Source organism: Schistocerca americana, chromosome X, assembly GCF_021461395.2.
Source record: "Schistocerca americana isolate TAMUIC-IGC-003095 chromosome X, iqSchAmer2.1, whole genome shotgun sequence".
Taxonomy (NCBI): Eukaryota; Metazoa; Arthropoda; class Insecta; order Orthoptera; family Acrididae; genus Schistocerca; species Schistocerca americana.
In genome coordinates, this window is record NC_060130.1 from 108284497 (window position 1) to 108428675 (window position 144179).

The 144179-nt window shown below is 41.3% G+C and overlaps 1 protein-coding gene across 1 annotated transcript; it reads left to right on the top strand.

Annotated features, from left to right (window-relative positions):
- Positions 1-30025: 30025 nt before the first annotated feature.
- On the top strand, positions 30026-56948 carry LOC124555007 (zinc finger CCHC domain-containing protein 10-like). Its single transcript, XM_047128750.1, has 3 exons — positions 30026-30252; positions 37874-38038; positions 54401-56948. Exons 1-3 carry the CDS (start codon positions 30209-30211, stop codon positions 54966-54968), a joined length of 777 nt encoding a protein of 258 aa, XP_046984706.1. The 5' UTR covers positions 30026-30208; the 3' UTR covers positions 54969-56948.
- The last annotated feature ends 87231 nt before the right edge of the window (positions 56949-144179 follow it).

The window sequence follows — 144179 nt, forward strand, 5'->3', positions numbered from 1 at the left end:
GATTGTAATGACAGATCACAGCCCTTCCGAGCTAACGTTTTAACAGAATATAGTATTAATGATATTCTCGGATGGGATTTCTCACAGGCATCACGCGCAACCCCAGACCGTGGAAGATACACTCCTGGAAATTGAAATAAGAACACCGTGAATTCATTGTCCCAGGAAGGGGAAACTTTATTGACACATTCCTGGGGTCAGATACATCACATGATCACACTGACAGAACCACAGGCACATAGACACAGGCAACAGAGCATGCACAATGTCGGCACTAGTACAGTGTATATCCACCTTTCGCAGCAATGCAGGCTGCTATTCTCCCATGGAGACGATCGTAGAGATGCTGGATGTAGTCCTGTGGAACGGCTTGCCATACCATTTCCACCTGGCGCCTCAGTTGGACCAGCGTTCGTGCTGGACGTGCAGACCGCGTGAGACGACGCTTGATCCAGTCCCAAACATGCTCAATGGGGGACAGATCCGGAGATCTTGCTGGCCAGGGTAGTTGACTTACACATTCTAGAGCACGTTGGGTGGCACGGGATACATGCGGACGTGCATTGTCCTGTTGGAACAGCAAGTTCCCTTGCCGGTCTAGGAATGGTAGAACGATGGGTTCGATGACGGTTTGGATGTACCGTGCACTATTCAGTGTCCCCTCGACGATCACCAGTGGTGTACGGCCAGTGTAGGAGATCGCTCCCCACACCATGATGCCGGGTGTTGGCCCTGTGTGCCTCGGTCGTATGCAGTCCTGATTGTGGCGCTCACCTGCACGGCGCCAAACACGCATACGACCATCATTGGCACCAAGGCAGAAGCGACTCTCATCGCTGAAGACGACACGTCTCCATTCGTCCCTCCATTCACGCCTGTCGCGACACCACTGGAGGCGGGCTGCACGATGTTGGGGCGTGAGCGGAAGACGGCCTAACGGTGTGCGGGACCGTAGCCCAGCTTCATGGAGACGGTTGCGAATGGTCCTCGCCGATACCCCAGGAGCAACAGTGTCCCTAATTTGCTGGGAAGTGGCGGTGCGGTCCCCTACGGCACTGCATAGGATCCTACGGTCTTGGCGTGCATCCGTGCGTCGCTGCGGTCCGGTCCCAGGTCGACGGGCACGTGCACCTTCCGCCGACCACTGGCGACAACATCGATGTACTGTGGAGACCTCACGCCCCACGTGTTGAGCAATTCGGCGGTACGTCCACCCGGCTTCCCGCATGCCCACTATACGCCCTCGCTCAAAGTCCGTCAACTGCACATACGGTTCACGTCCACGCTGTCGCGGCATGCTACCAGTGTTAGAGACTGCGATGGAGCTCCGTATGCCACGGCAAACTGGCTGACACTGACGGCGGCGGTGCACAAATGCTGCGCAGCTAGCGCCATTCGACGGCCAACACCGCGGTTCTTGGCGTGTCCGCTGTGCCGTGCGTGTGATCATTGCTTGTACAGCCCTCTTGCAGTGTCCGGAGCAAGTATGGTGGGTCTGACACACCGGTGTCAATGTGTTCTTTTTTCCATTTCCAGGAGTGTAAAAGCCCCAGATTGACGAAGCTATTCCAATAAACACACACAACAAAACTTGCTCTTGACGCGGGGTCGCCATTGAAGACATTGGTATCCCGGCGTCATCAACGAGAAGAGTTCCAGTCGTTAATCGACAAACTCACCTAAACTGTGAAGCTTTTGTCGATTGCAGAAAGCTTCTCAGGATCACAAAAGAACTCTACGTGCCAGCGATACTAATAACCATTGTAGGTGATGAGGGAGAACTTCGGATCATTAATTGCCACAAGCAACCAATAACTCATACCTAAAAGTATGTGGATAGTAAACGGCTAGGAACGGCAGTTAGCGTCATCGACGAAGAATTCATCCACCAACTAACCAGTGATCATATAGGGAGTCGCCAGCTGAATGAGGCATAACCCGAGAGGAAGTGGACAATATGCAGAAAGATGAGTTCAAAGTTATAACGTTTGGACTGTGCAATAATCCATCCACCTTCTATACATATCATGCACAACCTGTTTCGACACCTTAAATGGCCGACATCTCTTTGCTCTCTGGATGACATTGCCGTTTCTTATGTCTGTAATGTTTTTTGAAACATTTGATGTTTGTGTAAGCAGCTGCTCTCGCAGTCCTGGAGGTCAGTTCTGTCCTGGCTGTATACTGGTATCAGTAATAGAAGTGCCATCAGTTTAAGTGTTGTACTTGATTGCCGACCCTGCCTTTAGAATTGGACTTGATTGTTGTTTCGGCTTGACACAATTGTAAGCTATTAATTTTATGTATCTGAATACTTTTTGTTAAATATGCTAATACTCCTTATATGTGAAAAGATGATACAAGAGTAAAGCATTGTTTTATTTTATGCAATGTGCTTTACTTATAATTTTTTTCATATTGTACATCGAAAACAACCAATGCTGTATCTAAAAATTCTATATATGATATTTTCGATGCTGTATTATGGGCTCAAATCCAAAATATCTAAATATGAAATTTTTTGAAAACTCGCTGTAAGTTGCACACAGTTCCGCCATAGACAAAAAGAACCAATGAATAAATACTTACTGTTGATAGACTACACCAGCAATAAAAACCATACGCAACAGCTTGGTTGTAGCACTTTTCAATCAAATTCTGTTTATAATCATGCTATTGCAGCAGTTTCTGTACATCTATATTCTTGTGTACTTAACTCTGTGACAACTCCGATGACTCCGTGATGTATATGTGTATCCCACACTTTCAAGAATAGAATCACAGTGAGATGGTATGTAATAATATATTTATAGGCTCACCTAGACGTAAACGTCTATTGTACTGCACATATGGACCAATCAGGAGAAGTGTTTAAGTGTACAGTAATGATCGTTACTGGAGTGCTCTAACAGCAATCACGTTTGCAGAAAAAATTATATAGGACTGTGTTTTGCCTGTTTATGCTTCTTCTTCTTCATTCTTCTTTTTTTCTGGCTTTATACCATATACCCCCCCCCCCCCCCCCCCCCCCCCCCCCATGAACCATGGACCTTGCCGTTCGTTGGGAGGCTTGCGTGCCTCAGCGATACAGATGGCCGAACCGTAGGTGCAACCACAACGGAGGCGTATCTGTTGAGAGGCCACACAAACGTGTCGTTCCTGAAGAGGGGCAGCAGCCTTTTCAGTAGTTACAGGGGAAAGAGTCTGGATGATTGACTGATCTGGCCTTGTAACACTAACCAAAATGGCTTTGCTGTGTTGGTACTGCGAACGGCTGAAAAAAATGGTTCAAATGGCTCTGAGCACTATGGGACTCAACTGCTGAGGTCATGAGTCCCCTAGAACTTAGAACTAGTTAAACCTAACTAACCTAAGGACATCACAAACATCCATGCCCGAGGCAGGATTCAAACCTGCGACCGTAGCGGTCTTGCGGTTCCAGACTGCAGCGCCTTTAACCGCACGGCCACTTCGGCCGGCCGAACGGCTGAAAGCAAGGGAAAACTACAGCCGTAATTTTTCCCGAGGGCATGCAGCTTTACTGTGTGGTTAAATGATGATAGCGTCTTGTTGGGTAAAATGTTCCGGTGATAAAATACTCCCCCATTCGGATATCCGGGCGAGGACTACTCAAGAGGACGTCGTTATCAGGAGAAAGAAAACTGGCGTTCTACGGATCGGAGCGTGGAATGTCAGATCCCTTAATCGGGCAGGTACGTTAGAAAATTTAAAAAGAGAAATGGATAGGTTAAAGTTAGATATAGTGGGAATTAGCGAAGTTCGGTGGCAGAAGGAACCAAACTTTTGGTCAGGTGAATATAAGGTTATATATACAAAATCAAATACGGGTAATGCAGGAGTAGATTTAATAATGAATAAAAAAATTGGAGTGCGGGTAAGCTACTACAAACAGCATAGTGAATGCATTATTGTGGCCAAGATAGACATGAAAACCATACCTACTACGGTAGTATAAGTTTATATGCCAACTAGCTCTGCAGATGATGAAGAAATTGATGAAATGTATGATGAGATAAAAGAATTTATTCGGGTAGTGAAGGGAGACGAAAATTTAATAGTCATGGGTGACTGGAATTCGACAGTAGGAAAAGGGAGAAAAGGAAACATAGTAGATGAATATGGATTGGGGGTAAGAAATGAAAGAGGAAGCCGTCTGGCAGAATTTTGCACAGAGCATAACTTAATCATAGCTAACACTTGGTTCAAGAATCATGAAAGAAGACTGTACACATGGAGGAATCCTGGAGATACTAGAAGGCGTCAGATTATATAATGGTAAGAGAGATTTAGGAGCCACGTTTTAAAATGTAAGACATTTCCAGGGGCAGATGTGGACTCTGACCACAATCTATTGGTTATGAACTGTAGATTAAAACAGAAGAAACTGCAAAAAAGTGGGAATTTAAAGACATGGGTCCTGGATAAACTGACTAAACCAGAGGTTGTACAGAGTTTCAGGGAGAGCATAAGGGAACAACTGACAGGAATGGGGGAAAGAAATACAGTAGAAGAAGAATGGGTAGCTCTGAGGGATGAAGTAGTGAAGGCAGCAGAGGATAAATTAGATAAAAAGACGAGGGCTAATAGAAATCCTTGTGTAACAGAAGAAATATTGAATTTAACTGATGAAAGGAGAAAATACAAAAATGCAGTAAATGAAGCAGGCAAAAAGGAATACAAACGTCTCAAAAATGAGATCGACAGGAAGTGCAAAATGGCTAAGCAGGGATGGCTAGAGGACAAATGTAAGGATGTAGAGGCTTATTTCACTGGGGGTTAGATAGATATTGCCTACAGGAAAATTAAAGAGACCTTTGGAGAACAGAAAACCACTTGTATGAATATCAAGAGCTCAGATGGAAACCCAGTTCTAAGCAAAGAAGGGAAAGCAGAAAGGTGGAAGGAGTATATAGAGGGTCTATACAAGGGCGATGAACTTGAGGGCAATATTATGGAAATGGAAGAGGATGTAGATGAAAATGAAATGGGAAATATGATACTGCGTGAAGAGTTTGACAGAGCACTGAAAGACCTGAGTCGAAACAAGGCCCCGGGAGTAGACAACATTCCATTAGAACTACTGACAGCCTTGGGAGAGCCAGTCCTGACAAAACTCTACCATCTGGTGAGCAAAATGTATAAGACATGCGAAACAACCTCAAACTACAAGAAGAATGTAATAATTTCAATCCCAAAGAAAGCAGGTGTTGACAGATGTGAAAATTACCGAACTATCAGTTTAATAAGACACAGCTGCAAAATACTAACACGAATTCTTTACAGATGAATGGAAAAACTGGTAGAAGCCGACCTCGGGGAAGATCAGTTTGCATTCCGTAGAAATGTTGGAACACGTGAGGCAATTCTGACCCTACGACTTATCTTAGAAAATTGATTAAGGAAAGGCAAACCTACGTTTCTAGCATTTGTAGTCTTCGAGAAGGCTTTTGACAATGTTGACTGGAATACTTTCTTTCAAATTCTAAAGGTGGCAGGGGTAAAATACATGGAGAGAAAGGCTATTTACAATTTGCACAGAGACCAGATGGCAGTTACATGAGTCGAGGGGCATGAAAGGGAAGCAGTGGTTGGGAAGGGAGTGAGACAGTGTTGTAGCCTCTCGCCGATGTTATTCAGTCTGTATATTGAGCAAGCAGTGAAGGAAACAAAAGAAAAATTCGGAGTATGTATTAAAATCCATGGGGAAGAAATGAAAACTTTGAGGTTCGCTGATGACGTTGTAATTCTATCAGAGACAGCAAAGGACATGGAAGAGCAGTTGAACGGAATGGACAGTGTCTTGAAAGGTGGATATAAGATGAACATCAACAAAGGCAAAACGAGGATAATGGAATGTAGTCGAATTAAGTCGGGTGATGCTGAGGGAATTAGATTAGGAAATGAGACACTTAAAGTAGTAAAGGTGTTTTGCTATTTGGGAAGCAAAATAACTGGTGGTTGACGAAGTAGAGAGGATATAAAATGTAGACTGGCTATGGCAAAGAAAGCGTTTGTGAAGAAGAGAAATTTGTTAACATCAAGTATAGATTTAAGTGTCAGGAAGTCGTTTCTGAAAGTGTCTGTATGGAGTGTAGCCATATATGGAAGTGAAATATGGACAATAAGTAGTTTGGACAAGAAGAGAATAGAAGCTTTCGAAATGTGGTGCTACAGAAGAATGCTGAAGATTAGATGGGTAGATCACGTAACTAATGAGGAGGTATCGTGGAGAGTAAAAATCGTAGAGGGAGACCAAGAGATGAATACACTAAGCAGATTCAGAAGGATGTAGGTTGCAGTAGGTACTGGGAGGTGAAGAAGCTTGCACAGGATAGAGTAGCATGGAGAGCTGCATCAAACCAGCTTCAGGATTGAAAAACACAACAACAACATACCATATACGTTTATGTGGATTTGGCAATGTTACTGGCAAGTGGTGGCCACATGTCCTTCATGTCACCAGCTATCAGAACTAATTTCACAATGCAGCATCGTCCATAGTATGACAAGTGTCTACCATCAGCTTCACAGGATGCTTTCATAAGACATTGACACATATAGCCTTGATCAACAGTCATGCTCAAAAGTATCCGAACGACATGAATTGCATTTCGCGTTATTCGCATGCAACCCGCAAAACGCAGCTGTCTAGCAGGTCCTCTAATCGCTCCTCAGTTCAGTTGTTTGACTATTGAAAATGGTTCCAACAAGTCACCACTAGAAAACACTGGTCTGCATCGCAATAATTCTTGATGTACTGTAATATCACTATACTACAAATATCACAGATAAGACTGTCCTTAAGGCTTGTAAGCTCACATTTATTACAATAAATGACATACCTGAAATGTAACCACTCTCATTATTACGTCAGATAGGTAATGCACGTAGTAAGTTCGTCGTATTCAGGATTTCCTCTTCAAAGTAACATACCGTACTCATTATATAACTCAAAATGACATTAAAATTTACGTTATTCACGGGCAGCAAGTTGAGGATATGTATGAACTTCAAATGACACGACGCATCGTCTCGTTCTGCATATGGATTCAAACCCAGGTCATGCAGACTAAGCAAAGATTTCGTGACTGACGGAAACTAACAGTCACTCCTGACTAGGCATACAGAGAGTGATATACCTCGATTTTAGACAGTATCAGTTAGCAAATATCAACTTTAAATTACATAACGTAAACATTTTGAATGGACACGAATTCCTACCCAGCATCTATTGCCCCCGTTAACGAACTATGAGAGATGTTAAATATTGCTTCTTCACAAGTACCTTACTTGAAGTGCCGCGAGGTAAAGCTTTGTGTTGGACAGGGATTCGAACCCAGGACCTAATCGGATTACCATCGAAGCACAATCAACTGTGACATATCGAATTTTCTCGGCAGTAGCTAGATGTTTTAACTGAAATGACGAGACGAAACATTAACTTTTTCCTTCCCAGGACTCCAACACGGCAACTTTAGTGCCAAGCCCTGATTCGAACCCATTCACGCGCAATATGTGGAGCTGTTGAGGAATCTGCAGTTTTGAGCAAACAACAAATTGTAGTAGAGCGGTATTGTCACGAAGGGATAAAATTCCGCGTCAAGGGCGGTCTGAGTTGCATTCCCAGTTCAGAACGAATTTTATCGACATACAGAAGCTCAAATAAAAGATGGAATAAGTGTCCTGTTAACCTACATAGCGTTTTTTTCGTCACTAGAAATAAATAACTAGTATATGAAAGGTTACTGGTGATAGAATTTTTACATGTCGCCACTCCTGACTTTATTGTGGTTCAACCTAACGTCTACTTGGTAGAGAAGGAATATCATGTTTAATGTGAGTTACAGACCACAATGCCATTGTACCTTCTTCACGTGGCGTAGGTAGAATAGAATAGAATCTGTCTCTCCCTATCAAATATCATTGACAGAAGTTGGAATCGAACCCAGACCATAAGTATATGAACCTATCATCAATCCAACAGACCACCAAATCCTCTTCTCTGTGACTCCTTCTATCGTAATGCCGTTGCACCACACTGGATGAGAATTCTGACACACAGGCTCCCTGTAGTGGTTAGCAGCATGTTCAGTACATTCATTTACTTGGTTGACAGAATCGCCATGAACTAGCAGCCTCTGCTACCCAGTGCATACATTCGACTCTATTTTGTAATCACCGAAATAAACTCACGTAACTGCCACCTACACAGAACTGCCAACAGTGTAGGGTGCAGAAACTTAGATAAGAAGTGTTCCTTTCCTCTTGAGCTACTCTATTGCGCTATCTGTTTGTTGAAAACGTCGTGCAGTGCAAAAGAAAAGCTGAAACTGTCTGTCTCCCAGAAGTCCAGATCCGGGCATATGCATTATCTCACAGCACTGGCGAATGCGGAAGTTCTGGAGCAATTGTTGTTGACTTCTGGAGCTGCTGTAGCTACGTATCAGCTAGTAATGTAACGGAAAGCGTCGCGCACCGTAGAGAAGACGTCGTGAGTTCGAGTACATTCACTGCTACATTTTTTAAAACGCAATTCTGCTGTCTCCTGAAGTTATCAATCTAATGGAACTTTCAACATAATTCCCTTCACTTCTCAACCCAAAATAATCGCATGTGGAAAAAGGGCTAACTTCTGTGACATTTTGTTCTTTTCAGGTTTAATAGACGGCCAGGCTGCAGATGCATTTCGAAACTTTTGCATTATGTGTGGGGAGAGCGCATCGTGCCAAAGTACATCAGAAAAGCATTCACTACATTTTATGTCGTGTGGTAGTGGCATTTTATTCTTATTCAAACCTTGTGTGACAGCTTTAACTCAGAACAAATTTTCTACATGCATGTAATCAATAAACTGCATGTGCATTGTCAGATTGTTATAGATAACATCAGAGACTTCGTATGCAGGGTGTTACAAAAAGGTATGGCCAAACTTTCAGGAAACATTCCTCACACACATCGAAAGAAAATATGTTATGTGGATATGTGTCCGGAAACGCTTACTTTCCATGTTAGAGCTCATTTTATTACTTCTCTTCAAATCACATTAATCATGGAATGGAAACACACAGCAACAGTACGTACCAGCGTGACTTCAAACACTGTGTTACAGGAAATGTTCAAAATGTCCTCCGTTAGCGAGGATACACGCATCCACCTTCCGTCGCAAGCAAGCCCTGATGCGCTGATGCAGCCCTGGAGAATGGCGTATTGTATCACAGCCGTCCACAATACGAGCACGAAGAGTCTCTACATCCGGTACCGGGGTTGCGTAGACAAGAGCTTTCAAATGCCCCCATAAATGAAAGTCAAGAGGGTTGAGGTCAGGAGAGCGTGGAGGCCATGGAATTGGTCCGCCTCTACCAATCCATCATTCACCGAATCTGTCGTTGAGAAGTGTACGAACACTTCGACTGAAATGTGCAGGAGCTCCATCGTGCATGAAGCACACATGTTGTGTCGTACTTGTAAAGGCACATGTTCTAGCAACACAGGTAGAGTATCCTGTATGAAATCATGATAACGTGCTCCATTGAGCGTAGGTGGACGAAACTAAAATGAGCTCTAACATGGAAAGTAAGCGTTTCCGGACACATGTCCACATAACATCTTTTCTTTATTTGTGTGTAAGGAACGTTTCCTGAAAGTTTGGCCGTACCTTTTTGTAACACCCTGTATATCGTTGATGAATAATTTCTCTGTCATGTTTAGTACTGTTTTAACAACACTGAAAGAAACCATACGAAAATTGTGCACTGTATTATAATAAATACGTCTTAGACAAAATACTTACGCAGTGCTATCAGACGAAAAGCGCAACCCGACAAAAACTGTGGGAAGTTTGTTTTACTCCTTTCGTCCCTGGATAAAGAGCTTTTCCTATTTGAGATATCTGTGATCGTTGCTGCATAAGACGATTTAAGAAGAAACTAAATTCTTTCAGTTACGACAATGTTTAAAGAAATCGTCTTAACGCCACTAAATTGTGGTTTGTGAATCGTTTACCAGCCATACTCTGCAGACTTTCGCTGGCTGGAAGGCAAAAAGCTTACTGAAAAATTTCACGGAATGAAAAGGGGGACAAAATGTCTCCCAGTGGAAGGTGATGTTTTATTTAAATGATTACAAAATCAGATAAAACGAGCAGTGAGGTTGTCAGTATAAGCACACTACTGTTGTCAGTATGATGTGCACTGCCCAGGGCCTGTAACGATAAATGGTCCGTTTAGGTCAGGCATATTGTATACAGAAGCTGAAGAGAGAGCACCACTAAATTCTACAATCCGTATGCATTGCATACACACAAAAATTACTCTTACAGTGTACTTACGGAGCCCAATGAATGAGTGGCGTATTGTCTGGTGCGAAAGAGCACTGGCAAACAGTCTTCACTACATTAGCTGTCACTCTGAGCTAGAATTTATAGTCAGCGGCTAAGTGTAAGATCAATGAGTCGGATGCTGGTTTTGCAACTGTGAAATACTTTCCTACATTATAGAAGCGAATATTAAATTTGAACTAATATTGCGAAAATTTTGAAGTTGGATAGCTTAGAATGAAAATCTTTCTGTTTATTGCAAAGGAAAACAATTGATTTTCTAAAACATTCTCTGTCGTACACAACTTGAAACAGGTCACCGTCGGCCAAATCATATGGAAGAACCGTCAGCGACATATCTCGGAAGGCAGTAAGATCCCTTGGCTTTATGATTGGCAGTATTCGACAGCCAATTCTAGGCACAAGTAAATGAAGAAAGGCATCGCGTCTCTGTTATCAAGTAACGTCTTCTTCAATTACTTTAGTTTTAGTGTAATCTAAGAGTAATTGCTGATGCTTGATATTAACATGAAAGGGATTCCGTAGACAGGGAAAGAACCTGTCCTTGGGCAACTACTTCTATAATGACCAAAAGGCATTAAATGATCTTCAAGCACATGTGTTACAGCAGCGGTATGAAGAAAATTATAGTAATAATGACGGCAATAGTCGAATTGTCTGCTAACTTCACACTTCACAGTGGATTTTCTCGAACTAAGAAATTTTCTGAATTAGTGAAAATTTCAAAATGGCTTCACATCGAGGCTGTGATACCTAGAACAGTCATTACACCCTGCTGGCATGAGAATAGCATAATCTCCACGTCAGAGGCTTGCTTCTACTTAACCATTAAATGGACTCGCATTCTTTCCACCGTGACTAATTTTGTAAGCTAAGCACATCATCCATTACTGCACACTCCTGGGGCTGGGAAATGTGGCCACGGTTGTCGGGTGGAACGAACTATCACAGGTGCAATGCGTGGGCTCAGGCATTTACTTTTAAGAGGCACAAACAGATTTACTTTACCTCTGGTAACCCCAAGAGACGTTATAATCCAGAATCCGCATTAAATATCACGTTCCTTCATTACCAACTGGGCAAAGCCGGTTTACGTTGGGAAATGACATAGGCGGAAGTCATGGTCAACAGAAATACTGTCGCCAGTAAGCTTACTTACATTAGAAAATTTTATTTTATTTTATGAACTGATAGCCATTTAAAGGAACACGTATTTTACTTGTACTTGATTGAACTAGAGACGCTGAAAAATTTGGTGCTGCATTGTGATTCGAATTCGTATCTCCTCTTTCGAGGATCTGAATCTCTCGGAACAGTATAGTTCAATCATTTCTTTCCTTTTCCCATGACAGCAGTCGTCTCTGGGTCTCATCCAAAGGTAAGTATATGGGTCCGAATCCTGATCCAGTATAAAAATATTTATGATTTCATTTCAAGCCCTATGACGTGCACACCGGCCTACTAGTGAAAATTAACGTGCATTTTTAATGTCTGAAGAATTGAATACACTAAGCAGATGCAGAAGGATGAAGGTTGCAGTAAGTACTGGGAGATGAAGAACCTGCACAGGATAGAGTAGCATGGAGAGCTGCATCAAACCAGTCTCAGGACTGAAGACCACAACAACAACAACAAACATGTGTTGCCAACAATCGCAATAGGTGTCGTTATTTCTGGTCAAACAAGCACAAAAAAAATGGTTCAAATGGCTCTGAGCACTATGGGACTCAACTGCTGAGGTCATTAGTCCCCTAGAACTTAGAACTAGTTAAACCTAACTAACCTAAGGACATCACAAACATCCATGCCCGAGGCAGGATTCGAACCTGCGACCGTAGCGATCTTGCGGTTCCAGACTGCAGCGCCTTTAACCGCACGGCCACTTCGGCCGGCAAACAAGCACACATCTTACTGTTGGTGAGTAAGCAATTGATGCTTAAGCTACACTACTGGCCATTAAAATTGCTACACCACGAAGATGACTTGCTACACACGCGAAATTTAACCGACAGGAAGAAGATGCTGTGATATGCAAATGATTAACTTTTCAGATCATTCACACAAGGTTGGCCCCGGTGGCAACACCTACAATGTGCTGACATGAGGAAAGTTTCCAACCGATTTCTCATACACAACCAGCAGTTGGCCGGCGTTACCTGGTAAAACGTTGTTGCGATGCCTCGTGTAAGGGGGAGAAATGCGTACAATCACGTTTCCGACTTTGATAAAGGTCGGATTGTAGCCTATCGCGATTGCGGTTTATCGTATCGCGACATTGCTGCTCGCATTGGTCGAGATCCAATGACTGTTAGCAGAATATGGAATCGGTGAGTTCAGGAGGGTAATACGGAACGCCGTGCTGGATCCCAACGGCCTCGTATCACTAGCAGTCGAGACGACAGGCATCTTGTCCGCATGGCTGTAACGGATCGTGCAGCCACGTCTCGATCCCTGAATCAACAGATGGGGACGTTTGCAAGACAACAGCCATCTGCACGAACAGTTCGACGACGTTTGCAGCAGCATGGACTATCAGCTGGGAGACCATGGCTGCGGTTACCCTTGACGCTGCATCACAGACAGAAGCGCCTGCGATGGTGTACTCAACGACGAACCTGGGTGCACGAATGGCAAAACGTCTTTTTTTCGGATGAATCCAGGTTCTATTTACAGCATCATGGTGGTCGCATCCGTGTTTGGCGACATCGCGGTGAACGCACATTGGAAGCGTGTATTCGTCATCGCCATACTGGCGTATCACCCGGCGTGATGGTACGGGGTGCAATTGGTTATGTAGTGTCACCGCCAGACACCACACTTGCTAGGTGATAGCTTTTAAATCGACCGCGGTCCGTTAGTATACGTCGGACCCGCGTGTCGCCACTATCAGTGATTGCAGACCGAGCGTCGCCACACGGCAGGTCTAGAGAGACTTCCTAGCACTCGCCCCAGTTGTACAACCGACTTTGCTAGCGATGGTTCACTGACAAAATACGCTCTCATTTGCCGAGACGGTAGTTAGCATAGCCTTCAGCTACGTCATTTGCTACGACCTAGCAAGGCGCCATTACCAGTTACTATTGATACTGTGAATATTGTACCGTCAAGAGCTACGTTCACCATTAATGGATTAAAGTTAAGTATTCCACCAGCTACGTCCGTTTTTATAAATTCTAATTTCCTTGTCCTGTTCCAGACCTCACGCCAGCCTGCGTGAGCTAAAACGCGTGCCTTTTGGCTTCCTCTAGTAACACGGTGTTGGTTCTCCTGCCAACCACAACAGGTTGCACGTCTCGGTCACCTCTTGTTCGCACTGACGGCGCCCTGAATAGTGAACGTTACGTATCAGATGTGTTACGACCCGTGGCTCTACCCTTCATTCTAGGCGCTTCAGTCTGGAACCGCGTGACCGCTACGGTCGCAGGTTCGAATCCTGCCTCGGGCATGGATGTGTGTCATGTCCTTAGGTTAGTTAGGTTTAAGTAGTTCTAAGTTCTAGGGGCTGATGACCACAGGTGTTAAGTCCCATAGTGCTCAGAGCCATTTGAACCAATCTACCCTTTATTCGATCCCTCCGAAACCCTACATTTCAGCAAGATAATGCACGAGCACAAGTTGCAGGTCCTGTACGGGCCTTTCTGGATACAGAAAATGTTCGACTGCTGCCCTGGCCAGCACGTTCTCCAGATCTCTCACCAACTGAAAACGTGTGGTCAATGGTGACCGAGCAACTGGCTCTTCACAATACGCCAGTCACTACTGATGGTACCATGTTGAAGCTGCATGGGCAGCTGTACCTGTACACGCCATCCAAGCTCTGTTTGACTTAATGCCCAGGCGTATCAAGGCCGTTATTACGGCCAGAGATGGTTGTTCTGGATACTGATTTCTCGTGACCTATGCACCCAAATTGCGTGAAAATGTAATCACATGTCAGTTCTAGTACTGTATATTTGTCCAATGAATACCCGTTTATCATCTGCATTTCTTCTTGGTGTAGCAATTTTAATGGCCAGTAGTGTATATTCGTGGATGATAAAGAAGGACGGTAGGTATGCGGTTCGATTGTCGCTCAGGCACAAAAATTTGTATCCTTATTTTAGATTCAAACATCTAGCAGCTGGTTAGAAAAACCGATACGTAACATTTGATTTTACTTAGTGAACAATCCGAATACGTGTTGGGTTCGTACCTTCATCTTTAAATGCATGCACAATTTGTTACTTCTGAATGGAAGTATATCAGACATCTTTCGTGGTTAGTTAACAGGGACGAAAGGGTCTTGATAGGAGTCCCAGTTTATTACAAAAACTGTCGTCTTTCATTTTCAAGTTTAGATTTCGTTACCGATATTGGCGAAAACTTCGGTAATTCGTGACTCTTCATGCCTATCAGCAATATGATTAGTTTAGATTAGATTAGATTAATGGCTCTGAGCACTATGGGACTTAACATCTAAGGTCGTCAGTCCCCTAGAACGTAGAACTACTTAAAGCTAACTAACCTAAGGACATCACACAACACCCAGTCATCACGAGGCAGAGAAAATCCCTGACCCCGCCGACTTGGAAATCGCAACTAATCTCGTGAAGTCGCATAACTCTTCGCTAGCTCTGTGGTAACCTGCTGACCTGTGAAAAAGCGTCTGTTATGGTTCGCGGTTCCAGTCTCGCTGACTGTAACGTTCTTATTCTTTCTGTGAAAGAGTTACAAGCAGTCACATCAAACAACGATAAGGAAATCGCAAGAAAATACTTTCGGCTCATAGTGCAATGATGAAAAACTTACAGTGCTGCACAACAGGTAACGTATCTTTCCGCTGCTGACAATCAAATTTTGGGTTTCTAGGAATACATAACTTTATTTATGAAATGCCATATTTGTATATCTCTTGAGTGTGACACAGCATACCAATTAAACACAGACCGACTCGAAATATAAGTGAGTAGTATTTTACTAATTCGTGCCGATAGACGCACACTTGTGTACAGATACTCAGTTTTATTAAAACAGACATTCGTCGTACAGTTGTCGTGGGTAGTTTTATTTCATTTCTTGTAATACAGCGCACAATTTTCGTAAGGTTTCTTTTTACAGTGCACAATTTTCGTAAGGTTTCTTTTAGTGTTGTTAAAACAATACTGAGAGAGAAATTAATCATCAACGATATATGCGAATTCTCTGATGTTAGCTATAACAATCTGACAATGCACATGCAGTTTATTGATTACATGCATGTAGAAAATTTGTTCTGAGTTGAAGCTGTCAAACAAGGTTTGAATAAGAATAAAATGCCACTACCACACGACATAAAATGTAGTGAATACTTTTCTGATGTACTTTGACACGATGCGCTCTCCCCATACATAATGCAAAAGTTTCGAAATGCATCTGCTGCCTGGCCGTCTATTAAACCTGAAAAGAACAAAATGTCACAGAAGTTAGCCCTTTTTCCACATGCGATTATTTTGGGTTGAGGAGTGAAGGGAATTATGTTGAAAGTTCCATTAGATTGATAACTTCAGCAGACAGCAGAATTGCGTTTTAAAAAATGTAGCAGTGAATGTACTCGAACTCGCGACGTCTTCTCTACGGTGCGCGACGCTTTCCGTTACATTACTAGCTGATACGTAGCTACAGTAGCTCCAGAAGTCAACAAGACGGTTCGTCGTGTCATCTGAAGTTCACACATGTTCTCAACTAGCTGCTCGTGAATAACTTAAATTTTTAATGTCATTTTGTGTTAAATAATAAGTACGGTATGTTACTTTGAAGAGGAAATCCTGAATACGACGAACTTATTACGTGCATTGCCTATCTGGCGCAATAACGAGAGTGGTTACATTTCAGGTATGTCATTTATTGTAATAAATGTGAGCTTACAAGCCTTAAGGACAGTCTTATCTGTGATATTTGTAGTATAGTGATATTACTTTACATCTTAAATTATTGCGATACAGTCCAGTGTTTTCTAGTGGTGACTTGATGGAACCATTTTCAATAGTCAAACGACTGTACTGAGGAGCGATTAGAGGACCTGCTAGACAGGTGCCTTTTGCGGGTTGCACGCGAATCAGGTGAAATGCATTTCAGGTCGTTCGGATGCTTTTGAGCACGACTGTACATTGACACTGAACAAAGTGACTGGGATATGATACTGCCTGTCATGGCTGTTATGTATGAGGTGGAACTATGGGCCTCATGGAAAAAGGGTGACCTGGCTGAGTCACGCACTTTGACTCTTAGTCTGATCACGAGGTGTGGCCATTAATTGCACGCGTTGATCACGTAGGCTGACGTGAGGATCAGTGAACTATACTTGACGGGATGTATCTGAAACATCTTAGGTGATCAGAAAGTTAGTATACAGGAATACAATTAAATACTTGGCTTTAATTCAGCATCAGCGTGAAAGTCGTCGATCGGCTGTAGAACTGACCAGTGTACGTACTTGAATATTGTATTGCGGAAGAATTGTTCGCTAAAGGTAACAACACACTTCTCCATGCATATTTGAAATTATCTGAGGCGAAATTACTTGCAGAAGTTAGATCAGGCCTCGAATTTATGTTTGGTAGCATAAGTGGTGTATTTGATGTACAAAAATGCCGTAGTAGGAAAAATGCTTTGAATTACATAACGAAAGCAGATGCTGAACCTATTTGCAATTGTAATGAATCGGCATTGTCATTTAATGTAAGATTACGTCGTTGTGCGGAACGTACTGATTTTATAGATTATACAGATCCTTTTCTTGTAAATAATTGGTCTCGTGTTAGGTTTATTGAGAAGTACTTCGAATCGTTTCAGGGCAATAAGTGTGTTGCACGTTGCCTAACTGAGTGCCATTTGACATATAATGGCTGGGCGGGCCGAGTGGCGACGCTCGGTCTGCTTGAGTCGACAGTGGCGACTCGCGGGTCCGATGTATACTGACGCACCGCGACCGATTTGAAGCCTACAACCTAGTAAGTGTGGTGCCTTGCGGTGACACCACATTCCTCCCCCGCAAATCGGCGAACGGCCGTGGAATACAGCTTACGACCGCCCGGGAGAGGACCCCATGCTCACGTATGCGAGGAGGCGGGGAGCCGAACTGCAGGCGAGGCTGTGCTACCCGCACCCCGCCATTCGGACCGCAGCAAGAGGAAACGCCTGTAAACCTCCCCCAGGGTGCACGCCAGCATGAGGTGTTGGCGCCCTTACAGCTAAGGCAATGGCCGAAGGGCCGATGTCCATCGGGTCTGGGCACCCGACTAACGAAGACGACATCATTTCTGGAGTGTTCCGCTCCGGAGGACAATGTTCACATGGATCGATCTTCTTCTCTTGACCGAGAGGGGCGCCAGGCTGCCGCAGCGATGCCTCCACTGTGGGCGCCTCCGGCGCGGTAGCATGCGTCTGCGCCGGCGTGTCGTCGTGTGGCAAAATGATAGGAATCGTCGGTAGCACCGGGGGAAGTGGCTAGGCAGTAGATGGTTCCCAGGGGCGCTGAGCGAACGGCACCGTAGCTGATAGCAGAGGGCGATCGGCAGATTCCTTGCGACTACAGAGGCGCAACTGGTTGAGATGCCTACGCACCTCACCGGAGGCACCCAAAACCACATACATAGCGCGGCCGAGGCAGCGAAGAATGTCCTCTTGAAGCCAACGTTTAAACCCACGACATTGGCGATAATAAACAATGTCGCCAGGAGCAAAAGTAGGAGTCCGCCGTGGCAAAGTAACACGATGCGGTGGATGTAACAACGTCATCGAAGTCCGATGAGGACGGCCATTGAGTAATTCAGCCGGCGAGCGGCCATCTCGGGGCTGAGAGCGATATGAGGATAAGAAGAGCAACAATGCGTCCTCCCGAGAACGTGAGTCTCGTAACTTTAGCATCTGTGATTTGAAAGTCCTGACCAACCTTTCAGCTGCACCGTTGGACTGTGGCGAAAACGGCGCTGACGCCAGATGTTGAATACTGTTGGATTTGCAAAGTGATTGAAACTCTACGGAAATGAATTGCGGCCCATTGTCGGAGACAATTGTCTGTGGAAGACCTTCAATACAAAAAATAGCAGATAATACTTGGATGGTGGCCGATAATGTCGTGGAAGACATCCGGACAACAAAAGGAAAATTACTATAAGAATCAATCACAACCAACCATCGAGTATTCCAGAATGGGCCAGCAAAATCTATGTGTAAGTGCTGCCAAGGGAATGTGGCTTTCGGCCATGAAAAGAATTTCTGTGGTGGTGCTGATTTTTGTTCTGCACAAACCGTTCAAGAAGAGCAAATCTTTGTAATCGCTGCATCGATTCCGAACCAAGTACAGTGTCGGCGAGCATGTTGTTTCGTGCGCACTATACCCCAGTGTCCTCGATGGAGAAGATTTAAAACAGAGGACTGTAAGGAACTGGGCACTACTGCTCTGGACTGATCATTACCAGTACGCACAACAACACTCACCACGCCGAACAAAAAGTCTCTTTTTGTGAGCAAAAAATCGGCGAACCAACGGGTCCAAGACCCGTGACTTTGACAACGGCCATTGCGTTGTAACATATCGCAGAACAATATTAAGGACAGGGTCGGCAGCCGTGGCTGTGGCTACACGATGAAAATCTATCGGAAAAGATTCGACCACGTCATTGGTTTCAGTGTCGGTCAACATACAAGCGGCCGCGCGGGATTAGCCGAGCGGTCTTGGGCGCTGCAGTCATGGGCTGTGCTGCTGGTCCCGGCGGAGGTTCGAGTCCTCCCTCGGGCATGGGTGTGTGTGTTTGTCCTTAGGATAATTTAGGTTAAATAGTGTGTAAGCTTAGGGACTGATCACCTTAGCAGTTAAGTCCCATAAGATTTAAGAAGAAAATAACATACAAGCAACTTCGGAAGAATTGAATGCTGTATCCTCAGCAACAGGTAAACAGAACAACGCATCGGCGTTTCCGTGCTTAGCTAGCAGTGGATCGATACAAAATATCGTAGCGGTACTGCGAGATGAAAATAGACCACCTGATAAGTTTCTGCGTCATAAGTGGAGGTACAGGCTTGTTCGGATGAAATAGCGATGTCAGTGGTTGGTGGTCGGTGATTATTGTAAAGTGACGACCATATAAGAAGTCATGAAACTTCGTCACACCAAATATGAGAGCTAATGCTTCTTTCTCGATCTGCAAATAATTTCTTTGCGCAGAGGTGAGCAGTTTTGACGCAAAGGTAATAGGCCTATCGCGCAAACCATCTTTATGCGCAAGCACACCACCGATCCCGAAATCAGATGCGTCCACCATTAACAGAAGAGGTTTCGTGGGATCGCATGGCGTGAGACAAGTATTAGAAAGCAACGCCGATTTCAAGCGGCGAAAGGCGCGTTCGCATTCCGCCGACCAGACAAATGGAACACCTTTACGCCTCAACCGATGAAGCGGAGCGCATGCGGTATACAGGGTGTCCATTGATCGTGACCGGGCCAAATATCTCACAAAATAAGTGTCAAACGAAAAAACTACAAAAAACGAAACTTGTCTAGCGTGAAGGGGGAAACCAGTTGGCGCTATGGTTGGCCCACTAGATGGCGCTGCCATAGGTCAAACGGATATGAACTGCGTGTTTTTAAGTAGGAACCCCCATTTTTTATTATACATTCGGGTAGTACGTGAAGAAATATGAATGTTTTAATTGGACCACTTTTTCGCTTTGTGATAGATGGCGCTGTAATAGTCACAAACATATGGCTCACAATTTTAGACGAACAGTTGGTAATAGGTAGTTTTTTTTAAATGAAAACACAGATCGTAGGTACGTCTGAACATTTTATTTCGGTTGTTCCAATGTGATACATGTACCTTTGTGAACTTATCATTTCTGAGAACGCATGCTGTTACAGCGTGATTACCTGTAAATACAACATTAATGCAATAAATGCTCAAAATGATGTCCGTCAACCTCGATGCATTTGGCTATACATGTAACGACATTCCTCTCATCAGCGAGTAGTTCGCCTTCCGTAATGTTCCAACATGCATTGACAATGCTATGACGCATGTTGTCAGGCGTTGTCGGTGGATCACGATAGCAAATATCCTTCAACTTTCCCCACAGAAAGAAATCCAGGGACGTCAGATCCGGTGAACGTGCGGGCCATGTGCTTCGACGACCAATCCACCTGTCATGAAATATGCTATTCAATACCGCTTCAACCGCACTCGAGCTACGAGGTGCGGCTAGAGAAAAACCGGACTGATGCTGGAAAAAACATTTATTTACAATTATTTACAATTTCATGTTATCTCCTTCAATGTACTCTCCTCCTCGGTCTCTACACCGCTCCATACGAATTTTCCACTGTTCATAGCAATGCTGCAGATCATTTTCGGTAAGTCCATACATTACTTCCGTCGCTTTTTCTTTTACTGCTTCAGCAGTCTCAAATCTAGTTCCTTTCAAAGCTGACTTGACTTTAGAGAAAAGAAAAAAGTCACAGGGGGTCAAATCAGGTGAGTAGGGTGGATGATCTAAGATGGGAATGTTGTGTTTTGCCAAAAAGTCTTCACTGACAACGCACTGTGAGCTGGGGCATTGTCTTGGTGAAGGATCCATGACTTTTTTCTCCACAAATCGTTCCGTTTTCTCCGTACTCGCTCACGTAGGGTAGCCAGGACGCTAATGTAGTAATGCTGATTCACTGTTTGTCCCTCTGGTACCCAATCAATGTGCACAATCCCTTTGATGTCAAAAAAACAATCATCATTGCCTTGAATTTCGATTTTGACATTCGTGCTTTTTTTTGTCGTGGAGAACCAGGAGTTTTGCAGTGCATCGATTGGCGTTTAGTTTCGGGATCGTAAGTAAAAAACCACGATTCATCGCAAGTAATAACATTTTGTAAGAAGGTGGGATAACTTTCAATGTTTTCCAGGATGTCAGAACAAATCATTCTTCGGCGTTCCTTCTGTTCAATTGTGAGACACTTTGGAACCATTTTTGAACACACTTTGTTCATGTTGAAACTTTCATGTGGAATCTGCCTAACACTTTCCTTGTCAACTCCTGTTAACTCAGACACTGCTCTGATTGTTAAACGGCGATCTTGTCGAACAAGTTTACCGATTTTTTCAATGTTTGCATCAGTTTTTGCTGACAATGGTCTGCCAGTGCGAGTGTCATCACTGGTGTCTTCGCGGCCATCTTTAAATCGTTTAAACCACTCAAACACTTGTGTTCGCGATAAACAATCATCGCCGTACACTTGTTGTAACATTACAAACGTTTCACTTGCAGATTTTCCTAGTTTGAAACAAAATTTGATGTTAACACGCTGTTCTTTCTGTACACTCAACATTTTCCGACGCACAGACAAAACGTCAACTACTTAAAACAGGCGCCACGGGCAGACTGAGTGCAGGAGGCAGATGAAACTCGAGCAGTAGGCGGAGCGAGAGTCACGTGACAGGCCACGCGACTTTCAGCCTTATTGCATTCGTTTTATTGTTTCACCAGTACTAGTCCGGTTTTTTTCTAGCCACACCTCGTATGTGCCGGACATCGATCCTGTTGGAAGTACATCGCCATTCTGTCATGCAGTGAAATGTCTTGTAGTAACATCGGTATAACATTACGTAGGAAATGAGCATACATTGCACCATTTAGATTGCCATCGATAAAATGGGGGCCAATTATCCTTTCTCCCATAATGCTATTATGATCACTTGTCAATGAAACATTCTGTGTCAATCGCTTTAGAAGAGAACTCAGGAATTCGGTAACTGGAAGAAGCCGACTGAGAGAAAGTCGTTATCACTTTAAGTCAAAAAGTGTGGGTCGTATCGTACTTCGGACAACATCACTCGGCATTTCTTTGTATCCCATCGTTCAGGTCAATATGTATCTAAATGTAAAGGCATACGTCACATTAAAATCCAAGGAACTAACAAAATAGGAGGCAGTCTGTCCTTCCAGCACTGACGCAACCAAAGCTGGAGATCGTAGCTGCAAAAGGAATGTGTGGTTTCTCATGTGGGACATCAAAATGTTGTTAGACGTTTAGATCTGACAGAAGGAGAAAGAAACACATTAGCTGTTCACATCGCAAACAGAATTCAATTCCATGCGATACTCGACAAAAATAAGACACTTTATCTGATTTCGAGCTAGAGCGTATCCATCTGCTGACAAAAAAGGATATAGATAACATTGAGCAGTGTAATGATTTACGTTCCGAAGTCACCACTGTGGAACCGTGGATAAACGAAATCAATGCTGTCGATAAACCCTGAGCGTTATTCTACAGCCGCGTGGTTTGAGGCGCCACGTCGCGGATTGCGCGGCCCCTCCCGCCGGAGGTTCGAGTCCTCCCTCGGACATGGGTGTGTGTGTTGTTCTTAGCATAAGTTAGTTTAAGTTAGTTTACGTAGTGTGTAAGTCTAGGGACCGATAACCTCAGCAGTTTGGTCCCTTAGGAATTTTCGTTATTATACAGACCACAATATACAAGCAGCCAACATCATCCACTTCTGAGAAAGGGAAGACTTTGTCCTCATCATTATCAACAATGCTCAGTGTGAAATTCTGAAGAAGTACGGCAGTTACTGTATTTGCATCGATGGTTACGGTTTTGAGTTAATTACACTTCTTGTGCTTGACGACCTGAGACAACGTTGTGCTTTTCTTATTTCAAACAAGTCTACTCAAGAGGTGCTATCATTTTTTTAGTGAAATGCAGTAGGAAAAATGCGTCGTCAGGTGTTTGTCAGATTTAGTTGAGTCGTTTTATAAAGTTTGGCTTGTGGACAGACTGTACTGCTCATGGGCAGGGCAGGGCATAGAGAAAAAACATATGTGCAAATATCAAATCGAAGGAAAGACAAGCTGAAACTTATAAACCAGTGAGGAGTTTGATGCAAGAAGGAGGCGTTATAACACTTGAGCACCTATTTCCTTTAGCACTGTAGCGACTGATTTCAGATTCTGTTAAAGCAGAGTTTGGGTTAAATCTTCAGGAATTTTACTGTAAAAGCATCAGGCGCTGGGCATACCGTTAAAGAGACAGCAGCGTTATCAGCACAATCATGCGTATTGAAAGTATGTACCGAACAATAAAATACATACACTGATCAGCCAGAACATTATGACCATCGACCTATTATCGGTATAAACCCGTCCAGGCGATAGCAGCGTCACTTGGAGAGGAATGATTGCTATACTCTGTTCATCGTAAGAATAAATCTGCTGTAAACATTACGCCATGTATTCTTCCGACTTTGCTTGAATTTCACTGGATTTCTTTTCACGTGGAGCGGAAGCCAAGCTGTGACCAGTACAGTCAAGCACGATCATTAGGATGCATTGTATGCTGTGTTACGAGGACTGAGCGATACTGCGGGACAAGTTACCGGCGCATTAAACTTGGACACACACGGGCGAGCCAGCGGACCAGTTAATCTGCAATTATGTGAGCAGTTGCAGTTCAGACTTAAAAACAAACGAGCAAAGAAACAATATAGCTTCGAATGTCATTTCATTTTTAAAGAGAATGAAATAATGTTCGGCAGAACTCAAGCATTACCGCGCGCTTTTTAGGTGGCCAGACAGGAAGCATAAAATGCTCTCGTTTCCACCTGACATAATATTCTAATGTAAACAAGAGTGATGAAAATTCCTAACTTAAACACAGGATAATTTTCTGAGTGAGCTACGTGTGACGCAAAAGAATACTGCATCGATTTTACCGTACTGTTGAATACTGAAGCCACTGGAGGTATTAATTACAGTCAGTCGTCTGGTAACCTCCCTTATCCGAATCCGAGAACTACATTTCAATTTTGGAACTGTCATCCGCTACGTTGATAACGAGTCGATCAACGACAGAATCCACGAAGCCAAGCAGGAGCCGCATTTTCTCCTTTTCTTTCATGACGTGCTGTTTTATATCCCGCCAGCGTTCGGCAGTGACGTGTGAAGAAGTTGCATGCGTTAGTTCTAGTGCGCCTGGCAGCTTAAACAGTCTTGTTATTTATCGGACCAAATCCCTTGAATTGGCTCCAGATCAGTTCTGTTGGGTTCATATTGTAATAGTAGAGTGGAAAATGTAAAAATGCAGCATTTGTATGGTGTGTTCGATGCTGTGAAAATGATTGTTTTTCATGTTTCTACGACACTTATGTACATCCGTGATGTAAAACAATGGACATAGTCCAAATAAAGAGTATTTGGTTTTTAATATCTGCTTTAAAAAATTAGATGTTTACGTTTTCTTAATTTAAGCAACCTTTATTAACAGTCTTTCATAAAATATCGATAATTAAGAATTTATATTTGAAATGGAGATAGGAATTACGCGTGCAGTATGTAATCAGAAATATGAAGACGTGCATTATTCATAAAAATGATGACGAATTTTACGATTACAAGATGTAGGTATTTCAAATTGAACGAGACTTGAGAGAGACTTGAATGAGCGAACTGCAGTAAATTGTCAACCTATTGCGCTGCCGGCTCCGCATTGCATTCATTGGGTTCTTGCATCTAAACTGTATCTAATACAGTCTCTCGAAAAACTTCGTCCGCAGCTCGTGGTCTAGTGGCTAGCGATGCTGCCTCTGGATTACGGGCTCCCGCGTTCGATTCCCGGTCGCGTTGGGGAATTTCTCCGCCCGGGAACTGGGTGTTTGTGTTGTCCTCATCATTTCATCATCATTCGTGAAAGTGGGTAGATTTGATTGTGTAAAGATTGGGACTTTGTACGGGCGCTGATGACCGCGCAGTTGAGCGCCCCACAACCAACATCATCATCATCGAAAAACTTCAAAGCCGATTATCTCTGTACATTTGAGAAAAACACTAAGAACTACCTATTTCTCGGCATTTTTTAACCGTGTTTCACCATGGAACAGGATTCTCGGCACTTTTTAACCGTGTTTCACCTTGGAACAGGAAGCAGCCCCAGCCATTTCCATACTGCGTATTAACAGCCCGACAATCAGAGCACAAGGGTGCAGAGGCTGTGACTGTACACGATTTTTGAAATAAAAACAACTTAGCTAAAGTGTGATTAAGGAAAACGTTGATGCCTGTTAACAGATTTGAATATCTTAAAGTTTCATTTAACATCATCGCGTTTGTGTTTCTTTGCATCAGGTTTATTTTTACGATGAACGGAGTATAGTCAGACACACGCACTGTGCATGTAGTATCAGTGAGTGTGCCTTCTGTGTGTAGAAACACCCAGACCCCGAGCGGAGAAAATCTCCAAACCGGCCAGGCAGCGAACCCGGGCCCGCTTGCATGGGAGGTGAGCACGTTGCCACCCAGCTAAGCAGGCGGACAACAACACGAAATTTTCCCGTATTGTTCCGGGCACGCTGCAAACTTTTAACCGTGCGCCAAATGTTCTGGTTTTGAACATGAGGCATAATGACTTATATTTTTTAACCTTCTAGTACCAAATTTTACGATGCAGATTACATTTTTCATGCTAGGGCGCGCATGCGATGGCAGATGAGACAGAGTGACACAGATGTGACGTCAGAAGCAGAACTGCCTTGCTTGGGTATAAATTGTCACCGGTATGTAAGTGCGATTGTAGTACTAGCACTGCGTCACGGAAGTGCGGCTTGTTCTCCAAACATCGCACCCACTCAGATTTTTTTTTTCTTTTTGTGAACAAGCTGTACTTCCACTCCATGCGACAAGGCACATTGTTTCGTCCACTTCGGACGCAGGTTCAACATTTTATCGCAAGATATCGTAAATTTTACGTTTTAGAATTTATTTCTTTGTGGAAGCAGTGTGTTCAAAATGGATGGGACTGCGACAAATCCCATTAAGAGAAAATTAGATATTCAAACCAACACATTCCGGAATAGTAGACTGCAAGTGAATTGTTCAGTTCGGAGAAAAAGAACTTCCAGAATTGCAGTCAGTTCCAGGAAATGTATATAAAGCAAGATGTACCTTATGTGTTGGAAAAGCTGGAGAGGGATTTTCGATTTCGCACGGCGGCTTAACCGATGTTAGGCCCTTTTCAACGGTGTCAGCCACAAACACAGACGCTTAACATCAGTACAAACCACACTGATGAAAAGTCTCTACAAGGTGGACTCTGTTGAAACAGGCAAGGTACATGCTAATTTTAACATTTCTAATTTTCAAGGTAATAATAGACCTGTTTCGGCTATTATAAAATGATACTATTATTAGTGCTTCTTTCTTCGTTTTCAGATAATAGTGTCTCCGCTTACATTCCCGTTTCACACAGTTTAACATCATCTTAGCTACGCCAGCACTGACATCAATGTCGTCCCTTTTCAGATTTTATTACGCAAATCCAGATTTCGGCTAGTGGCTAGCCATTCTCAATGCACTATTTTCTATTCTCGACGCATGTAACTCCCTGTTGTTCGGGCGTCAGACACATTTCTGAAATGTGGCCTGAAATGTGTCTACGTTAAAGAAATGATTAGCGCATCAAAATTGTGCAGTGTTTTAGTTACATTTGTTTTCAGTATATTTCCTTCAAATGCGCTCACGGAGAGAGTTTTCTCCATTATGAGCATTAAATGGAGGGATGAGCGAAACAGATATTCAGTTTACCTAATAAAAAATGAATTGCACACTTATTTCAATTATGATGAAAGTTGCGGTTATTTTTATGAGACAGTATGGTCTAATGAAAAAATGTTGAGACTTGCACACTCAACTGGAAAGTACTCCTCTTCATTGTGTTGAGTGTATTATGAAGAAAATGTGAAGTAAATATAATTATTTAAAAAAAATTCAGTGTCGATAGATGTGTCGTATTCCTCAACACGTGACGAAACCAAGGTGAAACCACTACCACACGTCGTGGTGTTGGGCGTCCACCCCTGGAAACATACGTCGGCCGTCCTAAGCTGGGAAGGCTGGTAAAACAGGACAGGCGGCGAACTGTGGCGTGACTAACATCAGGCTTTAATGCTGGCCAGAGTTCAAGTGTGTCTGAAAGCATAGTGCTCCGAACACTCCTGACGATGAGCCACCGCAGCCGATGATCCATATGCCAACGTTAACACCATGGCATCGGCAACTAAGACTGAAATGGGCATGTGACCATCGACAATACGTTAACGCAGTGGCAGAGCATTGCGTAGTCTGATGAATCCCGATACCCCCTTCATCACGTCGATGGGAGGGCGGGAATCCGTCGACTCCCAAGGGAACAGTTCCGTGACACCTCTCTTGCATGACTGAGATAAGCTGGCGGCAGTCCCTTCTGTTCTGGGGAACATTCACTTGGGCATCCATGGGTCGAGTGAAACTCGTGCAAGGCACCATGACGGACGAGGAGTGTGGTACACTGGTTGCAGAAAACGTACACACCTTGATGACTGTTATGTTTCTCGACGGCAGTGGTATTGTTCAACAAGATTATGCACTATGTCACAAGGCCAGGAGTGTGATGGAGTAGTTCGAGGAACAGAGTGGCGAGTTCCAATTTTGATGTGCTGCCCCCCCCCCCCCCCCCAACTCTCCAGACCTGAACGCGATCGAACTGGCGTCAGAGCTCATCGCCCCCTCCTACACGGAATTTAAGGGAATTAGGTGATTTGTATGTGCAGATGTGGTGCCAACAACCTCCAGCGACCTTCCAAGACCTAATTGTTTCCATGCCACGACGCGTCGCCGCTGTTATCCGTGCCAAAGGTGAAAATACCGGGTATTAGGTACGTGGTCATAATGCTCTGGCTGATCGGTGCACATTTGGGTGGTAAAAATGTGAAATGTCTAGACAAATCCGTGCATGCATCAATCAGCTTCATCAGAGGTAAGTTATATGTCAGACTCATTATTCTGAAAAAGGGAAAACTTATAAATAAACTCCAGGATATTCGTACAAAGCACGAAGTGCAGAGGTGATTCGTGAATTCATTGTTGAAGAAGGAAATGGCTAGCTTGTATTATCTGCTTCTGGGGTGTATGTCACTTTCTTTGTTCAGAAAAGTTTGCACGACTGCGACTGTAAATCGATTTGAATTGAGTGTAACGCCTGCATACAACGATGTACATGTTCGTGCGAAGATTCCAGTGTCACATGGAACAGGTGTAAAAATACTCACTCTGTGTGCCTACAAAAATGAGACATCCAATTCTGCGGACGTCAGTAACTTCCGTGACGTTAATTACGACATCCAAGAGGGTGCATTACATATTTATGAAGAAGGGGAATCAGTAAATGAGAAAAATAGTATGTTGGTCGAACTTAGCAGCGAAAATTAAACCACCGAGAATTAAATCAGCAAAAGGAGAAAATGAGAAAATTTGACGATCTGATTGACACATCTTCTCCAAGTAAACAGCAGGTTTCAAACGCCAGATGTCAAGCCTGGAAGGTACTTTAGTTGCTGTTGATTCCAACACACATCATCAAAGAATTGGTCCCTGCAGTGTTTCATTAAGAAAGGAACAAAGTCTCGCTGAGAACGTATATGTAATGCAGCAAGTAAAAGATCTGCTTTCCACTGTTATTTTAATTTCAGTGTGTTCAAATGTACTTCCAATAATGTTACAATGTAGTGGTTGGTGGTAAAATTGAGAGCGCTTTAGTGTTAGCGCTGCGGAAGTGCTCGTCTATTATGTGCCGCCAAAGCTCGGCTCGTTTCGTAGAAACTCGGCTCGCTTCGTAAGCGTGGAGCCGCAGTTGCACTTCAGGCTCTGTATACAAGTCTTTCCGACCTTCGTCTTTCTGAAGTCTGAAACAGTACGAGAGGAAAATACGCTACATTAGGCCCCTACAAGTAAAGAAGTAGCACAGATTTGTAATGAAAGTGGCAAAATAACGCGTTAGCGAGACAAATTACATATGAAATGTTATTCCTTTAGATTTCGCGTCACATTCGCGCACCCACACACTACGCACATCAGCACTATAACTCAAAATGTTTCCAGAAACTAAGCAACCCTTTGCACAGAAGCTTATAACGGCGGTATTTTTGTCGGATCAAGTGGCTACCCACTAAAGTCCTCATAGAATTCCTTGGCTTTACAGTTACGACGTCAGAGCCTCTCTCGTTTTATACCTCCATGATTGGAACGAGGTACAATGTGCTTTTTATTATTATTATTATTATTATTTCCTTTCTTATTGGCATCTAACATGCAGCCCGCTGTTCATGGTCTCGCGGTACCGTTCTCGCTTCCTGAAAACGGGGTCTTGGGTTCGATTCCCGGCGGCGTGTGTGATTTTTTTTCCCTGCCTCGAGATGACTGGGTGTTGTGTTGTCATCATCATCATTCATCCCCTTTACGGTCGGAGGAAGGCAATGGCAAACCACCTCCACTAGGACCTTACCTAGTACGTTCCCCTACGCTCTGTCACGGAGTATGGGATTTCATCATCTAGCATACAAACTTTTTATCCATCACAAATAAATGTAATGACACACATAACAAGATAACATTTTTTCTTCGTCATACGTACTGTTTAGGGCATACATTCATATGTTTTCAGATCAAAATTATTGTAATCAGATTACAAAACACAGTTGCCTTCTAAAAATTTATATATTAATTAAGCTCTTTAGTTGAGGTACAATGTACAATTTACAATGTTTGGCTTGGTTTATCTTTGATAAGATATTTGGCGGTCCGGGTATGACGTCATTAAATTTAACTAACGTGGTTGGTCAGTTTAGATTAAAGCATTGAGGCGCCATATTGGATAGCGCGGCGTCGGAACTGTTGTTAACTTTTTGTTTGTTTATTTATTTTAGTGGTAGAGGTAGTCATGCAGAGAAGCGTAGAAATTTGGTTTCAAAGTGCGCCCTTAATTCGTGTTGGGGCTGCTGTTTCAGAATGAGGAGTTGATTGATTGCCATTATAACAGAAATGTCACCAGTTACTGAAGCACAAAAAATTCAGCAGCGGAAAGAGTAAGTGATAGATTTTTACAGATTCGGTTTTTCACTTCTGCCAACGTTGCCCCGGAAAGAAATAGATAATGTGTACTTTGTTTGATCTGAACGGACGTGGAACAACTCAGTTTCGTCTCTGATGTTATCATTATGTAAATTTATAACTACCAGTATATTCATGTATTTCCGGTATACTCACGGAGTGAGCAATATGCGTTTAAGCTTTATTTGGACGTATTCCACTGGCGCGTTGCAGCTTATAGTTATGAGGCAGCAGAAGTTTGCTTTTTTAAGAAGGAACAGTGTGTAGACGATTTACTATTAAATTTTAGAGACACATTTCAAGCGTTTACAAGTATTTCATTTCCTAGGTAATGATAAGTCACCGATACAATCGAAACTTGAAGTAGCATCAGGTTCAGTTACCGTACAACAAATTAGATCAGGCATTTCATTTCTTTCTGAATAATGATGAAGGTAGATTCTTTAAAGTAATGTTGAAACGATCTCAACCCAATGTTAGCACCGATTGGTTCAATACTTCTTTTTTTTCCAGTGCAGCCTTTTGTTCTCTTCTCGTGTATTTTCATTTGATGCCACTTTCTGCAGTATTTATGAATGTGGTTGAGTTGTTTTGTTACTGCATCGTCTTGTAATGGTCATAGTCTGCATACACGTCGTAGGAAACTTTCAGCTATGTATGAGAAATGTAAATGCATTATCAAGCTATCTGTCAGACAAAAAGAAAGTTAGGACTTCGTGGAAATTTCGGTTAGAGTACATCATGTTCATGAACTTTTCGTTCTGTAGATGGCACAGTAACTAGAGCATTTAGGAAGTAGAAGGTGTCAGAAAAAAATTATACACAATAAATATGTACGTATAAAAACATATATGTTAATGTATCTTCCACAGATCGCAAGTGATGCGAACAAAAAAATCTTAAACACAGTTTCATTTAAAAGGTAGTAATTATCTTGTCACAAAACATGTAAATGTTTAATACACTGACGTGCATATGATAATGCTGAGGTTATTTTAGCCATGTTGTATCAAATAGGAAAAACGTTTTACAATACATATTTACAATGAGCACATTACTGCACTTGTTTTCTTTAATGGAAGTCAGATTGTACTTGGTGTAATACTCTCATTATTTGATACTATTAGTAGCACATACACATCAATTGGTTCTTCTAAGAAATTCATTAATGGAATAGTAGGAGCTGGCCACTAATATATCCTTTAGGCTGTTAAACTGAATTTTATTAGTAGTTTAACTTCTAATGGCTGCCGGCAAGTTATTGAAAATGTGTGTTCCTGAATAATTGACACCTTTCCAGATGAAACTAATTGGCTTTAAATCTTTGTGGAGATTATTATTGTTATTATTATGTCTAGTATTGATTCCCTGAACTGAGCTGTTGGTTTGAAAAAGGCATACATTTTTAATGATAAATTACATCAAGGAATAAATATGTTGGAAAGGAGTAGTTACCATCACTAGTTTCCTAAACAGGCCTCTGCAGGAGGGGCTTGGGAAAACTTAAACTTGGCTTGGTGAATTACCCCAAAAATTAATCCTGTGTGACATTACAGAATGAAAGTAAACATTGTATGTTAGTTTATCATTATTTGACTGTTTCGGTCTGATTTCAGCTGTAAATTTTTCAGCTTGTGTGCAACAGGATACCAGGACAGTAGTTGGTAACATTTTTATAGACAGTGCTGAAACAATTAATGTGCGCCCAGTTAGTGGACCACCTAATTATGATGCACAGTAATTGTAAATGAACAACAGTGTAGCAGCTTACAGCTCTGAGGCATGTTCATTCAAAGGAGTAGGGCCTATTAATGAGGAGAGGGTACAAGGTTTTGCCAAGATGTTAAGAGGTAGTATGGGATGAGGTAGATACAGGAAGAGGTGCTAATATGAAATTAAATTTATTCCATTGTAAATTTGCCTGTATTTAAAAACTACTTTTCTAAACAGTTAACAAAAAGTCCATTAAAATAAAGTAAGCCATTGTTAACTAAAAGGATTAAAATTTCATGTAAGAGAAAAGGGGAAATTTATGTAGATGCCAGAATAAGTCAAGATTGGATGTTACTTGCATTCTGCAAAAAGCACTATAATATTTGCAGGCAAGTCGTCAAAAATGCACAGAAGTATCCATGTTTGGCAGAAATTCATAATGCAGATAATAAGACAGAAACTGTAGCATGCGAGATATTGTGAAACGGGAGACAAGTACAACCAGTTAGTGTACAAGATACCACAACAATTAAACTTAATGACAGTGTTGTGATTGATAATTCACTGGTTGCAAGTAAACTCGTACAAGTACCTGGGTGTAATACTTAGTAGGGAGACCAAACACATAGGCTCAGTCGTGGGTAAAACAGGTAACAACTTCAGTTTATTGGTAGAATGCAGTGGGTCTACGAAGGAGATTGCTCACTCTTGTGATCCATCATTGAATATTGCTGAAGTGTGTGGAACTCGTACCAAATAGGACTAGCAGGGTATATTGAACATCTTCAGAGAAAGGCAGCACAAGTGTTGCAAGTTTGTTTGACCCATAGGAGAGTATCACAGAGATGAAGGAACTCAGGTGACAGGCTCTTGGGAAGGTTGATGGGAACTATCCTGAGAAACTCTGCTACCAAAGTTACAGGAACTGGCCTTAAATGTTGACTAGTAATGTACTACAACTATCTACATATTGTTCCCATTGGCATTGTGAAAACAAGAATAAATTAAATACAGCATGCACAAAGGCTTCCCATGCTCCATATGTGAATAGAATGACAAACCTGATAACATGTACAGTGGGATATACCCTCTGCCATGCACTTCACAGTGGTTAACACGGTATAGGTATGAATGTGTAGATTTTTAACAATCACTTTCTACACAGTCCAGTGACATTAATGTGAGCACTGCCTATGTTCAATGTCAAATTGCAAATAACCACTCACTGATGGCAGGGGCAGCACTAGCAGTGGAGTGTATACAAAGGGTGTCGAGGGGGGGGGGGGGAAGTTGCAGACAGCTGTCCAGTCATCATCGTAATGCAGAAATGGAGCAATTTATCAGATATCCAAAAGGGCATGATCACTGGCTTTTTTCCCATGCAGTGGGCCCGGGTGGGATTCCCGGCCGGATTGGATATTTTCTCCGCCTGTGGACTGGGTGTTGTGTTGTCCTCACCATCATCTCATCATCATTGACACACAAGTTGCCCAATGTGGCGTCACGTGAAATAAGACTTGCAACATCGCGTCCGAACTTCCCCGGGTGGGGCCTCCCGGCCAACAATGCCATATGATCATTTCATTTCATTTTTTCATTGGCTTTTGGACGGAGAGCAAAGCATTCCTGAAACAAGTAAGTTTGTAAACTGTCTGCATGCCACTGTGGTTAAGATATGCCATGCATGGCAAAATGGTGCTATCCAAAACTGGCGCCAAGGGAATTGTGGTGCACCACAGTCCATAGCTGACGGGAGAACGAAGGCTGCGGAGATGTGTATAGGCAAATAGAGGTGCAACTGTTGAGCAACTGACCGCCTATTATCATCCATGGGGTACTACCAACAGTGTCTCCTCAGCGACTGTTCAATGAGTGTTGCTGTGTATGGGTCTCTGTAACATTCGCCTGGCTCTTGCACCTGTGCTGGCCACTGTTCATTGGCGACAAAGGCTGGAATTGTCATGTGACTACTGTAACTGGGTGCCAACTGAGTGGTGACAGGTGGCCTTTTCAGATGAATGACATTTTATGCTCGATTGACTAGATGGCCATTGGTGTGTGTGGCATGAAACATCTGAAAGCAAACACCCTGCAACTAGGAGGGAGCGTTATGGCATGGGGAATGTTTTCGTGTCATTCCCGGGATACTCTTGTCATTCTAGTAGGTACAGTGGATCAACACAACTATGCAGCTATCCTTGGGGACCATGTCCACCTCTGCATGCAATTTGTTTTTCCTCTTCACTGTGGCATCTATCTATCAGCACTACAACACGAAGTGTCACACAGCTTGCAACATACATATGTGTTTCAAAGAGCACCAGGATGAGTTTACCTTACTCCTGTGGCCATGAGACTTCCTGGCTTTAAATCTGTGGGACCACCTCAATCAGTGTGTTCACACCATGGATCCTCAACCATGTAACCTACCACAGCATGGCTCCAAATCCCTCTCGGTAACTTCCAGAACCTCATTGAATCTATTCCTGCATGTCTCACAGTGGTCTGAGCTGCAGAAGGTGATTACTCAGGCTTTTGACAGGTGGTCCACATTTATGCGTCTAGACAGTGTAAATGTAGCAGTAAAAATAAGATTACTTGGTTCAGTTGAAGAAGAAGAGAATATATTAAAAATTTCATTCCACAAAACTTTAAGCAAGTAGAAGTAGCACAAACATCCTTCACTGAAATTAATGGGAATTAGAAAAACAAAAGCCCATATGGTGTTGATGGAATTTCGAACAAAATTCTGAAAAATTGTTTTAACTTGATGAGTAATGTATCACTGACATGGAGTGTTTTTCCAGGCAGATTAAAATGTGCAATGGTTAAGCTTCTTTATAAGAAATGTCAGAGGAAAGATGTACATAATTATTGCTCTTTTTTTATTGACATCTTTTTCCTAAATATTCAGAAAAATAATGCACTCAAGAATAGTTTCACATTTCAGCAGAAACAATTTACTTAGCATATCACAGGGACTGATGACCATAGCTGTTTAGTCCCCCTTAAACATCCCAACAACCACCACCTTAGCATATCACATTTTGGATTCCAGACAAGTTTCTTGACTGAGAATGCCATTTCTACATTTACTCACCCAATATTACAAGCCTTAAATAGTGAAATATCACCAGTTGGTATTTTTAGTGATTTTTCCATGTGTTTGACTGTGCAGATTATGTTACATCAATTTTTTTGAACTGATGGCTTTACACACAACTGGTTTGAATCATACTTAGGGAAACGGAAGGTTGTTCTGAATAATTTGAACTGTGTTGAAAGGAGAAAAAAAAATTAGTAATGGGAAAACTCATGCGGTCCTACAAGGTTCAATTTTGGGTCTATTCCTTGTCCTTATATACATGAATGACCTTCCACTTATCACTCACAACCAAAATTGGTGTTTTGTAGACATTATCGATGTTATAATAAATCTTGTTAGAGAGAAAGGTGCAGAAGAGATTGTTAATGATTTTTTTTTTTCAAAGAATTATTAAATGGTATACAACATGTAGTCATACCGACAGTTGATATAGCACATGAGCACGAGTCAGTGTAGGAGAGAAGGCTCCAAATTTTTAGGTGTATGTATTGATAAAAACTTGATCTGGAAGAAGCACGTAAGTCAGCTGCTTCTCCTATAATTGCTACTCTTGGAAACAGATGAATCAATATCCAGGAATATTTTGCATATTGCCACTCAGTGATGTTTTATGGGATAGTTTTTTGGGCTAACTCACTACTCAGGAAGGAAGTACTGATTGCACAAAAATGAGCAGTAAGAATAAAGTGTGTTTACCTCTGGTCAACATTTAGTTCAGCATTTTAACCGCACCTTCACAGTATCTACATTCACTAATGAAATTCATCACAAATAACCTGCAACACTAGAGGAAAGTATAACCATTATTACCCCATCATGAAAAGGGTTTGGTTAAAATCAACAGTCAAGATCACAGTATTTGTTTATTTACCAGTTTCGGCTTATGTTAAAGCCATTTTCAGAATTTTTGGCCATGGTGGATCCTCAGTTTTCTCGCGAGAAAACCGAGGAGCTGCCAGTGCCAGCCATAGGGGGCCATAAATTCTGAAGATTGCTTTAATAGAAGCTGAAACCAGTAAATAAACAAATATAGTTGCGATATAGACTGTTGATTTTAACCTAAATGTAGAATCAGGTCGCTGCACTCCATAGACAATGTTGTCTAAACGTATGAGCATTATGAAAAAGAGCCAGTGGCTCAGAAAAGAGTTCAATATACAGCAACAAGAATATTTGATCATTTGCCAAACAACTTAAAATGTTTGACATGTAGCAAAGCAAGTTTCATATCCAATGTTAATTATTTCTCGTGGACAACTCCTTTTATTCCACAGAAGAATTATTACTTAAAAACTGGTAGCCTGTTAAAAAGAGCCACCGTATTTTAAGTGTAGTTGCATAAGTAGGACTAAAAATATCTTAACACTAACCAGGTATACACATCCTGTAAACTGACTCATTCCACATAATTTCAATTAAAGGATGGTCAAAATTATGTATGAAACATGTAACTAACAATATTGTATTACAACAATTACTCAGGCAAACTGTATATTTTTTGTGTTTCTCAGCCTCTTAATGGTGATATATTTTGCTAAATACGGAGACACTGCCTTTATATAATGATCCAGTCTTCCTTATTTTGTGGTCCATGTAGGTTACATTGAACTGCTTGAATTATTCCTTCCATGAGGCCATGGTCCATACTATCCATTCATCATGTGCAAAAGATTGCTAGTTTTATGTCAGTAATGACCTCAGTGGGTACTGTGTAAATCTAAGTGGTAAGGGAAAGAGAATTGCAATGAGAATCTAATCTGAGCCTCATAATTAATTTAGAAGGGTAAATGATAATGCCTCTGGGCATGAGCACTTTCAAAATTGTGGCATAATATTTAGTATTTTGAGGAATAATAAATGTTTGCCTATGTGGTCAACCACTGAAACGAAAGTTGGAATGTGGTATTGTTGACTGGAAGACCCAAGGTGTATGCAACTACATTCTGCTGCAAAAATGCAATTGTTATATTTCTTTGTTTACTTTGGTACCTTTACATCAAAGATGAAAGCTTAGTATCTTAAATGTGAAAGTTTAGTGGAGATGGCTGTGACATACATGCTGTATCGTATGTTTCATGATCACGGGAAAGGAGGATTAGACTGAGATTTTGTATTATCAAATGAATTCTAATTTAATAAATGATTCACCACTAGAGCCTTCTTACTCTTACTCCATAGCATGTTGTGCAGGATTTTGAATGTAACTCAGAACTTTGGTGTTCAGCCTGGTGCAAATAACTTTACCACACACTTTTCTGCAATAAAAGCTAATAATTTATGTAGATCTGATACCATTTAGTGGCATCCTCGATGCTTGGCCAGTAGTGAGAAGTGTAATTGAAATATGGCCAGCAGAATAGTAGTTACGACACTTGTGCAGTCTGTAAATCAGTTACAGATAGAGTTAAATAGCACACAGTCATTCATTTTCATGGAGTAGCTTATCTAATTATGAATCATGTGTTAGGTGTTTGAAATTCAGTTTGGGTCTGTGTTACATACATTACTGTTGTAGCGTGAAGTGAAATGAGCATGTCATGTTGTATAAGAAATTGTTGTGGTGTTAAGAATGTAGGAGATGTGATAGGGACTTAAGAATAAGAAAGACAACCATCAAATATACTCCTTCTGAGAAGCTTGGCAATAAACATACAAATTACTCATTCATGTAACATTCAGGAACTGGAACATTTTATGTGGATAAGTTGACGTAAAAAAGTTAGAGTTGCAGACACATGGAAGCTATTTGTAAATGGAATATTTAATTACATTTTCAGTTCTGCAGCTTATCCCCAGGGAGTGAGGTGTCAAAAATGCCTCGAGTATGGCCACTGGACATACGAATGTAAGGGCAAACGCAAGTACCTCCACAGATCATCGAGAACAGCAGTGTTAAGAAAAAGACTTAAAGAAAAGACTGAAAATGCTGAAACAAATTCAGAGTAAGTTGACTTAATGCTATTTCTGTATATTTTAAGCTCTTAAACCCAGTGAACAGTTATATTAATATTACTTATTACGAGGTATGTAATATCTTTGCATTTTTTTGCCTAACTTGTCTTTTTTATTGTTTTAATTCCAGTTGGTAATTTAAAATAAAATGTTCCTTGCCATCCTCATCTACGTATCTCAGTCTCAACTGTCCTGATGGTTTTCTTCCTTTTGTAGGGACTTAGTGTATCTTCCTTGCGATCTCATTTTACACAGAATTTTCTTCCTGAATATTGTGAGGGCTTCTTCCTTTTTTTCTGTCGGTATCCATTTTTCTTGTGCATGTGTTAGACCTGGTTCTATAAGTGACTTATAGATGCATATTGTGATTTTCTTATAATTATTTCTCATATTTAAGAAGTTTGACAGGGTATAACAGGTTTATTGCACTTTGAATCTGAATTTCATCATTGACTTGGTTTGTTGTGTTTGAGGTGGTTGCCACATGTTGAAATGTGTGTATTACATTTGGGTACATTGCTGGCCCGGATCTTGGGGGGGGGGGGGCAACCTGGGGTATCTGGCCCAGGTGGCAATTTCAGGGGACGTCAGATTCATATTCTGCGAGGAAAAAACATTGTTTTACAAGGTGCACAGCATCCACCAATAATTCGTCTTTGATTATTCATATGATTTTGAAACTCATCGCTGTTGCTTGTTGAACACATTCTAAGTTGATTTCTGAATGAATCATAAGTTGATTTCTGAATGAATCATAAGTTGATTTTTGAATGCATACATAATGTATGGGATGTCTCAGCCAGGGGAATCCCCGTTGCTTCAAGAAATATAAAACTTTTCCGCAGATGGAAGGGGATGGAAATAAATGAGATGAGCCATATATACCCGAACGGGTGAAAGCCAGTCACTGTTTGTTTATGTGGTTGATTGGGTGTGCAAATTATTAGTGAAATCCATAGATTCAGACTACCAGAGTGGAAATAAACGGCTAACAGGAATAACTGGTAATTTTTTATATATATATATATATATATATATATATCAAAAAACAAAGATGATGTCACTTACCAAACGAAAGCACTGGCAGGTCAAAAGACACACAAACATACACACAAAATTCAAGCTTTCGCAACAAACTGTTGCCTCATCAGGAAAGAGGGAAGGAGAGGGAAAGACGAAAGGATGTGGGTTATATTATTATTATTATATATATATAAATACATTTTTCCCGCGTGGAATGTTTCCCTCTATTATATTGAGTATTTTTTTTTTCCCCGTGTGGAATGTTTCCCTCTCTCTCTCTCTCTCTCTCTCTCTCTCTCTCTCTCTATATATATATATATATATATATATATATATATATATATATATATATATAGAGGGAAACATTCCATGCGGGGAAAAAAAATACTCAATATAATAGAGGGAAACATTCCACGCGGGAAAAATATATTTATATATATATAATAATAATATAACCCACATCCTTTCGTCTTTCCCTCTCCTTCCCTCTTTCCTGATGAGGCAACAGTTTGTTGCGAAAGCTTGAATTTTGTGTGTCTTTTGACCTGCCAGTGCTTTCGTTTGGTAAGTGACATCATCTTTGTTTTTTGATATATATATATATATATATATATATATATATATATATAAATAATTACCAGTTATTCCTGTTAGCCATTTATTTCCACTCTGATAGTCTGAATCTATGGATTTCACTAATAATTTGCACACCCAATCAACCACATAAACAAACAGTGACTGGCTTTCACCCGTTCGGGTATATATGGCTCATCTCATTTATTTCCATCCCCTTCCATCTGCGGAAAAGTTTTATATTTCTTGAAGCAACGGGGATTCCCCTGGCTGAGACATCCCATACTTTATGTATGCATTCAAAAATCAACTTATGATTCATTCAGAAATCAACTTAGAATGTGTTCAACAAGCAACAGCGATGAGTTTCAAAATCATATGAATAATCAAAGACGAATTATTGGTGGATGCTGTGCACCTTGTAAAACAATGTTTTTTCCTCGCAGAATATGAATCTGACGTCCCCTGAAATTGCCACCTGGGCCAGATACCCCAGGTTCCCCCCCCCCCCCCCCCCCCCCCCCAAGATCCGGGCCAGCAATGTACCCAAATGTAATACACACATTATATATATATATATATATATATATATATATATATACACACACCAAAAATTGAGTATAATAGAGGGAAACATTCCACGTGGGAAAAATATATCAAAAAACAAAGATGATGTCACTTACCAAATGAAAGTGCTGGCAGGTCGATAGACACACAAACAAACACAAACATATACACGAAATTCAAGCTTTCGCAACAAACTGTTGCCTCATCAGGAAAGAGGGAATGAGAGGGAAAGACGAAAGGATGTGGGTTTTAAGGGAGAGGGTAAGGAGTCATTCCAATCCCGGGAGCGGAAAGACTTACCTTAGGGGGAAAAAAGGACAGGTATACACTCGCACACACCCACATATCCATCCGCACATACACAGACACAAGCAGACATTTGTAAAGGCAAAAAGTTTGGGCAGAGATGTCAGTTGGGCGGAAGTAAAGAGGCAAAGATGTTGTTGAAAGACAGGTGAGGTATGAGCAGCGGCAAATTGAAATTGGCGGAGATTGAGGCCTGGCGGATAACGAGAAGAGAGGATATACTGAAGGGCAAGTTCCCATCTCCGGAGTTCTGACAGGTTGGTGTTAGTGGGAAGTATCCAGATAACGCGGACGGTGTAACACTGTGCCAAGATGTGCTGGCCCTGCACCAAGGCATGTTTAGCCACAGGGTGATCCTCATTACCAACAAACACTGTCTGCCTGTGTCCATTCATGCGAATGGACAGTTTGTTGCTAGTCATTCCCACATAGAAAGCTTCACAGTGTAGGCAGGTCAGTTGGTAAATCACGTGGGTGCTTTCACACGTGGCTCTGCCTTTGATCATGTACACCTTCCGGGTTACAGGACTGGAGTAGGTGGTGGTGGGAGGGTGCATGGGACAGGTTTTACATCGGGGGTGGTTACAAGGGTAGGAGCCAGAGGGTAGAGAAGGTGGTTTGGGGATTTCATGCGGATGAACTAAGAGGTTACGCGGGTTAGGTGGACGGCGGAAAGACACTCTTGGTGGAGTGGGGAGGATTTCATGGAAGGATGGATCTCATTTCAGGGCAGGATTTGAGGAAGTCGTATCCCTGCTGGAGAGCCACATTCAGAGTCTGATCCAGTCCCAGAAAGTATCCTGTCACAAGTGGAGCACTTTTGGGGTTCTTCTGTGCGAGGTTCTGGGTTTGAGGAGATGAGGAAGTGGCTCTGGTTATTTGCTTCTGTACCAGGTCGGGAGGGTAGTTGCGGGATGCGAAAGCTGTTTTCAGGTTGTTGGTGTAATGGTTCAGGGATTCCGGATTGGAGCAGATTCGTTTGCCACAAAGACCTAGACTGTAGGGAAGGGACCGTTTGATGTGGAATGGGTGGCAGCTGTCATAATGGAGGTACTGTTGCTTGTTGGTGGGTTTGATGTGGACGGATGTGTGAAGCTGGCCATTGGACAGGTGGAGGTCAACGTCAAGGAAAGTGGCGTGGGATTTTGAGTAGGACCAGGTGAATCTGATGGAACCAAAGGAGTTGAGGTTGGAGAGGAAATTCTGGAGTTCTTCACTGTGAGTCCAGATCATGAAGATGTCATCAATAAATCTGTACCAACCTTTGGGTTGGCAGGCCTGGGTAACCAAGAAGGCTTCCTCTAAGCGACCCATGAATAGGTTGGCGTACGAGGGGGCTATCCTGGTGCCCATGGCTGTTCCCTTTAATTGTTGGTATGTCTGGCCTTCGAAAGTGAAGAAGTTGTGGGTCGGGATGAAGCTGCCTAAGGTAATGAGGAAAGAGGTTTTTGGTAGGGTGGCAGGTGATTGGCATGAAAGGAAGTGCTCCATCGCAGCGAGGCCCTGGACGTGCGGAATATTTGTGTATAAGGAAGTGGCATCAATGGTTACAAGGATGGTTTCCGGGGGTAACAGACTGGGTAGGGATTCCAGGCGTTCGAGAAAGTGGTTGGTGTCTTTGATGAAGGATGGGAGACTGCATGTGATGGGTTGAAGGTGTTGATCTACGTAGGCAGAGATACGTTCTGTGGGGGCTTGGTAGCCAGCTACAATGGGATGGCTGGGATGATTGGGTTTGTGAATTTTAGGAAGAAGGTAGGGGTGCGGGGTGTAGGTGGGGTCAGGAGGTTGATGGAGTCAGGTGAAAGGTTTTGTAGGGGGCCTAAGGTTCTGAGGATTCCTTGAACCTCCGCCTGGACATCAGGAATGGGATTACCTTGGCAAACTTTGTATGTAGTGTTATCCGAAAGCTGACGCAGTCCCTCAGCCACATTCTCCCGACAATCAAGTACCACGGTTGTGGAACCCTTGTCCGCCGGAAGAATGACGATGGATCGGTCAGCCTTCAGATCACGGATATATATATATTATTTTCTTGATGTAACCAAGAAAATGAAATTTTGACAGAAAATTTTTGCCACATCGCTACAGCACTGAGGGTCAGTAGTACAGTCCATGGTTAGCAGCCACTTAAGTTCAATTCTTGGCATAGCTCGGAAAACACATTTTACGAACACATAACAACGCCTAACCGGAGAACAAATGCGGGATAACTAAACTACTGAATTTTGCAGGGTTAGTGTAGTTAACTTGAGAATAAGTTTTGACAATGGCAGGAATAGTTACAGAATGACAAGATTGTTAGAATGAGGGAGGAGAAGAAATGGGGACATCACACAAATTATGTGGAAGAATATGACGATTCCAAATGTATATAAAAGTTTTATACTATTATTTTTTGATCTCATGCTTGAGAAACTGGAGCATATGAATAAAGTGTGAAACTTTCTCCTGATAAAAAACTTTTTACTTGTAGTAGGCCTAATAGACATTTCATATTGGTACTTCATGAATTATATTGCCGCAGAAGAAGCTGAGTAGCACAGTCACCGTGGTGTAGTGGTTATGATACTAGACTGTTGCATTTTTGTTTTAATTTTTATATTCGGTTCGAGTACATTCTAGAAGTATCCACAGATGTCAAGAATCATTGTACTGGAATGTCCTGTAACTGTACATGTACCGTATGTGTTGTGGCTGGAGGCAGTTCACTCTGCGCTCTTGTATGTGCAAGTGCTGAATAAACCTTCGTTAAGTGAAGTAGGTGTTTGTCGTTCATCTAATTACATCTTCTTCTATGTGATATTATTCTGGTGGAGATGCTGGGTATTGGAACTTGTGATAGCGCTAATTATCGAAGACACAGTGGCTCCCATCAGGCCACGACAGAGCCACCGTTCACGTGGTGAGAAACCCGAGTTTGAGCCATATTCAACAGATCACAATCTGTTGGAGACAGAAGAAGAACGGGATGTTACAATGACAGCAACTGTGTGCCACCACATGAGACATCCTTCCGAGTTCTCTGGTGACGGTGGCCAAGATCCAAACAAGTGCCTGAACGTATATGAGCGTATACCCAAATTTAACAAATGGGATGACACCGTGTGTTTGGCTAGCGTATTTTTCTACTTGGAGGACACTGGCAAGCAATGGTATGAGAACAATGAGGACAAGTTCACAAGCTGGGAAGTATTCCAGGCGGAACTGCGCAAGTATTTCGGTGACACACAGCGACGGAAGTGCAAGGCTGAAAATAAATTAAAGTACAGGGCATAGCATCCTGGAGAAACTACAGTATCCTACATTCAAGATGTTTTGGAGCTGTGTTAAACATTTTATCCTAGAATGAATGAGGAAGATAAGGTTGCACATCTCATGAAGCGTGTTGCTGAGGACCTATATCAAGCCCTACTCCTGAAGGAGGTTTTGACGGCTGACGACTTCATATAATGGTGCCAGTATATCGAGACAATGCATCAAAAAAGAATTACACACAAGAAGTTTGAACGGCTTCCAAACGTCGTATCGGTGTCTGTGATGGAGGAAGGAACTGATTTCACAAGTGTTCTTCGTCAGATAGTGAGAGAGGAAGCTCAGAAGGCACTTGGATTGCACGGTGAGCAAAAAACTGAGACGCTTCAAGACGTCATAAGGGAGGAAGTGTAACAGACATTGAACCCAATCTCTCATCCTTCATTTCCCTTTAAAATGGTGAAAAAGTCGAGACCCAGGTGAAGTTACGTTCCTACAATGCCACACGAGGAACCTGTTTGAGCACCAAGGAAGACTGATGTCTGGAGGACCCAGGATAACCAACCAGTATGTTTCCACTGCAGATGACCGAGACATGTGATGCGCTATTGTCGAGAAAGGTGGCGGATATTTGATGACGCCCGCGCCAGAAGACAGCCGATCTCAGCTGACGCCAACTTCGGGACGATGAAGATGAACAAGAAGATGTGGGTGCAGGACGACATAGGTCACCATCGCCACAAGCTAGATGCTGGAGAGGACACTCCCCAACACGCCGATCCAGGTCTCCATCCCCGTTTTGAAGCTCCAGCTGATCACCTAGCTGCCGCAACCTGGAAAACTAAAGGGTGCGACCTCCCTTGGAGGTGAGGCCGCCGAAGAGAAAAATCCTCCGCCATCAATCACTACAAAAATGATAGTAAACTATGTCGATATCCTCATGGATGGCTGACCAGCCCAAGCTCTTGTGGGCTCTGGAGTGTCATATTCAGTCATTTTGGAGAAGTACGGTCGCCAGTTGCAGAAAACTGTATTCATCGACAACAAAACATCTCTGCTGAAGGTGGCTGATGGGAAATATGTGAAACCTACAGGAAGATATGTCATTCGTGTGGGTGTAAGTGGCCATACACATCCCTTAGAATTCATCATCTTACATGAGTGTAGTCATGGCGTCATTCTCGGATGGGTGTTTTTGAAAGCTCCTCAGGCAATTATAGATTGCGGTCACTCGAAGATTATGCTAGACGAGATGAGATACTGTGGACAGGAAGATGCGCATCCGAGTGTGTGGAGACTGTGTGCTGGATGAAGTGATCATTCCTGCAGTCAGCACTAGAAAGGTAACTGTCATGTCTCATGCCATGCATCAAACCATGGATCTTGTGGTGGAATGTAAGAGAAGCATACCATTGAAGAATAACTTGGTCATCCCAGCCTCTGTTGTTTTGTTTAAGAACAGACTCGGTGAATTGTGGATAGTTAACTGTTGCTGAGAACTTCAGATCCTTCCAAGTCATATGTGCTTAGCAAATGCTGAGCCATTAATTGCCAAACAGCTGAGCATCATAGAAACCTCCCCTGCTGAGTCTGTAGGCGAAATTGGTGTTACCACTATGAGACAAGATCTTCTAGCTCGGCTATCACCAGATCTCACTAAGGATAACAGAAGAAGCTACTTGCCATTCTTCAAGAGTTCTCTGAATGCTTCAATCCACAAGTGAAGAACAAATTAGACAATTCGACGGTGAAGCACTGGATTAGCACTGGAGACTATCATCGAGTAAGCCAGAGAGCATACCGTGTGTCAGCAACTTAATGTTGAATAATTCACGGCGAGGTACAGAAAATGATGGAGAATGATGTCATTCAGCCTTCACAGAGCCCATAGTAGTCACCAGGGGTTCTTGTCAAGAAGAAGGATGGCAGTTGGCACTTTTGTGTTGATTACAGGAAGCTTAATAAGATAACTAAAAAGGACATTTACCCACTTCCACGAATTGACGATAATGCTAGATTTTCTGAAGGAGGCTAAGTTTTTCTCAACCATTGACTTGTACCCGGGATACTGGAAAATCGAAGTAGATGAGGCTGATCGTGAGAAAACTGCATTCATCACCCCTGAGGGCCTGTATGAGTTTAAGGTAATGCCATTTGGTGTGTGTAATGCACCAGCAACTTTTGAACGGATGATGGACAATCTTCTAAGTCACCTGAAGTGGACGATGTGTCTTTGTTATTTAGATGACATTATATTGTTCTCAGAGACGTTTGATGAACACTTGAAAAGACTGGGGACCGTTCTTAAGTGTCTCCAACAAAGTGGACTGAAACTTAATGCAAGAAAGTGTCTCTTTGGAGCAAAAGAAATCAAAATACTTGGACACTTTGTGTCAAACGAAGTTGTGCGCCCACGCCCAGAAAAGGTGAGCTCTATAACGGAATTTCCTATTCCTAAAAGTATTAGAGATGTGAGAAGCTTCCTTGGATTATATTCTTATTACCATCGTTTTATCAAAGACTTTTGTATGAAAGCCAGGCCATTCCAAGAGTTGTTAAAAGCTGATGCTAAATTTCTCTGAGGTGGTGCTCAACAAGATTCTTTTGATGTGCTGCGAAAAGTTGTGACAACTGACCCTGTACTTGGTCTGTATGATGAGAGAACACCTACAGAACTACACAGATGCCAGTGGGCATGGGATCGGTGCTGTTCTGGTGCAAATTTCAGATGGAAAAGAGAAGTTTATAGCCTATGCTTCTAGGACACTTACAAAAGCCGAGAGAAACTACTCAACTACAGATAGAGCACGTCTTGATCTGGGCCATGTGCAAATTTCAACAGTATCTCAATGGAAGGCCATTCACAGTTTTTACAGGCCATCATTCACTTTGTTGGTTGACAGGTCTTAAGTATCCAACAGGATGACTTGCCAGGTGGGCACTACGTCTTCAAGAGGACATTACCATGGTGTACAAAAGTGGAAGAAAACACCAAGCTGCCGACTCTCTCAAGAAACCCTGTGCAAAACCATCAAGACTTTGATGAAGATAGTGACTGCCTCGCTGCACGCCAGGCTCTTTCTGCTGAGCAGGAGGGGGATGCCAAGATCTCAAATTATGCTTGCCTTAAATCTGTCAGAGGATGTGATAGTACAATTTAAGGTAGTTAATGGATTACTTTACAAGAAAAACTTCGATCCGTTTGGAAAGAGGTGGCTACCAGTGATTCCTAAACACATGCACTTAGATGTTCTACAGAAATTCCATGACACACCTGAGGCCAGACACTTAGGATTTATTAAGACATACAGTAGAATCCACAAGAGATTTTTGTGGCCAGATTTATTTAGGAGTGTACGTCACTATGTGTTGCACTGTCTAGAGTACCAGAGGAGAAAGGCAGTTCCTCAGAAACCACCTGGCCGACTCGTACCAGATCCACCAACTGAAACGCCTTTCCAGCGTGTTGGGATTGACCTCCTCAGACGATTTCCAACGTCTGCTAGTGGCAATAGCTGGATTATTGTTTGCACTGATTATCTGACATGCTATGCCATTACAAAAACCGTGAAAACAGCTGAAGCATTCGAGGTAGCCAAATTCATCGTGGAAGATATTAAAACACAGTGCCCCAAGGTCGTTACTTACGGATCGAGGAAAAGTTTTTCAATTGAATCTTGTGACTGCCTGCCATCCACAAACTAACGGGCATACTGAACACCTGTGCAAGACCTTGGCCGACATGCTTTCAATGTTCGTCAATGTTGAGCAGAGCAACTGGGATGAGGTGTTACCTTTCATGACGTTTGCCTACAACACCGCCAAACAAGACACCACAGGATTTACACCATTTTTTCTGGTACATGGGTGTGAGGCGACTACGACGATGAACACTTGTGTTTCCGTTACATCCTGATGACTTGGATGATGACTACATTGGCCAGAGACAGCTTTTTCAGTATTAGACAATGACATTTTGGTTTTTCCTGTAGCAAAACATATGATGAACTTTGGGGTGATAGATTCTGCCTCAGAAAGGAAAGCATGCCATATAAAGCTGTAGCAAGATAGAGAAAAAAAATGTTGGGACCTAAGGATTGAAGAAATGTGTATTGTCTTGCTTGTCTCTGGCATTGACTGGTGTTATTTTTCGTGTATTTAATTTTATGTCACACATAAGAGAAAGTCACTAGCTAATAGGCAACAAAGAGTGCAGATTTTCTAAAGAGTTGTTACTCTCCTAATTACAAACAATCCCGCCCAGTATAAATTGAGATTTTTTAAGGGGAGTGGGGGAAGTTAAATTGGCCACCTGGGAGCAGGGGAGGCGCCATAGAACATTTTAATTTCCACTGTCCTGAGTATGGATTTTATGGTTTCCATTACAAAATTATGTGTTTGAATTCCACAGAGCGAAATACAGTGACGTGCAATAGAAGAATACTGTGTGAAGAGGCATGGCACTGCACTTTGGCACACTTAAGACCAAATAACATGTCTTGCAGTTCCTTGAACATATATGCTTTATATATGAAACTCTTCAGAAAGATGTGTTCTACTAAAGGAAATTATTAATGAAATATCGATTTTATTTTTTATTTTTGATGTTCTGTCTCAAATGCTTTTGAGTGGGGGAGGTGGGGGGGAAGGGCGCACACACCACTACTAAGTTTTTGCCCGGTTCAGAAATATTGTAGATCTGGGGCTGATACATTGACATATTTTAATGTGTTATGTATGCTGGTATGAAGACCAAACTTGCATATAGGTTGTTTTTAAGAAATTTTAAGTGACTTGTGTTTGCTGGTATTATAAAATAATGTTATGTATTATAAAATAATACAAAAGTTCCATCCAGGGATTTTGGCATGATTATTCAAATTATTTGCACTGCAGATTGTTACTTCTTTTATCATGGTACTTTCCCAGTAAACTTTATATCTTACCCTACATTCTGCATAAATTTCATTGATCTAAACAGTTGTGGTACCCATACTCGCTTCTCTTTTGAAGATCTTTCCTCCACAGTTGTCTCTTGTAGGTGATTCTGGAGATGTTCCAATCCTTAAATGCAGATTTTCTCATTTTGGCAGAGGCTCATTATAATGTAAATCAGAAGAATTTCCCTTACCAGAGATCCTAAAATTGTTACCTATAGTTCATTCTGACTCATTTCCTCGAATTGCAATTTGTAGTCACGTAATTTTCTCAGTGACCTATATGGGTAAAGAGTTTCTCTCAATGGTCTTCAAAACTTAATCATCATTGTGGGAGTAATTGCTTGTTATGTTCAAAATCAGTTGTTGGCCTATTATTGGCGTGCATGCATAAGTCATTTTGAAGACACGCAAATTGTGGATTTGCTTTTATTTCAAGAGGTTATGTTGAAGCATTGTGGTAGGACATGTAGAAGTGTCCTGGCATATACTGTTTTTAGCTGTATGTGGCAGTAAAAGTCTAGATCAGGACCAGTGGCGTACTTACATTTTGCATGCAGCAATGTTGTCAGTACTCACTTTAACCACGATGGCACTGAGAAGGGATGTATTAACTGCTGGTTCTAAGCAGCCGATGGGAGAGTAGCAGATGGACATCTTTCAAAGAAAGGGACAAAGGAATATTGTCACATTCTCATGTTGGTGTTGCACCTCGTAATTTGTGACATTCGGGGGGGGGGGGGGGACAGTGAAGAAAAGCATGATTTCAATTATGGGGAAGAAATTCATTGCCTTTTTTCTCACCTGTCATTGGTTGCATGAAAGGATCATCCGTCTCGCTACACAAAACTGACACATTGCCAACATATGAGCAGTAGAGGAACAGTCATGGTTGACACTGACCCTGATCTGGACTTAAGCCCATTCTGGCTGTTCATAGATAACACCGTTGTTTATTCAGAAGTAATTTGACACAGTTTCTCGCAAGCAGCTTAACTATATGTGTAGATTCATCAGAATGACTATCACAGTATACAGGGTGATTCTTATTAACATTTAAAAACATCTGAAGTGGCTTAGACACCGCTGCAACAAGTAATGTGATAGGAGACGCATGAGGCCACAAATGCATGGAAGTACCCGAAAAGTGGATGACAAGGGGTGAGCATGTGATATCACCAGATGATGTACCTTGCCGCACTTGCAGTGGTTGGGCTTGTCGATTCTACACTTGCCGGTAGGGGGCAGTACTACACATTGCAACACAATGTTGCAAAATTTTGAACACCTTTTGTACATGTGATCTGTTGGAAATGTAGAAGTTTCATAAGTACTGTCCTCATTGTAAACAATCAAAAGCTGTTCTTATTTAGTGTTTCTTTCCTTTTGTCCCTTCTTTTTTTGTTTACAGACATTATTTAGTAAAGAAAACATAGGTCATTTGCTGGTAATGACGAAATTCAGAAGCTTATATTCATTTACTTGTGGTGCAATATGATAGGTTTTTCTTTCACCGTACTTTGCAATAAACTAGCGGAGACGGTGAGACTGCTAAATAAAATATAAATCGTACCACAATGTATGGAAATAACTGTTTAATGTAGTGAAAAAGTCCTGCCCGCCAGATGCAAGTCTCGAACCCTGGGCCATACACGCTAGATTCGGTCACACAGGCCCAGAGCCACACTGACGTGAATGCTTAGGTTGGGATGATCAGGTGCAACAGATTCAGATACTCAAACGTGCACCAATGTACTTGATCGGAAGATGTCACAAGTTCAATATTTTTCATTCGCTTTTGGGGTATTCCCCGACATTTTCAGTCCCACGTCGTATATTAAATTATCTCCGCATGACCTACTTCTCTTCGGAAATTTTTAAACATTAATAAGAATCACCCTGTATAGTAGTTGACAGGACGTCACCTAGTTAAAATGAAGTTACTCCTGATATTCTCCGAGGAAGTGTGATAGGCTCTGTGCTATTGTTGATGATTTAAGGGAGAATCTAAGCAGCCCTGTTAGATCAGAGTGTTTGCAGATGATGCCATTGTTTACCATCTTGCGAAGTAAATTAAACATCAGACGCAACAAATAACAAAATGTTACAGATAATTGCATGAAAGTTGATCATTGGCCCAGAACAATAATTCTGTTAAATTTATATTACATAATAATTGGCAATTTTAGAGGTTGTTGATTCAGCTAAATATTTGGGAACCACAACCAGGATTAACTTAGATTAGAATGGTTATGTATATAATTTTGTAGAGAAGGTGGACCAAAGACTGAATTTTATGGACAGAACAATGGCCACAGATCTACTGAAGAAACTACATGCACCATGCTTGTAGAATACTGCTGTGCAATAAGGCATCATTACCAGACACGACTGATATAACACATTGAGAAAGTTCAAAGAAGGGCAGCGCATTTTGTTTTATCACAAAATAGGGTAGAGGATGTTACAGGTGTGATAAGAACTGAGATGACAATCATTAAAACAAAGGTTTTTTTTTTTTTCATTTCTTTTCATGAAGTTTCAATCAACAGCTTTCTCCTCCAAATACCAAAATACTTTGTTGCCTATCATTTATACAGGGTGGAACAGCTATCATGAGAAAACGCAAATTGATCTTGCACACCAAAATATTTTGTCATCTCCCACTTACATAGGGAGGAATGACCACATGAGAAAATAGAAACAGAGTTTATACAGTAAGATTTAGGTGTTCATTTTAGCCGCTCAGTATTCGAGAATGAAATTGTGGAGGTTTAGTTTGAAAGTAGTGTCTTGCTGTTGTTAAATGTGAATTGCAAAGTAATGTAGAGGTAGAAATATTCCTGAATGACGATTCTTTTTAATTCTGAAGGGTTTGAGGTGTTCAGGATGCAATACAACTTGTAAATATGCTGAACTTTACCATTCCACATCGAATTTAATAAAATAAAAGCAAAAGTAATCCTTGTTATCAGGTTAGGTTAGGTTAGTTTACAATAATCTTTGCATGAATTTATATTTATCTCAGCCCAAATTTGTAGTTGTCATTAACCAACTGTTTAATGGAAGATTTTCAATTTTTAATTAATAATAATCTGTCTTCTGGTGTGTATCGTGGAGATGTAGGTACTTCATCTGTGATGGTACTTTTGCTTATTGGAGTTTTAGGTTGCAGCTCACATTTCTTTGCAGCTTTCAACTTTATTCAAAAAGATATGTAAAGTAATTTCATTACATCTATTACGGATGAGGAACTAACTCAGTCTGTATATCTTGATTTCGGGAAAGGGGGGGGGGATTTGCTAACTCAGGGATGAGGAACTGTGCAACTGTGATTTAAATTGCTGATTTATTTGTCTATAAATATGCAACCAGTTTGGTTTTTGGCAAGCCTAGCTAGTGTTCGAGCCACTGCAGGCTCATCATCAGAGGGAAGTGTTAATGTTCCTGTAACAACTCCATCTGATGGTGTGCCTCTGTGGGCTCAAAAACTAGTTAATGGCACAGAAAATAAATTATATTAAAAATTCAAAAAAGTGACTGGCTGCATGTTTATACCCAAATAAACCACCAAGATATTAAAAGGTTGAGTATTTTTTGTGAGGATTGAGAGTGTATATAATTTGGACTTAGTATCAATGAACAAACTGAAGAGTTGAAAAAGAGTTTGTTCATATAGTCTTTGCCCAAAAAATGTGGGCAGTCTCATACAAATACCTCATTTCTTAAGCCTGTTTCTGACTAATTTGTAAATTACTGGTGAGGTCTTTTCCCCCCTTGTGCTGAAACTGCTCTGGAAGTGTCAATGAAGAAACTTGTACTGAACATAATACTGGAAAAGAACTTGCTGTTAGTCAGCTGTATTGGTGTCTTGTTTAGTATACATGTAGATGAAGAAAAAAGCTTGGTAGTCTAATACAGAGACTACTGTCATGAAAGTGACAAGCAAGCATAAGAAATATGTAGAGAACAGGATCAACAAAAACAATGACTTGCAGTTTGCAAGCATAACCTTTATGTTTGAATTAGAATTCCTAGCCTCTTGCAAACCAAGCAAATGCTGACTAGGAGCACAAAACGTGCACTATTGAGTGTGGGCAACATTTATTGTGGTGTGAGGAATCTACCTGTACACTGCCTCCAACCAAAGGACAACGTTTACTTACGAAGAACACCAGAGGAAGCATACATTGCGACCTGACACACACACACACACACACACACACACACACACACACACACACACCAAATATAACTTACCATCACTTCCACTTTTAATATGCCACAGATGCCAGGATTTTTATAATTAGAACAATGAAATATATAAAATGTTTGACTACATTAATAAAGACATTGGTGCTTAGTACACAGCTATAGCATAACATCCAAGAAATTAAAATTTGGAGAGAAATACGTAATTAGAAAAGCATTCATTTGAAAATTGGAGCGGAGCCTGTATTATTCAGTTTACTTAAGAACTGTAATAGCAACAAGCTCTTCCCAGCTTTATCATCATGGTAATTTACACGATATAAAATCAAAATTTGTGCTTACCACTGTTAGTGTTTCACTTAGCTCTAAGATTGTGAAGATAGGTTTGCAGGATATGGCAATGCAGGCACATAAAGGGGGAAATACAGTTTTTTCAGTTGTTTCTGCCTACATGTGGAAAGTCAGTCTACTTGTTCTCTCATTCTTGGGTTCTGTTTTTCCTACTTGTGCACCCACAAAAAGTGTCATATTTTTTGTTGAGAGTACTGAGAGCAGTAGTGGTCAGCCTCGGAATGGGTGCCTTTCCGCAGCTGACATGTTCCCTGCAGGTGGGCGGGCCACAAGTTGTGCAAGTGGACTAATCCTCTCACAAACCACTGACAAGAATCTTGTGGTAAATACAGTGTGTGATTCCTAAAATTTCTTGCCATATTCTAGACAGTTAGTTTTCATACTATTTATTCTCTACAAGTCGTCAAAGAAACTTGTAAACCAACAAGTGTAAAAATATAAATGATTTTACTAAAATGTTCTGTGGAGGTGGGGGGGGGGGGGGGGGGGGGTGTCATGTTGCTCCCTTGTATCTGCGCCTGACTTTAGGGTTTTCAATAGGTTTTGTGGTTAAAATGGGAGGAAAATTAACTTGCAAAATATATTAAACCATATTAAGTAATAATAAGTAATTTAACCATATTAAGTAATAATATCACACTCTGTGGCACAGGCATTTCCCCCAGAAAGGTGTTACATCATCTAAGGTACACTCACCGACATAATTATAAATGTCCTGAGATTGGTTTCATTAGCAAGAGTGTGGCATGACCTTCACAATCACTAAATGCATTTTCACATAATTATGGTCTGTATTGGGAAAACAGTTAAGGGCCTTTTCCAGTATGAAACAGTTTATTTTTGAAGAAATAATATAGAACACCATTGACCACTATTCAGGACTTAATTGCATGAATCCCTAGAATGTTTCATGTTGTTTAGGATCGATATTCATATTGCTTTGTGTAGTTTCTGCATTCTGGAAGTAATAGTAGGCATTTTAGTTAACTGCACTAAGTTTGGTTTTATAGTAACATATTCTTTAGTAGAGTGAACCTTGCGCCAGAATAGGTGTTTGCATTGTGTGTCTTTGAAGTGTCTGAATTTTGTTGAATTTTATTTAACATTGTTGTTTTCTAATTTTTACAGAGAAAATACTCAGAAGAAAGAAGAAAAAGTTCAGAAAAGAAAAAAGAAAAAGGACAAACCTGCTAAACAAGATACCGAAAAATCGTCAGAAAGTTCATCGGAGGAAAACGATTCCAGTAGTAGCAGCAGCAGCAGTAGTAGCAGCACTGAGAGGAGCAGCAGCAGCAGCACAAGCAGCAGCAGTAGTAACAGTAGCTCAAGTAGTGACAGTGAGAAGAGCAGTGGGGATAGCAGTAGCGACAGTGACAGTAGTGACTCAGAGGAGAGCGACAGTGGCAGTAGTAGTAGTAGTAGTAGTAGCAGCAGTAGCACCTCCAGTAGCAGTGGCAGCAATAGTGATACTGACACTGGTGCAGTTTCCTCACAGCAGCCAGCAAATGGCACAGATAATGAATGTCAGAAATCCAAGAAACATCATTCCAAATCAAAAAAATCAGGATCTAAATCCAAGAATGATTCACCAGAATCTAAATCCAAGAACATTTCATCAGAACCTAAATCGAAGAATGTTTTATCTGCAGTGTCCAGTAAAAAATCAGGAGCACACAGATCGAGGAGTGATTCGTGAATATTGCCAAGAACTTATGTGATTTTCTTTAAAACATGAAAAAAATAATTGTTATATATGGAAATGCCGATAAAGCGGCATTAGAGTAAATTACTTTTACTCACCGTCCAAATTTTGAGATTTTTACTGAGTCCCATATTTGCTTTGGTATTCAACTGCTCAACAAATATTTAACCTGGTGAGAAATTGCTTTTTCAGTGCATGAGCTCAGAATCTGACATGAGATTCTGTACATTTCATAAATAATTTCGTTTTGCGGTTAAATGTACAACTCTAGTTTCTGTAGTTGTGTACCACATTGGGCTTCATTTGAATTTGTTCATTCAATATATATAATCAGTTTGTATATGGAATCTAATGTCTTTTAAGAGATTCTTGTTTTGAAGTTTGTTTAGAAACTGCTGTAACTTGCTCATAGCTTGAGCTATATCCACATGGGTCAATGAAGCTGAAATATTTTGGTCATTTAGGGCCAAGTTATTTGCCTGTGTCTCTTTGAGATCCAGATACCTTTGTGTTATGTGGGATGTTATAACTTATGTATTTTTATTCTGTATTACTCATAATTTGACTAAACTGTCTGTGCAGTTATTGCTATTTTTTCAGAATTTGGACAACAAAATTGATTTTTTAATTTGATTAAAATAGCTTTATGTTTGATGATTCAGTTAGTGAACCTGCCACGATAGTGACTATTTCCGGAACAGTGGATGTGTGCAAGCCCTGAATCGAGTCCGCTTCACGGATTGAATCGGATCTGCTTCACAGACTGATGATGGGAGCTGGTACGCTGACTAGCCTGGATGTGGTTTTTAGGTGTTTGCCATATCCTCCTAGGTAAATAATGGACTACATCCCACCTCAGATACATGATGAACAAATACTTTGAAAAATGGCGTCACATTTCATCATGTGATTACAGTAGATACAGACAGATGGGATACATGGGTTACTCTGAGGGGGAAGGGCCTGTGTGGGGAAGCTGGCATTAGCTTTCAAATACCTTTGGGAGTGGTGACCCCATCACAATAATAGCCTGTATACAGGTATGGTTGGTCTCTGTGAGAAAATTGAAGTACCGTAGCAGTCCCAGTCCATTATTGATTGGATAAAGGGCATCAGAAAGGATGGAAACATTCAGTGAGTCAAGAGACAGGGCTACCTCCGGCACTTTCTCAAGTGCCACATGCTTGATGCATTGCCTGTTTTTATAAGTACATGCATAGCCTTGTCAAGCATGGCTGGCTGCACGGTGGCAATGCTGCGTTCTCTATTGCAAGCTGTCAGTTACAAAGTTACTTTATCTGAGGTGTAGCTTTATGATTTACTTTCCATGAAGATATGTCAATCTTTTTTTTTTTTCTTTTTTTTTTCATTAGGCTTTTTATTAATACAAATGGAGCTGCTCTTTTACTTATGTACCATAGCTGTTCGGTTTTTTTCCTTCCTGTTAGATCATAGCTGTTGTGACTTTTGAAATACAAAAATTTTCAGTCTCACCAGAGTGTAAACTGTTTCTGTTAATTGTACAAAGAAGATGTTACACTTTTTTTTAATCGTTTAACTATGTGAGGAGTAACAGTGTTCAAGAATTGGGCCACTTGAACACTTTTTGTAAAGGTGGATGAAGGAATCATCTCAGAGGTTACAAACCGTAATTTAGGTATATCAGGAAACCTGAGTGAAAATTGCTGTACTGAAATCTCTAAGGGCTCCTTATTCTGTCTGGAGCACTGTATCACCACATCGTTCTGTCCACTAAGATAAAAGAATAAATGGAATGATATGTTGTGAAGCGATATGACTTTAAATTCCACGTTTTTGCACCTGAGTGTGAGATTTATTATACCAAGTCAGTGATGCAAATGATATAGTTGTGAGGCCCACTGTTTGAGTATGTATGAGCACTTTCAACTTATGTCAACGGCCTTCCATATCAGCCTCAGCTGATGCAAGTGTAAATAAAAATAGTGTACCACCTGTGACACTTTTACTATATAATAAAGCTTTCTTTTTTAAAAAAAAGTTTTACTTAGGATATGATGTATTGTATTCATTTTGCTCCAGGGAATGGAAGGAATGCTCTATATTGAATCATTCTGAGTTAGGAGAATGGCCCTATTCTTTAGTTTTGGGGAGTGCTCATTTATGTTACGTGTTTGAATGCAGTCATCAGCTTTTTTTCCACCAGAAACAAAATGTCTTTGTTTAATGACACTTTTGAGCATTGTATTATTGTATTTAGTACCACACACTTCTGGAATCAATTAATACAGTTTTTTTAGGTTACCTTATGATGTAAAAAGCTTTCCAGGTTTCCATCTGATTTACATTCCACTAACACATCTTAAAAGAGCTTCCTTTCTGCTGCATCTCACCTGTAAACTTGGTATTGAAATAACTGTTATTTGTGTGGACTATTAACCACTGAAATACTTCCATGTCATGAAACCAAATTAAAAACTGCTGCCTACATAATGAATAAAATATGATGGATGCATAAGTGTAGGGGAGCTATATTCTATGTTCTTCAAAGTTCATCCACATGTGAGCACGTAATCGTAGATACATTTCACAAGTCCCTACACTATAAGATCTAGTAATTGTACACAGACCTGTAGAAAACCGTATTTACACTAGTTGTAAAAAAATTATCAAGCTTTTTGTGCTGCAGATATGTGTAACAAACTGAAAACCATTTCTCTGTTACCAGTTACATAATCTTACTTTAATACAGAGAAAAATCACTATTGTTTATTTTGAATCACTTATGTGTATCTTAGATGCAAGAGCTCTTCAGCTGATGAAAGCAGTCAAGTGTTATGAAGGGGCCATCCATGCCCCACCCGCCCCTGATTTCAGTGTTTTTGCACATTAACGTGTTTGGCTTGGTCAGCATGTTATCGTGTAATTGCAGTAATAAACACACCACTTCGCACTGTATTTATAATCTTAACAATGAAACTTCGAAGATCAAAATTATAGGCACATAGTGTATGGGCAAGAGAAAATTTCTTTGCGACAAGTAAGTTTCTCTTCACTGGTAACAAGTGTGTAATCGTCAATAATTATCATTAACTGCATATAATGTGTAGTGGCTATGTAAAGTTTTCTTGTTAATTACATGGTGCAGTCACAGCCTTTAACTGCTTAGGAATTCTCTTCAGTACAAAATATTTTCACTGTGGTAATTTGCTGTGATAATTATATAGTTGAATGGAATAACTCATTTTATCTCTACCAAGTACATTCTAAGTGAGCCATGTCATTTAGTATGGTGTAACTTACATAATCTGCCAATATTTCTCATAAATCTCTCACTGAATTTGAATTTCGGTGGTGCATCACTGTTGTAAAAATTGACAATTCATTACATCTCTTGTCTTTTTTTGCTCATCACTTGGATGTGAACTGCAGAACGTTGGTGTTTTCCTACTTGTAGGGTGTATTGCTTTTCAGCTGGACTGCTGAAACTGTATTGGTACTTTTCCTTTCTTAATGTAACACTAAAATTTTATCAATGCTTTCTGTTCTTTGTGTTTTTGGTTGTCATATACAAACACTTCAAGAAGACACCGTGTGATGGCAGACCGGAGTACCTGTATCGATGAAGATCAAGTGGCCAAGTCTCATATTGTCATCTCTCTAGATGCACCCAACCTTGGCTAATGATTAAAAGGTCGCTGAAATACAGGGTTATTCTAAATGATGGACACATTTTCAAACTTTGTATGTATTCAAGTACAAATCCAAAATGAACATGCTTTATACCAGTGAAAAGAGGAAGTTTCAAAGTTTGATAATGTTTCATATCAATTTAATAATTTTAATTAATTAGTTTTTAATAATTAGAAATGTGATAAATGTTATAAATGTTCAATTTGGCCACCGTTGGCTGCATGGCAAACATTGACATGGTGCCCAAACTTGTCCCACACACGCGAAAACATACCTGCTATTACTGAGTGCACGGCAGTAGTGATCCAGTTCCACACATCATTCAGAGTAGTTGGTAGAGATAAACAGCTTCCTTCACATAACCTCATAAGAAATAGTTGCAGGGTGTGAGATCAGGAGATCTTGGTGACCAGAAGTGCAGATCCATGTCTTAAAGCCCCCTGCAACAGACCCAGCACTGAGGAAGGGAGCTATGCAAAAAGCCTCGGACATCATGGTGCCAATGGGGTAGAGCTCCATCCTGTTGGAAAATGAAGTCCTGGGAATCTTCCATAACTTGAGGGAACAATCCTTGCATATGAAAATGGCCCATAAACCTTTGTACCGAATATGGCACAGTACACGTTGATCTTCGGTGAGTCTCTTTCGTGTTGCTATGGTGAATGTGGATTTTTGAAACCCCATATGCCAACATTGTGTCTGTTGACTTTTCAACTAAGGTGGAATGTCGCTTCATAGCTAAAAATTAGATGATGTAGAAATGCGTAATCCTCCATCTTTGCTAGCACATAACCACAAAATGCAAGACGCTTCACTTTGTTGTTGGGGTTGAGAGACTGCACAAGTTGTAATTGGTAGGGCTTGTACAGCAAACACTGTCTCAGAACTTTCCATACAGTTGGTTGGGATATTCCAAGTTCTTGACTGGCTCTATTGGTAAACTTAATGAGACTGCGCACAAACTTTCTTGAATCCGTCGGACATCATTCTCTGACGCACACGGTCGGCCTGTGCTTTTTCCTTTGCACACACTTCCAATCCGTTTAAATTGCTTAAACCAGCAGCTAATGCTTTTGCGAGTTGGTGGTTGATTACCAAATTTGGTACTAAATGCCTGCTGCACTGTAATTTGCGTCTCAATTTTCGCGAACTCAAGAACGCAGGAAACCTTGTGCTCCACAGTCGCCATCTCACTCACAACTGACAGTGAAATGGAATGACGGACCTATTGCCGCGCAAACTCGACCGGCCGCTTCTGAAACCATCACTGTTCGCGCCCCCCCCCCCCCCCCCCCCTCCTGCTAAAAACTTTGAAACTACCTCTTTCCATTGGTATAAAGCTTGTTCATTTTGGATTTGTACTTGAATAAATATGAAGTTTTGAAAATGGGTCCATCATTTAGAATAACGCTGTATTATATTTTAGTGAATTTGAAAACGCTGCAATATAATATCCTGTTGAATATTGAACTTTGACTTTATCGGAATTCTAGCAGAATAAAAAGCTTTGTTGAAGGCTTGTGGAATAGAATAATAAATGAAACTAGCTTCTTATTTCTAGGAGTCACGAGTCCCAGGGGACTAGCTAGTCAAGCCGAGTTTCAAAGCAGGTCATCTTCATAGTTTGTGCAACTGTGTTTGATCAGTATATTCTGCTTTTTTTTTGTGTCACGGCATTTTATGATATTTAGCATTATTTTATGAGCTTGGCTTCATATTGCTGATTGTTTTCTGTTAAGAGTAATGAGAGTTGATGGACTGGTAACTGCCTAACCTCCCCCGCCCCCCCCCCCCCCAAATTATAAAACAATAACAGATCACATAGCACAAGTGGCGACTTGAGATGCAGCTGATATAGAAACCTTGCATTTACAATAGTACCACCTTTTGATTTTTTGTTTGGTTTAACCAGGGAGACAAAACAACTGTGGTCCTAACCCCTTGTTGCCAATAGTGAAACTAAGTTTATTGTGTGGTATCCCTCCATATCATTCTAGAAAAGCCAGCCAGTACCATTAAATAGTAGTAGGAGCCGCTTTACCACATCTCTGTCGGCCACAATTTCTTCAGGAATTAATGATTCAAATATTCTGTCTCTCTTTGTCTCCAACGCTTTGCACTGGAAGATTAAATGATTTGCAGCTTCATCCCCCATACCACTGTCGACACTTAGGGGTTTCTTTCTCAATTCCCATCATGTGCATATGTTTCTTGAAGTTCCCATGGCCAGTCATTACATCTACCCTGACTCTAAACTACCTCCTGTTCAAACCCATTTTACAGAACTTCTCGTAAAACATGGTAACGGTGTCATTGCTTGCCCTGTTTTTGTTGTTGGGTTTTAGTCTAATATTCTACATGCTGCCTCCTGATCGAACTACTTAGTTTAGATTTTACCATTGCGTAAGTGATGGTTAAGACAGGTTCCATCCAACAAATGGAGTAATTGTCCCTGCCCTGGCCGGCCTGTCAACTTGTTCATAACCAATAATTCCTGAATCGTCAACAAACCATGGCAGGATTACCTTGTTGCTTTCCCCTAGCCTCAAAAGTGTACTTGATATTCTGCAATGCTCTTTGATCTTGTTGCAGGGGCTGATACAAAATTTCAGAGTTGCTTGGTTGTCCAAATAAATGTAGATGCGTGCATACTCTTCTAGTGTATATCCCCCTCTGGAATACCACAGCCAGCTTCCCTGCAGGAATTGCACTTTTCAGTCAAGGATTACTCTGGCCATAGCTTCTTTGTCTGTTTTGTACCAATCAGTAAACCAGACTGTGTCACCTGAATGATGTAATGCATCTTTCTTCCACTGCTCCTTACTTTCCATAGTTATATAGAAAGGTTTAGTGAAGCAGATGGAAGTTACTGCATAGATATTACATTACTAGTACACATACTGTAAGCTAAGTTTGTGTGTGTACTGGAAGCAAGTGAATATCAGTGTACATCACATAATACACTGTCTTCTGACTTTTATCTATTGTGCAACTCCTACTGTCAGCTACAGAGAACCTTCTTAGAAAGAAAGAGAGAAAGAGGGAGGGGGCTTAAGTACATAGGACAAGGCCCATATCCCATAAGATGATGTATCATACCTTTTGAGTGCAGAATGTACTTTTCCATCACACTAGGCTAATATTCACATACGCAGCTTCCTGTTGTACCAAGACCTCAAATGTCCTACGATTCTTACTTTACATGAAAGATGATTTTGTTTTTGGGAATATTGTTAGCCTTTATAGTGCCACATCATAACCACAGTCAAATCCATATCTGAAAGCAGGTTTGTCAATTACGTACAGAACAGAACTTTTTAAATTCTGATTGAGCCTTTATCTTCACTGTTCAGTCCCAGTGTACTGCGGGTGGTCTTGGCAGTATCCTCGAGACTGATGTGTCACTCTACTTGGAACATTTTCTTGGTGTTGAAGTTTGTGCGGCATTGGTAACTGTATGAAGCTTTCTTGTTCTTTCCATTATGTTGGTGCTGTTACCAGTGGCAGGTGATAGACTGTGACCAAGCTCTGTGTGGATACATTCAAACTTTTCTATTATATGTGAATTTCGCCTTTTACTGAGTGTTTCCAGTGAAGATTACATGGAGTGCAGACTTGATACCTTGATCGATGATGTGCTTTTTGCTATTGATAGTTGAATAGGAAATATATCAGTGCTTGATACTGAAGAGAAATCCTGAAGAGATTCCTGTTAGATCATTGCTATTGTGACTTTTGAAATACAAAATGCTTCAGTTCCTTATTAAGCAATTACTTTTGAAAGAATTGCAGATGAGCTAATACATCTCATTGTTTCCATTCGAGGGCCTGTAGCTAACAACTAAAAACTACCTGACATCAGGATTTTTGCTGCCATCTCTTTTCTTGTCAGTGGGTTATTCGGCTCTGTCATAACATAATGGAAGTTTGCTCAACACCTCTCTGACAACTTTCTGCAATCCTTGATTTCACTCTGACAATGATGAACAGCCAGCTTCATGAACTGACTTTGAGCTGCAAGTGAACAGGGTTTCACCGTCTGGGTTTCTTGGGCAAGAGCAGCATGTGATCTGCAGCAGCTCGAACATAGTGTACAGCTCTGAATAGGTGCATGAGGCCTTGACGCAGCATCCAGGCCCCACCTTGCAGTGGGACACGTCCTGTCCCTGGTTCACAAGGACCAGACCAGATGGGAAAACAGCCCCACAGAGCAGCAGGTTATCACGATGTGCAACTCTTCCATCTCTTTATTTATGTCTTGGCTCATCCTTATTGCATCCTTCAGTATATTTGATTCTGCCCTTTGCATTATAAGCGGAGTGCAGAATCAGTATGGTACAATACTATTACGATGAGCAATTCTTGTATTAGTACCTGCCAAGCTTTTTGATAATACATTAATATTCGGTTTTAATGCCAGCACCCGGAAATAACATACCTTGTCACTGGGTGTACGGGGAACACTCCTTCGTCATTTAGACTTGATATGAGCTGTCAAACCTAAGATCTGCGTCATTCCTTTTTCATAAATTGTTTAATATTATACCTTCAAATGTCCTCTGTATTTGTTCATTATTTTACTCTTGAATCACACAGTTTCTGTCACTCAATTTTTTTCTATTCACCCATTATTTATTGCCTTCATCTGTCTATCGAACTTTGAGACAATCACGTTTGAGTCCAAAGTAGGTTTTACACTTTTAATGCTTGACGAATTTCTTTTTGTCATTTGGGTTTAGCACTGTATCTTGTACGACCTCCAAAGGCAAACTGTCTACCAGCTTCATACATTGTGATTATTCCTAACAGTATTTTTTTTTTAATTTATTTATGCTTCATGTATACAAGGTGTTTCACAATGTATGTGGAAACTTTCTCAATAAAAGTGCAATCTTTTGCAAATAGTTCCTTTTTTCCATTTTGTGTTTATTCTGTGGTTTGGAAAATAATTGCTGCCAGGATTTATTCTAAACAACAAGTCTAGGAAACAGTATACAATTAATACATGTTGTAGCACAACTATCAACCTTTCACCTTTCTGTTAACATGTGGCAGTTGATGTATGTGTAGTATACTGCTGTGCGTGTTGGTGGTACATGCATATTTAGAAAAAGAACTGAAATACATATGCTTTAAGGTATTAAATAGTTCATTTTATCTATTTTTGCTTAAAAACATTTACTGTGTCATGCACTTTTCAGGATGCTGCATTTGAGCGATACAATAAAATGAACAGTTTCCGCTCTTTTACTCACAGAAAGTGAAAGTACACACATACATATGTTCTAACCCAAGAACACTGTAATTTATTGCGCGAACAGGACACACACACATGGAAGACAAAGTACAATACAGTTAGGAACACACAAGTGTTTGGCTGAACATAGAACTCCATCCTATATAGACCGCAGTTGCAACAGGGTGCAGGCTGTGCGCACGACTGCTATCATATAAGCAGGCCTAGTGGCCGAATCAAACACAAGCTTCACACGCGAAATGCTAAGTGGCACACACAAAATTGGTACTTAACAGCACTTATCCTCCTTAGCGAAGAAAGCACTGTGCTCACGTCCCTTTCTTGTGTGGTCAATGTAGGCTGTAGAGTCGTGCAACGCACTACTGTCAGTGTGTAAGGTCGGAACGATGCGAGCGCAGACAGGTGTGGCGTCTGCTCCACTGTGAGAGGCCATATGGTAGGACAGGCAACACTGGTGCAGCTTTTATTTCCACATCCAAATCCAGGGAAGGAGGTGACGGCCGAACAGGTCATGCTAGCTGCAATGTAGATGGCAGTGTTGGAGGTGTCAGATTCAGCAGCACGGAAGCCAGGGGCCCGCCGTGGCTCGTGACAGCTGAAGGGGGCTACCACAGGGAGGAGACAGCTGTGAAAATGTCAGCAGTGGCAGTGGAGAAAGTGAGGGCAGCAGAGAAGGTGAGGACATCAGCTAAAATGTAAGAGAGAGCCGGGCAGACGGAGGATGCATGGATGGCGGAGGCGCTTCAGGTGCTCAGCTGCCCACGTGAAGTTGTAGCTGGTCGACGTGTCACGAAGCCTTCCTCTCAGCCATGCAGACGACACACGTCAGCTGTGGGTACTGTCGATTACCGCCTGCACCCATTTTGACTGGCAGCGAAACCTGCGAGCCCAAGCAGCTGCGCCAGGCTGGAAGTGTTGCAGTGCTGTTGCTGGCATCAGCTGAAGCAGAGTCGGGGCTGAAAACCATGCAACAACTCTGCTGGACTCATATTGTCAACAGGGGCGAACCTATAACAACTGAGGGACCAGTCAAGACCTACTTCCAGTGACACATCCGAAACATATTTTTTCACCTGAGTCTCAAATATTCCTACTAGTCATTCTGCTTCCCCATTCGATTGAGGGTGGAAAGGGGGACATGGTGAACACCACTTTTTTTAATTTTTATTTTTTTTTACCAGTATCTTCAAATTCCTGAGATATGAACTGGGGGCCATTGTCTGTAACTAATGTATATGGAAGAGTTTGCATTTCAAAAATTTTTGACAAAGTTGAAATTGTCATCGCAGGAGCAGACAGACAACGCATCACATATGGAAACTTCAGAATAAACATCCATTACAACAAGCCAGTAGTAATTAAAGGTACCGCAAAAAGTACATGGTGTCATTCCCAAGGCTGCTGTGGCTCTAGCCATGGCAACAAAGAAGCATGGGGTGCCATGTGGTGGATAGCACATTGTGGGCTGACTGCAACAACTCACACTATTTCCCCATCAATGCCTGGCTAAAAACCATGCCTGCATGCTAACGCTTTTGGATCTGATGCATCCTGGTGGTCTGTATGTAATAAATGCATAACCTGACAGTGAAGGGGGGACGGGACTACAACCTGAGAGCAATGTCCTCTGTAGCTAACTGCAGTGCTCCATCCCAAACAGAAAGATGATTCTGTAACGCAAAATAATTTCTCAAAGGATCAGGAGCACGACCCGGAGGTTTGTCTGGGGCCAGCCATGTTGCACAAAAGAAACAACTTTACTTAAAACAGGATGTAATTTTAGTGCTAGTACCAGGAAGACCATCATCATTTTCAGCTTCCACATATAAATGAGATCAAAGTAATTCCTCTTTATCAAACTCTGGATACAGACCAATCGGTAATTGCGATAAGACATTAGCATTTCCATGTGCTCCTTGGTCGAAAATGTATCTCATAATTGTATTGTGACAGGAAAATAACCCACCGCTGTAAGTGAAATGTGGCTTTATCCGGCAAGGATGCTGAAGGGTTGAAAAGAGATACAAGTGATTTGTGGTCTGTGATCAGGTGAAATTTCAACCTGTATAGAAAAATATGAAATTTTTTTTAGAGCATATACGATCTCTCTCTATCTGAGAAATGCTGTTGCATTAGGAGCATATGCAATACAGCATTCAGATCCATCCGCATACTTACGAGCAAGGAACACGCCAAGGCTAAACTGATATGCGTCAGTCGCAAACACAAGGTGCTGGCCCAGCTGAAAATGGGCCAAATAAGGAGCCAACTGCAGTGCAGATTTCAACAGCTTGAATGCCTCGTAACAAGCCAGGGACCAATGGAAAGAAAGATCTTTACAAAATAATGCATGGTGTGGTTGTGTTACAGTGGCAGTGTCTGATTTGAATATGTGATAGTACACTATTTTGCCTGAAAATGCCTGTAATTCCGTGACAGACGTGGGATGTGGCAACATGGCAATAGCATCAATGCCAGCCTGTGACACTTCAAAACACAAATAAAGAATGGATAGCCGAAAAAACTGTGTCTTGTCCAAACTGCACTTTAACCCTGCAAACTGTAAAACAGAAAACAGCACAAAGATTGTGCAAATGTTCCTCTGTAGAGGCACCAGACATTACTATATCATCTAAATAGTTGATGCAGCCTGGAACTGATACAATAAGTTGCTCTAAAAAGCATTGAAAAATAGCAGGTGCGTTTGCCACACCAAAAGGCAAATACTGGTATTGATTAAGCCCAAATTGCTTATTGATAACTAGAAGGCATTTAGATTCCTAGTTCAGTGGCAGCTGTAAATATGCCTCTGCCAAGTCAGTCTTTGAAAAATAATGCCCCCCACCCAGTAATTTTGCTAACAGCTTATCAGGACACGACAAAGGATAGGTATCAATGATTGACTGTGCATTAATAGAATTTTAAAAATCACCGCATAGGCATAATTTACTGGTAGGTTTGTTGACAGTCACCAGTGATGTTGACCATTCACTGGAAGAAATAGGTTGAATAACATCAAGGGACTAAAGATGATCTAATTCTGCTTTTACTTGATCCTGTAAAGTTACCACTCTTGGACGGGCTTGGGAAAAATGAGGGCGGGCAGACTGTTTCATCATAATATGAACCAAAAATTCTGTTGCACAACCCAGTCCTGAAATAATAGGTAAATTCACACAGAGAGCATGTAACTGTTGATATGTTACCTGATCAGAAAACAAATGCACTTCATCACTGATGGACAATCCAGACATTTTAAAAATGTCCAAACCAAACAGATTTTCAGTGTAAGCATTTTCCACAACTAGGAATGTAATGAATGAACCACAGCCTTGTAAGTCACAGGTGCAGAAAACGGTCCAAGAATGGGAATCGGTTGTTTGGTATAACTCACCAGCCTCCATGACACTGGAGTCGAAGTGGGAGAAGCCAAATCCACATAAGTCTGAGAATCCACCAATGATGGTGCTGCACATGTGTCCACCTACATTCTCAATTGTTTGTTTAAAAACATGCACTTCAGTGTATAACTTGCTTTAAGACACTGTCACTGCTGACGCACTGTTCACATCCATATTCATTTCATCCTGACTCTGGTGTGGAAAGGAGTTACATACAGAAGCATTGTGTCCTTTCTTATGCACCTATTGCCCAGCACTTGGGACATGTGATCTGTTCATATTGAATGAAGTAGTATGGACATGAAAGCAGTGGAACCTGAGGCTGTCATTGTTGTGATGCAGACTGTTGTTATCGCGAATGGCAGTTACCTATATGACACTGAGATGTCTGCTGGACTGCTGCAAAAGTGTCTACATTCCCTTGTGAACTGACTGAAGGTTGGAAGAGGTAAGAGGAACTGATTTCTGAAACTTCGGACCAGGCTTCTATCTGACTACCTGCAGTCTGTGAAACTTCAAATGACTGAGTTATGTACAATACTTCCTAAAGCACAGAATTTTCACACTGTAAAACTCACTCTTGAATTTCCCAAGTCAGAAGCAAAACATACGATTACATCAGAAACTGTTTGATCTGCATAGGATTCCTTATGAACACTTGTCACAAAATTATTATGATGGCTAACTCCATGTAGTTCTGCTGCCCATGCCCTGTATGACAGTTTTGACAGTGGTGAAACTCCACACAAGCAGCAATAATGTAAGTTTATAACGACAAGTAGAAAGTAACTCTCACACCTGTGCAAAAGAAAGACTTTAAGGTTCTTGTAAGATGGCGAGCTGGCAAAGAAAGACTTTGAAGATTCTTGTAAGGGGGTGAGCCGATGACAAAATCCACAACAAAAAAGGGGCCTTGCACAAGTTTATGTCTGTTACCCAAATACCTGGAAATGTTTCTGCAGGTGTTTTTCATAAGCATCCCAGTCTTTTGTTACATCATTGCATGCATGGAATGGCTGCGGATATATTGTTGGCAGTTGTGCCAATGTAGTTGTTAAACTGGAGATAGCAACTGTCAGCACCTGCTGTTGCTCGAGAAGAGATTTAAGCACTGCCTCCAGGGAAATTAAACTCACAGGACCAATGACTAAAGTGGAACACCTGGAGCTGAATACCATACTCGTCGCCAACCCAGTGTTCTAATCGAAGAACACTGTAATTTATTGCTCAAACAGTACCCACATGTATAAGGCAAGGTATAATAAATTAGCAATATGCAAGAGGCTGGTAGAGCCTAGCACTCCGTCCTTTATAGGCATTAGTTCCAACAGGGGGTGCTGCCGGTAGGCTGTGCATGCAACTACTGTCACATTAGCAGGCCGTGTTGCCTCTAGTAGCCAAAACCACCACAAATTTCGTGCACAAACTATGAAGCGGTGCACTCACAAAACTGGTAGTAGTTACAGCAACATACATGGTGCATGCTTTTTGCAGTTCATAGATTTATGTTTAATGTGCACCAGAGCAGCCCTAGGAAGTGTGATAAAATTATGAGAATCTACAAAACCATACCATCAGCCCTGTTCTAAAAGGTAAAAGTAAAGCCTGTGCTGCAAGCCTGTGACTGGGCTATCAGCCTGACTGCAGGTAGAGTGCAACATTTCTATTTGTCAAGACACTAGGAGGAGGGATATTGAGCCCCTTACCACGCTGCTGTTTCCCCCTCGGGAACGTTACCTGCTACTCATTCTGACAGCAGGCTGAATGGACATGGGGCCATTCTGGAGGGACTGGAATGAGGAAAAATCTCTGTGCCTATCAGGGACTGAATCCAAGACCTCAAGGGCCTAGTGCTCTAACCACGAGACAACCACATCCACATCAATCCAGTTACAGCCCTAAGTGATAGTCATATGGTTTATTACTTGCATACAAAAATGACAAAGGGCAACACTTTGGGATCATACTCCAGTTCATATAGCCAAATTCATGTCTTCAATAAACTTCTGCCACATGAACATCACACAGTGTGAACAGCTATGTTTTTGGCATGTTAGGTGCAGTTCCATAGGTACAAATAATGCTACACCAACTGTGCAATGAAAATTATACTTTATTACTTCCGTGGCATGAGGATTTCCTTTTCCCAGGTATGCACGCTATAATTACTGACAAACATATAATGTAATTTGTATTGTCAGTGAATTTGATGTTTTCCAGAAATAAATCACCACTGTACACTTTTTCCATACCTCAGCAGAAGTTCATATAGTTTACATAGGCAGTGGATATAATTTGTTAAACATATTACGTGTGGTGCTTATTTTTCATAAGAGTGTATCAAAGCAGCTAACCTCTGCAAATCATGTTACACTTGTTTCAAATGCTTATTTGAGGATCTCCTATTATTTATGTAGCTCATCTTCTTTTTTACAAGCCAAAACTGCATCAAGAATCCTGTCTCCATTAAACACATTTTGATAGCATAAAATGTCTGGCATTTTTAGAGCCCTGTGTGTGTGTGTGTGTGTGTGTGTGTGTGTGTGTGTGTCAAGATTATATAGCCACAATTCATGCTGTTCAAAATCCATATGACCATTATCTATGGTCATATTTTATCTATGGAAGGCGCCTCTTGCTGTTTGTGTAGTCATTTCTATTGTCATGTTGTATGTTTCAAAACAAAGTTTCAAATCTGTCATATTACACAGTCAAGTTTTTATTTTCCAATACTGTCAGTTGCTAAACTGACTAAGATCTTTTGTGATTTAATGGGTGTGTAAGTAGCCAGCAAAGACTGTTTGACTTCTTCACTTTATCATTATTGACCTGATATGGTCATTGTTAAATATGGTACTCTTATGTCTTATTTCGGCATAACTTCAAAACAGAAACTGAGTGATATGCCACATCTTAACTTTCAAGTTAAGATGTTTAGAGCAGTAACAACATGTGCATCTGATCTTAGACATCAACTAAACTTCATTGTGCTTAATTAGCCTTGGAAAAAAGAAGGGATAATCAATTTTAATCAGTGGATAATTATCAATCTCTCATCCCTTCATAAGTAATTGCTGAGTAATTATAAGAGGAATCTTTACACTATATGAGTGAAAATGTGTTCTTCTATTTAGCAATTTTAAAAGCCTTGTAAATTTATGTCACTTTCTGCTCCCACAGTTGATATCCATATAAGGGTCTCATTTTGCAACTGAGAGGCTTAAACAGTTATCAGCATAAAAGGAATTATGACCCACGTGTACAATTTATACACATCCATTGTGCCTGTTACTCCTCATTCAAGAAATTATGTGTGAAGATTGCCTCATACAATATGTAATGCAGAACACTAATCAGAAATGAAATGGTGTTATCAATGTCATTTGTAACAAAGATACAATTGATACCTCTCATAAGCAGATATGATATGTGGATGATAAAGAGAAGATACTATAAGGTTTCTCAGTGATTTGACTTCTTAAATTGTGCTCTGTTGCAAGTTCCTGCCATCAACAGATCCAGGATCATACATTGCACTTATGACCGAAATTCAAATGATTATTGGGTTGTCACAGAGGAATCGCTATGCTGCAAAATTCAAATACAGCAAATTGAGAATGCAGTAGAAGCTGGAGTGTTTTGCTATCTAGTACAGATTGTGATGTGATGTAACATCATATCATACAAACTATAAATGTATTCGATCCTCTTCCAAGCAGTGGCATGTGTAGATAATTTAGTGATTGGCTGATGAGAGTGTTATGGACCTTGTGACACTACGCTGAGTCCTACACCTTATGCCTTTGTACCTGAAAGATGAGTTAACTGCTGTGAACAGTCTTGTCTCACCAAATGGGGCTGGTGTGTGGCTGTTTATGATCATTTGTCTTTAATGGTGACTACACACACATACAAATTCTGATATTGTTAATCAAGTGCTGATATTGTTAATCAAGTGCTTAAACTTCAATAAATGCTAGGGTGGAAATAATGAAATTTATAAATTACATACACTGGAACTACAGGTCCACTAAACTTCAGTTTATTCACCAATAATTTGTGCAAACATTCCTATACTTGTGAAAGGAAATCTGGTTTAGCTTTAGTTGGCCTGCTAACAGTACAAATAAGTTTCTGATGACTTCCAAGGTGATCAAAATCAACATAAGAATTTATTGTGATGAGTCTCTTAACTTTTGCTAATGTAAGTTGTACATACTGTATTGAAAAATTTGAAGCCTGAACTACACTGATGAAAAAAATTGCAACATCAAAAAGTAATTAATGTAGAGTAGTGACATTTCAGGAATACATTTGTCTAGGTAACATATTTAAGTGATTAACCTTGCAAGTTCAAAGGTTAATGTAAGTGCGAGATAAGCCAGTGCAAATGCAAAATGATGGTACATTAATAACAGGTGTAACCACCAGAATATTGAATGCAAGCATGCAAATGTGCATGCATTGTACTGTACAGGTGCTGGTGTTTGTGGGATGAAGCCCATACCTGTCGCACTTGGTCTGTCGATACAGGGATGGTTAATGTTGACACTGGAACTGACATCCGATGTGGTCCTATATATGCTCTATTGGAGCCTTATCTGGCGACTGAGCAGTCCGAGGCAACATGTCAACCACTCTATAGAATATGTTGAGTTACAACAGAGGTATATGGGCGAGCATTATCGCATTGGGAAACAACCCCTGGAACGCTGTTCATGAATGGCAGCACAACGGGTTGAATCACCAGATAGATGTACCAATTTGCAGTCAGGGTGCATATGATAACCACAAGAGTGCTCCTGCTGTTATACAACATTGCACCGTAGAGCATAACTCCAGGTGAACGTCCATTGCAACTAGCACACAGACATGTTGGTTGCAGGTCCTCAAGTGGCCTCCTCCTAACCAACACATGACCATCACTGGCACTGAGGCAGAACCATCTTTCATCACCCTGCCCTCTAATGAGTTCTCGCTTGACACCAGTGACGTTGCAAATAGCATTGGTTTGGGGTCAGTGGAACGCATGCACGCTACAGGGCATCTGTCATGGAGCTGTCCTTGAAGTAACTGATTTGTAACAGTTAATTGTGTCACTGTGGTGCCAACTGCTGCTAAAATTGCTACTGCAGATGCAGTATGATGCACCAGTTCCATACACCGAATATGACAGTCTTCCTTCTTGGTAATGCCACATGCCCATCTGGAGCCTGGTCTGTACATTCCCGTGACCATCTCTGCTTGCAATCATGTACAGTGGCTACATTCCTGCAAGTCTTTCTGCAATATTGCAGAAGGAACATACAGCTTTTTGTAGCATTATTACATGACTCCATTCAGACTCAGTGAGATGTTGATAATGGCACCTTTATTGCCTTAAATGAATTCTTGTTTAACATCAACTAATCATGTTGAATCTCAAAGGTAATTAACACTCACTACCATTACAATGTGTATTTAAAGCAAACCAGATGTGCATCCTCACAGTGGTGCTACTATAATCACTTTTATGCAACAGGTGTGAAATTTGAATACCTATGTAGAAACACACCTGCCAACTTCCAAATCCAGCAACCCGCCTGTGAATTGCTTTGATGTCTTCCTTCTATTCAACTTTGTGCAGATTCCAAGCACTTGAGCAGTACTTAACAATAGGTTGCACCAGTGTCCTATGTGTGGTCTCCATTACAAGTGAACTACTCTTTCCTAAAATTCTCCCGATGAACCGAAGTTGACCATTCGCCTTCCCTACCACAGTTCTCATGTGCTTGTTCCATTTCATATTGCTTTGCAACGTTATGCCCAGATATTTAATCTACTTGACTGTGTGAAGCAGGAAACTAGTAATACTGTAACTCAACATTATAGGTTTGTTCTTCCTACTCATCTGAATTAACATACATTTTTCCACATTGAGAGCTAGCTGCTATTCATAACACCAACTAGAAATTTTGTCTAAGTCATCTTGTATCTTCCTACAGTCACTCAACTTCAACATCTTACCATACACCGCAGCATGATCAGCAAACAACTGCAGATTGGTGCCCACCTAGTCCACCAAATAATTTATGTATATAGAGGACAACAGCGGCCCTACCACACTTCCCTGGGGCACTCCTGATCATACCCATGTCCCTGATGAACATTTGCTGTCGAGGACACTATACTGGGTTCTATCACTCAAGAAGTCTTCGAGCCACTCATATATCTGTGATCTTATTCCATGTGCTCATACCTTCATTAACAGCCTGCAATAAGTCACATTGCAAATGCCTTCTGGAAATTTAGAAATGTGGAATCTGCCTGGTGTCCCTCATCCACAGTTTGCAGTATATCATGTGAGAGATGGGCAAGCTGAGTTTTGCATGAGCAATGCTTTCTAAAACCATGCTGGTTCTTGGACATAAGCTTCCATCTCAAGAAAGGTTACTATATTTGAACTGAGAATGTGCTAAGGATTCTGCAGCAAACCGAGGTTAGAGATATTGGTCTGTAATTTTATGGGTCCATTTTCTTATCCTGGAGTCACCTGTGCTTTTTCCCATTTGCTTGGGACTTTGTGGCGGGTGAGAGATTCATGATAAATGCAAGCCAGGTAAGGGGCCAGTGCCTTAGAGTACTCTTTGTAAAACCAAAATGGGGTTCCATCCGAACCTGATGGTGATTTATTTGCTTTGAAATATATGTAGTGTTAAACTTGTGACTATCTCTGTTACTCTCAAACTTAGTTGGATTGTTGATAAAAAATTTCATAAGTGAATAAATGTAGTGTGAGGCTGTTGTTAATATTCCCTGGTGCTTAAAGAGATACTGCAAGACATGTGTGAACACAGACAATTCTAATTTCACAGCAGTACTCCATTTCCCTTGATAACACTTTTACATTTGAGAAACATCTTGATGTGACTCTTCTCCAGCTTCATCACTAATGGCATCAAGGTTATCCAGAAGAAATCCAAATGATCATTCAAGGAATGCAGATTAAGTGACATGTTACATCCCATAAGGTGGTACGATCTTGTACAATATCATGAACTTCTCTGCTGTATGGTGACCTAAGAGCTTCTTGCAGACATTTGTGAAAGATAGTAATACCAGTCTGTTAACATATTCATCAGATATTAATTCCCTAATTTGTGGTCCTAAAAATATTCCTTTCTTTATTTCCTCTTCACTGATTCTCCCACAAGTACATCAATCTACATAAAGTTTTATCTGTGGTTTCCACAATGTTTTTAATGAGATTCAATTCAGTTTGCAGGAAAGGTAATTGTGCATTTCTGGGGGCAACAACAGGAGTATTTGCCACCTTATTCTGCCCAGGCAGTAGTTCACTCCGAGCAGGCCATTTTTTCTGTGATACTGATTTTTAATATCTCTCCTCTCCCATTTGCATAGAAAGCACCAGTGCTTTGTGTACCCAAGGTACAAGCCAAGAAGAATTGCAGTTACATTTCGATCTACACATATTAGGCTCATTCAAAAAGAAATAAGCCACAGGCTATAAAATGAAATCTGCTGAAGGCATTGTAATGCCATTGCCTGTGGAAGAATTTGTGGTTCCTGTAAGAGCACTAATGCCCTAAATTTGCCACTAGAAGAACATGGGTGCACACCCACTTGATGACAGACCAAGCATGTGCACAAGTCAACTGCCCACTGCACTCAGTCATGCTGGGAACAGAGGAATAAAGGTTTCAAAAGAACAGCAAATGCGTGTAGTGTATTTTCTGACAGCAGAAGGAGTGCAGGGAATGGAAGTTCACAGAAGTGTACAGAGAGAACTGAACATCTGTTGAAAGGGGCAAGATGTGGCACAAGCAATTCAAAGAAGGGTGAATATTAGCTAGTGACATGTGGCCTGGAACACTACACCACATTACTCATACCATTGTCTACCAGGTGGAGGCCCTCATTGTTGAAGGCCCGCGAGTTAAGGTGGCAGCCATTGTCCCAGAGGTCGTATTGAGCATTGTAACTGCTATGAGCATTCAGTGCTTTCCATACAGTTGAGTCATTCTTCAACGAATTTCTGTTCTCCACACTCTTTCCACTTTAAGGAAACACACTACTTTCATCTGCTCTTCTTTTTAAACCTCCATTCCTCTGTTTTCAGCACAACTGTGTACAGCAGATGGTCGACGCATGCACCTGCTCACTCTGCTGTAAAGTGGGTGTGCACCTGTGTCCCTCTAGCGGCAAGTTTGGGGCCTCTGCACTCTTTTTCAGACCACACCTTCTTCTGTAGGCAATGCCACTACAATCTCTTCAGCAGTTTTCATCTACTGCCTCTGACTCATTTCTTTTTCGGTAAGTCTAATATACACAATTTGTATATCTCACACTGGGGAAAGTGTAAGTGGCAGTTTACAGTTGTTAAGTGTCTTTTTCAGGTTACATTCATGAGAATTAGGAACAGAAGGAAATTTGTTTCTCATTGTGGAGAAGTATGGCTTTCAGAATAAGTTTTGTGGAGTCTGTGAATGGGCACCACTCATTTACATTGTAAACATGGCAAAGAGTTGTCAGTGCACTCTGAATCATTACAAAAGAATCATGTCCCCTTCCTTGGAGAAATATTCAGTAAAAATAGCATGGTGGCTCTGATACACACTCATTTCTATATTTTGAAGGAGAGGATTCTGTTCTTTTAATCACACAATTAAAAGGTCATCCTGTTGATTCAATAAATTGTAAGCATGAACAACATCACTGATTGTGAGATCCCCTTGAGGCATAAAGTATGGCATATATGATTCACAGAGGCATTGAACTGTTGGGTTGACATGCATGTATACTTTGCTATCTTTTGTGTGTGTTTCTATATCACTGTATTTGTCTTTGCTCACTGTCACATTCCTGGGAGGCACTGGTATCAGCAATTCTTCATTATGGTGTACAGGTTTTATAGCAAAGGGTAAATTATGATCTGGTACAGTGCTCCTTGTTTATGAGGTAATTCCACGCACCCTGCCTGACAAACAAGTGAAGTACTGAGATGTTAATGTAACTTCATACATGTACACATCACTGGTAGGTATATAAATCATGAGAGTTACAATTCCCTGTGGCAGGTAGAACAGCCACCAGAGTGGTACTCATGTTTAGTGTTCTTACCAGGTTTAGAAGGCTACATAAAGGGCATGAACAGCATCACGTGTGGAGTGATCGCTGTGAAGGACATGAAGATGCCACCTACTTGTATGAGACAGCATTATCAGCACCTGACAGAGACTCAGAGGTGTCTCGTTGTGGGTTTCCATGTGACTGGATTGTTGAATCGTGCAATATTCAGTTTTTTAGGGCATTCAGATGTGACAGTGGGCTGATGTTGAACAGCATAGGAACATAAGGGCAGGCAAACTTGTTGCCAAGGTTCTGGTCGACCACATCTCACAACCACCAGGGAGAATCATGATACTTAGTGCCAAACACATTGTAGCCTCATCACAATTGCACTTGCTATCTGAGAACAAGTAATGGACTCCCTGCATCATTCTGTCTTATCGTGCACCACAGGTCAGAGACTAGAGAATTAACATCCATGTGTAGGCTGTCATTATCACCACAACACATAAAGCTAGGTTTGAAGTAATTCTGTGCCTGGGAAGCATGGACTGTTGATGGACAGCATCACATTGTATTCGGCAGTGAGGTGCATTTCTCCTCTATCTTTTATGGCTATAATTGGTGAGGATGGTGGTGACCTGAATAGAGGTCACATTATTCCAATGTTTTAGAGAGGAACAGTGGTGTTACTCCTCGTGTCATAGTGTTTGGAGGAAATGGACACAACTTCAGGTCATGGCCGATAGTAATTGATAGGAAACTGATTGCACAACAGTACTTCACGGACATCCTGTCTCCTCATGTGTTACCTCTCATTCGGCATAGTTGAGATGTCATTTTTCAACATAGAAATGCTTATCCAGACACAGCATGTGTCTCTATGAACTGTCTGCATGTTGTTGAGGTACTCCTGTGACCAGAAAGATCCCCAGAACTGTCCCCGATGGAACTTGTGTGGGGCCAGCATGGGTGTCAACACCATCCCAGTGGCAGTATCCAGGATATCAAGGACTAGTTATAACAATTGGTGGCCACCTTGCCTCAGGAGAGGATACAAAGGTTTATAACACCCTTTCCAACTGAGTCCGTACACCCATCCAGGCCAGAAGGGAAGCAATTTTGTACTAATAAGTTGCTCATACTGCCAAGTTCTTTGTGATTGAATTCTATATTGTAATCCCTGAAATAATGGTGCATACCTTCTCAACTCATGAAATTCCATTTCGTTTCCTCCTCCTCTTCTGTGTGCTTCACTTTTTTTTTTCAGGCAATATGTTTTGATCAGACAAAAATAATGGATCCAGGGTGCACTACATTACGAACAGAATATGTGGAGGGGCCAGATCTTGTCCTTGTCACCAACCTTACCACCAAATAAAGTTCACAGCACTTATTTAGAAGAGGACTGTGTTTCCTAAAAAAAATTTTAAAGGTTTCCATCTTGGCTGTTGTTGACAAGTATTCACTTTATTACATTTTACACAATTTGCAAATTTTGGCCTTACAAGCCATTTTCAAGTGCAGTAGGTGTCAATATACTGTGAGTTTACCCAATTATAAAACAGTGAACATAGCTGATCCAAGAGTGAGCACATAAAGTGCGAATGTCAAAATTAAAACAGTAATGCTTACTGAGTGCAGCAATAGTCATTTAATTAACCAGTATTAGTTATGAAGATGACTCTTACTGCACTCAGTAAGCATTCCGGTTTTAATTTTGATGCTTGCACATTATGTGCTGGCTTTTGAATCAGCTATGTCTGCTGTTTTATAATCAGATAATTTCACAATTTATTGGCACATACCACACTTGAAAATGGCCTGTAAGGCTGAAATTGACCAATCACACAAGATGTAATAAAGTGAATACTTGTCAAAAATGGCCAAGGTGGAAAACTTTAAAATGTCTTTTAATAAATGAAGAAAGTGATTAATTTTCCATTTTTGCGAGTTCAGAGATATAACGAAAAGAATTTGCACTATTGACACAGGTACAAGACATTTTCTCTTCTGAATTAACTCATAATGCCACCCTTCACTAGCTTATAACATAAGCAGTCACTGCCAACAATGGACAGGAGACTAGTTGCTGAGAAACAACTGACAAAACTAGTATGTGTTCAAGCATGACTCATTGGCAGTGCTGCAAAACCTCGGTTATTTCCTGGATGTAGATTTCCGTACATATTTTTCAACACTTAAATAAGCAGAATATGTATATTAAGTCACAGAACAATAACCAATAAGTGCAGCATTTTGTCGGGCACTGTGGCCGAGCGGTTCTAGGCGCTTCAGTCCGGAACTGCGCTGCTGCTACAGTCGCAAGTTTGAATACTGCCTCAGGCATGGATGTGTATGATGTCCTTAGGTTAGTTAGGTTTAAGTAGTTCTAAGTCTAGGGGACTGATGACCTCAGATTTTAAGTCCCATAGTGCTTAGAGCCTTTTTTTTCAGCATTTTGTTAGATAGAGGGTAATGTGTCATAAGAAGTCTGAGCTTGTTAATCAAAAACGGATTTCATTTTTGAGTTCATCACCCAGGACTTAGCAAAGAATACCATTTGCATTCTCTGTAACAAAATTTTGTTGACTACTGTAATTAATTAAGAAGAAAGTACCTTAAATTGTAATAAATCTCCCATACACATATGCAATCTTGGACTTGAGAAGTGCAATCTGTATGGCTGTAGAGATTGTTTGGCATATACTGTAGTGTCTAATGGATGTAATTACTTGGTTACTTTTTCATTGCAAATTTAGGGTTCTCTTTTAAACGTGAGATCAGTCGCAGGATGTTTGGCTATACCAACTGATGCCACTCCATTTTCTCTTTCTGAAAACATCTTTTTTACCTGTAGCATAAAACATTCAGAAATCATTGTGATAATAATTAAATGATGTCTTTAGATGTGTATAACTTTTCAAGTATACAATACACAGAACATTTCTCGGTCTTACAATGTTCTCCTCGTCGATATTTTTGAATTAGTGAATCTCTTTACTGTGTAGCATAAAGGACATGTGTCATTCCTTTGTTCAGTGTATTTGCAATGCCATGTGTCTGTGACATTTCAATTGTGTGTGGCTCTGATATCACACCATCTGCTCAATGCTCCCAGGGGAAACCGTGGCGTGCAGTTCCCAAACCATCCATTGATTGGTTTCAATGTGGTTGTGCCACAGTTTATGGTTGCTGAGACATGCTCTTATCTTATCAGCCTCTTGGCACATTTTCGTTGTGGTTTTCAGTCCAAAGATTGATTTGATGCAGCTCTCCATGCTAATTCATCTCTTCATCTCCGCTTAGCGATTGCAACCTGCATCATTTGAACCTGTGTATTGTATTCAAGCCTTGGTCTCCCTCTACAGTTTCCATTCCCCAACATCTTCATTCCATTACCAAACTGGCAATTCATTGATGCCTCGGGATATTTCATCTGTATCAATACCTTTTAGTCAAGTTGCATCATAATTAACTTTTTTTCCCAATTTGCTTCAGTACCTCATCATATTTTATTTTATCTATACATTTAATCTTTAGCACTCTTCTATTGCACCACATTTTAAACACTTCTATTCTCTTCTTGTTTGACCTCTTATGTCTACATTGCTTCCATACAAGACTGCACTCCAGACAAACACCTTAAACACTCTATGTTAGACGTTAAAAAGATAATTCTTTTTTTGAAATTCTTTTCTTGTTATTGCAGTCTGCATTTTATACTGAGGCACCAGAGAAACTGGTATAGGCATGGATATTCAAATACAGAGATATGTGAACAGGCAGAATATGGTGCTGCGGTCGGCAACACCTGTACAGGGTGTCCCATTTATCTTGACCACCCTAAATAACTGTTTGTCCAGATGCAAATTACAAAATGTTTCAAGCAAATGTTCTTTAGCCATCAGGGGGACATCAGTCAGCATGATTGCCTTCATGGTAGCTTTGTTTTTTACAAAGATATGAACAGTGGTATGACATTTTTAAATGGCACCCTGTATTTTTTATTCGGTAATTCATTTCCTCTCCTAAAGACCTATTCAAAAATGCATCACAATGTACCATTCACTGAAACACAACATTGTTAATTACATAACACAACATTGACTTTCAGCCTGGGATCACAAACTCGTCCACTTTCTGGAGTTGTCAGAAAACAAATGTAAACCAAGTAAAAGCATAACACAAAATTGACTTTGACTCTCCTGTACGATTGCCCAGGAGTAGAACATTCAAAGGTGCTCAAAGTGGTGACCCTGGACACCGATACACTGGCGCATTCGTTGAATGAAACAATTATTTACTTCTTCCAGTGTTGCCTGCTGAAGAGAATAACAATCAAGCACGATACGTTCCTGCATGTCCTCTGGAGTTGTTGGAATATCGTGATGGACAACGTCTTCAATGCACCCCCAAAGGAAAAAGTCCAGAATATTTAAATCAGGAGACCTAGCAGGCCAAGTAACCATAACTCTTCAACCAGCCTGTCTGGCAGGATACTTTCGGTTCAGAACATCATGTGCACACAAGGCATTATGTACTGGACATCCATTGTGTTGATACCACATAAGCATTCTGGTTCTTAGCAGCACTTCATCCAGAAGAGGAGGAAGAATTTGTCTGAGGAAGCTGGCATACATTGTGCTGTTTAGACTACCATTGATGAAATAAGGGCCAATAATTGAAGTACCAAGCATCCCAGACCAGGCGTTAACTCTCCAGTGCCGCTGATGTTCCACCAGTCTAAGCAATCATGGGTTGTCACTGGACCAATAGTGCATGTTCCTTGTATTTACCTGTCCTTTGTTTGGGAAGGAACATTCATCAGTAAACAGAACATTGGAGAAGAAGTTCGGGTTGGTGAGGATTTGCTGCTGTGCCCACTGACGGAACTGCACACAATTCTGGAAATCATTCCCATGCAAATCTTGGTATAGGTGTACATGGTAAGGATGGAACTGGTGACCTGTAAGAATACAATGTACACTGGTTTTAGGAATGCCAATCTCGTGTTCAAGCTGTCGTGTGCTCACATGTGGATTCATAGCAATGGAAGTGAGAACAGTTGCTTTGGCAGCTTTGTCTGTGAGAGTGCTATGACGATTGCATTGTCATGGGTAGAAACTTCCCTTTTCCTGAAGCATCACAACAAGATGATTAAACATCTGTCGGGAAGGTGGGTTCTTGTCATAATATCGCTCTCTGTACAGTACCGCTGCCTGGATAACATTTCGTCTACCTTCAACAACAACAACAACAACAATAAAAGAAATGTTACGTTTATGCAGTTTGTAGGAAGGACAGCCTTTACTGTATGCCTACTCTACACAACAGTATTTAAAAGGACTAAATTACTTTACTAAATGTACCTGTACATAAGAAAACAGTATTGCCATTACTGTTCTGCTAACTTACGTTCCCCATAGATGAGTAGCAATTCTACCTTCTCTTCGTTGGTGTACATTCTACTCACACAACACTTCAACTGACGATGGTTGATGGAATGACACATGTGCATTCTACATATGTTTACATTTGTCCTCTGTCAGCGCCAGCACATGAATGTGTTCTGTTACCCCGAGTACCTGCACTAAGTGCTGGGAGCATCAACATCAGTGTTGTTTTATGTAATTAATAACGTTGTGTTTCAGTGAATGGTACACTGCGATACATTTTTGAACAGGTCTTTAGGAAAGGAAATGAATTCTCGAATAAAAAGTACAGGGTGCCATTTACAAAAATCATACCACTGTTCATATCTTTGTAAAAAACAAAACTACAACAAAGACAATCATGCTGATTGATATTGCCCTGATGGCTAAAGAACATTTGCTTGAAACATTTTGTAATTTTCATCTGGATAAACAGTTACTTAGGGTGGTCAAGATAAATGGGACACCCTGTATTATATAACAAGCGTCTGGTGCAGTTGTTAGATCAATTACTGCTGCTACAATGGCAGGTTATCAAGGTTTAAGTGAGTTTTAACGTGGTGTTATAGTTGTCTCACGAGCAATGGGACACAGCACCTCTGAGGTAGTGATGAATTGGGGATTTTCCCGTATGACTATTTCACGAGTGTGTCATGAATATCAGGAATCTGGTAAAATATCAAATCTCCGACATAGCTGCGGCCGGAAAAAATTCTGCAAGAATGGGATCAATGATGACTGAAGAGAATCATTCAAGATGACAGAAGTGTAATCCTTTCACAGATTGCTGCAGATTTCAATGCTGGACCATCAACAAGTGTTAGTGTGTGAACCATTCAACAAAACATTGTCGATATGGGCTTTCGGAGCCGAAGGCCCACTCTTGTACCCTTGATGACTGCACGACGTGAGGCTTTACACCTTGCCTGAGCCTGTCAATGATGACATTGGGCTGTTGATGACTGGAAACATGTTGCCTGGTCAGAAAAGTCTAGTTTCAAATTGCATTGAGCAGATGGACATGTGCGTGTATGGAGACAACCTCATGAATCCATGGACCCTGCATGTCAGCAGTGAACTGTTCAAGCTGGTGGAGGTTCTGTAATGGTGTGAGGCATGTGCAGTTGAAGTGATATGGGACCCCTGCTATGTCTAGATATGACTCTGACAGATGACTGTACATAAGCATTCTACCTGATCACCTGCATCCATTCATGTCCATTGGGCATTTCCACGAACTTGGGCAATTCCAGCAGGACAATGCGACACCCCACACATCCAGTATTGCTACAGAGTGGCTCCAGGAACACTCTTCTGAGTTTAAACACTTCTGCTGGCCACCAAACTCCCAAGGCATGACCATTATTGAGCATATCTGGGATGCCTTGCAATATGCTGTTTCTGAAGAAATCTCCACCCTCTTATACTCCTACAGATTTATGGAGAGCCCTGCAGGATTCATGGTGTCAATTCCATCCAGCAGTACTTCAGACACTAGTCAAGTCCACGCCATGTTGTTTTGTGGCCCTTCTGCATGCTCGTGGCGGCTCTACACAGTATTAGGCAGGTGTATCAGTTTCTTTGGCTCTTCAGTGTATGTCCTTTCTACTTTAGCCATCATGAGTTATTCTGCTGTGTAAATAGCAAAACTTATCTATTACTTCCAATGTCCCATTTCCTAATCTAATTCCCTCAGTATCACCTGATTTAATCTGACTGCGTTCTTTTACCCTTATTTTACTTTTGTTAATGTTGATTATATAATCTCTTTTCAAGATACTATCTAGTCCATTCAAATGCTCTTCCAAGTCATTTTCCATTTCTGACAGAATTACAATGTCATTGCAAATGACTGATGACCTCAGAAGTTAAGTCGCATAGTGCTCAGAACCATCATTGCAAATCTCCAAGTTTTTATTTTTTCTCCGTACACTTCAATTCACTTTCCAAGTTTCTCCTTGGTTTCCTTCACAGTTTGCTCAATGTACAGATTTAATAACAGCAACAAAATGCTACAACACTATATCATTCCTTTCTCAACTATGCATTCCGTACCATGTTCTTTGACTCTTATAACTGCAGTCTGGATTCTGTACAAGCTGTAAATAACCTTATGGTCCCTGTATTTTATCCCTGCTACCTTCAAAATTTCAAAGAGTGTAGTCCACTCAACTTTGTCAAAAGATTTCCCTAAATCTACAAATACTATAAACATGGATTTACCTTTCTATAACCTAACTTCTAGGATAAGTCATAGGGTCAGTATTATCTCACATGTTCCTACACTTCTCTGGAACCCAAAGTGATCATCGCCAAGGTTGCCTTCTACCAGTTTTCCCATTCTTCTGTAAATAATTCAGGTCAATATTTTGCAACTATGATTTTATTAAACTGATGATTTGATAGTATCCCTGTCTGTCAGCACCTACCTTCCTGGAAATTAGAATTATTACATTTTTCCTGCAGTCAGAGTATTTTGCCTGTCTCAACTATGTTGCACACCAGATGGAATTATTTTGTTATGGCCGAGGCTGGCTCTCCCATGGGTCCCAATAACTGTGAGTGGAATGTTGTGAACTCCAGGTCTCTTGTCTCCACTTAGGTCTTTTAGTTCTCTGTGAAATTCCTCTCACAGTTTTGTACCTCCCACTGATCTTCACATATGTCCTCTTCCATTTGTATAATATTGCCTTCATGTTCATCTCCCTTGTAAAGACCCTCAATGTATTCCTTTCACCTCTCAGCTTTTCCTCCTTTGCTTAAGACTGGTTTTCCAATGGTGCTCACAATATTCATACATCTACTTCTCTTTTCTCCAGAGGCTTCTTTAATTTTTCTGTAGGCAGTACCTATCTTTCCCCTAGCGATATATGCTTCTAAATCCTCTCATCTCATCTTCACTTATTTTCTCTTCTTTTGCTGTAAGACTATCATCAAGTTTGTTTCACTTATATAGACCATCTGTGTATTCCTTCCACATTTCAGCTTTCCCTTCTTGGTTTCATACTGATTTTCCATCTAAGCTCTTGATATTTACACTGCTGCTTCTCTTTCATTGAGAGGTATCTTTTATTTTCTTATAGGTGGCACCTATCTTTCCCCTAGATATGTATACTTTTACTGCCTTGCATTTGTCCTGTGACCATTAAAAAATTCCATAACCATTTTGCACTTTCTGCCAGTTTCAGTTTTTAGACATCTGTATTCTCTTTCACCTGTTGCATTTGTTGCCTTTTTATGTTTTTTACTTTCGTCAGCTAAATTCAATATGTCCTGTTTTACCCAAGGATTTCTACAAAGCTTTTTTTTTTTACCTATGTCAGCCTCTGCTGCCTTCCTTATTTTCTCTCTCAAAGCTACCTATTCATAATCTATTGTATTCTTTTCTTCCGTTTCAGTCCAATGTTGTTTAATGCCTCCTCCACAACTCTCAACAGCCTCTGGGTCCTTCAAACTATCAATTATCCATCTCCATAATTTCCTACCGATGTACAATTTTTTGTTTGTAATCTCAATAAATTATGGTCAGAGTCCAAATCTGCTCCTGAAATGTCTTATAGTTTAAAACCTGATTTTGAAATCCTGGTGTCACTGTTATTGCCAGTTATTGTTATTCAACTTATCTATTTCCATTTTTAATTTCTCTAACCTCCCTATCCTCTTAACCTGGTGAAGACGTGAGAAATACAGCAGCGATGTGGAGGGTTATGATGACCCTGTATTTCACTCATATTTTCAAGTGTTTATTGGTATATTTTAACAAGGATGGGAAGTAAACTTACAAATTAGTTATTAATAAAAGGAGTTTGATAAAAAAACATTATGTGTAAAAATGTTAAATTACACTCCTGGAAATGGAAAAAAGAACACATTGACACCGGTGTGTCAGACCCACCATACTTGCTCCGGACACTGCGAGAGGGCTGTACAAGCAATGATCACACGCACGGCACAGCGGACACACCAGGAACCGCGGTGTTGGCCGTCGAATGGTGCTAGCTGCGCAGCATTTGTGCACCGCCGCCGTCAGCGTCAGCCAGTTTGCCGTGGCATACGGTGCTCCATCGCAGTCTTTAACACTGGTAGCATGCCGCGACAGCGTGGACATGAACCGTATGTGCAGTTGACGGACTTTGAGCGAGGGCGTATAGTGGGCATGCGGGAGGCCGGGTGGACGTACTGCCGAATTGCTCAACACGTGGGGCGTGAGGTCTCCACAGTACATCGATGTTGTCGCCAGTGGTCGGCGGAAGGTGCACGTGCCCGTCGACCTGGGACCGGACCGCAGCGACGCACGGATGCACGCCAAGACCGTAGGATCCTACACAGTGCCGTAGGGGACCGCACCGCCACTTCCCAGCAAATTAGGGACACAGTTGCTCCTGGGGTATCGGCGAGGACCATTCGCAACCGTCTCCATGAAGCTGGGCTACGGTCCCGCACACCGTTAGGCCGTCTTCCGCTCACGCCCCAACATCGTGCAGCCCGCCTCCAGTGGTGTCGCGACAGGCGTGAATGGAGGGACGAATGGAGACGTGTCGTCTTCAGCGATGAGAGTCGCTTCTGCCTTGGTGCCAATGATGGTCGTATGCGTGTTTGGCGCCGTGCAGGTGAGCGCCACAATCAGGACTGCATATGACCGAGGCACACAGGGCCAACACCCGGCATCATGGTGTGGGGAGCGATCTCCTACACTGGCCGTACACCACTGGTGATCGTCGAGGGGACACTGAATAGTGCACGGTACATCCAAACCGTCATCGAACCCATCGTTCTACCATTCCTAGACCGGCAAGGGAACTTGCTGTTCCAACAGGACAATGCACGTCCGCATGTATCCCGTGCCACCCAACGTGCTCTAGAAGGTGTAAGTCAACTACCCTGGCCAGCAAGATCTCCGGATCTGTCCCCCATTGAGCATGTTTGGGACTGGATGAAGCGTCGTCTCACGCAGTCTGCACGTCCAGCACGAACGCTGGTCCAACTGAGGCGCCAGGTGGAAATGGCATGGCAAGCCGTTCCACAGGACTACATCCAGCATCTCTACGATCGTCTCCATGGGAGAATAGCAGCCTGCATTGCTGCGAAAGGTGGATATACACTGTACTAGTGCCGACATTGTGCATGCTCTGTTGCCTGTGTCTATGTGCCTGTGGTTCTGTCAGTGTGATCATGTGATGTATCTGACCCCAGGAATGTGTCAATAAAGTTTCCCCTTCCTGGGACAATGAATTCATGGTGTTCTTATTTCAATTTCCAGGAGTGTATTTCAATTGTCCATAAAGTCTAAAAATTAATCATTTTAACAGGCATTTATGATGTACAGTTTTAAGACTCAACAATAACAATCATTCTTCCATTGGTCCATTTCATATGGAAGTTTGTAACCTAACGTGTTTTAGAAAGTAACACATACGGATTGGCCGGGGTGACCGAGCGGTTCTAGGCGCTACGGTCGCAGTTTCGAATCCTGCCTCAGGGATGGATGTGTGTGATGTCCTTAGGTTAGTTAGGTTTAAGTAGTTCTAAGTTCTAGGAGACTGATGACCTCAGAAGTTAAGTCCCATAGTGCTCAGACCCATTTGAACCATTTGAACATATACGGACAGATATTTGCATAAAAATTCCAATCACCACCCACAACAAAAGAAAGGTGTCATTAAAAGTCTTGCTGATAGAGCCAAACAGATACACACATCGGAACATCTGGATGCTGAAATAAAACATCTGAAGCAAGCCTTTGAGAAAAATGGCTAATCAGGGAAAGAGGTAAAGAGAATTTTGTGACCAAGGAACAGAAGACCAAAGGAGAAGGATGAACCACAACAGTGCAAAACTACAGTTTCTCTCCCTTTTATTAAAAAAGTAACAGATCAGATCAGTAAGATTTTACAGAAGCATGACATCAGACCAGTCTTTAGACCAACAAAGAAAATAAGTCAAGTACTCCGATCTGTGAAGAATAAACGCCCTCCTCTGTTGGCATGGGGTGTTTACAAAATTCCATGTACATGTGGTAAAGCTCATATTGGAACTACCAAGAGGAGTGTAAATACATGGCTAAATGAGTACAAAAGTGTTTGTTGAACAGGAAAAATAGAGAAATCAGCTGTAGCAGAGCATGCTCTTCAGTCACGAAGCCACAAAGCGAAGTTTTCTGAAACAGAAATTTTATCTACAATGTTAAATTATTATCCATGACTATGTAGAGAAGAAATTTATAAGCATCAGGATAATTTTAATAGGAAAGAGGAGGCAATGAAACTTAGCAACATATGGAAAGTAGCTCTGCAGAATCACTAGACAATTTTATCTTTGACAAGACGACAGTCGATAGTTAAGTTTTATCTTTGACAGGATTATCTCTGCTCATCATGTGTTACTTCAACCACGCCCCCTTTTCTACAGGATATATGTCACTCTCAGATGTCTGACTAGTCAGTCAGCAACACTGGAGGAGCGCCTCTGAGGGTGTCCAGTGCAGTCCTGGACGAAACGTCAGGAACAGAAGAGTTTCTTGGACCATGACCTCACATCTCGAAAGGTTTACCAGCAGCTAAGTCATCAAGTCGTGAAAGCCTTCATTCTATGATCAGTAAGCAGAGTGTTGCACTGCCATGATACCAGTGTAAAAGGTGCACAGAGGAAATGTAGCTTTCATTCCATCTGTGTTGATCATATTTGTCAAGTGCTTGTTTGTTTGAAAAAGTTGTTTGCTTTCACAAAATGAGAGAAACAATATATGTTTCTTCTTTAAGGAGAATGCAGATGGAATGCAAAGAGAACAGTTGAGTTGTATGCACAGAGGTATCCAACAGATGGTGTCTAACAAGAATGATAATTCAGTAAATGTGCAAGAAATTGTTGTTGGAAGGGCACCGGAATACTATGCAGAGGGTAAGGAGTGAGCCCGCAATGAACAGAGCAAAAGAAACGCATGTTCTGGCAGCTATTGCTCATAATACATGTTAGCTCCAGAGAAATCATGAGTGCCTCTGAAATAAATCAGTTCAGTGTTGTTCGTATTTTGCACACAAACAGCTCCAGCCAATATTTTGTTACTTCACCAACAGATTAACCAGAATTTGCAGAAGACACACGGAATTCTGTCGCTTGGTTCTGATGTGACATCAGGACAATCGTAGGTAAACTGGGGGTAGAGGGGTTGGGGGCAGGGGAAGGGAGGGGGGAGGAGGAAAGGAAATGAAAGGAAAGAAAAGGAATTCATGATGTCAGCTGCATCGGGACTTTATGCAGAGTCAGTGGCGATGATTGGATATGTGTGCCAGACCAGGATCTCCCACTTACTAGACAATTGCGTTAACCACTGTGCCATCCACACACAGTGTTTATCACAGTGTGGACTATCTCCATATGCCCCTCAGATGACCCACATTCCTACATAGTGCCACCTATTTGCAGTCCCTGACCATGTCCCCCTTGCTTGCTGCTTTGAGATTCCCACAGGATGTAGAACATGATTATGCATATGCACTGAAGGTGGTAGATTATAGCCCATTCAGGTGAATCAATTTTATTAATGTGTGGTGTCTGTTCCTTTGGACATATCCGAAACAACAGGCACCACACATTCATAGAATTATGGCAACTAGTTATTTCTTCAGAGAAGTTGCTTTACTGATGAAGTTACCTTAACAGATCATGTAGGAAATGTGCATTATTGGGTATTGGTACTGGTTGACGCAGGCTGAACATCAGACACAGTAGAGTGTGAACTTCTAGTGTGGTATTACTGATGAATATGTGGTTGGTCCTTACTTCACTGAAGAAACCTTAATGGTTAAAAGATACACACAGCTTTGTACCAAATTGCTACTGGCTCTCATTAAGAAAATGCCACTTGAAATGCATAGGTATATGTGATACCAGCATGACAGGTGCACAGCTCACTACTCACTTGTGGGAAGGAAAGTACTCACTCTGCTCTTTCCTGGTTAATGGATAGGGCATGAAGGCATTATCAGTTCACCTTGAATTGACACCACTTTTTTTATATAAATAAACTCAAAGATGAAGCCTATGAAAAAGTCCCAATGATCCAAAAGAATTTAAAACATCACATTGTACTGGCATGTGCAGTGATATTGTAGAAAATTCAATTTGTCCGGAAGTCCTTGCTCCAACAACTGCAAATTGGGTCATTCCATATCAAATAATCTAGTAACATTAGGATATGACACTCACCTTCACACAAAACCTTGAAATGTTGTGTAATTGAAGTTTACTCAGATATGTGAACAGTTCCAAAATTTAAATGTTGCAGGTCAAGTACATTTTCAGTTGTGATGTAAAGAAGTTATATGGATTCAGAAACTTGGGCTTTCATAAATGAGCACTTTACTAATTTAAAAACGCAATAGTGTCTACAATTTTTCAGCAGAAGCTTGAATTTTTTTAATGAAAGGAGAAGGTTTGTATTTTTATGTCCATGTTCCTTACATTGAATAGCAATAATCTGTGTCTTAGAAAAAAACCTGAAAACAATTTCTTTTAAATAAAACCAGTGCATGGGCATCATAATTTTTTAAAGGTACTGCATCATGCATTTCCTTATTTATGAGTTGTGCTCACAGCCTATGCAATTCTCAGTTCTTGTACTGAGCTGCATCACAGGTCATAAATTTAGTTGTTGCAATTTTTCAACTATTTGCTTACAAAACAAAAGCAAGTAATGTTTATTGGAAATAGTAACAATAATATGAAAATAATAATTTGAAATACTTTTGTAATGAAACAATGGAATACAATGATTTAGTCATTATTTAATCACATTTTAGGTTAAGCCAAAATCTTTTGGGTTATTTATGACAAATGGTGGTTTTCTGTATGAAAAAATGTGGAAAATGCAAGTAGGCTGCATTATTTTGTTGGATAGCACCTTCAAGATTCATGTGATAGTGCTCTGACAATTGTGAATTAACTGACTGATGAAGAACAAGAACTTACATAGTGAAAAAAGTGACAGTCATTCATACTGTGCATCTATTGCCTGAGTCAGTTCACTCCTTCATCCAACCGTGATCCACCCCTACTACCCACAAATCACCCCGTGTTAACTTTCCAGAATTTCTTAACCTCAAAACCTTGCATCACCATCACTCCCCGAATTCCTCAACATGCAAGCTAACCTTACACCTGCAGAAAGAAATTCAATCCACCACCTAAAAACTCATACCAACCTTATAATCCTACATGCTTACAAAGGCTCCACCACTTCTGTTTTGAATCACAAGGATTACTTGGCAAACAAACCTTGCCACAGTGACCCCATTCCAGTAATCCAGCAGGCTCTCCAGTCACTTCTCAAATCCTTAGGCCCATTCCAGAACCTCTCCCTGGAGTTCATCTCTCTCCTCACCCATACCACTTCTCACACTCCTACCTTCTACATACTTCCTAAAGTCCGTAAATCCAACCACCAAGGATGCCCCACTGTGGCCAATTACTGTGCCCCCATTGAGAGAATCTGCTCTTGTAGACCAACACCTTCAGCCTATTACTTGGAACCTACCCTGCTATATAAAAGATACCAACCATTTCCTCCACCAACTCTCCACAGTTCCTTTTCCTTTACCACATGGTGCCCTGATTATCACTATTGATGCCACCTTCCCTTACACTAATGTCACTAATGCACATGGCACTGCCACCATTGAACACTACCTTTCCCAATGCCTGATGGATTCCATACCCGCAACCTATTTCCTAGTCGTCATGACCAACTGTATCCTCACCCACAATTACTTCTCCTTTGAAGGCATAACCTACAAACAAATCTGGGGTATGGCTGTGGGCACCCACAAGGCACCATCTTATACCAACCTGTTCATGGGCCATCTAGAGGAATCCCTTCTAACCACCTGTAATCTCAAACCCCTCACCTGGTTCAGATTCACTCATGACATCTCCGTGATCTGGACTGAGGGTGAGGACACCCTATCCACATTCTTCCAGAATGTCAACAGCTTCTCCCCACTTGCTTCACCTGGGCCTCCTCAACCCAACAAGCCACCTTCCTCGATGTTGACCTCCATCTCAAAGATAGCTACATCAACACCTCTGTCCATACCAATCCTACCAACCACCAGCAATATCTCCATTCCACACCATACAGCCTACATCCCCATGGCCATCTGATGAGCAGTCCCTCTCGAAATATACCAAGGGTCTCACTGAGTCCTTCACAGACTAATTACCCTCCCAACCTTGTACAAAAACAGATCTCCCATGTTTTCTCTCTACAGTCACCCACCACCTCCCAAAGTCCCACCATCCAGCCACAGATGAACATTCCCCTCATAACTCGGTACCACCCATGACTGGAGCAACTGATTCACATTCTCCGCCAGGGTTTCAACTACCGCTTGTCTTGCCCTGAAATGAGGAATGCCCCACCCACTATCCTTCCCGCCCCTCCCAAAGTGGTATTCCATCACTCACTGAATCTACACAATATCCTTCTCCATCCCTACATGACCCCTGCTCCCAACCCCTTGCCTCATGGTTAATATCCCTTTAACAGACCTAGATGTGAGACCTGTCCTTTACCTCCTCCCACCACCTCCTACTCCAGTCTGGTCACAACCATCACCGTACCACCAAAGGCACTGTGAAACCAGACATGTGATCTACAAGTTAAGCTGCAACCACTGTGCTGCATTCTACATGGACATGACAACCAACAAATTGCCTGTATGCACAAATGGCCACCGACAAACTGGGGCCAAGAAACGGTTGGACCACCTAGTTGCTGAGTACGCTTCCCATCTTCATTTCAATGACAGCTTCACAGCCTGTGCCATCTGGATCCTTCCCACCACACCAGCTTTTCTGAATTTCACAGGTGGGAACACTTCCTGCAATATACCCTATGTTCCTGTAACCCTCCTGGCCTCAACCTTCACTAATCATTGTCCTTTACCCACCGATCCCCTCTTTCCTGTTCCCATTCCAGCACTACACAGGCCTCTTTTCCACCATGCAACCACAGTCTTTTTAGTTCCCACCTTTTGCACTACCCCCCCCCCCCCCCCTCCCAAATCCTCCGTCTAACCTCCCGACTACTCCTAGCTGCCCTGTCCTCTCCCCCCCTCGTCCCTGTATGCTCCCACAAGCAGCACTTTTCCATGTGTATGAGTGTGTGTATGTTGCCCATTCTGATAAAGGCCTGTTTGGCTAAAAGTTTTGTTTGACAGTCTTTTTGTTGTGCCTATCTGGGACTCAGCATCTCTGCAATTTGGTGAGTGGCAACTATCATAATATCATTATTCTGTCCTGGCTTTTCCATTGTTTGATTCATATGTGTGTGTTAAACACAGAGACTGGTACCTACACAGATTCTCTACCTAAGAAAATTGGCTGTGTTCCTTTAAGCGCCATAAACCATTTGTTTCATCTGGATTGGTGAAGTTTTTCTAGAAAAGGCAAAGGACTTCAAAATTAGAGGCTCTAGCATTGTCTCTTGGGAAAAAATGTGCCCCATCTGTACCAAAATAATTGGTTAAAAATAAGCAAGTGACAATGATATAAATGTCAGTAATGTGGAAGTGTAGACTAGTAAGAAAGCTGTGCTCAATACTGGCTTAACTAGCCTATCAGTATGTTCTGGAATACTGCATTCATTTGATCACCATAGTCGGTATGCAACAGCCAAACATAGCTTGGAATCAGTAACTGGTAAACTAAAAACTAACATTACACATGTATATCAAATCATGCTGACTACTGATGCAAGTAATAACCCTTACAGTCTTCTAAAAACACTTCAACAAAAGGCAAAACATCACAATGAACTAATTGGTAAAATGAAACAGAAAACTGAACAGGCAAATAACCAGGTGAAAAAATTCAGTCACTGATTCTTGTGCCAGAAACCTTGTCTCCACAAAAAGTCAATTCCATATTTCAAGTTTCTGAATATTTAGTGTGACAAGCAAGAGCTCTTGTAATTGAGAAGGGTATTTTAATGAAGCCTGGGCAAAAATGATGAAGGCACTCATTACTTTTTGCACTGTATCAAGTGTTACCAGTTGATACAGTGCAAAAAGTAAAGAGATTTTATTCAGATGAAAAGTCAAGAATATTGCCTGGGAAGAAACGAAGTGAGCACCAGCAAAAATACATATGAACAAAAGCACCTTGTTTTAAGTAATTTAGCTGAAACATATACTCTCTATAAAAATAAATCTCCTGGATACAAACTAGGATCTTCAGTTCTTTTGTTTTGTTTTTCTCTTCAAGTGAAACCATGTATACTCACAGGATCATCAGGAACATATACTGTATTGAAATTACATGTGATATAAATAACCGAGGCTGTATGCTCCATCTGCCTGCTGAGGCCATGGTGGGCATTTTGGACATTTTGTGACATAATGGAATGCATGACATGAAGTTATTATTTAACAATCTTTACTCATCAGTTCCCTGCTTCATAGAAAATGCAATTTTTGACATGCACCTTTCTGTCAAGACTCCTGTAGAAACAAGAACAGAACTGTTATCATCATTAACTGGTGAATTGTCCTTAGATGCCTTATCCTTTCCCTTGCAGCTGGTGTGTTGGTTCAACCACATGTAGCGAAGTGTGATTAGTACCAGTTTTAAGTCAAACTTTTCTCCACTATTGCGCCTGTTTAAACAGACTATCTTAGCTGCAGCAAGCTGGAGCACCTCACTGCATGATAGTTCTGCACGATGAAATGAACTTCTGCATAAGACAGCAATCATTTTCAAATTCAAAACTGATAAATCCTCAGTTCTAAATACTGTAATTACTACAAAACTAATTATCAGATTTTGAAGAGTGAAATATGTTTCAATTAATCTCTTTTAGAACTATGATTTGTAAAGTAGAAACTACTATAGTTCTGAAAAAATGATATCTGTGTGATTAATACAGCTATCAAAAGACAGTGTGCCTCATTTAGTGAAGACTTACAAAATTCATTTGGGTGAAAACAGAATTACGATGTCTTAAATGGTTCAGGAACTATCTGAAGCAAAGAGCTTAGCTGAAAATCACCCTCTAAAAAAGAAGAAACAGAAGGCAAAATATAACATCATAATAAATTATTTTATGCTAGGTTATTTATAAGTAAATAAAATTATGGACATTTGTATACATGTAGATGAAGTCTTACAACAATACTAAAAACTGCTAATAAAGGTGGAAACGTTTTACTGATTATTAATTCATCAACTGCCTTCTGAGAACACTTTACAATTCTCGTCAATAATAATAATACTAATAATAATAAATGAGTTTTCAGTATGACATATGAGTAAAGTATCAGTATCTCCGCTGGATTCTGACTTAGTTGAGTAAGTCCTTGGAGCGCTGAAGGTGTTATGCAAAAGACTCACTCAATCACTTAATTCAAAAGAAAAGTCCGGAAACTTTTATAGATCACATTAAAGCTATACACAAGATTTCTCTGGCTAGACACATGTCTGTTGATATGATTTAACATGAGAAGATGTAACAAGGTATAAAAGGAATGGAGCTACTAGAGAGTGACAATGACTGTTTTTAAACACTATTCATACAAGATGATGATGATATTTATAATATAAATGAATAAAATGAATATGCAAACTACCAGAATAGTACAGGATTTCCAGCTGAAAAGTGAGCTTGATACTGTGAATTCATTACTTTTACAATCTATGCTGAAAGTATAGATGAAGTTATTTTATAAATCTTACAAACTTGAAATAGTGATGGTTAAGTCAATCATTTGATTTATTGAGCATACAGTACACAATAAAGCAATGTTAACACAGCGGCAGGTATGGAGAGTCCTTCTCTTCATCTGGCTGACTGTGTTTAACTCATAAACCACAAGTATTTGAACTCACAAAGTAGCATTCATAAAAAAAAGTACCGTAATTTGGATAGAAAGGCCTCATGTTGCTATAAAATCTCCAACTCCTATCTCTCTGTTGCATCCCATCACATACTGCTCATTCACCATCATTGTCTTGGACCATGTTCATTTGTTGTCACATAAAATTGTCTGCTAATATTGCTTTATTGTGTTGTATATGATTAATAAATCTGATGATAGATGAAGTTACTTGAAAGTGTAAGAAGGAAGATTATTTTATGGTTTAAAACACAGGGTGTTAAAAAAAGAATTCCGTATTTTCAGAGGTGGACCTATTTTACTGAAAGTTCTTTGCTATTATGAATGACCTACAGAATGTAGTAGACAAATGACTAAACAAATGAGAACACATTATTCTCTTACTGTGAGAGATAAGAGCCTGTAATGTTATCTGCTTGCTATTACATACAACCTGCACTTGTGAGCCATCACTGAAGGAGGTGCTCAATATGGTGTCCACCTATAGAAAGGCATGCTTCTGTCTGACATCTTAGGAAATCATGCACACTCTGAAAAACTCCAGATTGGTCATGGATGCACTGGCAGATGTTGATGATGCATTCCTGTAATATTTGTACATCATTAATGAGGCTTGCATACAACAAAGATCTCATGTGTCCCCACAATCAAAACTCCAAGGGATTATGATCAGGAGAATGAACTGGCCAATGTACTGGGGCTCACAGCCCTATCCATTGACCATTGAATGTCTGTGAGGAGTTTTCAGATATTTTGGAGAAAATGGGCTGGTGCTTCATCACACATGAACCACATCTCCAGCTTTTGTTGAACTGGTACCTCTAACAGGGTAGGCAAGTTATTTGACAGGTAATGACATTATCTTGCACCAGTCAACCTGGTTGGTTGTATGTAAAATCCTGTTAGTATGTCACCAATAATTCCTGTTCATACATTAATTGAAAATCAGTGTTTATGCCTTGCTTCTTCAACTGCATGTGGATTTTCATCACCCCACACTTGTTGGTTATGAAAATTGACAATCCTATCTCATGTTAAATCACCCTTGTCTGAACAGTATCTTTATTGTGAAAAGTGGATTTGCACCACAACTTTGCAACAGTGAAGGGCAGAAATGCATTATGGCAGGCTAATCTCATGACTGAAGCCTTGGACATGCTGTGTATATGATTTGGGTGTAGCAACTGTTTATGCAAGATTGCTCAGACTAGGGGATGACTAAACCTGATAGCCGCTGAAATTCTACATGCACTCATTTCAGAAACTTCTTCCACTCATTGCAACAGTTGCTCTGCCACCACAGGTATATAAATAGTGTAAGATCTCCAACAATCCACCACTGTTTGAGCTACAGAGCCAGTCTGCAAGTAGCTGGAGGAGATGGCTGAATAATTGTGCAGATGTGTTCTGGATATTTTCCAGCATACAGGATGTGGGCTTGACAGTTGCTTCCATTTGCCAGTGTATAACAGAAGATCATGTCTGCCATTTCCTGTGTGCAATAGTAGGCTCCCATTATGCTGGTTAGTGCAAAGATAAAAACACAATGTAAAAGCATTTCACAAAGTTATTACAACACAAATGGGTCCCACTATAACTAATGTATTTGCTACACGCATGCAGAACTGTGAATATTGTTTACAGTAACAAAACTAATATATATTTACTGCATACGATGTCAATGCAGAGGTTTGTGCTCTCATTTGTTTACTGCATTCTGTAGGTCATTTGTAACAGCAAAGAGCTTACCATAGAAGATGTGTGTTTCACAATAGTGATGATGAACAAGTACTCATAGCTTTTAAGGCATGAACTTTGGAGCTCATGTTTAATGGACAGTTTTGTCTTGTTTTAGTCCATACTACCACCTCTCAAAATATGGAATACTTTAACACCCTGTATATCAATATTACAACTCTTCCTCTCCCTCTGTTAATTTCTTGTTGTACCAGAAGCACGGATACTATAAAGAGAAATCAATGGAAATAGCAATTGACTCATTAACAGCACTCATTGTACAGGAGTCTTTGGACAACTGGATGCTAGTGTCTGGAGTCTTTCTTGACTTAGCCACGGCATGTGACACAGTTAATCACACAGTCCTAGTAAAGAAACTAGAGAATACTAGTATTTGTGGACAAGCAGCATACTGGAAAGCATCGTACCTCAGAAACAGGAGGAAATATGTTCCATTAACAACTTAAACAAATCAGAAGTTAGAAGCATTAAGTATGCTGTACATCAAGGATTTGTTATGGAACCTACCCTCTTCAATATATTTGTAAATGACATACAAATAGATAAAAATGAAAATAAGATACTATATGCAGATGATATGAGTATGCTAAATCTTTCCAACAGTTCTGAAATGCTTGAGAAAAGCACTTTTATATCAGTCAATAATACATCACAATGGCTCATGGACCATGAGTTAATTATTTACCTGAAAAAAAGAAGATATATGTACGTGGTTTTCAACACTGAACAAAAGTAAGAACACACAAAAGTTTTTGTAGGTGAAAAAGAACTGGAAGAAGTAACTTCAGTTAATTTCTTAGGAATAAGAATGGTCAGTGAGCTAAATTGGATGTAGCAGATATATACTGTTTCCAACAAGCAAAGCTCAGAGTTATTTGTTATGGCTCAGTATGCAATCAAGACCTCTTGTACACTGTCTGTCATGGACTTTTTGAACCATACATGCAGTATGGGATCACAGAATGGGGGAACTTGACTGTCACAGGAATGAAAAAGATATTCATACTACAGGAGAAAGCCATTTGAATTATATTGAAAAAGAAGCAAAAAGAATATTGTAGAAACTGTGTCAGAGATCTTAATATTTTGACGTTTCTATCCCTGTGTATATTCAAGACCACTGCAACTGTATTATGAGACCCCATAAAACTGGAAACCAACGAGACTCTTCATTCGCATAACACAAGGAACAGAAGACAATTACGATGCATTTCATACAGACTTCAGATTTTTGAAAAAGGACCTAAATACTCTGGTATAAAGTTAATAAAAGCACTGCCAAGAGACATATAAAACATAAAAACTTAGATAATGTTCCCTGCATCCCTAAAAAAAAGTTTCTAATACAAGGTGCATTCAAGTTCTAAGGCCTCCGATTTTTTTTCTAATTAACCACTCACCCGAAATCGATGAAACTGGCGTTACTTCTCGACGTAATCGCCCTGCAGACGTACACATTTTTCACAACGCTGATGCCATGATTCCATGGCAGCAGCGAAGGCTTCTTTAGGAGTCTGTTTTGACCACTGGAAAATCGCTGAGGTAATAGCAGCACGGCTGGTGAATGTGCGGCCACAGAGAGTGTCTTTCATAGTTGGAAAAAGCCAAAAGTCACTAGGAGCCAGGTGAGGTGAGTAGGGAGCATGAGGAATCACTTCAAAGTTGTTATCACGAAGAAACTGTTGCGTAACGTTAGCTCGATGTGCGGGTGCGTTGTCTTGGTGAAACAGCACACGCGCAGCCCTTCCCGGACGTTTTTGTTGCAGTGCAGGAAGGAACTTGTTCTTCAGAACATTTTCTTAGGATGCACCTGTTACCGTAGTGCCCTTTGGAACGCAATGGGTAAGGATTATGCCCTCGCTGTCCCAGAACATTGACACCATTGGTTTTTCAGCACTGGCGGTTACCCGAAATTTTTTTGGTGGCGGTGAATCTGTGCGCTTCCATTGAGCTGACTGGCGCATACTTTCTGGATTGGAAAATGGCATCCACGTCTCATCCAATGTCACAACCGATGAAAAGAAAGTCCCATTCATGCTGTCGTTGCGCGTCAACATTGCTTGGCAACATGCCACACAGGCAGCCATGTGGTCGTCCGTCAGCATTCGTGGCACCCACCTGGATGACACTTTTCGCATTTTCAGGTCGTCATGCAGGATTATGTGCACAGAACCCATAGAAATGCCAATTCTGGAGGCGATCTGTTCAACAGTCATTCGGCAATCCCCCAAAACAAGTCTCTCCACTTTCTCGATCATGTCGTCAGACAGGCTTGTGCGAGCCCGAGGTTGTTTCGGTTTGTTCTCACACGATGTTCTGCCTTCATTAAACTGTCGCACCCACGAACGCACTTTCGACACATCCATAACTCCATCACCACATGTCTCCTTCAACTGTCGATGAATTTCAATTGGTTTCACACCACGCAAATTCAGAAAACGAATGATTGCACACTGTTCGAGTAAGGAAAACGTCGCCATTTTAAGTATTTAAAACAGTTCTCATTCTCGCTGCTGGCGGTAAAATTCCATCTGCCGTACGGTGCTGCCATCTCTGGGACATATTGACAATGAACGCGCCCTCATTTTAAAAAAAAAAAATCGGAGGCCTTAGAACTTGAATGCACCTCGTAGAAGAAGAAATCTACAATCTACAGTGTGGCTGACTACATGAGCAGACAGTGAGCAACAGTTCATCCCACGAGTGATAAATGTCATATACCTCATTAAGAGAAGCTAGAATTCCAAATTAGTGCTAGAAGTACTCATATAATAGAACTACTCATGTACAATATAAGACTCAAAGAAATGTATTTTTTAACTCGGGTGATTATATTGTACATCATTAGTGTTACGTATACACTTTGCAAGCTATTGTGTGTTTTTACTGTGTAACCATTATATGTATATTGTCTAGATTTAAAATAATGAGATGTTCTATGCTACAAGCACATACCTGTACAAAAGGTAATTTAGAGGACCAACAAAAATCACAACCACGATCACTACCATTATGCCTTTTCTTTCTTACTATTCCCATTTTAGTTTTTCCTTCTTATCAATTATTCTATACTCTGATATTTTTTGTCTTGAGAAAGACTCTCCACAGGAGACAATGTATTGACATTTGGTTCTATTTAAGCACTGCACAAGCACGCATGCATGCGTTTGTGTTCAAGGATGTCTATTTTGTTGGTGAGCTGAAGTGTGAAATATATTTATGAGCCTATTTGCTGCACAATAATACTTCCAAATGGTATTACTGTTTTTATTTTTCCTTCTCTAGTTTTCTTGGAATTCTTTTGTTGGCTACTACAGTTTTTTAAATGTTCCTCCTTTTGCAAATGTTGATTTTCCTCTCATTCTGTGCTTCTGTGTCTACCTAGTGACACAGGCCTTAGTGACTTGCTTGCATAATCACTCCAAGACTTTCAGCTGTTTTACTGAATGGCAGAGCAGACAGTGGGAAACTAACACAGAGAAAATTAAATGGGCAAACATGGAAGGACATTCACAGGCCTACAAGTGAGGGGGCTGTGGGCATCAGAATAGGGCTCGAGTGCCCCATAACCATCAGTATATCTACTTGTTTTTATGTGCTATTAGATGAAAATAAACCTGCTACATGTAGATGTTGATATCACTGAACTTCTTTCAGTCACACTGATTAAACAGCTATTGTGACTAGGCACTTTACTATTGAGAGAGAATCATAATTTTTCAGGTGATGAATCATCTAAATCACTTCAAGAACAGAAAATCTCAATTTTAAATTCATTTATACTCCATAATTTTTTTATCAGATCTACAAAAAAGCTTTGTCATCAGCTACATCTCATTGGGAATGTTACGTCTCCTTCCCCTCTGAATATGTGACTTCATTAGTTATGGACACAATTGTTTGTAAAATGTTTGCATTGACATACATTTAGTATCCGAAAACAGAGAGGAAGTATAAGAGATGACTTTGGAAGATTAGGCAACTGATAAATTTTCTAAAAAAACAAACAAAATCTTAATTTCATTCATAATAATGTTTCAGGAAAGCCTACAATTGTGTCACTTGTCATTTAAGTAATAAAAAACTGTAACAGGTACTTATTTTTATACACAAGCACTCCAAGAAACATTTTGTCTGACTTCCAATTGCAATATAACCTAAATAAGACATCTAAAATGCAAGAGAGGCAGAAAATCACACATACAAACATCACCAAGAATATTAATGTGAGTAAATGCACCTAAAAATCAGAATAAACCTTTCATTATTTGAATCACACACAAAATCTTCTGTTTTCTTTTATGAAAGTATTTATTTATTTACTAAGCATCTATTTCATCAAATCTTTGATGAAGCTTATTTTGTACATTACTAGATATGTTATTGTAATTATTATTATTGTTATTATTATTATTATTATTATTATTATTATTTTCTATCTTAGTATTTCCCAAAACTTGATAACATCTTTAATTTTATAGTTCAGTTGTAGCTTTCACATCACCAAAGAAATTTGGCACAAAATTTTAACTAATTCCAACTGCAGCTTGTATATATTATCTGTCATTTAATAATAAATTTCAACGTTGGCTTTTATTATGAGCTATAGCTATTGTTCTTTTATGTAGTTTGTCTGAATACCTTTGTGAAGTAGAACACACATCTTTAATGAGTATTATTAAAGATCTCCTCTTTCAATTTGTACTTTTCTCAGTTATGTCATGCATTTTTTACCAAATTTATTTTTCTTCATCTTGGACATTGGACAGAGGTGCAAATGTGTACATATATTGATTGCTGATGTTTATGTGAGAATGTGACAAAACAAAGTTGCTCTCTACCTTTATTTCTTGTAATTACTATTCTGCATGCCATTTTGGCTCGTATTACACCAGGCTGTACTTCATGAGTCAATTCATACTAATTTTGGGTCAAGAAAAATGAATATGACAATGAAAAATTTTCCTTAGCTCTAGTTTCTGTGATACACACTATGTGGAAGTATTTCATATTAACAGATTAAAAGAGAGAGATACATTTTAATTGCATATGCTAACAACACTTAAAGCGTATTTGAATTTTTTAAAATGATAGTTACATTTTAAGAGTTCTAAACTTCTTGAAGAATACCTCACAGATTGTTGGGTCTGAAAAGAATCATGTGATGTTTCACGAGATCATCATCTTTTAGCTTGCCTCTTGTAACGGAGTCCCAGAGCAACCCTACACAAAGACCAACAGTAATCCACAAGCATTGCTTCATTCCAATGGCCCTGATATCTCTGTTCCACAACAGATATGTCCTGATGGAATCTTTCTTCATCTTCATCATGTTACAGCTCTGCAACTAGGAGGGGAAAAGTCTAGATGGGGGTGGAAAAAATGGATTTTAAGGGAGATGTTGCATCCAAGGTTAGGATATTTTTGCAGGAGTACTGTCACCAACTGGGTGTAGTTACCATCACTTTTTTGCCTAAAAATCCACAAACAACTCCCTAGAAGGCTTTCCAAGCTTCCTTTTCTTTCCCTTCCAAAACTTGGTCAAAGTTCTCAAACCTGTGGCCTGATGAAAATACCTTCCTTAACTTTTGCATCACTTAATTTCAGAAATTTCTCTCTTATGTACTTAAAGGCCCTCCCTTCTTGGTTCATACCTTTGTCAAAATTTTTCATCAAACCCAGCTTGATATGCAAGGTGGAAGAAGAACATCTTTTGAGTCCACAAGAGGCTCGGCAATGACATTTTTCTCGCTAGGGTTAAGATTTCTTGCAGGCCAGTCTGCTTTAATATAATGTGATTTCCTATCCCAATTGTCCCACAGACATAAGAAGTAACAATGTTTTGTGTACCCAAGTAGCATTCCTAAGCATATGGCAATGACTTTTAGGTCACCACCAATTTCCCATTTGTGTTCATGATATTTGACTGAGTCAAAGAGGGCTGTCATGTTTGCATATGTGAACTGGATGACCAACAGGAATAGAAGGAAGGCAGTTGCCATTGTGAAATAACAAAGCTTTCAGATTAAGCTTGGAGGAGTCTATGAATAGCCTCCATTCAGTGGGATCATGGTTCAAATTCAAAGATATCATCAAGCCGTAATGTTGCAGCAAACAACAAGATCCTTTTTCTTCTGCAAAAAGGGAAGCAAGTCCATGTGACATTTTATGTACTGTGACACCACTTTCAAGGAGATTCCATTGCTAAGAATTTCTGCCGTCTCCTTTGACAGGTCAAGCAAGGTCTCTAATGAGATCACTCAATTCTGCTTGACTCAGTCTGTGCGGTTTATCATCTTTCTCCTCAAAATCAGGGTCACGGGATGTGGAAGGCTTGCTTGGTTCTTGTTCTTGTTCTTCTTGTTCTTCTTCTTCTTCTTCTTCCTCCTCCTCTTCCTCTTCCTCTTCTTGTTCCACACTGTCTTCATTTTCTACTTCAAACACACAATTTTCAGGTGGAGTAGGAACTGGTAGACTATCTAAAGATTAGCAGCTCAAAGATTTGGGTACTGCACTGTTCTTCTTTCCTTCATAGACAATCCTGCCTTTATAGGTCGAGTCAAGCAAAAATAGCAGTCATCTGTATGGTCTGTAGGCTCCCGCAAAACAGTAGACACAGCAAAACCCACAGATCATTTCTTATTTTTCAGCCAATCTCGCAGTGTAACTGAACGTGCATTGCATCATACATGTGAAGCCCAAGACATATTCTGGTCTCCTACTTTCACACCGAAATAATGCTGAAAGGCAGTCTTCACTAGAGGCATCAGATTGCGTTTCTATGCGGAAAATGTTATTGCACCACAAATGTAACAAAAATTATTCCCCTTATTTACACATTTTCATGGTATTTTCATGAATTTTATGCTACAAAGGCACTCTCAAACCAGAAATTCTGCTTTAATTACAGAAGAAACTATATGAAACAGTCACAGCAACAGTATCTATGATAATGACTTAAAAACAGCTTAAGAACATTTGTGTTTTGTTATTGGATAGGTGTGCCAACTCCAAAAACAAAATTTCACCCAAACTGAAATGTTGACTATAAAAATGACATGTCACTTTTTTAATTCATCAGATGGAAATGCAAAAGAATTAACCATTTTTGAGCCTGAAACATTTTCATTGCTGGCCAGTGTTATTTAACAACTGATTTGGCAACTAACTTCAGTTGTATTTGCCTCTGTTGCACACGTCACTAATGCACACTTGTGTGGTGATAATTGACTCATAGGTTGTTGGAATCCTGCTGGTAGAAGATATTTGCGTCACCAGTATTTGTCCAGCAAGGGGAGGAAAGGTGGTGATGTATAGTGCCTTATCAGCAGATATTACACTAATTTCCTGGATGGGGACCGTAAGCTAGGCAGCCCTTCTGTGGCTATATGAGATGAGTAGGGTGTGCATCTGCACTGGTTTCATTCTTCCTTTCCTCACTTATTGCCATCAACTGCAGAAACAAAACACTAAGCTCTACAAATACTTCTTGCAATCATCTACACTAGACAGCTACACCAACTCTTCAAGAAGGGAAAGTTCTATTTTGTGTGAGGAAGGAAGGCCTGCCCAATTACGCAACTGAACAACATTTCAAAAAGCTCCTACACATGAATGCAACAGGACTTTACCTGTTTTTACCTCATTTAACCTTTCGCACATGCTTGCAGATTGCCCATACTTGGTTTGTGTTCACTCTTTGGTAGCTTTCCTACTCAAGGGGCAATGTCATTAGGAAATATAATTCCAAACTACTGACTGTTAAATATGGAGTGCCACAAGGATCAGTAATGGGTCCTGTTCTGTTCTTACTCTATGTAAATCACCTAAACATAAGCAATGACAGCAGTAAAATATTTCAATTTGCTGATGATACGAGTGCTCTAATTACAGGAAACTCAGAAGAAACTCTTGTAAAAAACATAAAAGAAGCCACTGACAGGCTAACATGTTACTTTGATGACAATGACTTAATAAAAAACACTTAAAAAACTGTAGCTATGGATATACACACAGCGCAAACAAAAAATATCCAATCACCCAATCTAGAGCTATATGGACAGACAACTGCCAAAACAGCCTGTACCAAATTTCTTGGACTTCATCTACAAGACAACTTGAAATGGAAAACACACATTGAGCAAATGAACAAAAAATTAAGTACTTCTTGTTTTGTGTTACATACGTTAAAAAATTGTACCAGCTACAACATCCTTCAGTGTGTATATTATGCAGTTGTACACTCTCACCTCCGGTATGGGATTATGTTCTGGGGAAATTCTGGAGATGCCATCAAAACATTCAAAATTAAAAAAAAATTATAAGAATAATGGAAGGGGTAGATAATCGCAAATCATGTAGACCATCGTTTCAAAAAAGGATGATCCTGCCACTTCCTTGCATATATATACTTGAAAATATAATGTATTTAAAGCAAGACTTACATACAAAAAGACCACTCATCACTCAAAATCACACAATACACAAGTATGATACAAGACAAAAATTGGATGTACATGTTCAAAGTGCCAACACAAAGTTATTTCAAAATGACCTTATCCATCCTAGTATCAAACTATACAATGCCTTACCAGATACCATTAAACACATACAAAACATTGGTCACTTCAAATCTAAATTGAAGTCGTACTTGGTTGATCACTGCTTTTACACAGTACATGAACACCTACAAAACTGAATTTTTCTATGTTAACCCAATGTAGTCTCATTCAGAAGAACATTTGTATTTTATCTCTATGTATATAGTGTAACAACATTTATTTAAGTATTCATCATTAATTGATATATTAATGTGTGTTATTATGTACAAAGGTATATTATATGTAAAACTGTTAATATTAACATAAATATCTCTTGCACATTGTGCAGCTGTAGATGAAAATGGATCAATGAATCAATAAATCAATCAATAAATCTTGACTCTCTCTCTCTTCCCCCCCCCTCAGTCTCTCACTCTCCCTCCCCCCTCCCTCTCTCTCTGTCTCTCTCTCTCTGTGTGTGTGTGGGGGGGGGGGTTCCATGATTAGTTACTAGTGGACCATACATTGCATCGGCAGAAATGTTAAATGATGTTAAGTAAGGTTGTAACATATCTTTTCCTGACTATGCCTGTGTTCCTGTCCTGTGTCTATTACATAGACCAGGGCTGGTTTCTCTGATGTGGGGATGGATGCTTTTGATGAATGCTTTTGTTCAGCCTGGAGTGAATGGGCCAGACTATTGAACAGGTGCTGGTCTGGGCCAACTGCACTGTGTTTGAGGATGGTACCCATTTGAAAGAAGTTTTCAAAAATCCTGTCAGAAGTAGCTATTTTGCTGAGTGCTGTTAGTGGGAGCTGAAAGTGTTAGAATTTTTTGGTTGGAAATCCTGATTGTTAAAATAATTTTGTGGAACAGTTTTTGGAGCTTGCAAAAGGGGATATCAGCCAGCAGACTTTATGAGGGTAGCAAGAGAATCATGGTCTCTGTGGGGCAGAGCTGATGTTTCGAAAATGTGCCAGATGTATAAAATTGGGAGCGAGAGGTCCTTAGGGATCAATAAAGTTGCTCTGCCCATGTAGCAAGATTTGAAATAATTTGCAAGTGCTTTCCCATGCAAAGGCAGTTCCAAGGTGTGGACAAAAAGAACATTTCAAAGTTACAGCAAACAAAAATTAGTAAAAACAAGATGAAGTGAGTCTAATTTTAAATTTTACGACTGTAGTTCCTTAAGTACAATTTCAGCTACACAAAAATCCCTGCTGACTGAATATAAGCCACACAGAGAAAATAATTCTCTATATAAAATAAGAATGATAATGTGTTGTAGTGTTTGAATGTCAGATTTTGGAATTATTTTCAAAAATAAAAATAACCTGTGTTCGAAAACTTCTCAGGTTTATCACAATAGGAATGATTTAATGAAATATACAGTGACAGAGACCTATTCCACATATTAATGGAGAGATACCCTCAATGTTGACAAAGCTTTGCTGGGCACAACAATAAATGAACTTGTGTTGCCACTTGGGTACGGACATTGTAGGAGAATGGGTATCACTGTCCCATGATGATCACAGCAAAGTGCCCATAAGAAAACTAAACCTCACTGGCTGCCAACATTAAATGGATGAGTACATTTACATCTACATTTATACTCCGCAAGCCACCCAATGGTGTGTGGCAGAGGGCACTTTACGTGCCACTGTCATTACCTCCCTTTCCTGTTCCAGTTGCATATGGTTCGCGGGAAGAACGACTGCCAGAAAGCCTCCATGCGCACTCGAATCTCTCTAATTTTACATTCGTGATCTCCTCGGGAGGTATAAGTATTCTATACCTCATCCAGAAATGCACCCTCTCGAAACCTGGACAGTAAGCTACACCGCGATGCAGAGTGCCTCTCTTGCAGAGTCTGCCACTTGAGTTTGCTAAACATCTCCCCATAACGCTATCATGCTTACCAAATAACCCTGTGTCGAAGCACGACACTCTTCCTTGGATCTTCTCTATCTCCTCTGTCAACCCGACCTGGTACGGTTCCCACACTGATGAGCAATACCCGAGTATAGGCCGAACAAGTGTTTTGTAAGCCACCTCCTTTGTTGATGGACTACATTTTCTAAGGACTCTCCCAATGAATCTCAACCTGGCACCCGCCCTACCAACAATTAATTTTATATGATAATTCCACTTCAAATTGTTCCGTATGCATACTCCCAGATATTTTACAGAAGTAAATGCTACCAGTGTTTGTTCCACTATCATATAATCATACAATGAACAGTTCAAAACTTGGCCACCTTTTGATATAATGGGCACTATACATATTGAGAGCTTATGCAGTACATGGCTCTGAGCACTATGGGACTTAACATCTAAGGTCATCAGTCCCCTAGAACTTAGAACTACTTAAACCTAACTAACCTAAGGACATCACACAACACCCAGCCATCACGAGGCAGAGAAAATCCCTGACCCCGCCGGGAATCGAACCCGGGATTATGCAGTACAGAGAAAACTAATTCTAAGTGAACGGGATTAATGGACAGTGAAAATAATTATAGAAAATAACCACAGTATCACTTTAGTAAATGGAATGATGCAATTTCATGAATACCCTGTGTGAGTATACCATTTGCAGGATTAAGAAACCAGGGATTTCATGAACTATAAGAAGTAGAACATCATTGTTAAACCAGTGGCTACTGAAGCCCATGCCATCATTAGAAAAGCATTATATGAAATGAATCTCTGACGGCTAGAAAAAGTAATACTAATCTGATGATCAAGTGAGATGCTGCAGAAGGAGAGGATCATTGTTCGAATGGCTATCCATCAATCTTGAGTCATATTTTCAATCGTTTTCCTAGATCACATCAAGTAAATGCTGAGATCAGTGGGCACTAATTGGTAATGCAACAAAAAGAGACACAAAACTAATATCATAGGGAAATTTCTTGCACAATAATGTAACTGTAGAGGATGTAGTAACATCAGCATAGTAGCATTAGAAGTAGAAAAATTTTGAACATCTTTTTGTAAGAACTATAAATTCAGATTATAATGATCCATTTTGCTGTAACAAAATGACAGACTTATATTAAACAGAAAAAAGTTAAATAATTAATAGCCTCATTGTACTTTGATAGTCCTGCTGTTGAAACAGAATTATTAATTTCACTAAAGGATGGGTGTAAATTGTGGATTACAATGCAGTCTACAGTACAGATATCACTAAACAAGCAAGAAATCCTGAGGATTTCCTGTTAGTACACACAACTGGGACCTGACATACATAACGATTTTCATTGAGTAGCTCAATAGCAGTGTCGTAGGACCGTTGCTATTCACAATATATATAAATGACCTTGTGGATAACATCGGAAGTTCACTGAGGCTTTTTGCGGATGATGCTGTAGTATATAGAGAGGTTGTAATGAAGGGGAAACTGTACTGAAATGCAGGAGGATCTGCAATGAATTGACGCATGGTGCAGGGAATGGCAATTGAATCTCAATGTAGACAAGTGTAATGTGCTGCAAATACATAGAAAGAAAGATCCTTTATCATTTAGCTACAATGAGCAGGTCAGCAACTGGAAGCAATTAATTCCATAAATTATCTGGGAGTAGGCATTAGGAGTGAACTAAAATGGAATGACCATATCAAATGAATCATCGGTAAAGCAGATGCCAGACTGAGATTCATTGGAAGAATCCTACAGTGTGGGATCCGTTCCAGATAGGGTTGATAGAAGAGATAGAGAAGATCCAACGGAGAGCAGTGCGCTTCGTTACAGGATCATTTGGTAATTGCAAAAGTGTTACGGAGATGATAGATAAACTCTGCAAGACTCTGCAAGAGAGACGCTCAGTAGTTCGGTACGGGCTTTTGTTGAAGTTTCGAGAACATGCCTTCACCGAGGAGTCAAGCAGTATATTACTCCCTCCTACGTATAGTTCGTGAAGAGACCATGAGGATAAAATCAGAGAGACTAGAGGCCACACAGAGGCATACCGACAATCTTTCTTTCCACGAACAATACGAGACTGGAATAGAAGGGAGAACCGATAGAGGTACTCAAGGTACCCTCCGTCACACACCATCAGGTGGCTTGCAGAGTATGGATGTAGATGTAGAATCTGTCAGCTTCAACATTATTGTCTGTATGATTATTTGTGGAGATTTGAGAAACATTAGTTCTTCAGTCATTAGCAGTTGAGATTATGACAGTAAAAAATATTCATAAATGTTTGTATTGTTCTGTTTCTACATTAATATGCACCACACAAGTGGCAGAGGGAAAGTTCAGTATTTCCTTGAAGATGGCTTTACTTTCAAGTGTTACCATTTTTACATAAAGTGAAGTGTAGATTTTATATGGGTGTAAGTGTTCTCGGAAACCTGAATTCTCATGAATAATGTTGTTTTAACAAATATTTTCAAACATTCTTAGTAGAACAATTTCACATCTATATATGAAAAGCACAAAAGTGTAAACTGTCTACAATATTAATTTAGTTGGTTCACCATCTGCGACATAATAGCGGATACAGACAGTGATCCAATACTGTCAAATGTTTTTTATTACAGTCTTTGATCACAATCTCAATTCTTTAGACAATGCCCGGTTTCAGTCTATAATGACCATCCTCAGATCTACAATATAGATATATATACACCTAGTGAGCAGTGTGTCTTTCAACATAAAATAGCAATACGTATCACAATATACTATCATACAACCAGGGAAATGTAAAGATAAACTACAGTAAAACATACCTTTTTTACACCATTGGTGCACGCCTACATAACATCCTGGTGGCCGACCCAACAGAGGGCGCTGATCATTGAACTGTCTTTTTCAGCTGCCATATAGACATTTAATCTTTCATAGGAAATTTATAGGTTGCTACAGACAATGTATTACGTACATTAATTGTTGACCATAAATTCACCGTAAAAAGGGTCAGACCTATTCTCTTCATGTATTTCCTTTTAATAATTTTATGTGGGTAACTGTATTTGTCTTTTAATGTATCACAATTGGTTTCCATGATAGTTGTCAATTTTAAAGCTCTGCTACATGTATTTTATATAACGTGTCTTTATCAGATTTTTTTTTTGCGTTAAATGATGACTTCATCTAAGCCCACAGTAGCGACATCTAGGGAGGATGTGGGCAAACAGATTTATGGTAGGTACTGTTACTTCAGCAGCCAGTTGCAATGATCACTGTGTGGACGATTTGGCTTATTCTACACCTTATTTTAGATCCATACGACAATGCTGTGCTGATTATATTTATATGTTTTGACGATGCCAATATGGCCTTAGCACTTTGAGACATGGTGTAAAAAAGGTACATTTTACCATAGTTTATCTGTACATTTCCCTGGTTGTATGATAGTATATTGTGATACGTACTGCTATGTTATGTTGAAAGATACACTACTCACTATATATATATATATTGTAGATCTGAGGATGGTCATTATGGACTGAAACTGGTCATCATTTAAAGAATTGAGATTGTGATCAAAGACTGGAATAAAAAACATTTAATTGGTTAGTTGTTTTTCAGCTTACAAGGCCATCATCAGACTATAACTGATGACTTTTATCAGTAGGGTACAGTATTGGTGAACAAATTTGAGAAGATATTACACTATGGAAGTGAAGTTCAAAATACTTCTGATGTATATCGTTTTCAAAGTTCTTCACCAGTACTATATCCTCTTTCATGGCTATAGTCAGTTGCCTGATGATGGCCTTACAACCCAAAACAAAACAAACCCTGTAGAACATCCACATTTTTGTGTTTTTCATTTATAAGTAGGGTGTTCTTTTACAAAATATATAATATATAAAAACTGCTTGAAAAAAGATAATTAAGCATCTTGAAAGAATCAAGAAACCATTACATTTTTCACATTGGTAGTGTAAGCAATCCATGATCTCTGGTTGCTCGTTTCATTCATTGCATTTCATTTGGTTTATTACTCTCATTTATCTTTGTATCTGCATTGCACTAAAAATATATCCTCAACAGTCCAAATGTTGAGAGTATGTGCTGTGTGTTTTGTTGCATTCACTCAAAATACTTGCTGTTGACCAGAATAATGCCCACTTCACTTTTTGCCCTCAAGCTTGTATTCAGTACTACTCAATTCTGTTCCGGGTTCTTTCTCCAGCAGTGTTAGTTTTATGTTAACTGTGATACACATTAGTGTCAATAGGTAAATTGATCAACATTTGGTCATATGACCCCATGTATAGGTTCACTGAATGCAATGGAAGAGCAGCATAATTATGCTATGTTGAGCATCCCTCAGCATTGGATCATTCTTTCTGCTTCCTCTTACTATTGCTTCTGAATCTAATACTCGTCATGTTTGCTTTATGTGACCCATCATGGAAGCTGCAGACAGATGTGGCAGAATGACACTATTAGCTAGAGCAGCACTACTCCTTACCACTGTGCATTATACCCCTACCTGCTTCTTACATGCACACCACTATAGCTTCAGATTAGGCCTACTGTCTCTTTTTAATCACCCCTAAAAGTTTAAAATCCTGGCGCTACTCTTGCATTACCAGGGTTTTAAACTTCTAAGGAACTCCAAAACTACTGGTGGTGACATGAAGCAAATTTAGAATTGTTGTTTCTGTCCATAAGAAATATCAGAATCACAGGTGGTTGGGGTGCACCAAAAGGAAAATGTATCTTTAACCATAGAACAGTTGGGCTGGGTCTGTGAGACACACTAGTTTTTGTTTCACTGAATTTATATTCTTATAGTTGCTGATTTGACTTGAGCATTCTGTCAGCTTCCAGAAACATCCAAGAGAAAGCGTTAGTGTCGTGAATGAGGTTTTGCTTTGTTTAGTCACTGTTTGATGGTCTTCCATAAAGCTTGCAGATCTGTCAGACCCAGCTCGACCTACGTTACTAATTTCTGCCAGTGCAAACCCATTTTTATTTTGGTGTAGGCCATCACTGAGTGACTTCGGGAACTATCTGTGATATCCTAAAACCGAATGTACAATGACTCAGAAACAAAGTGAGTGAAATAGAAATTTTAATAAATAGTAACAGTGAATTATCAAATATCCAAATACTATGTACTACTGAGCACTTTATGAGCTGTTCTGAAATTGAATGTGTTATGATACCACAGTTCAAACTGATAAATCATTTCTGAAGGAAAAAATTCAGGGGTGGAGGGAGCTGCATATTTGTGAAAAACAATACTATTGCTCTACTACTGGACACACTCATCTACCACAGCACTGGAAAAGACATAGAATTATTGGGCATAGAACTGAACATTGTATTTACTTAATATCAGTATATAGATCACCCTCAGGCAACCTAAGCTGTTTCTATAAGAACTTGGCCTTAGTATTAGAAAAACTAACAAAACTGAAATCCTACAGAATTTAACATAGATTTCCTAGTAGAAGATAGCGACCAGGTAAACTTCAAAGACTTTATGAATCTCTACAATCTGGAACTAAAGGTTAAATCCCAAAAATTTTTGAAAAAAAAAAAACAAATGCCATATCACCTGTCCAGTTTGGTTTCCAAGGAGGAAAAACCACAAGTGATGCAATACAGCGACTCCTATATTGCACCTTAACACTAATAGACAAGAAGCTTCCAGCCACAGGCATTTTTCTTGACCTAACAAAGGCGTTTGACGTGGTCAATCACAATATACTGACCCAAAAAATTTATTCCCATGGAATAAGGGGCACTGGCCATGACTGGTTTAAAAGCTACCTCAGAGACAGAAACCAATATGTCCAAATGAATGTAACCAATCGACCAGAATTGATAATACTGTACAGTCATCTACCCAAATCACAGAACATGGAGTTCTCCAAGGCTCAGTGTTGGGACCCTTATTATTCTTACTTTATGTAAATGACCTCCCCTTAAATTTACATAATAACAGAACCTTCCTCTTTGCTGATGATACCACAATTTTGATATCTGACTCAGATGAACATCTTCAAGATGCAATAAACAGGAGCACAGCACAACTAAACTCATGGCTTAATTCAAACAGACTACTACTAAATATAAAAAAGACAGCTGGTATTACTTTCCACACAGTCCACAATAAAAACCCACCAGTACCAAATATTCCACTGAGTGATAATAAAATCAACTATGTAAAGGAGACCAAATTTTTGGGGGTTACCATTACTGACACACTTACATGAAAAAGTCATATTGATATAACCTGCACCAAATTGAGTAAAGTATGTTTCATGACTAGACAAATAAGGAATATTGTTAACACCAGCACCCTCACGTCAATGTACTATGCTCTTTTCCACTCTATATTAAGCTATGAAATTATCTTTTGTGGCCACAGTGCAGAAGCAGTGAGGCTGTTCAAACTAAAAAAAAAAGTAGTTAGAATAATATTATTCAAACAGCAGAAAGAATCCTGTAAACCACTGTTTCAGAATCTGAACATATTACCCCTCCCATGTCAGTACATACTGGACCTACTATGTTTCACCAAGAAAGATATTAGCAACTTAGGTATAAACTCAAACTGGCACCAACATGATACAAGGTCAAAGAACTCTCTACGAATAATTCCCCATTCAACAAAACTATACAGTAAAGGTCTCAAATATATGGGAATAAAACTCTACAATCATCTCCCAATAGCAGTGAAGAACATTACACAAGTGAAGGAGTTTAATTTGAACTACGGTCACTCTTAATTAAACGCTGCCTCTACAGCATACAGGAATTCCTCAAAAACGACCTGCTATAAGGAACTGCTCAACAAAAACATCAGATAATGGATCCCAAACTACTGACCTTATGTAACATAACTTAATGGAAGTTTTATTGGTATAAATGCTAAATTCTGGTACAGAATAAATATAAGACCTAAGTACATTACACATGTGATATAAATATGTAAACATGTTATAGGTTTATAGACATATACCTCTTCTTATAAATGCATAACATGTATCAAATGACCTGTCCTATATCATGACGTGCATTATTGTACAATGTATGGTTCAGAGGATCAAAACAAATAAATAAAATCATTTTTAATAGTTTACAATATAAAATGGCAAGAGAAAATCTTTCGTGCAGTGAAATTAACAGAATTCTCTATAATAATGAGAGTGAAGTAGACGATTCTGATGTGGACCCAGACTTTGAAATAAACAGTGATCATGTTGTTGAAACCTCCCCTTACAAAAATTTATGAATGATTGTGCTGATAAACCCCTTACGTTATTTGATTTTCAAAAAGCTGAGCAAAGCTGGACGTACTCAGACATTTCTCTCTTTACTTATTCTGATCATCACTAAACTGACACACAATATTTTTAACGCAACGCAATCTGACTTTCAATAATCCCTACAAAAGAATGGCCCTGACTAACAATAACCTATACCTTTCATGAATCACTTACCTCACAAAAATCTTCGTTACTTGAACTACTGCAATACAGCGAGCGCCAATACTGCCAGCTAAAGAAAAGAGTCTAACTACTGAAGTCGCTAACTACTGATAGGCATAGTTAGCAAATGAAAGATTTTGATAGAGAACAAACAATATATTTACCTTAATAGTGTTCAAAAGTCGTAATATATATATCAGTTCATGACATCCAGTCTTACAAATTTACTGTCTCTGATGGACACACGTCAAGATCATCCGCTCTCAAAATTCTGCCATCTCTCTCCCCACATCCACCACTGCTGGCAGCTCACCTCCAACTGCGCAACGCTACGCGCTGTTCACATCCAACTGCCCAACACTACAATAGCGAATATTACAACAATGCCAACCAGCCACAGACTGCACACAGCACAGTCAGTGATTTTCATTCAGAGCGCTATGTGGCGTTACCAACATAAAAACCTAAACAGCCTACTTACATAGTAATAGTGAAATATGTGGAATATGTGAAGAGAAAGATGTTCGGCCTTTTGCCAGCACCGATGCACCTACTGTTGCTGATTCAAGTAAAACTCCTGTAACTGACAGGTACATCACCTACGTGTTTTGACAAAGGAGGGAAGGGAGCAACCAAATGGTGAAAAGCTTGTTTCTTACAAAACGTTCGAACAAGACAACACAACATAGTTACCATGCACTTGCCTGAAGTATTAGAGCTACAATGGATGAACAGTCACTGTGAGAATCATGGCAATTATTTTTGTAGCAATCGATTCGTTGATTTAGTTCTTGAATAAACCAATATCTATGTTGATACAGTTCAGTTCTAACTAAACAGACAAGTGAACCAAATATGGGTAAGCCTATAAATTTTGATGAACTGAAAGCGTATTTTGGCCTACTTTACTTAGCTGGAACGTTGTATGGCGGTAAAACGAATATTGCAGACTTTTGGAATACAGATGGCACGGAATTGAAAACTCTAGAGCACGTATGTCACTGAAAACGTTCATGTTTTTTACTCGTTGCATCAGGTTTGATAACATCGATACGAGGGAAGAAAGAAAAGCACAAGATCACCTTGCTGCCATAAAGATCCATTCCTGATAAGTTTGTCTCCAACTGCAGTGCATATTCTGCTCCAGTCAGAAGACTTTTGTGGCGGACTCGAGTGTTAATATTTGTATAAACCATACGTTACTTTGGGCGAAATGCTCGTTCCGTACAGAGGCAGATGCAGGTTCCGGATGTATATCCCAAATAAACCTGTCAAGTGTGGGATCATGGATTTCATCCAGGCTTGTTCTAAAACGTATGCAGTTGCACAACCACAAGAACTATACAAACCAGCAATAAGGCATTCGACATTGTTTTGCGTCTTCTAGATCCAGTGAAAGGGTATGGAAGTAATCTGACAATAGACAATTGGTTTACTTCTTACCCAATCGTCGAAAAAGTACTACCGTACAGGAAAATAATATTACTGTTGTTGGTATGTTAAAAAATAAGCATGAAATTCCAATTGAGTATTTACCCAACAAATTAAAAAGGAATACTCAATTATATGTTTGGATTTTAGGAAAATGGTACCAAAACGAAACGGAACAGCACTGCTCATTTCGTCAATGCATACTGATGATGAAACTGACAGACAGCGGCGAAAAGAAAAAACCAAGTATAATAACGTACTGCAACAAAACAAATGGCAGCGTAGACGCTATGTGAGGTGAATGTACTGTTGCTAGAGGGACAAGACGGTGGCCTCTCCGTCTCTTTTTTCAGTAGCCGAACAATGTAGTAGTAGTAGTAGCTTTATTCATCAGTAGATGTCTTTTTACAAGGATATAGGACATGTCAAAGTATTTACAAATTTAGATCAATTTAAAATAAGTTAATTCGTATACACATATATTTACAGACTTCTAGTTAGAGACAATCATTAGATTTACTTCTGGTATACAATACTTTTTTTACAAATAACTTATTAAATAATGTAATGTCACAGTGTTCACTCATATCTCACTATCAGTCACTTTACACACTGTACACACATTGTTTCATAACACACACACACACACACACACACACACACACACTGTACTGCAACTTCCCGTTTGCTATCCTGAAAAACTGAGTCAGCATCCCTCCATAATGAGTGAGATGCTGAGCTCAGAAAGAGGAAGAGGTGTTAATATTGTGCTATGCATAGTTTGGGGGTAAGTATTTCTCAAACGGAAACAAGAAGGAAGAAAACAAAGTGAAGGTGTTATGTGGAATGTTGGATATTTTATAATCAGTATTATTATTATTTATTTGTATAACATTTTTTTATCAAACCCCTACTCTGTTTTAGGCAAGTAATCCTTCAATGTATAAAATGTATCGCATAACAGGTACTTCTTAGCTGCCTGTTTAAATAAGTGTATTTTTGCAATTTCTTTAAAATCTTTTGGTAATTTATTGTACAGTTTTATTCCTTGGTAGAAAATGCTGTCTTGAGTTTTATGTTTATTTTTGTTTCGCATCTCTCAATGGCTACATTGTACTCAAATCAAACAAAAATGTTTCAGTTCGACGAGAATAACTCAGAACCCTAGAAATGTCTCTCATAACACCATATTTGACAACGCGTGCAACCCAGCCAAACATCACGTGCGAAATTGCCAGGCTTGCCTCTAAAGTCTAACCTGTCCGGCACCCAAGAACAAACAACAATTGAGGATCCACAACGATGGAAAAGGGGAATATGCTACAAATGCAACGACAGCAAAACTAAATACTTTTGCAAAGTTTGCAAGGTTCGGTTACGCTTGGCGCATGCTAAAATGGCTTGCGGCGACTGTTTTCAAAATGACGATTTTAGAGGGCGAGATCTCACAAACTGTACATTATATTCACAATTTCTGTTTATATAATGAAACTTCAACATCTTTGCTTCTTAGTTCTACAACTTATTCCCATTTGTATTCATATTTCAGTCAAAGTTACTTGTATTTCCAGTTTAATTACATGTAGTTCTACAAAGAAGTATGTTTCTCAATTATTTTTTTTTTCTTTTTTACAATTAAGGGTAATTCAGAAAGGTTAAATTAACGTCACTATAGCATTTAGTACTACCCGAACAAAACAGAAATTCGTCATTTGATGTAAATAAGCTGTCTGTCACTTGTTATAAGTATTTTGTTTATTGAGTCCCACAGACTCAGCCCGACCGTTCTGGAAACTATTTTTCGCCTGACCGTTCTAGGGTTAAGCCGGTGCAACTTTAATGAAGAAGCGTCTATGTTAATTATGGCAACAGTTGGTGTCACTGAGTGGCCACTCATACCCAAATGCAACACACATCATCTGATGCGCATACTGGAACTGAATAGATGGCAGACACAGTGCTGTTAATTGTCTTTGAATAACATTGGCAATGACAGCCGTCATGAATTCCAGTGACCCTCAAGTGCAAAGTTATGGTAGAGAGGCTGAACTTGTGCACTCTTGCTGCTATATTCCAATAAGACATAATCTAACCTCACGTTGCAAAAAAATGGCTCTGAGCATTATGCGACTTAACTTCTGAGGTCATCAGTCGCCTAGAACTTAGAACTAATTAAACCTAACTAACCTAAGGACATCACACACATCCATGCCCGAGGCAGGATTCGAACCTGCGACCGTAGCGGTCCCTCGGTTCCAGACTGTAGCGCCTAGAACCGCACGGCCACTACGGGTAGCCTCACGTTGCACATTACCTATAAATCGACATCACAGTAGCAAATGCAGCTTCTGTTTAGCCTGCTCACTTAGCTCTAGGTGCAGAGAATTTCACTTGAAGCATAGATTTACCCCTCAAATTTGGTTTTCATTGAATTCCTTTAATGGTACTTAGCGAGTACCAGGATGACAACTGCCCACCAAGATCATCTTCTGTCGATATCCACCTTGACAAAATGGGCGGCTGGTAGTGTTAAGCCTCGTTTACGCTGGGGCAATACCTTGCAGCATTGTGGCATGCAACAGTGCCGCATGCTACATGACGCACGTTGTCGCATGATTCATGCGGCATAGACAACACCGTGCGTCATGTCGCAAGCTGACGCAATATGCCGCAGCTAACCCCCGAGCTGAGTGGGTTCGTGTGCGACATTTTCCGTGCGGCAGCGGTAAATTCGAAAATATGGAGTGGTCGAACGAGAAGTATTCACAGAGGACTACAGACAAGCTGAGGTTCTGTGGAACGTACGTGACAGTAATTATAAAAATATGTAGTGAAAAAGAGACGTTATACGAAATCTCGCTTCAAAATATGAAATCCATGAGGATGCTGTGAGGAAGAAGGTTAAAAATCTGAGAAGTGCGTTTCATTGCGAACACATGCGTGTGACGAATAAAAAAAGCGGCTCAGCGGGTAATACGGAAAGAAAATGGTTCGCATATGACTCATTAAAATTCATCTTAGATGTGACGAAACCACGTGCAGGAATGGACGGCTCAATTGTAAGTATCTCGATTTCAATAACTATTCATATTTCTTAACTGTGAGTGCTGTAGTATACCAATCCATGGCAACAAAATTATCAGTAAGAACATTTGTAAAATAGGGAATTTTATTCTGTTCTTAGAAAGTCCCATTTTTTGACAATTGTTTTAATGAATAGGCTACATATGGTACCTTCTACCAAACGCTTTCGAATAAGTATGTAATCGATAGATACAAACAGTTGTTTCAAAATTCATTTTACTGCAGTGGACCACACAATCAAGTTCGTAGGAACAAAGTAACTAAAATGATTGAGTTCATCTATATAATTCTATTTATTTACATGAATGAATACACTTTGTAGTACGAACATAATTAATATATATTGATGCAGGGTGATAATACTATTGGTATCTCTCTTGCCATTCAACCTTTCCATGTGGTGTAATAAAATATTCTTTGAATCCCTCTCGTACTGCCTGTGCATCACAGGGAGGTCTTCGAGGTACTTTTGAAAAGTTCGTTAAGCCTATATAGTTGCGAGTAGCTTCTCTCCACTCTCCAAGAGTAATTACACCATTGCCTACGTCTTCTGTATCCAAACTATTTGGAGGTAAATAAATAGTTCTGGACGTTGCACTTTGCCTTAAAAAAATATGGAGATACGTATAAGCTTTTGTAACTATTTCAGCGTTCTCAACTTTAAGTAACAATGGCTTCCTAAACACTCGAAAAACAGAGGAAATTACTCCGAAAATGTTTTCGACAGTTCGTCGTGCGCGAGAAAGTCGGTAATTAAATATTCTTTCCTCTGACCTTAGTGGCTGGCCAGCACACGGTTTCGTTATGTTTGTGGTCAATGGAAATGCCTCGTCCGCTACTAAAACATGTGGTGTCAAATTTCTCTTCCTGGAAGAGATTCTGGGGGAGGAATGGCTGAAATGGTTCAAATGGCTCTGAGCACTATGGGACTTAACTTCTGAGGTCATCAGTCCCCTAGAACTTAGAACTACTGAAACCTAACTAACCTAAGGACATCACACACATCCATGCCCGAGGCAGGACTCGAACCTGCGACCGCAGCGGTCGCGCGGTTCCAGACGGTAGCACCTAGAACCGCTCGGCCATCCCGGCCGGCGGGGAGGATTGTTTAATTTATTTCCATTAACGCTTTATGAAACGAAGTGTTCTTAAAAACTCCTCCATCTGATATGCGGGCCTGACAAACAACGTGAACATATTGAAAGCAGTAATTTGCGTCTGCAGTGGTCATAAGGACGATGCTAAATGTTTTTTTGTAGTTAATATATTCACTTTCAGTATAGACAGGACACAAAATTTGCACATGTTTGCCATCTATGGCTCCTATACACTGAGGGAAGTTCCACTTCACTCCGAAATTTCTGGCAATATTCTTCCATTCTTCAGTGTCCTTTTGAATCTGAAAAGTAAAATCTTATAATTAATTTCGCTTTTTTTTTCAGAACGACGACACAGAGGACACAGAAACAAAAGATGAAGATGCAAGTCAGCCTTTTGAAGACAATGTGCGTCAAACACCAACAACGTCTCATGAGGAAACACAGAGAAAGATAATTACTAAACCTAAAAAATGAACAGCTCAGGAAATGGAGAGAGATGCTCGAGTTGAGGAACCTTACCAGATGTTAAAAACTGTTAACAACACAGATGAATGGTGTGTGTATGGAGAGTTCATCGCCAATGAGATGAGAAAATTTCCCCCGGCTACACAAACGTATGTGAAGAACATAATTGGAAATGAGCTATTCAAAGCAGGTTAGGGGGAGTATGAGAAGCGAACTCCCAGCATCACGTCATTACCCGTTGTCGTATCGGAAAACAGTACAGAAATAAGCTGTCCAGAAGCTAACTGCGAAATTATATACGTTGACAATGATACTGGTGAGAGTGAAGAATTCATTGAAGTACCTGTGTAAGTAGGCTGTTTAGGTTTTCTTATTGGTAACGCCACGTAGCGCTCTGTGTGAGAATCACTGGCTGTGCTGTGTGCAGTCTGTGGCTAGTTTGCATTGTTGTCTGCCATTGTAGTGTTGGGCAGCGGCGGCTGGATGTGAACAGCGCGTAGCGTTGCGCAGTTGGAGGTGAGCCGCCAGCAGTGGTGGATGTGGGGAGAGAGATGGCGGAGTTTTGTAATTTGTCATGAACTGCTATATATATTATGACTATTAAGGTAAATACATTGTTTGTTCTCTATTAATATCTTTCATTTGCTAACTATCCCTATCAGTAGTTAGTGCCTTCCGTAGTTTGAATCTTTTATTTAGCTGGCAGTAGTGGCGCTCGCTGTATTGCAGTAGTTCGAGTAATGAAGATTTTTGTGAGGTAAGTGATTTCTGAAAGGTATAGTTTAATGTTAGTCAGGGCCATTCTTTTGTAGGGATTTTGAAAGTCAGATTGCGTTGCGCTAAAAATATTGTGTGTCAGGTTAAGCACAGTTTTGTAAAAATTGTTCAAAGGGGACGTTTCACCTGGTACATCAGAAGAGCTACATCAATTTTTGCAATTTAAAAAATAAGTGAAAAACTTTGTACCAATTATTAAATTTTGATTATAACTTACTTAAAAATGAAAATAAGCAATTATTTAAATAAAGTAAGTATTGAACGTTGCGTACTTACCATTATGTAATTCTTCAACACTGATGAAATAGCTTCACATAATTCTGGCACTATGAGGGAAATAGTAGAATATGGCACTTTGAATGAGTACATTAGTGACTTGTACTAGTCCCCAGTGGCTAAAAATCGCAATGCGATGGCCAGTCGAATTCCTGGTGAAATACTGTCTTGGTAATTGGTTTCTCTTTTTTAGAATAAGAGGTGCAGTTAATTGAAGTAAATAATTGAAGTCTTCACTGGACATTCTCGTAAAATTACTAAATAATGCACCATCATCTTGTGGTGTCACCGCCAGACACCACACTTGCTAGGTGGTAGCCTTTAAATCGGCCGCGGTCCGTTAGTATACGTCGGACCCGCGTGTCGCCACTATCAGTGATTGCAGACCGAGCGCCGCTACACGGCAGGTCTAGTCTAAAGAGACTCCCTAGCACTCGCCCCAGTTGTACAGCCGACTTTGCTAGCGATGGTTCACTGTCTACATACGCTCTCGTTTGTAGAGACGACAGTTTAGCATAGCCTTCAGCTACGTCCTTTGCTACGACCTAGCAAGGCGCCGTATTCAGTCACTAAAATAATATTGTGAATCATGTACCGTCAAGAGCGACGTTCATCATTAATGGATTAAAGTTAAGAATCAAACTAATTACGTCCGCTTTCTGAATTCTCATTCCTTGTCATGTTCCAGACCTCACGTCAGTATAGTTCTTCCCTCCTCACGCCAGCCTGCGTGAACTAAACGCATGCATTTCGGCCTCCAGTCGTAACACGGTGTTGACTCTTCTGCTAACACAAAACATCTGCTGCTAGATCTCCAAGTACACTCGTTTGTGGACCTTCTTTGAATATTCTTCTCTTCCATCATCTTTTCCTTTCATTTCCATTGAAAACGGCTTGTGCGATGAGCAAGTAAGCAGCCGCCGTAATCACGCTATCACGCATTCCCCTGCAAGACCGACTCAGTGTGGCACAAATTCTGTTGCTTTAATATAAATTAACCTGCCGCATGCAACATATGCCTCAAGATGTTGGCTTTTGTAACATACTACAAGACGACGCACGTCACATTTCCGTAGCATGCCACAATGTTGCAAGATGTTGCCACAGCGTAAACGAGCCTCTTTGAAACTCACTTAAATCTTGAAAACCTACCATTGTAACAGCAATAACCGATCTAACAACTGCCCCAGACACTTGTTATCTTATACAGGCGTTGCCGACCGCAGAGCCTTATTCTGCATGTTTACATGTCTCTGTAGATGTAAAGTTTCTTTGGGCCTCAATGTGTAATGTATGTGTGATGCACGCACTATACGAAATCTAAATATTCAAATGTGTTATAATTTTCATATAAAAGTGTTACATCCAGCCTAGTCGTCAAACATGGGGTGTTGAGGAAACCTGCTTTCTCGGATCGCTAGACAACATTTAAACAGCCGACCGGTGTGCCTGAGCGGTTCTAGGCGCTTCAGTCTGGAACCACAAGACCGCTACGGTCGCAGGTTCGAATCCTGCCTCGGTAATGGATGTGTGTGATGTCCTTAGGTTAGTTAGCTTTAGGTAGTTCTAAGTTCTAGGGAGCTGATGACCTCAGATGTTAAGTCCCGTAGTGCTCAGAGCCATTTGAACCATTTAAACAAATAATATTAATGAGTTTTATTATAAAATGAAAACTACTTTGTGTTACAAATGGTTCAAATGGCTCTGAGCACTATGGGACTTAGCCGGCCGGAGTGGCCGTGCGGTTCTAGGCGCTACAGTCTGGAGCCGAGCGACCGCTACGGTCGCAGGTTCGAATCCTGCCTCGGGCATGGATGTGTGTGATGTCCTTAGGTTAGTTAGGTTTAATTAGTTCTAAGTTCTAGGCGACTGATGACCTCAGAAGTTAAGTCGCATAGTGCTCAGAGCCACTATGGGACTTAACATCTGAGGTCATCAGTCCCCTAGAACTTAGAACTACTTAAACCTAACTAACCTAAGGACATCACACACATCCATGCCCGAGGCAGGATTCGAACCCGCGACCGTAGCGGTCGCGCGGTTCCAGACTGAAGCGCCTAGAACCGCTCGGCCACTCCGGCCGGCCTTTGTGTTAGAGAGATGTGTCGCAAGCAAAGGGCGACAGTCAAAATAATCAAGTTTATTCATTATAACAATTCCAAGTTTGAACTACATAGCATGTACAAGCGAAGTAACTCGTGTTGATGCTGCTATAGAACTCGCTGATCTTGATGCTACTCTTCAACTGTCCGCGACCAATCGGACGCTGCGCTTATGTCCTCTTCGCATACGGGCGCTGCTGTTGCGTTGTCTTCCTGGAGAGGTGTCGGTCAGTGTGTAATCGGCTTACGTCTTCTCACAGCCCTCTCGTTCCCGACTGACGTGCCGGCGCTTGACTTTAAGCCGTAACAGCTCCCCCCCGCCCCCAACCAAAGCGACGGCCGTCGTCGTATAGGGCTGAGGAGGCAGGAGCGTGGACGCTCTGAGGAACTGGAAGCTGTGGCTGCAGTGGACGTCAGACTTCTAGTCGTACCCCGCCATCTGGCCTTCGCTCTATTGGAAACGTCCCCCGGAAAACGCCCAGAAGGAACGCGTCTATCTCCTGAGGCCCATGCGAAGATTTAGAAGGTATCGAGGCGGCCGCTGTGACCGAGCGGTTCTACGCGCTTCAATCCGGAACCGCGCTGCTGCTACGGTCGCAGGTTCGAATCCTGCTTCGGGAATGGATGTGTGTGATGTCCTTAGGTTAGTTAGGTTTAAGTAGTTCTAAGTCTAGGAGACTGAAGACCTCAGATGTGAAGTCCCATAGTGCTCAGAGGCATTTGAACGAAGCAGGTGTCGGCCGCTGCGGCGTGGGCGGGCCCAGCTCCATCGGTAGGACGAGAGGAGGCGGAGGAGGCGAAGGCTGCGTCTCCGTGGGGTCGTCCCGCGGTGTCGTGAAAACAGCCTCTGGCGGCTGCTGTGGCCGCGCTGTCCTCTGGACCCGTGACTCTGGGGGAAGAGAGACAGCAGGATCGCCGTGCAGATGACAGTGACGATTTTGATTGTGATTTGCGCGCTGCAATCCGTCTGGGTCTGAAATGAGATACATCCATGCGCCAAGTCGACGAGGAATCTCGCCTCGCGCCCACCGTCTGCTGCCGCTAAAAAGCCTGGAAAACACAATATCGTGCGGCGCGAAGCGATACTTGCAGCCTTCCTTCGACGCCGGATGCTGTGGAGGATGGAACAGGTGGAGCAGTGTCCGATGGCAGCGGCCGTGAAGCAATTCCGCCGGCGATGGTCCATCTCGTGGATGCGAACGATAGGAGGCGAGAAACAGTTGCAATGCTTGATCCCTGATGTGTGCGGTGCCAAGTTTGGCCATTTGCTGCTCGAATGTTCTGACAAAACGTTCCGCTTCGCCGTTTGACTGTGGATGGAACGGTGCAATAGTTAGAAGCTGTATGCCATTGCATTCACAAAATGTTTCAAATTCATTGACGTGAGCTGAGGGGCGTTGTCCGACACTATGGCTTCAGGTAAACCTTCGAGGCAAACCTTCGAGGCAAAAAATAGAGGACAACGCCCGAATTGTGTTTTGTGACGTAGTTGGTTTCATTGGCACAGCAAAAGGAAACTTGCTATACGAGTCTACCACAATCAACCAACTATTGTTCCAAAGAGGTACCGCAATGTCTGTGAGTAAACGTTGCCATGGTGATTGCGTCTTAGGCCAAGCAGAGAATTTTTGTGGCAGTGCGGACTGATTTTCCGCACATGAGTGACACTGTGACGTCATCTGTTCTATTTGGGTGTCCATACCTTGCCTAGTGCAGTGGCGACGCGCTAACCGTTTCGTACGAACAATCCTCCTGTCCGCAGCTCGTGGTCGTGCGGTGGCGTTCTCGCTTCCCGCGCCCGAGTTCCGGGTTCGATTCCCGGCGGGGTCAGGGATTTTCTCTTCCTCATGGTGACAGGGTGTTGTGTGATGTCCTTAAGTTAGTTAGGTTTAAGCAGTTCTAAGTTCTAGGCGACTGATGACCATAGATGTTAAGTCCCATAGTGCTCAGAGCCATTTGAACCATTTTTGAACAATCCTCCAGTGTCCTCGGTGAAGTAACTGCAACACTTCTTTTTGCAAAGCTTTAGGGATAAACACAAGTGACTATCTACTGTCACTGTGAACAAGAATTAGAACCTGCTGTATAGCGAGGCTATGCCGACATGCAAAGTATCTGCGCATTACAGAGTTCTTTATGCTATGCAATGAGCGAGGCCAAGATGTGGGAATGTATTTTAGCAAAATGTTCAAATCTGAATCAGCTCCCGTAGCCTGTGCTATTTTCTCATAGTTCAGAGGAAAGGACTGAAGCAATTAAAATCCTGAGCATCGATGTGACAACAAGATGCAGTAGAGGCATCTGTATCAGGGCCAATCGGAAGACGTGAAAGACCGTCCACATTACTATATTGAGCTGCCGGACGATACACAATCTCGTACTGGTATTGAGACAACACCAAAGCCCATCTTTGCAATTTTTGGGCAGTTCGTACAGGAACCGGCTTCATCGGATGAAACATGAACTGTAATGGCTTGTGATCCGTTACTAAGATGAATTTTCTGCCATACAAATAGTGGTGGAATTTGGTGACACCATACACAATAGTCAATCCCATCCTCGTCGCCAAATGTTAAATCCAGCCTAGTCGTCAAATATAGGGTATCTAGGAAACCTGCTTTCTCGGATCGCTAGACAACATTCAAACAAATCGTTATTAATGAGCTTTATTATAAAATGAAAAAATACAGTACTTAGCTTTGTGTTACACAGATGTGCCGCAAGCAAAGGGCGACAGACAAAACAATCAAGTTTCTTCAGTATAACGATTCCAAGTTAGAGCTACATAGAATGTACAAGCCAAGTAACTATTGTTGATGCTGCTATAGAAGTCGCCAGTCTTGACGCTACTCTTCAACTGTCCGCGACCAGTCGGGCGCGGCGCTTATGTCCTCTTCGCATAGGGGCTGCTGCTGTCGCGTTGTCGTCCTGGAGAGGAGTCGGTAAGCGTGCTGTTGGCTGACGACTTCTCACAGCCCTCTCTGCTCTGTCGTTGCCGACTGGCGTGCCGGCTCTTCACTTTACGCCGGCTCTTCGCATAGGGGCTGCTGCTGTCGCGTTGTCGTCCTGGAGAGGAGTCGGTAAGCGTGCTGTTGGCTGACGACTTCTCACAGCCCTCTCTGCTCTGTCGTTGCCGACTGGCGTGCCGGCTCTTCACTTTACGCCGTAACAAAAAGAAGCCCCCTACTTACATAAGTACAAAACCCCACTGTAAATGAAAATGATGGCGTGCAACAAAAAATCTACATGTTTTCAATGATCACTACCACGTCACGTCAACAAAGAGGAGTGCGCTCGCGAAGTATGACAGCCACTAAACTGTTTTTGAAAGCCAAGCGTCGTCTGTCGATATGATTTTGAAGAGACGATCATTATTTGTGAAGTTATGAGAAGTGAAAGAAAATACTGTACCATAAAAAAGAATGGTGAGCGTGAAAGACTAGTAAGTCGAAAGTTTTACTCAATGTTTCATAAACTTCGACAACATCCACAGAAATTTTTTCAATATTTTCGAACGAATGTTGAAAATTTTGATGAATTACTTCGTATTTTACCTGAATTAACATACACTAATACGAACATGAGAGTGTCTGTCCCAGCTGAACACAAGTTGTCCCAAGCACTTGAAAATATTGTTCGATTGATTTTTGCCATCCTTTAATTTTCATATTTATATGCGAACAATCCTTCAGATTTTTTCGAACAGTGTTGGTCTTTTTCTATAGGGATATCAATATCGATATCGCCTTCGTGCACAGACACGTTGTGCGAAAACGTTGATGTCGTGTTTGCGTAATTGCGTGTCACCACAGGTGTCACTGTGTCGATAGTCTGAAACGAAATGGGGAGAATTCACGAAGGGTGACGATTTTGTCACCCACGTGAGCGCGGCTATCAAAACCTACCGCCGCAGAGACAGTTTTGTCACGGAAGGGGAGAATTCATGGAGAGTGACGATTTTGTCACCCACACTAGCGCGGCTATCAAAACCTACCGGCGCAGAGACAGTTTTGACACGGGTGTGTTCGCGGGTCGGCAGAGAAAAGTGTCACCCGGATGTTACGTCGTAACATGCACGCATCTGGGCTATTCCATTTCAATTATAACAGCAGGAAACCTTGCATTTTTTACAGGGATTATGTTTTCTGTCGTCTAAACTAAGCGTCAAATTAATGTCTTTTGGATACTCGTAACTGTGTAAACAAGTGCTTCCAAGTTTTTTTTTTTAATTGGCAATGTTACCGTAATTTAATAAAATCATAGCCCAGAAACCATTCAAAGTAAAATTCTCAAATAAAATTCAAAATGAAGGTAGTGCTGTGTACCTATGCAATACGTTTAGAATATAAATTTTATGTAATTTAAAACATGTTTCATATTTTGATTGAAAATTTCATTTTAAATGGAATAAAAATTATGCCATATTGTGCAGCATTTGATTTAAAAACAATGTTAGTAAATATTTTGTGGTATCCTCAAGAGGGAGCTATAGAAAAAATAAAAAGTAAGTAGAAACAGCGGTAAATCCCTGTGGCAGCGCTACGCCATAATCCTCAATACTCATGAGTCATGAGGAGCCCGTTGTCGATCGACTGCTGCTCATGTGTCACTATGACAGCACGCGGACAAGTGGGACGCGAAGACCGTCAGTAAGCAAACAACCCGTTTTAGTTCCCCTGACCTAAGCTTGTTAGTTCTTTGCCAGGCGTGCCTGTAATACGGAGATGTACTGTATAAAGTTATTTTTGAGTGTAGAATAGTTTTTCGTTAGTTTCACGCGACAATTTACAACTTTAAGGTAAGAAAACCTCCATGCCACTATAAAATAAGTTGCTAGATGAAAAGCATAAACGAGCTTCCCTCCCAACACTACATCTACATCTAAATAGATATTCCCCAAGCCCCCGTGCGGTGCGTGGCGGAGGGTACCCTGTACCACTACTTGTCGTTTCCTTTCTTGTTCCACTCGCAAACAGAGAGAGGGAAAAACGTCTATACATGCCTCCTTATGAGCCTTAATTTCTCGTATCTTATCTTTGTTTTCCTTACGCGCAATGTATATTGGAGGCAGTAGAATCGTTCGGCAGTCAGTTTCAAATGCCGGTTCTCTAAATTTTCTCGGTAGTTTTTCTCGAAAAGAACGTCGCCTTCGCTCCAGTTGGCTTTGAGTTCCTGAAGAATCTGCGTAACACCTATGTATTGTTCGAACCTACCGGTAACAAATCTAGCAGCCCGCCTCTCAATCGCTTCGGTGTCTTCCTTCAATCCGACCTGGTATAAATCCCGAACACTTGAGCAGTAATCAAGAATAGGTCGCACCAGCGTCTTATACGCGCTCTCCTTTACAGATGAAGCACACTTTCCCCAAATTCCCCCAATAAACCGTAGTCGACCATTCGCCTTCCTTACCACAGTTCTCACTTGTTCGCTCCATCTCATATCGGTTTGCAATGTTACACCCAGATATTTAAACGACTCGACTGTGTCAAGCAGGACACTATATGGTTATTCTGTGCCAGAACATTATAGGTTTTATCTCCGTACTCATCCGCATTAACTTACGTTTTTCCACATTTAGGGCTCGCTGTCATTCATCACACCAACTGGAAATTTTGTCTAAGACGTCTTGTATCTTCCTGCAGTCTCTCAAGTTCGACACCTTACCGTGTACCACGGGAACAAACGCATTGTATTGTATTGTATGTTAACCGGGGGCCTAGAAACGACGGAGAGGCTCCGTCCCCGCCGCAGCCGCATTGGTCCACAACTCCACGACTACTACCCCATTCCACTTCACCCCTCCGCCGCCCCACACCGAACCACTGTTTCAGGGTTATTGTGCGGTTCGGCCAACCGGTGCCCCCCCGTCCCCTCCCAGGGATCGTCTCACACCAGACGAGTGTAACCCTACGTTTGCGTGGTAAAGTAATGGTGGTGTACGCGTACGAGAAGGACTTGTTTGCGCAGCAATCGCCGACATAGTGTAGCTGAGGCGGAATAAGGGGAACCAACCCGCATTCGCCGAGGTGGATGGAAAACCGCCTAAAAAACCATCCACAGACTGGCCGGCTCACCGGACCTCGACACAAGTCTGCCGGAAGGACTCGTGCCGGAGACCAGGCGCTCCTTCCCAATCCGGAAAGCCGTGCATTAGACCGGACGGGCAAACAACCGCATACTGCTGCCCATCGTGTCGGGCAAATCATTTATACACGAGGGTTGCCCAGAAAGTAATGTACTGCGTGTTTAACTCAGCCGAAAACAGTGATACGAATGCGAAACGTTATGTGTATATTATCTGAAGTCTCCAGAGTGAGGTGCCAAGTTTCCGTCACTTCCGACAGATAGCGTAGCTGCAGGGCAGTTTAAAATGGTGTCTGTAGGTGATGTTCGTTACAAGCAACATGACGTTAATGAATTTCTCACTGCAGAGAAAGAGACTGTGGGGAATATTCACAAACGCTTGTGCAATGTCTGTGGGGCATCTGCTGTCGACAGAAGTACAGTTAGTCGCTGGCCTCGGAGGGTGAGGTAATCAGAAGGCGGTTCGGCGGAGCTCCACGATTTGCAGCGGTCGGGGGGACCATCCACGGCTGTCGCACCTGACATGTTGCAGGGAGCTGATATTGTCATTCGCGAGGACAGACGCATTAAGACTCGGCAGTTGGAAGACATGCTGATGATGATGAAGAGGTGATTCACACGGTGAAGCACTGGCTCCGTCACCAGGACAAGGCCATAGAGCGGGATGGAGATTACAAGGAAAAATAGGGTATGTAGATGAAACACCATTCTCTCGTGTGTGTAATTCTCATTATGTTCAATAAAGAAGTATTGAAGAAAAAAAGTGGTGCACTACTTTCTGGGCAACCCTAGCATATAGAGAACAACAGTGGTCCAATCACACTTCCCTGGGGCACTCCTGACGATACCTTTGTCTCTGATGAACACTCGCCGTCTGGGACAGCACACTGGGTTCTATTATTTAAGAAGTCTTCGAGCCACTCACACATCTGTGAACTTGTGCCATATACTAGCTACCTTTGGTAACAGCCTGCAGTGGGCCACTGTGTCAAATGCTTTCTGGAAACCTATAAATACGGAATCCGACTGTTGCCCTTCATCGATAGTCCGCAGTTCATAGTGTGAGAAAAGGGCAAGCTGAGTTTTGCATGAGCGATGCTTTCTAAAAGCAATACAATATATATAATATCGTTCGTCAAAGATAAATTTCAAAATTTGGCAAAAATAATTTACTTTACTGATGGTATGGTGCTTCCTTCCAGTATAAAAATCAGAAATACTTTACAACTTTATACAACTGAATGTGTACTTCAGAGGTTGCATAAATGGAAGAAAAACGTTATGTAACCCACCGCTGCTTCCATCCCATGGGTTTATCCTACCACAGAAGAGTAAACGTTAACTCCCTTCTAAAGGTAACGTCACAATTGATGGAAAGTATGATACCCCAGACCGACAAAAAGATACCGTCAAAATTTGGCGTACCTGCAGAATTAAATTAAAAAGAACTGAAAGAGTTAGTATTGCTATTTGCGCGACACAAGGTATTCAAGTAAATGTGAAACCTATTTTTGGTATTAATGTACAGGGTAACAGTTATTGAACTATATGAAATAAAATCGTCATAACTTCTGAACGGTTATCGTTAGGACTTTCAAACTGCACGGTTGGCCGCGGGGCATGATGAGAATTAGTATGCCCTGTATGGTTTGGTTTAGCGACGAAGCCCATTTTCATTTGATTGGCTCAACTGGGGGACTGAGAATCCCCATTTCGCGATCGAGAAATCTGTTCAACCGCAACAGGTGACTGTGTGGTGTGCACTGTCCAGTCACGGAATATTCGGTGCGATATTCCTTGATGGCGCGATGATTACCGAATTGTACTTGAAGGTTTTGCAAGATGATTTCATCCTCATCATCCAGAGTAACCCTGATTTCGACAATATGTGGTTCATGCAAGACGGAGCTCGACCCCATCGAAGCAGGAGAGTTTTTGACGTCCTGGAGGAGCACTATGGGGACAGCATTCTGGCTCTGGGGCACCCAGAGGCCTCTGGCATGGGCCTCGATTGGCCACCATATTATCCGGATCTGAACACACGCGACTCCTTTCTGTGGGGCTGCATTAAAGACATGGTGTACAGCAATAACCCCAAAACCACTGCTGATCTGAAAACAGCCATTCGGCACATCGTCATCAGTGATGGCACCCATATCGAACATGTTGTAACCTAAATCCGAATATCCGTAGTGACCTTTACATGTTGAATAAAGTGTGTGCACTCCGTAGTTTGTAACTAATTTACGTTTTTTTCAGATAGTTCAATAATTGTCACCTTGTAAATGATGAGTGTAGTGACAGCAATTCTGATAGTTCGGCTAGATTGATAAAGGAATTTTTAATCCGTCTCAACCATGCTGCTCTCTTAATGGATGTAAAACGTTCCCTGGCTCCGTCAAGACTGAAAGAACGTATTGAATCTGTTTCCCAATCTGCGTCACAGCAAAATTTATAATCCCAGGAAATAAAAAGCAACCCGAAAGAAACAAGAATTGCCGTTTTAATGAATTTTTCGGAAAATTATTAATTTGTCATCCAAGATGAGCTTTCCGTATTTCCCTGGAACAAAAACCAGGTCACGCTACAATGATGGTGGTTATGTCAACTGTGTGTCGTTCGTTGCAATTTCCCATTGTTTGAAGCAAGATACAGTAGCAGTTCACTTGTTTCAGAAATTTGTAACATCGTTTTTCAAAGATATATTTCAAAATTTGGCTAACATAATTTTCTTTACTGATGGTGCTTCCTGCCAACATAAAAATCGGAAATACTTTACAAATTTAAGCAGTCATCTAGAAGAGATCCAGAATGGATTTTTTTAGCAACGTCTTACGGAACCGGGCGATGCAATGGCGTTGGGAGAGCTGGCTGTCAAGAGACTGTCAGCTAGAGAAAGCCTTCAGCGTTCAAGACAAGGTCAAACAGTAACACTTTACGAATTGTCCCAGTGGGCAACATCGAGTTTGATAACTGTAACATTCTGTTGCGTCCGGAAGGAATAGTACAGAGTTAAAGAACACGTGCTTCGTCGTTGTTTCTAGCATGCATGCGTACTTCTGGGGCCCCTTTCAACACATGCGTGCATTCCAATTTCGAAGTCAAAACTGTTGACAAAGACACATTCTCTTACAACAGAGGGCGCGGATATAACGATATATACACTATGTGATAAAAAGTATCCGGACACCCCCAAAAACATACGTTTTTCATATTACGTGCATTGTGGTGCCACCTACTGCCAGGTACTCCATATCAGCGCCCTCAGTAGTCATTAGACATCGTGAGACAGCAGAATGGGGCACTCCACGGAACTCACGGACTTAGAACGTGGTCAGGTTACTGGATGTCACTTATGTCATAAGTCTGTACGCTAGATTTCCACACTCCTAAACATTCCTAGGACTACTGTTTCCGATGTGATAGTGAAGTGGAAACGTGAAGGGACACGTAAAGCACAAAAGCGTACAGGCCGACCTCGTCTGTTGACTGACAGAAACCGCCGACAGTTGAAGAGGGTCGTAATGCGAATAGGCAAGACAGCTATCAAGGCCATCAAACAGTAATTCCAAACTGCATCAGGATCCACTGCAAGTACTACGACAGTTAGGCGGGAGGTGAGAAAACTTGGATTTCATGGTCGAGCGGCTGCACATCACGCCGGTAAATGCCAAACGACGCCTCGCTTAGTGTAAGGAGCATAAACATTGGACGATTGAAGAGTGGAAAAACGTTGTGTGCAGTGACGAATCACGGTACACAATATGGCGATTCGATGTCAGGGTGTGGGTATGGCGAATGCCCAGTGAACGTCATCTGACAGCGTGTGTAGTGCCAACAGTAAAATTCGGACGCAGTGGTTTTATGGTGTGGTCGATTTTTCATGGAGGGGGCTTGCACCCCTTGTTGTTTTGCGCGGCACTATCACAGCACAGCCCTACATTGATGTTTTAAGCACCTTCTTGCTTTCCACTGCTGAAGAGCTATTCGGGGATGGCGATCGCATCTTTCAACACGATCGAGCACCTGTTCATAATGCAGGGCCTGTGGCAGAATGGTTACACGACAGTAACATCCTTATAATGGACCGGACTGCACAGAGTCCTGACCTGAATGCTATAAAACACCTTTGGGATGTAACTCTTCAGGCTTTCCCGGCGATCTAATGACATCTTGGGTTGTCGGGTGTTCTGCCGGATATCAGCGTCGTACTTGCACGATATTTCGGTCACGTAGCTCGAGACCTTCATCAGGTGCGACCAGTCTCAGGTCGCACCTGATGAAGGTCTCGAGCTACGTGACCGAAATATCGTGCAAGTACGACGCTGATATCCGGCAGAACACCCGACAACCCAAGATGTCACCTTTGGGATGTTTTGGAACGCCGACTTCGTGCCAGGCCTCGCCGACCGAAATCGATACCTTTTCTCAGTGGAGCACTTCGTGAAGAATAGGCTGCCATTCCCCAAGAAACCTTCCAGCACCTGACTGAACGTAAGCCTACGACAATGGAAGCTGTCATCAAGGCTAAGGGTGGGCCAACATCATGTTGAATTCCAACATTACCGATGGAGGGCGCCACGAACTTGTAAGTCATTTTCAGCCAGGTGTCCGGATACTTTTGATCACATAGTGTAAGCAGATGTAATCAATTTAGTCATTGAGGCCCGCTGTTGACCTTGACTAGCTGCGATGCTTCGCGCCATTTTGAGTGGCAGATAGCAGCCCATCGCAATTTTAAGTACAACGCCTTGCGTTCACTTTCGCCTGTCGCGGCTTTTCGACGTTCTCGCTAGTGCGCTCCGCGTGGCCGTGGTTTGTTTAAGTTTCGCGGACGAATGTGGTGCTTCGTACTCTTCGCCTTGTTTTTAGTGTTTCCCTACTTACATCGTCGGTTTTCGAGGAGAACCGCTTACGTGCAGTGTAACGTACACCGGATTGTGTGTGTTTTCTTCGTCACATTTTCGCGGCTGTAGTACAACTTAGTTCACCCTAAAATGGCCGATCCTCCTGATACGGGTCAGGTGATATAGTCGGCACTAGAAATCTGCCATCAACACGCACCGACAGATGTTCCATTACTACCGATGTCCGAAAAAAAAGTTCAAATGGCTCTGAGCACTATGGGACTTAACATCTATGGTCATCAGTCCCCTAAACCTAACTAACCTAAGGACATCACACAACACCCAGTCATCACGAGGCAGAGAAAATACCTGATCAACAAGGGACTGATTGGAATGGCTCTAAGCACTATGGGACTTAAAATTTGAGGTCATCAGTCCCCTAGAACTTAGAACTACTTAAACCTAACTAACCTAAGGACGTCACACACATCCATGCCCAAGGCAGGTTTCGAACCTGCGACTGTAGCAATCTCGCCGTTTCGGACTGAAGCGCCTAGAACCTCTCGGCCACCGCGGCTGGCGATGTCCGACAACCATGGTGAATTATCACTCCCAGATACCCAGCTTCTCCAACACCAGCAACAACAGGAACTACATCATGAACCCTCATAGCAGCTTTCGCACCACCAGCATCAACAACTGCAGTTTCAGCAGCAACAACTGGCTCAACAGCAGCAACTTCAACTGTTGCAGCTACAACAACAGCAGCTCCAGCAATCTCACCACCACCAACAACAGTTGCATCAGGTTAGTCAGCGAGTTAGCCATCCCACCGACCCTTCCAGCCTCGCGTTTGAAGCCAATGCACCTGCAAGTCAGCAGCAGGAAAGTGGTCCCCTTAGTAAACGACTGTGTGTCGAGTCACCTGTCCCAGACTGTGTTGCGTGTGGGTTACCAGGTTCGGATCCCCTTTCTAGTAATGGTACACTGCAGACAAACTCAGACCTATCTCAGAGTCAACTGTTGACTTTCACTGCTGTGGTCGTAAGGCCAAGTGTCAACCATCGATACAGTCGATCAGATGCAGGCCCCTATATTGTCTTTGTGGAGAGCTTAGATAAGAACGTTGGCAAACTCCACCATATGTCGATAGGCAAGTTATTATTTTCCTATAACCATCATCTCAAGAGTGACATTTTTGACAGTAGTCCGTTAGGCAGAAATAGAGCCAAGATGAAACGGAAAACTGCTGCGGCTGCCAACGCTCTGATGGAAGTCTCTGTTTTCAAAGATCGTAAGTTTGATGTCTATATTTCCAACTTCCGTCTCCATACGGACGACATTATTCGTGACGTGGACATCAGCTTGACAGACAAGGAGATCGTTAACGCAATGGAGAGCATATATCCTATCGCAAATATCAAGCGATATACTAAGAAAAATGGTTCATATCCTGAATAAACGGTGCCGGTTCCAATCTGTCTGGTGGTGTTTCGCTCCCAAACTCTACCCTCACATGTTACTATTCTGGGGACGCGTTGTCCAGAGGAACCATACGTCGCTCCTGTCATCCAGTGTCAAAACTCTTGGCGTTTTCATCATCGGGCAGGCCAATGTAGAAGTCATACTCGTTGCAGCAAGTGTGGTGATCCACACCCAGCGGATTCATGTACGGCGCTATTTCCGACGTGTTTAAATTGCTCTGGTCCACACCCAGTGACAGACCGTTCATGCGCGACCTTTCTCCATCATCAGGAGCTCCTACGTGCAAAAGCCTACGCCACGTCGGGGAGGGTAATTGGAAGCCCGCAGCTCTCATACTCCGCTGCTCGTCCACAACCTCCTAATTGCCAAAATCCCCTGGATTTCCCGCCTCTACTTCCAAGGCATTCCACGCACCGATAGTCGCTTTACAATATTGTTTCCGCTACCAACGCCACCGCCAGTGTCGCCCCAATTAGGCTCTCTCCCTCAGGATGCCTGGTTTCGTCAACATGACTTCCAGTTGGCAGACAGATCGGGTACCATCTCTAGCACGAGAGGCCCATCGAAATGGCATGCTCCTAGGCCAATCTGGCGACAGGGATTCTCAGATATTCCTCACGAATATTCTGTCTCTCATCATCCCCTCTAAGCCCCGCCGCCATCCAACCCTCCTCAGTATAGTCAACAACCGCCGCCACTTTGTAAAAACAACGAATATGTCGTTGATCGTGCACCTCTTGGCAGACGCGAAGACACAGCCACCTAGAACTTTACAGACACAGCCTCTACGACAACTATTCACGACCATACTTATGCCTAGCAACTGTGGCGAGCTTTAATATCCTCACGGTCTGCGATTGCCAATAAATGAGTCCTTCAGCATGAACTTTGGACGCGGAAGATAGCAGTCGCTGCTATCCCAGAGACGTGGTTTCAATCGGATTTTGTTGTGTGCTTTCGAGGATACCAAGTTTATCGCTAAGACAGAGACGATAGTCGAGGGGGTATCGCCTTCTTAATTAATAATGGACAATATCACTCTCCAGTAAATATATCTCACGAGGTTATCGATAGCTTTCAAGCGACAGTGTTCAGAATCTCTACTCCAATCGGTCGCCTAGCCTTTACAGCAGGCCAAGGTCGTATATTTCCCTTGAAGAGTGGTACGAACTGGTTCGGCAGTTGGAACCTCAATTCTTATTTTGTGGGGATTTTAACGTGACCAACAGACTGTGAGCTGTGCCTGTAATGATAGGTTGCGTGACGGGATCCTTGAGATTCTCGACGAGTTCGATCTTATCCTCCTCAATGACGGATTCCCTATGTTACTTCCATTACCTGGATAGAGACCTTGAGCCGTCGATTTGACTGTGTTTGGCGCACTTTATTCGTTTTTTTACATGGACTTATCTTCCTTGTCCTATGGGGTCTAACCACTACACCATTCTTATATCGACTTTCACTGCAACGCCTATCACAGCCTATAGACCATCTCGAAAATCGAACTTTATGCAGACTGATTGGTCACGGTATGGCGCACTTAGGTTAGTTAGGTTTAAGTAGTTCTAAGTCTAGGAGACTGATGACCTCAGACGTTAAGTTCCATAGTGCTTAGAGATATTTGAACCACTTGAAAGAACACTGGAGGAAGTTCTGCGAACAACTATCTGTGCACACTCGTGTTGGAGTATTTGGTCGATGGTGAACTCGCTCAAACGGAAACCGAGACCTCCCAAACGGTTGCAGATCTGGATGGACGAGTTTACCGCTATTGTCGCGCCTTCAGTTGCCATGCCGAAACCCATCAATCTCGCGGCGACAGGTGCTGCTGCCGATCTATGAGACGGCAGAACCGCCATTTTCGCTCGCCAAACTCCACAGGGCCCTGACGTCCCCATGATATACATCGCCCGGCCATGACCACATCCACTACTCCATGGTTCTAAATTTGTCTGACGATTCTTAATGTGTTCTTGTGAACATCTTTAATAGCATCTGGAGGGATGGGAACGTTCCTGATGACTGGAAGACTCAGATATTGACGCCCATACTGAAGCCTGGGAAAGACCTCGGTCAAGCGACATCGTATCGCCCGACTGCACTGTCGTCCTGCGTGTGTAAGACATTCGAACGTCTCCTCAAGTTTCGCTTAGAATGGTGGTTGGAACATGACAATTTGCTCCCACGGACGCAAAACGGCTTCTGTAAGGTCAGAAGTAGTTATGATATTACTGCATCGCTTGCGATGGACATTGTAGACGCATTCGTCACTAACGGGTATTTAACGGCCTTGTTTCTTGACTTTTCGACGGGTTTACTGCAATGTCCTGATACCTGAACGTATTAACAAACTGCAACTGCTGCATCTCCCGGTTGTGATTTTACGGATTATATACAGTTTGCTTGGTTGCCGTACAGTATATATCCGCAGTCAGGACAATGTGTTGCATGGACCTCGCTCGCCTAGTGTCTCATGGCCTTCCGGAGGGAGACTTTGTTCAGCTCCACCGTCAAAGTTCTTCAGTATGTGGACGACGTCTGTATATACGCTCACTTGTGTTTTTATTTGCCTATGGCTTACCGACGCATGTCAGGTGTTGGCCGCATGGGAGTTCAACAATGGACTCACTTTGACACCTGAAAAATCAGTTGTGATATTCACGAGGAAACGGCGTAGTAACTTCTCATCCGAACTTCGACTTGGCCCGTACACATTTCCTACTCGGTCACATGCTAAGTTCCTTAGTGTCTACTTCGACAGCAAATTCATGTGGACGCGACATGTTGCGTGCCTCATCGACAAGGTAGATAACACGGTGAATATTTTGCGTATGCTTGCCCGAGTATGGCGGGGAGCGGAACCGATTATGCTCTTGACTCTGTATAAGATATTTATCCATTCTGTCTTAGATTATGATAGCGTTGTCTATGGCACTGCAACGCAATCAACTTTGCGCAAGCTCGATATCATCCATTATAAAGTGATTCGCCTTGGCCTTGGAGCCATGGAATCAACGTCCACCAACGTCCTGCTAGTGGAAGCATCCATCATGTCGTTGTCTATTAGACGGGAGATGACTGATATATTTGTGCTCTGTCGATCTTCGATATCTGATTATGCCTCTCTTAAGGCGGTGGTTTGATCCTGGAGACTCACACAGGCACCTCATGGACGACGAATGAACAGAACTCCTTTATTAGTTCGCAACTGCGAGAAATGGCGCCATCTCTTTCCAATCATTCTACAGGACACAAAACTCCCCTGTTTTCGTTTTCTCTGTTCTTCACTCCAGCCCCAGTAGCATACCTGCCGTCCGATTTCCAAACGGAGACTAGCATCACTCGCGAGCTGGAGCATTTTCTCGGTATACAATGGTCGATGTACGCTCATGTCTATACGGACGGTTCAAAATCTGAGGTGGGTGTGGGATACGCCTTTTTTAGCCCTTTTAGTGGCGCCTACCAAATGTTTGCGCTTCCTCCTTAATCTTCTATTATGGTTCATCCTGTTACTTACGGACTCTCAAAGTGTGCTGCAGGAATTGCAACATCCGGCGTTTGATAAACAGACCAATAGATACGTTCTGGACGTCTTGGCGGCCATTAGAACGCGAAGACCTTGGGCATTGCCGTCCAGTTATTCTGGATTAAAGGGCATCATGGCAATTTTCATAATGAATTTGTTGACCGCCTTGCCAAGAGGAGTATTACAACAGGTCAGTTACGCCCAACGCCAACCCCTTATACGGACTCACATCGACGATACGAAAGGCTGCTTATTCCGCTTGGAACTGTGAATGGCATCTCTCGGCACTCTAAGGGCGGCCATCTGGCAGCCATACAACCGAACTTCTCGTCTCGGCCACGGTTCGCCTCGGTGCAGCTTCTAGACGACATGAGCCTAGGACACAGGTGTTACCCGGCGTACCAATATCGGTTGAACATTATCACGTCTGGACACTGCGATAAGGACACAACGGCAGTAACGGATCTTAACCGCATCATACTGACATGTTCCAGGTACACGACTGCACAATCAGTATACGAAAGTGGTTGCGAGAGGTTACCCACTCTCCACCAATGTTCCTGTTTTACTCCAACGTTTTGATAAATTTAACTTGCTCGCACACGATTTGAAAGCCGCCGGCAGCCAAATTTAAGTTATGAGTTGCCGATGTCTTGATTTTCACATGGCAACAGCCCGGTTCGTAATCGAGTGCGTAATTTTGTGTTTTAATCTGCGTACAGACTTCCACTTGTACATTAAACTTTCATTATTGATCTCTTGTGCATTTTATGTCACTGTTCTATTGGTGCTATTGTACGTACCGCTGGCTGTATTGTGTTTGTCATTTTGAGTGTTTCTTTAAAACGTCTGTCCGTATGCTACGTTTCTCATATTGTTGTACGATGTTATTTGCAATTTTGTTCTTAAGCTATTGTTGTACTTATTGCATGTTGTACGGTGTTTGCCCTTTCATGTTTTGCCTTTTACTATAAGAGTATAAGCGTGTTTTACATAATGTTGCTGTGTAGTGCTGTCTGTAATTCTGCTCCAATGTCATTGTTATCCCTGCCGCCGGCTGTCTAGTGTTCGTCTAACTGCGATTTTATTTTACTTTATGAGCGTGTCTGTATGCTAACTTTGTAATTTTGTGCTATTTCGTTTTTTTTTTTTTTGCAATTATGTTTCTATAGCACTCTTTAAACGTTGTTGGCTGTATGGTTCTTGTAACACAAAACCAAAAAAGAAATTAAAAAAAGTACAGGGCGAGCGTAAATATTTATTATTTAATAATTTTTTTCAAAGTTTCAGACAAGAGGCTCCATAAAATTTAAAACTGGAATCAGTGTGCAATAAAAAGAAGTTCAAGTCTATGTAAGTTTAATCTTCATGAAACTGGTATTTATGCTTAAGACACGAATAAAATATTTTTAAAAAATTGTGTTAATTACTGTTATGTTACCACCGTCACACCTGAGCAAAAGATCTGGCAGAGAACCCGAGAAAATTCTAGTCGTATGTAAAATCGTTAAGCGTGTGTAAGACTTCCAATCAGTCCCTTGTTGATCAGGGATTTTCTCTGCCTCGTGATGACTGGGTGTTGTGTGATGTCCTTAGCTTAGTTAAGTTTAGGGGATTGATGACCATAGATGTTAAGTCCCATAGTGCTCAGAGCTATTTGAACCATTAGTCCCTTCTTGACTAGTGTAGTGTGACAATTGAAGACAGCAAAATAAAAGTCGAAGTCTTAAATTTCACGTTCAAGAAATCGTTCACACAGGAGAACCGTACAAACATACCGTCATTTGACCAACGGTCACACTCCCGTATCGACGACGTAGAAAGAAGCGCACCTGGCGTACAACAGCAACTTAAATATTTGAAAACAAATAAATCACTAGGTCCGGATGGACCCCCAGTTCGATTTTACAAAGAGTACTCTACGGCATTGGCGCCTTACCTAGCTTGCATTTATTGTGAATTTCTCGCACAGCACAAAGTCCCAAGCGACTGGAAAAAAACGCAGGTGACTCCAGTGTATAAGAAAGCTAAAAGAACGGACCCGCATAATTACAGACCAGTATCCCTAACTTGTGTTTGCTGCATAATCCTTGAAAAGTTCTCAGTTCGAATATAATAAACTTTCTTGAGACTGAGAATCTTATGTCCACGAATCAGTATGGTTTTAGAAAGCATCGCTCGTGCGAAACTCATCTTGCCCTTTTCTTACATGATATACTGAGAACTATGGATTAAGGACAACAGGCAGATTCTATATTTCGGGAAAGCATTTGGCACGGTGCCCCATTGCAGGCTGTTAACGAAGGTACGAGCATGTGGAAGAAGTTAGATAAATAGAACCCAGTATGTTGTCCTCGACGGTGAGATTTCGTGAAAGACATAGGTACCGTCAGGAGTGCCCCAAGGAAGTGCGATAGGACCGCTGTTGTTCTCTACATACACGAATGATTTGGCGGACAGTGTTGGCAGCAGTCTGCGGTTGTTTGCTGATGATGACGTGGTGTACGGTAAGGTGTTGAAGTTGAGTGACTGTAGGAAGATGGAAGACGATTTAGACAAATTTCCAGTTGGTCTGATGAATGTGGAAAAATGTAAGTTAATACGGATGAGTAGGAAGATCAAACCTGTAATGTTCGGATACAGTATTACTAGTGTCCAGCTTGACACTGTCAAGTCGTTTAAATATCTGGGCGTAACGTTGCAAAGGGATATCATGTGGAACGAGCATATGAAAACTGCGGTAGGGAAGGCGAATGGTCAACTTCCGTTTATTGGGAGAAGTTTAGGAAAGAGTGGTTCACCTATAAGGAGACCGCATATAGATCGCTGGTGCGACCTATTCTTGAGTACTGCTCGAGTGTTTGGGATCTGTACCAGGTCGGATTGAAGGAAGACATCGAGGCAATTCAGAGGCGGCCTACTAGGTTCGAACAAAACGTGTTACGGAGATGCTTCAGGAACTCAAATTGGAATACCTGGAGGGAAGGCGGCGTTCCTTTCGGGAAACACTACTGAGAAAATTTAGACAACCGACATTTGACGCTGACTGCCGAACGATTCTATTGCCGCCATCATAAATTGCGCGTAAGGACCACGAAGACAGGAGACGAGTAATTAGGGCTCATACGGAGGCGTACGGACAGTCTTTTTTCTCGCTCTATTTGCGAGTGGAACAGGAGGGGAAATGACAAGAAGTGGTACAGGCTACCCTCCGTCACGCACCTTATGGTGGCTTGCGGAGTATCTATGTTGATGTATATTGTTGTATATCTCCATCAACAACAGCCATTCTACTTAAAAATGAATCGTATTTCAACTGAAATCCGATATAAGGTTCATGAGTTACATGGCAGACAAGTTGTCGCATGTGGAAAATAACGCAAACATTACCAAAGTTTAAATCTCAATCCAGTAAACATTTGCCGGCCAGAGTGACCGAGCGGTTCTAGGCGCTACAGTCTGGAATCGCGCGACCGCTACGGTCACAGGTTCGAATCCTGCCTCGGGCATGGATGTGTGTGATATCCTTAGGTTAGTTAGGTTTAAGTAGTTCTAAGTTCTAGGGGACTGATGACCTCAGAAGTTAAGTCCCATA

Bases quoted from the DNA above. Each gene is read 5' to 3' on its own strand.
- LOC124555007 (XM_047128750.1), top strand. From the start codon at position 30,209: ATGTCACCAGTTACTGAAGCACAAAAAATTCAGCAGCGGAAAGA. The intron at 30,253-37,873 runs GTAAGTGATAGA...TTACATTTTCAG, and splicing joins AAAATTCAGCAGCGGAAAGA to TTCTGCAGCTTATCCCCAGG. The intron at 38,039-54,400 runs GTAAGTTGACTT...TAATTTTTACAG, and splicing joins AATGCTGAAACAAATTCAGA to AGAAAATACTCAGAAGAAAG.